We start from the raw sequence: 144,179 nt of genomic DNA, 5'->3' as shown, positions 1-144,179 counted from the left end.
CTGCTTGGTGTATGGCTCAAATTTAAGCCACAAATTACAAATGATAAATTCGCTGCTCAAGTCTCTTCCAGGAAAGACCATGTTGTCAAGATAAAGTTACAACCTCATGGACGTAGGAGCCCATCTAACTGCGGACTAATCCTCACACTCATTTTCCTGCCTGAGAAATGTTTTTTCCCCTCTGTTTTCTCTGGGCCTGCCCGAGTGACCTCGGGCAGGGAGATCGTCGGGGGCTACTCAGCCCTGAAGCACCGAGCTTCATTATATAATGGCTGCTTTCGTTTTGTGAGTTGGGAGGTTTAAGAAACATCTTTGTTCTTGGGCCCTTCGCGGCTGTGACCAGGCAGAAAGGCTTCACATGGGCAGCTGCGAGCACTTCAAACAACGGGCTGGAATGTGAAGTCTGTAGTAAGACAGAGCCGGTTAAGGAATTTGGGTCCTGAAGTACCCCTACTCCGTGGTCTGTGCAAGATTGCAACATGAGTTCACGGTACTTTGGAATTCTCTTACCGGGTCTGTTCTGGTGACAGAGTGGGACAAGTAATTAGGCCACATGCGTGCCTTGTAATGAGTTCGCTGCTGGACAAATACGAAGAGTCCAAGGCTGTAAGTGGCCTGACCTCCTTTCGGACTCAGTCACACTGACCTTTTGACCACCTGGGGCTGCAGGAAGCCGCTCCTCCGTGTTTCCAGCTTCTCCAACACTATGCTTCAGTTACACAACCATGGCGGTGTGTCTCCAAGGTCACCGTAGCCGAAAGGACCAGTGGGGTCATGAGTCGTAAACACTTGAGGGTTTTCTCCTAGATTTGAGTCCTGTTGATTTTACACTTTAGGTCTTCTGTCCTCCCTCCCCGGGGGTCCTGGGTGGCAGGCAGTTAGTGCTCTCCGGTGTCACTTCGCGTTGCCACGCATCCCGCCCACTCTAGGCGCCACCACAGCTGCTCCTGTTTCTGCTTTTCCTGAAGTCAGCCCTGCTGTCATTACTGTTGCTTTTTCTGGGATCCTTCAAATTGTGGAGAGAGTTCTTTTCCAGTGATTATAGCTCTTTCTTCCAATTTTGACTAGTCTGGCGTCTCTGTGATTATAGTTCATTAGGACTCCCAGAGCTACAGAGAGAGCTTTTTTTACTGCCACCTTGTTTGTATTTTTTTTTTAAAAAAAAATAACACTTATTATACATTTTTTTCAGAGAACTATTTTAAAAAAAAACCCTCAGTAGTAATTCTCAGACTCTTGGTCTCAATAACCCTTAGCAATATTTTTAGAAATAAAAGTAATATACACGTCAGGTAAAGACTAAAACAGTAGATGAAAAGGGGGTAGGTAAAGGAACAATAAAAGTTCTCTCATCTTCAAAATATTCCAAAAGCATGGCTGTGGCTGGTTTTTATGTATCGTTATTAATGTAGCTTGTTATGTCCTCTCAGAACTTTATAGGAGAGCTTTTTATATTCACTGCATTGCACTTTCCATCCAAAACACCACCTTACACACATCAAAGATCTCCTCCCTTCCTTTAATGTCCTTGTCTTTCTTAGAGGAGAATGGACGTCCACAGGAGAAGCACTCAGCTTCACTCCAGGGCCCTGGCTGTCCCTTTCTTCCCTGGGCTGAACATTGTCTGATTATCAGGTTCAGGGGGACAGATTGTGTGCCTTGGGATAACTCTGCTCTTGAGATCCAGTTATCTTGGGGCTGGAGAGCTGGCTCGGCAGCTAATGTTCTGTAATGGTCATTTTGTCTCAATTTGTTCAGAGTCTCAGCAGGAAAGAAGGCTGCTCTTGGGCACTTTAGGGTCCCCCAAATATTACCCTAGAGATGTGTCAAACTCCAGTTTGTAATGACGGACATTCACTGATTCACAACACCCCAAGGATCATTTTAGGCAAATACCTTGGTGCATCCAAAAAAAAAAAAAAAAAAAAAAATAGCACAGGCAAATTGTTTACAGTAGAATTCCCAAAGACATGAGCTTTCATGTCTAAATCAAGATGAAAGGAAAAAGTCAACTCAACTCCCAACATTGATAGAAATTGTGAAGGGGAACTGGAGAGATGGCTCAGAGGTTAAGAGCACTGACTGCTCTTCCAGAGGTCCTGAGTTCAATTCCCAGCAACCACATGGTGGCTCACAACCATCTGTAATGGGATCCGATGCCTGCCTCTGGTGTGTCTGAAGTGTACTCATATACAAAAAATAAATAAATAAATCTTAAAAAACAAAAACAAAAACAAAAAACGAACAAACCAGATCATCATTTAAAAAAAAGAAAAGGAAAAGAAATCGTGACGGGACCTGGGGAGGTGGTCAGGTAGCATAAAGTGCTGGCTCTGCTCTTTATGTGAGAACTTGAGTTTAATCCCCCAAGACAACTGGGTGCCTCAGCTCTGGGTGGCAGAGGACAGGAGGGTGCTTGGGGCCTTCCAGTCTAGCTAACCAGTGACCTGGTTTCTCCAAAGGCCTTGTCTCAGAAACTAAGGTTAAGGACTGGGGCCATTGCACAGTGGGAGAGTGTTGCCTAGCATGTGTGAGGAAGGCCCTAGGTTCAATATCCAGCACCGGTAGAAAAAAAAAAAAAAACAACTAAAAATAAGGTGGACCTAGCAGCCTTATTTATAATAGCCAGAAGCTGGAAAGAACTCTGATGTCCTTCAACAGAGGAATGGATACAGAAAATGTGGTACATCTACACAATGGAGTATTACTCTGCTATTAAAAATAATGACTTCATGAAATTCATAGGCAAAATGGATGGAACTAGAAAATATCATCCTGAGTGAGGCAACCCAATCACAAAAGAACACACATGGTATGCACTCACCAATAAGTGGATATTAGCCCAGAAGCTCAGATTACCCAAGACACAATCCACAGACCACATGAAGCTCAAGAAGAAGGACAACCAAAGTGTGGATGCTTCAGTCCTTCTTAGAAGGGAGAACAAAAATATTCACAGGAGGAAATATGGAGGCAAAGTTTGGAGCAGAGACTGAAGGAAAGGCCATTCAGAGTCTGCCCCACCTGGGGATCCAGCCCATATATAGCCACCAAACCCAGACAATATTGGTGATGCCAAGAAGTGCAAACTGACAGGAGCCTTATGTAGCTGTCTCCTGAGAGGCTCTGACAGAGCATGATGAACACAGAGGTGGATGCTCACAGCCAACCACTGAATTGAGAAGGGCTCCCCAATGGAGAAGTTAGAGAAAGGAATGAAGGAGCTGAAGGGGTTTTCAACCCCATAAGAACAACGATACCAACCAACCACAGCTCCCAGGGTCTAAACCACTCTCCAAAAAGTACACATGGAGGGACCCAGGGCTCCAGCTGCATATGTAGCAGAGGATGGCCTTGTTGGGCATCAATGGGAGGAGAGGCCCTTGGTCCTGCCAAGGCTGGATGCCCCAGGGTAGAGGAATGTCAGGGTGGGGAGGCAGGAAGGGGTGGGTGGGAGGTTGGGGGAACACCCTCATAGAAACAGGGGAAGGGGGTGGGATAGGAGGTTTATGGACGGGGAACTGGGAAAGGTGATAACATTTGAAATGGAAAAAGAAAAAAAGAAAAAAACAAAACCCAATTTTTTAAAAAGTAGAAAAAAAGAAGGTGGACAGCCAATGAGGAAGATGTGTAACAGTTACTTACAGTTTATGAACACACACATGTGTACACACACACACACATACACTCACACAGGTACAGGGTGGGGCGGGGGGGGAGAGAGAGAGGGAGAGGGAGAGGGAGAGGGAGAGGGAGAGGGAGGAAAAAGTCAGGAAGGAACTCCTCTATAATAAAGGGGTCTACTTTTTCTTTCAGTTCTAGGATCAAGTCCAGGGCCTTGCACGTACCAAGCAAGGGCTCTACCACTGAGGTACAACCCCGGCCCCCACAAAAGGCAAAAACTAATATTGATCTACTCCTTTTAATAAGATGGGTTCTGGCTAAGTGTGGTGGTGTACGCCTTTAGTCCCAGCTCTTGGGAAGCAGAAGCAGGCAGATCTCTGTGAGTTTGAGGCAAGCCTGGTCTACAGAGTGAGTCCCAAGACAGCCAGAGCTACATAATAGACCCTGACTCCAAACACAAAATCAAAAACGAAAGACGCGCTGTGTGCTAAGCATGCTGTCTGCACTAATACTTTTCATCTTCATTACTCCCTTGTGCGATGGAGATCAGTATCACATCCAAATTTTGTATCAAGGGTCTGCAAATGAAAATCATAGATGCGCTGAGCCCAGGCCACTGTGATTAGTAGATGTCAAGGTCTCGCCTTTGTCTGTGTGGCTTTGGAGACTGTTTTCAACCACCACCCACTACAGGGTATTCCCGTGGGTCGATCTGGTATTTGAAAATGTGTGCCAACTTTTGGGGGCTCAGTGCACACACATGCATCTGCAGCCACATTCAGTCCAAATTGTACGACTTACAAGCCAGGAGATAAGGTACCTCTATCTTCTCGTCAGCAAGACAGAGCTGCTTATTTAGCGTTTGTGAAGCACGGAATAATTCTGCCTGGCAAGTCCTCATTTAGTCAAATGAGTTCATTTACTTTACGATGATTTTTTTTTTATTCCGAAGGCAGCTGTGTGAATTTCTATTTGTATTTTTCATAAAATAATTCAAACCGCGTACAAGTACGTGTCGCAAAAAGAGACCGTTTGCAAGCGCAAGACCCTGGGTTCGGTCCCCAGCTCCGAAAAAAAGAAAAAAGAAAGAAAGAAAAAAGAGAGAGAGAGAACGTTTTAGGCTGGAGAGCAGTTAGGTCAGCAGCTACAGGCCAAGGCTCAGTACCAAAAGGGCAAAAAGTGGGAGTCTCCTTTTTGTTTCCGTGGGTTTTCAGGCCCCTTCCTTCCTCCTTCCTCCCTCCCTCCCTGCCTCCCTCCCTCCCTTTCTTCTCATAAATACATTGTTGAGTGTTTTTGTTTTGTTTTGTCATTTTGGTTTTTTTTTGGTTCACTTTTGAGCGAGGCGTCCCTTGTATCCCGGGCTAGTTTTGAACTTGATACCCAGCAACAGTACTTCTTGACCCTCCGGCCTCCACCTCCCCGTGGTGGGATCACAGACGTACACTGCCGTTCCTCAGTGACAGGGTGCTGTGTCTGAACCCAGAACCCAGGGCTTTGTGCACGGGAGGTGAGCTCCCTTCAACTGAACCCTATTCCCAGCCTAGGTACACAGCTGTGTTCATATATACTTCGAGCATCGCACTAGGAGGCCAGCTTTGCATAGTAATTAACAGATGGATACTGGAACGAGATTGATCCAGTACGGGTTCCAGCTCATCGAAACCACTGGTGTGACTTCTGACAAGTGAACTAAGTCCCGGAAGCTCAGTTTTCTCCATTTCTTTTTTTTTTTTTTTTTTTTTTTGGTTTTTTTTTTTGAGCTGGGGCCCGAACCCAGGGCCTTGCCCTTGCTAGGCAAGCGCTCTACCACTGAGTTAAATCCCCAACCCCAGTTTTCTCCATTTCTATAGTAAAAAAAAAAGAATTCTTCCTTAATACGGAGAGTACGTATTAATGTACGTAAAGTTCTTCAAATGTTGCCCTACACACAGAAAACGGTCAGTAAATGTTAGTACTCGTAATAATCTGCAAACGTGCTGTGGTGGTTTGAATGAGAATGGCCCCCATAAGCTCATGTGTTTGCATACAGCTTCACTCCCCAGTTAGTGAACTGTTTAAATGGATCCGAAGGGTTAGGGGGTGTGGCCTCGTTGGAGGAAGTACGTCACTCAGGGTTCAAAAGTTCACACTAGGTCCAGTGGCTCTCTGCCTGCTGCCTGTGGCTCCGGATGCAAAGCTCTCAGCTACTGCCCGGCCCATACCTGCCTGTCTGCTGCCATGCTCCCCACCATGATGGTAATGGACTAAGCCTCTAAAATTAGAAGTAGGCCCTCAATTAAATTCTTTCTTTTATAAGAGTTGTCTTAGTAATGGTGTCTCTTCATAGCAATAAAAATCCTAACTAAGACACATGCTATACTGGGATTTGCTTCCTCTTAATATAGGAATAAATATTAAGTGTGTGTGTGTGTGTGTGTGTGTGTGTGTGTGTGTGTGTGTGTGTATTTCTTTAAAGCCTTTAAATGTTTACTTATTTAACTTTATGTGTGTGGATGGTCTGCCTGCATATATATGTGTATGTGTGTATGTATGTATGTATGTGATGCTATATGTATGCCTGTGATAAGGTTAGAATAGATCATCTGATCCCTTAGGACTGGAGCTACAGGGCTGGAAAGATGGCTCAGTGGTTAAGGGCACTGACTGCTCTTCCAGAGGTCCTGAGTTCATATCCCAGCAACCACATGGTGGCTCACAACCATCTGTGATGGGATCCGATGCTCTCTTCTGGTGTGTCTGAAGACAGCTGCAGTGTACTCACATACATAAAATAAACAAATATTTTTTTAAAAAAGAATTTTAGGATTGATCACCAGCCCTAATTTATCTTCTACCTTCCTTATCTAACAAATGCACACATCATTTATCTTACATAGATAACACGTGCACATGATCAGCGGGGTAAAACAAACCTTTTCCACGGTAGTCTAACCTGAGCTCATAGTCCCCACGCTAAGTGAGCAAATACAACTGAAAGAGTAACACTACTAAAATAAGGACTATTTCATCACTCATTACAGATAGGGAAACTGAGGCATAGAGCAGTTGATTGACTGGTCAACGTTGCGTGGTTAGAAGGAAGAGAACGGAGTCCAGCAGTCCCCTTCCTGAGTCCACACACTTCCTGTTTTTGTTTGTTGTTTTGTTTTGTTTTGCTTTGCTTTGAGACGAGGTCTCACTGTGTGGCCTTGGATGCACCAATTTCAGCTTCTCAAATGCAGGGTTATAGGCCCGCACCAACTACCCCACTCCACCGAGTCCATAACTTCCCTCCCTCTCTGTTTTAGACAGGCACTCATGTAGCTCTGGTTGGTCTAGAACTTGCTATGAAACCTGCCTGCCTTTTGTCTCTCAATGATGGGCTTAAAGGTGTGTTCCACCAGCTCAGCACGGTGGCTTTTACTTCACTGAAACTTCAAGCCCTCATCCTGTCACCTTTTACACCCGCCTTACAGATAAGAACTCAGCTTCTCTGGAATATGTTTAGGGGCCCAAAGGGCTCCATGACCCTTAAATCAACACGACTCCTCAGAGGCCCAAAGCCAGCCAGCCTGTCCAAGGAATATTACTAAGGATAGCCAGCCACACTGAGAAAGCCCCCCTGTGATACTCCAGGGCTTGTTGCCTCCAGGGCTCTGGCTCTAACTTCTCGGTTCTGCGTCTTTGTGCTATACCGGACCACTGCAGAGCAAACCCACAATGCAGGGTGGTAGGCAGGCAGCCATGAAGCAAACAAACGATTGTGTTGCGGTTGGTCTGGGAACAATGCATTTCCAGTTAGGTAGTCCAAAGCCCACGAAAATAACTTTACCTTTTTCCTGATTTATTCTGGGTCTGAGTCTTTCACAACTGACTCGGCCAACTCACATTCACGAAACGCTAAGGCCCAGAGGTCTGGTCAGAAGTTTGCTAGTAGAACGTGAAGCTTGTCTCTGTCCTCTCTCGAAGTTCCCGTCCCTCCCCTCCGGCAGCATTTAAGCTTTGTACTAAATGCCTTTTTCTTTAAAGATATGACTGAGATATTTCTTTTGGAGTGTGTCCAAACAATCTGGGAAATGCAAACTTGACATTAGCCGCAGAGAAGTTTTTTTGTTTTTTCATTAAACTCAAAGGAACAAAAGAAAAGAAGAAAGAGAAAAGAAAGGAAAAGCAAGGCAGATAAATGTAAGGCAAAGTGTGAATTGTGATCTTTAGAAACCAGGACAGCCCTCCACATGGAAGATTTTCATGAAGCACAATGGAAAAAATATATAAACATGTATTTCCAATACAGTGTTCTGGAAAGTTGTTTTATTAATGAGAAGAATGTGTACTTTTATTTCAAAAGCCACTTCCCACCCTAACATTCTAAAGCCTGCATTTTCCCCCTCCTAAAAACAGTCGTGTATCTCTGGATTATGTACTCACAGAAAGACAGGACCGCGGGCCAGTCTTCCACCCATCCTGAAGCTTGACCTTTGGCTCGTGGAACTTCCTGTCCTGTTCCAGCTGTGACATGTTACAAGTCGACTTGAAAACTGCGGACTTTGCTGCACTCTGGGAGACTTTGCTATGAGTCTGGCCCTTTGGATTTTAGGAAATAGGTGGGTGGCATGAAAAAAAGGGATGGGAAGGCCTGGGGAGGAACAGAGACGGGGCTTCTGCAGGACTAGTTCTGACTCCTACCCTTTGCTCTGCACAATAGCCAAGCAGGCAAATTGCCTTTCCTACGGATGCTTAACCCAACCTGGATCACAAGGAGGTGGTGGTTGAGCAACGTGTAGACAAAGAGCTTGCCTTGCCTTTGATCACGGTGCGTAAACCGTGATTGATTACAAGAAGCAATGTCCTAGTAGAACTGCTACAACCCAAGTCAGAAGTTGATTGCAAAAGTGGGTGATTCATTCTCACTTAAATATTAATTAAGAAGAAAACCCAAGCCTAGCAGAGAGATGCAGGCCTGTGGGCCTAGCTCTTAGAAAAAGTAGAAGCAGGAAGAGGAAAGAGTTCACTGTCATCTTCATCTACAGAGAGAGTCTGAGGCCAGCCTGGGCTATATGAGGCCAGCCTGGGCTATATGAGACTACTAGAACACTAAAACAAATCAGCCACCACTGCCTCCTGTCCCAGTCTCTTCCAGTAATGTCATCTAGTGGCACTGCTATTACTCTTGGCTCCTGCTAAAGTAGTAGACCCAGCAGCTCTGTTTTATATCATGTGATCCCAGTCTGGTTTCATGGCTGAAAGGACTAGAGGCATGACCTGATTCTAGGGCAGCTGTTCCACAGACTGCCTGTCCTTTTGGTCTGTGAGTCGGTCTAAAAGCACACTGGGGCAGAGTTAGCTCTGCTGTTACCTTGCCCTCTGTGTTCTTTATACGCTTATTTTGTATGTGTTGTACAAAGTACACGTTCTAATGTTGGTTTATTGTGTATTGTGCATAGAAGAGAGTGGGCATGTATGGGTGCTATACTGTAGCATGTATATAAAGGTCACAGGAAGGCTTTCGGGAGTCCCCTTTCCTCTTCCATGTCGTGGGTCTGTGGACAAAACTCGGGTTGTCAGGTTTGACAGCAAGAGCCTTTACCCGTGAGCCATCTTGTTGGCCCATTAACTTTTTTTTTTTTTAAGGTTTGTTGGTTGGCCTTACAGTTTGAAGAAGAAATGGGAAGATGAAGATAAGATGATGAGGTGGATGAGAACTTGGGCAGGACTGTACTGGAACAATCGGCCGTTCTATTAGTGACAACACATTGACACAGCTATCGACACAGCTATTCTACCCTCACAGAGGAGCCATGAAAACCAAGAGAACCCGTATCAGCTACTAGGAAAGCAGGAAGGGGTGTGGCCCAACTCTTTGCGTATTTTAACTGAGGGCAGAGGTGCCCTCCGAGTGGCTCTCAACTGAGAAGTAGCTTTCAGTACTAGTTTTTATCTGAGGCTAGCCCATTACTAGGGTTTCCTTTGATGGATTTTTAGAAGATGCTTCTGTTCTCTGTTCTCTTTTTGCAGTGTTGGGGATTAAACAGAGCCCTGAACACTCCAGACAAGCCCTTTACCATCGAGCTATGACCTGTGCCCTCTTAAACACTCCCATTACCTTATTGTGTGTCTTTCTTAACATTCTTATGCTTGCGCTAACAGGCGTGAGGAGATAGAGACCCGAAGCCAAAATAAAGTTAGAGTGTGCGTTGTCTAGCAGCTATAAAAATGGAACCAAAGTAAAGGGGACTGAGGGGTCAGGAAAGTCTGAAGCGGAAGTGAGGAAGCACCAGGGTGCACACCTGTGCTCCAGGACTCGGAAGGAGGAAGCCAGAGATAAGGAGCTCAAGGTCATCCTCACTACGTGACAAGTTCAAGGTCAGCCTGGGCTCTAAAGAAAAGAAAAAGAACTGGACGATTTTGTAAAGGCTCATGAAGTTACAAAAAAATGTTCCTGAAACCAGCTTAAGTTGATTAAAAAAGAAAGAGGAGGGGTTGGGAATTTAGCTCAGTGGTAGAGCGCTTGCCTAGCGAGCGCAAGGCCCTGGGTTCGGTCCCCAGCTCCGGAAAAAAAGAAAAAAAAAGAAGAAGAAGAAGAAGAAGAAGAAGAAGAAGGAGAAGAAGGAGAAGAAGGAGAAGAAGGAGAAGAAGGAGAAGAAGGAGAAGAAGGAGAAGAAGGAGAAGAAGGAGAAGAAGGAGAAGAAGGAGAAGAAGGAGAAGAAGGAGAAGAAGGAGAAGAAGGAGAAGAAGGAGAAGAAGGAGAAGAAGGAGAAAGAAAGAAAGAAAGAAAGAAAGAAAGAAAGAAAGAAAGAAAGAAAGAAAGAAGAAGAAGAACGTTAGGCTTGGTGGCTCATACCTTTAATCCTAGCACTGGGAAGGTAGAGGTTGGAGGAGCTCTATGAGTTCAAGGACATCCCGGTCTACATAGCAAGCTCGAGGGCAGCTAGGGGCTACATAAAGAAACCTTGTAAAGTAAAAAAAAAAAAAAGGAAAGAGAGGGGCTGGGGAGATGGCTCAGAGGTTAAGAGCACTAACTGCTCTTCCAGAGGTCCTGAGTTCAATTCCCAGCAACTACGTGGTGGCTCACAACCATCTGTAATGGGATCTGATGCTCTCTTCTGGTGTGTCTGAAGACAGCTACAGTGTACTCACATACATAAAATAAAGCTTTAAAAAAAAAAAAAAAGGAAAGAGAGAAAGACAAGACAGAGGACGAATAAATGTTGTGTTTGTGTGATTTAGCAATTAGGACCCTTAAAAGCTAATGCCAGAGTGTTCCTCAAACTGTTAATCACAGGGTTGTCACCTGATGACCCAGCAACTCCACAGCTATAGGGACAAGTACATGCCAGGCCTAGTGCTCCCAGCCGCATTATCCACAATGGGCAAACATTGGGGATAACTTCCAACTACAGCGGCGTGTGGAATTGATTCCTTTGTACAAGATGTCCAGAGCAGCTAAACCCGTAGACAGAGATGGAGCAGTGGCCGTCGTCTATCTGGACACAACGGGGATCGAGGAGGCACTGCTAATGGGCACACAGTTCCTTTGGGTGGGTGAGCAAGATGAGAACACTCTGAAGTTAGTTGGTGGCGATATACAATTCTGGATATAGTAAAAAGTCATTCAGTTGTACACTTTGCAAGGTACAAGCTTGTGCTCATTTTCAGAGGGAGTACATGATAGATACAGGAAAGCGTTGTTCAGTAACTGAGAGCCCCACCCAAAATCCACTCAACTTCTTCGTTAGAAAGAACAGCTCTTATGTATTTTGCACAGCGGCCTTTATGCTTTTGAGAAATGCTATAATATTGTCTCCGGAGGGCATTTTTGTTCTCTGTGGTGCTTATTTTTAACTCTCCCCTTTCTGCTTAGTGAAGAGGGGGAAAGAACCCGTCCTTTGGAAGCACAGAAATCTCTCCAGCTCTTTCAAGTTTCTGCCTTAGGGGCTGGCAGTTTAGCTCAGCTGGTAGAATGTGCTTGCCAGCATGGACAAAGTCCTGGGTTCAACCCCAGCAACCCAGGGGTTCACAAATGAGTTTCTGGTGCTGCATGCCTGCCATCCCAGCGTTTTAGAGTTAGAGGAAGGAGGGCCAGATGTTCAAGGTCATCCTCGGCTACAGATCAAGTTCCACGCCAGCCTGAGCTACGGGAGAGCCCATCCCCCACATGAAGATGTTTCCTTTTTTGTAGTTTTGTTTTTTTTTTTTTCTTTTTTTTCTCCAGAGCTGGGGACTGAACCCAGGGCCTTGCGCCTAGGGCAAGCGCTCTACCACTGAGCTAAATCCCAACCCCTTTTTTTGTAGTTTTAGAGACAGGATCTCCTATGTAGCTCTTGGTTGGGCTCAAACAATAGAGATCTACCTGCCTCTGCCTCCTGAGTGCTGAGACTTAAAACACATGCCACCGCCACACACAGCCTGAGACATTTACTTTTAAAAGTACATATCCGGGCTGGAGAGATAGCTCAGTGGTTAAGAGCACTGACTGCTCTTCCAGAGGTCCTGAGTTCAAATCCCAGCAACCACATGGTGGCTCACAACCATCTGTCATGGGATCTGATGCCCTCTTCTGGTGTATCTGAAGACAGCTTATATATATATATATATATCCTGGCTCTAGGTTTTATACAGAATAGGCACAATTGCCATGAACTTAACACTAAATGCCAATAGAATACAAAGACAGGACCAGTATTATCACTAATCGCTTCTATAATGAGTAAATGTTAGGGCCAAAGAGACGGCTCAACCATTAAAAGCACAGCGGTTCTCAATCCTTCCAATGCTGTGACCCTTCCTCAGGGTCACAGTTCCTGACAGTTCCTCAGGTTGTGCTGACCCCCAGCCGTGAAACTGTCTTCATTGCTACTTTATAACTGTAAATTTGCTATTGTCATGAATCACGGTGTAAATATCTGGTATGCAGGATATCTGATACGTGACCCCTATAAAAGATTGTTTGACACTCTCCCCCCAGTAAGTTGTGACCCACAGGTTGAGAACCACTGCTCTAGCAGAAGACTCAAATTGGTTCCTAGCACCTATGTCAGATGGCTCACAGCCACCTCTAACTCTGTCTCCAGGAAATCTAACCCTCTCTTCTGGACTCCACGGGTACCTACACCCATATGTACAGACCTAGGCACAGGCATGCATGATTTAAAAATGATATGAAGAGAATTTTTACAATCCCATAGTTTTTTTTGTTTGTTTGTTTGTTTGTTTGTTTTCGGAGCTGGGGACCGAACCCAGGGCCTTGTGCTTGCTAGGCAAGCGCTCTACCACTGAGCCAAATCCCCAACCCCAATTCCATAGTTTCAATAAGAATAAATATCACCATGGTGTGGCTCAAGGAGAAAACCGGAAGTGGCAGCAGACCGCTTCTAGGACGATCTGCCTTACCCAGTGTTGAGCGCTGGAGTAAGAACGCTTGTGGACCCAGGCTTGCCCTCATACCAGCTGTCCTCACACTCTCTCTAGTGTGTCTTTTAATGCAAAGACGACAATGAACAGCTTAGGGTAGACAGAACGGGATAATTATTATATATAGACTACTCCATTGTCACCCCGTTCCCAAACCCGGGCGCGTCAGCCAAAAATCTACGCAAGCATTTAATAACCACAGTTGAGAGAGTCTAAAGCCGCTTTTCTCTGACTTCTCTGACTCAGCAGAACTAATCCTCTAGAAGGACATTAGAGCTGAGTTTTGCAATTTAAGCCCTCAGTATCCAATTCCCCCCACCTCCCACCCCCACCCCACCGCCCACTGCCTGTCCCCTCCCCCACACATACCCACACCACACCCCCCATGCCCCACGCCCGACGCCCCACACCCCACACCTCACACCTGCCCCAACAGAAAAAGCTGTTGAGTCATAGTTTTTTGTATTGATGTTTTGTTTTGTTTTGTTGTTTTGTTTTGAGGCGAAGTCTTAACTAGTACCAGGTGAACTCAGACCACTACAGAGCTGAGGATGTCCTTGAATTCCAGATTCAAGGATGTCCTCCTGCCTCTACTTCCCAAATGCTGGACTGGCAAGGGTGTGCTACCCACCATGCCTGGTTCATAACTGAGTTAAGATAGAATGCAAACTAGTGTTCTGCATTTCCTTTTGGTTTTTTGTTATTTTGTTTTTTTCAAGACAGGGTTTCTCTGTGTATCCCTGGCTGTCCTGGAATTCACTTTGTACACCAGGCTGTCCTCAAACTTGCAAAGATCCACCTGCTTCTGCCTCCCAAGTGCTGGGATTAAAAGCATGCGCCACCACACATGCTCCTCTTGCTTGTTTTAAACACAGATCCGAAGTCACATTACACCGTATCAACATAGGAAACACTGTAAGAATAAAATACTGTCTATAACCTGGGAACCCAGAAGCAATCATTACAAACCCGCCAGAGGATAGCTTTTGCTTTTTCGTATGTAGATTCACATACAGATTACGGTGTCCTTGAAATCTCAGGAATATACAACCAGGGCTGGAGAGATGGCTCGGCGGTTAAGAGCACTGACTGATCTTCCAGAGGTCCTGAGTTCAATTCCCAGCAACCACATGGTGGCTCATAACCATCTGTGATGGGAGCCAATGCCCTCTGCTGGTGTAACTGAAGAGAGTGACAGTGTGCTCAAAATAAATAAATCTTTAAAAAAAAAAAAAAGAGTATACAGCAGTAATCTTTTGTAATTTTTTTCACTTAATAAAATGGCAAGCCTTTTCTGCGTAAACAGTCTTACATTACGACTTTTAGAGCTGAATGGAATTTTCAACTTACAGTCAGAACTTGTATAATCACGATATTTTAATTGCACATATGGTAGTTTTGTTTTTTTTTTTTTGAAATCTGGTTTTTGTGATATTAAAAACTATTTTCAGACAACTGCCCTGCAGGTGAAGCTTGGATGATTTCTTCTGAACTTCTAATTGAAAGTGAAATTTCTGAGGGAATCTTATAAATAGTCATCCCTGTCAGAAATGCTAAGTGTCTGGAGTATCTGCCAGTCGTTTAAAGGAATCCTGTTTACATGCTTTTCTTATCTATATTGTTTATTTTAAAATATTTTTTCTGGGGGCTGGATCGATGGCTCTGGGGGTTAAGAGCAATGGCTCTTTCTGAAGAGGACATGGTTCAGTTCCCAGCACCTACCTGAACCTGATAGTTTACACATCTGTAAGTCCAGTTCCAGAGGATATGACGCCTTCTTATAGTCTCTACAGGCGCCAGACACACAGGTGGGGGTACACACACACACACACACACACACACACACACACAGATAAGATAAAGACAAATCTTTGAAAAAAAAAAACCCACAATTTTTTCAATTTGAATTCTGTTACAATTTACTGTTGTTGTTTTGAGACCATGTACACATACATACCTCAGGCTGGCTTCAGATTCATGATTCTCTTGCCTCAGCCTCTTGAGTGATTGCGTTATTTTTTTTTTAAAGATTTATTTATTTACTTAATGTATATAAGCACACTGTAGCTGTCTTCAGACACACCCAACCCCATTACAGATGGTTGTGAGCCACCATGTGGTTGCTGGGAATTGAACTCAGGACCTCGGGAAGAGCAGTCGGTGCTCTTAACCGCTGAGCCATCTCTCCAGCCCCCCGAGTGATTGCGTTATTAAACGCTACCTCCTCATTTAAAAAATAAATAGTGGTGTTTTGCCTGCCTGCATGCAGTGCCCACAGAAGCCAGAAGAGGGCGTAAGATCCCTGGAACTGGAGTTAACAGACCCACCCTGTGGTGCTAGGTTCTCTGGAAGAGCAGCTAGGGACTCTTAACCACTGAGTTCTCTCCAGCCCACTACTCCCTCGTTTTAACTTTTCCCCTTTCGTTTCTCTTTACTAATCTTTGCCAATTTCTGTTTCCTCTGATACTGTGTTTGGGCCCAGTTCCTACAGTGCATACCCTGCCCGGTTTCAAGATTTCCTCCCTAGAGTGCCGCCTTGACTTATCACAGTCCCCTTGTCACTCAGTCACAGAGTCCAGGGTCATGTTAGGGGTCATCCTCAGTGCCGCATAGCCTATGGGTTCGACCAATGAGTGACGACATGTACCCATCTTCATACTATGACCCAGAGCACTTTATCCTTGTCACTTCACAAGAGAAGTAAATAAATCTTTCACACTCTGCATGTTTACCGTTCTCTTCCACAAACCTTTGGCATGATCTTCTCACTGCCTCCGGAGTTTTCTGCCTTTCAACTCGACACAGTGTTATATACTTAGAATTATACCGTATATAATACAGTAGGATTTTTCATATTACTATGCATTTAAGTCTCCTCTGTATGGTTTCACTTATGTGTGCACGGTCGCACATGTGCGTGTTTTCTATGCAAAGCTTTATTGGTCCTCAGCAACTAGAGAAAAGCAAGCCCGGTGACGCCTCATTTGAGGACGCTGTGGTATTGAGCTTTTGCCAGTTCTCTCTCAGTCCCTTTCAGCTCATCTTTTCCTCCTTCTCTCCTCTCCCGGGGCGGCGGGGGTGGGGGTGGGGGTGGGGGTGGGGATTTAGCTAACTGTAGGCCAAGCCGAAAACCAGAGCAGAGTATTGGCAGAGCTTGATGGGGGGAGGGGGGGGAGACCTGAGCTGGAGGCACCATCTTGTCCGTGACCTTCAAGACTATACGTTTTTGAAACAGAGTCCCGAGTAGTCCAGCATGGCCTCCAATGTATCGTGTAGCTAAGGTCGAGTTTGAATCTCTGCTCCTCCTGCCCCTACCTCTCTAATATTGGGGTTACAGGCGGTGCAATGCCACATCCAGTTTCTGTAGAACTAGAGATTGGACCTACTACTGTAGGCTTGCTAGGCAAGCGACTAAGAGAGCCGCATCCTCTGTGTCCTGTGTCTGCCATGTCTTCTCATGGTCCCGAAGCTCACTTCTCTGCCAGCAATGGTGTTTAGTTTGTCCATTCATCTACTGAAGGAAATCTGAGATGTTGCCAAGATTGGGGCAATTAGGAACAAAATGGCCGCAAACATCCTTGCACCGACATTGTGGGGTGTACTAAGTCTTAAATAGTCCTATTCTTATATGCAGCTATAGACTTACATTTCTGCCTTTGGGAAATGCCCGCCACATTTTTATGCCAACATTTCTAAACCTGTGGTGTGGCTACCAGGAAGACCCCAGTTTTGCGGTGTATTATGGGTAAAAGAGATCAGCACTGGCAGCAGGATGTGTCCTCTACGCCGTTTAACCCTGAAGGCCCTTGAACTCTTCTGTAGGGACGGCTTCTCATTCTTGATTGGGTAAAGCCCTCTTCACTATAAACTCTCTCTCTCTCTCTCTCTCTCTCTCTCTCTCTCTGTGTGTGTGTGTGTGTGTGTGTGTGTGTGTGTGTGTGTGTGTGTGTGTGTGTGTGTGGGGGTGGGGGTGGGGTCATACCACATTTCATAGGCTGGTTCCCAAGTGCTGCTGTTGTAGAATGAAGCTTTCAGTCTATGCTGAAGTCTTTGCATCCCATGTGTAGAATAGCGTTCAACTCATAGATCCTTCAACACTTCAAGTACCACAGTTTAAATTATAGAAATGCCTTATTTGAAATGTTCGTTTACTTAGCTGGAAACACACACACACACACACACACACACACACACACACACACACACACCCCACTTTAGATAGCAGGGTGGTGGTAACAAATGCCTTTAATTCCAGGAGGCAAAAACAGGTGGATCTCTCTGAGTGCAAGGTCAGCCTGGTCGACAGAGTCAGCTCTAAGATAGCCAAGGCTACACAAAGAAACCCTATCTCGAAAAACCAAACAAACAAATAAAATAAAAAATTTAAAAATAAGAGAAGCGGAAAGTCCCCTTCTAAGTGGGAGGACTTCGCTAACGCTCACCCTTGGCCGTTATGAGACTAGTCTCAGCCTTATCAAATACACTAAATGGGACAGGTCAAGCTGCCTGCCGGGAGGGAAGCGTGAAAAGCTGTGTGACTGTGTATCCACAGACATGACACACGTGCACTGCGTTTGCACACACAACACAACTACCCTTAAAGGGGCACACCAGCTCACATGATAATTTTATATCTTGATTTTTGATAAAATTATTTCCTGGCTGTAATGACAAACGCGTTGCTTTATTAAGCCCACGAGGACCGTGAAATTCGCTGACTGCTCTAACTACACCCGTGGTGGGTAGGGCGTCGCCTCTCAGTCTGCACACAGAGGAACGGCTTCCTGTGACACTAGGAAAGCTTTATGAACTTGACTTGCGACGTAAGGTAAAGGTGGGAACCTCTTTAATCTTATTAGCGCAGGCCAAGTCTGCACTCTGGAGACCGTTTATCCCTTCTTACAATTTCGGTTGAGATTTGTCCTCAGCGCTGAGGTCTTTACTCACAGGCTTCTGATGCTTGGAGAACGGCTTCAAAGAACAGAGAACAAGGGGTTGGGGATTTAGGTCAGTGGTAGGGCGCTTGCCTAGGAAGCGCAAGGGCCCGGGGTCGATCACCAACTCCGGAAAAAAAAAAAAAAAAAAAAAAAAGGGTCTTAGCAGTTGTACTACTGAGACTATAATTGGAAACATGACACAGTCAATCTCTAATTTTTTTTTTTTTTTTTGGTAAGAGTTTGTTATAATTTTGATACTGTATTCGATTTTTTAGTTCTTGAATTTAAAAGTTTGATGTTTGGGAATGAGGAGACAGCTCAGAGGGTAAACTGCTTACCCTACAAGACTGAGGATCCCAGAACCCCGGGTAAGAAAGCCAGACACCCAGGATTGGCCTCTGACCTCAACACTCACCTCAACACTCACATGTAGGTTGTTGTTGTTGTTTTAATGATTTATCTATTTACATATGTGAGCACACTGTCACTGTCCGCAGACACACCAGAAGAGGGCATCTGATCCCATTAGGCATCTGATCCCATTACAAATGGTTGTGAGCCACCATGTGGTTGCTGGGAATTGAACTCAGGGCCTCTGGAAAAGCTGTCGGTCCCTTTTTTTTTTTTAAGTTCTTTTTTTCGGAGCTGGGAACTGAACCCAGGGCCTTGCGCTTCCTAGGCAAGCACTCTACCACTGAGCTAAATTCCCAACCACGCTGTCGGTCCTCTTAACCACTGAGTCATCTCTCCAACCCCCTCACATGTAGGTTTAACCCCATGAACATGCGCAGAAACATACACACATACACAAGAAAAGAAAGGAAGAAAGGAATGAAGGAAGGAAAATGTAAGGAGAGAGGAAGGAAAAGAAGGAAGGAAGGAGGGGGGAGAAAACAATTTGGTGTTAAGAATATTGGATATTCCAAAGATTCTCAATTGAGACATCTAACTGGGAGCTGGAGAGATGGCTCAGCTGTTAACAGCACTGGCTGCTCTTCCAGAGGACCCGGGTTCAGTTCCCAGCGCCTACGTGGCAGCTACAACGGTCTGTAGCTCCAGTTCCAAGGATCCAACACCTTCACACAGACATACACGCAGGCAAAACACCAGTGAACATAAAAGTAAACCAAACAGTTTAAGAAGTAAAAGAGAGATACTTAGCAGGAGCCTGGAGCGGGGTGGCAGGTTCCCTCCACACCCATTTTCCTCCTTTCCTCACGCCTGCTTTTGATTGCCCAAGATCCGGGCAGCTCCCGCGCTCAGCCTGTTTCCAGACCCTCGCAAAGTTTTTCTGGTAATGATTTCTACGACTTAGCCCCAACTCCCACCCTAAATTTGAATCCCACATTTGAAGCCATGCACTGGAAACTTCAATTTGGGTATCTGGTTATGAACCAAGTGCAGTTTGTTTAAAACTAAAGGCGGCATCTGTACCACTCAAGGGTTCTCCACTGCAAACAACAGAAACTCCGGCTAACTCAGGCAGAGAATAAACTCGCTGAGAGGGTATCAAGTGGCCTTCTCGTTGGCAGGAAAGTTGGAAGAACAGCCACAGGAAGCTGGCAAAAAACCCAGGAAGTCTAGGGCACAGAGAGCATGGCCAACTTCACCTACGGGCAGAAGCGGGTAAGGACGCTGCCCTGGTATTTGCTGTCGCCCCCCCACCCCCCGGACCCCGGACCCTGGCCCCTGGCCCCCGCCCCCCTCCCCCAACATTATCACGGAGACTCCTCACTTTCTCAGTTCCTTTTTAAGCACGGAGCCACTCTCTCCAGGTTAAAAGTCCTCGCTTATACTATCCAAATGGCTTAGGTCATGTGCCTGGGCCTCGGCTGCCAAAGATAACCTCTGATTCCCCTCGCTTCCCACAGAAGAAAATTAATCACTGTATATTTTCGTCTCCATTTTTCTCATGTCTCTGACTTCCCATTTTCAGTAAATGCTACCACCGTTCTTTCTATGGCCAGCAACCTAGGGACCCTCCTTAACTCCCTCCGAGTCCTTAGTTCCGGAGGCCACCCAGCCAGCGGGCCAGCAAGGGTTCTGTGGATTGTTCCCCTTCACTGTTTTCTTCTGGATGTTTCTGTAACTGCCATCCCTCCTGCAACACCTCGGCAAGCCCTACTCAATTCTAATTGGATTCCACACTTCCACTCCCCCTCCCGTTTATCCACCCACAGGTTAATCTCCACAAAGCATTTCTTTGATGTCACACCACCCGGTTCTCAAACTGTACTGCTGAGAAGCGCCTCACCCCGGCGTCCACAGGTTTCCAGAAAACCCCAAAGACTCAAAAAGGCAAACAGATGTCTTGAGAAGAACTTGGCCTTCAGAAGCAAACTGATACGGGTTCAAATCCCTCCACACCCCCAATTACTAGTTCATACTCTTTCAGATTCCTTTTCCGGGTCTGAGGAATCAGAGAATAAGATCCACCTCGTGGGGCATCTGTAAGTCATCACTTTGAAAGTTTAAATGGCGTTACATGTTGTATTTGGGTTACAACATCACCACACAGATGCTTACAATGGACAGTATTCAACTTCAGACCTGTCTGGTTCAAGCTGGTTTAGTAAGGCTGTCATCACTGTGGTTTCAGCTCAGGCAGGTTAGGATCAGCATGCTACATGTTTTGGGGGGCAAAGCAGTAACCTAACCATCACTTAGAGCACGGTTCCTAATTTCAAACAACTGACTTACAAATGACCTTTTGAGAATATTTCATTTGCAAGTAGAGAGCTTCCTGTGTTATTATCTTTGAGAATTAAATCCCCCTAATTGGCTGCTCTCCATCCTAATATTGCTGTTTGAAAGTATTTCCTTGTAGGAGTTTAATTTTGTAAAAGGCTGCTTGTGAATTCCCCAAGGGCCAAAGAGTCCGTATGCCTGATAGACACCTGAAAATTATTAGCTTTTGCCTCTAAGGCTTGCCCAGCATCTATTAAAACGGTGAAGCTCAAGCACATAAAAAGAAACTTTAAAGTTGATTCTCTAACAGACAAGTTTGGTTATTGGTTCAACACGTTCAGACCCCGCTCCATGGCATCACTGTTAAGTCAGCACTGGAAGAAGGCTCCATAGCCCCAGGAGATTCTCTTCCCTGGCTAGTCAGAGATGGCGCCACTGGAACTGCCCAAATTAGGTTCAGTTGGTGTCCACTCGTTTGCTCATGGATCCCTGAAACAACTCCATCCCCAGCCCCATGTGAGGCCTGGCAGGCAAGCCATGGGATAGATTTCAGAGCTCACCAAGACCTTATAACACCTCTAATCTCTTCCTTTGGAAAGCAGGTAGGACTTGGGAAGTCTTAGTGAAAGACAGCACTCAAGTCAAACACTGGTACTAATCATTGAGTAATTATATTTTACTATTTATTTGTTTATCTATGTATCTATTTATTCATTTAGGTTTCTCTGTGTAGCCCTGGCTGTCATACTCTGTAGTTCAGGCTGGCCTCAAACTTACAGAGATATGCCCCCCCTTCCCCCTCCCCCCTGCCCCTACCTCCCGAGTGCCAGGACAAAGGTGTGTGCCAACATCACCTGGCTAGTTTTATTTTTTAAAAAAATATTCAGGGGTTGGGGATTTAGCTCAGTGGTAGAGCACTTGCCTAGCAAGCGCAAGGCCCTGGGTTTGGTCCCCAGCTCCGGAAAAAAAAAGAAAAAAAAAGAAAAAAAGAAAAGAAAAAAAATATTCAAACAATAAAATTCAAGGGGCTAAAAAGACATTCTTTTACAAAAAAGAATATCTGAGAGAAAAGCAAGCAGACAAAACATTTGTAGTTACTTTCGAAGGCCCTCTAATGAGAGAGTAAAGCAACGAGGGCAGCAAAGGAGGCTGGGTTTTATTTCCAGCTGTGAGGTCAAGGCTTGGACAACAGGTCTCACACGTCCTCACAAGTGTTCTGAAGCTCTTCAGACAATGTTCTCATTCAGACCCAGAAGAAGGTAACTAGGCAGAGAGTCAAGCTTCTGATTTTAGCCATGTATGGTGGCACAGGCTTTCAATCAGTATTTGGGAGATGGGAGCTGAAGGATCGGGAGTTTAACATCATCTTCAGTGACACGGAGTTTGAGACCAGTCTGTATTGACTGAGACCCTGTCAATAAAAGAAAGAAGGGAAGGAAGGAAGAAAGAAAAGAAGAGAAAAGAAGAGAAAAGAAAGGACCAAGTTTTAAGTCTTTGTACTTGACCCAGCTACATATAACATATGTAATACTTGAGATCATAAAAATGGTACATATTTTATTTTGCTGAATTAAATTGTTGATTTGAGCAAGATATTTTAGCCGGTAAAGGTAGCTGCTGCCAAATCCAGTGACCTGAGATAACCCTCAAGACCTCCATGGTGGAAGGAAAGAACCAACCTGTAACTTGTCCTCTGTTACAACACGTGTATGCATGAGAGTGTGTGTGTGTGTGTGCGCGTGCACACACACACACACACACACCACCCCCAGGAGTGCACTCTAAATACAATATAATAAAAAAATGTAATTGTACTTAAGGGTCTCTAAGTAAAAATAATCTAAGGATAAAGTCCTTTTCAAGGTGACCACCCTATGTGATTCTATTGAGAAGCCAGAGTATATACTGTCCCTTTCCTGAGCACCTTGCTCTCCCCCTTGTTACCAATGCTAAAACTGAACTAAAACCTCTTCTAAATAAGTGGAGCTTGTTAAAAAACAAAACAAAACAAACAAACAAAAACCCCAAAGAAACAAAAACCTTTGTTCAGCTAATAGTGGTGCACACATGTTTAATCTCAGCACTTTGGAGGCAGAGGCAGGCAGATCTCTGTGAGTTTGAGACCAGTCTGGTCTACAGATTAAGTTCCAGTTCAACCAGGGCTACACAGAGAAACCCTGTCTTGAAAATCAAAAAGAAAACAAAACAAACCTCCCCAAACAAAAATCCTTAGCTTTGCATTCAGTAATTAACAACTGTCTGTCTCATGCATTTGGAGCTCTAAGTGTGTTTCATGTTTAAGGATAATTAATACCTTGCTGCAATGCTCATTTTGAAAGACCAATATCAAATGTTTCGCTTCATTGTGGCTGCTGGACAGTTTGCAACATGGCGCTGGAGAAACATAAAACCGGCAAACTTACACTGGTTGCTTGAAAACAGCCGGGGATTGGATGTTGAAATGATGAGCTCAGAACGACTAGTTTCCGTGTTAATCATTACTTAGTAAATATTTACTACTGAGCATGCTGGAGTACGTACTGGTGAGCAGAACAGACGTGTGACCGCTTATGAAACTGTAGCAGCAACAGTGCTTCCTGGAACCTGTTCTAGGGGCTTTACCTGGATTATCTCACTCTATCTCCTCAGCAGCTGTAGGACACAGAAATGTGACCATCACATGCTTCAGATGGAATCCTGAAGTACAGAGATTAGACACTGTGTCTGGTCTTCCTAACTGATGGAGCTGGGATTAGAAACTGGACAATTTATCACAGAGCTCAGCATGGCCTCTGGTTTACTACATAGCCAACGGTGACCCCGAATTCCTGATACTTCTATCTCCACCTTCCAAGTACTGGGATTATAGTCGTGTATTACCATGATCAGTTTATGTGGTTCTATGCATGGACTCCAAGGCTCTCTCTGTGCACGTACTCTGAGTCACATTCCCACATTCCCAGCCTAACAAAATCTGCTTGCTTTGGGCTGGAGAGATGGCGCAGTGGTTAAGAGCATTGACTGCTCTTCCAAAGGTCCTGAGTTCTATTCCCAGCAACCACATAGTGGCTCACAACTGTTTGTAACAGGATCTAATGCCCTCTTCTGGTGTGTCTGAAGACAGCAACAATGTACTCACATATAAAATAAATATATCTTTAACAAATCTGCTTGCTTACTTGTCTACTTATGATTTTCTTTTCTTTTTTTTTTTCTTTTTTCTTTTTCTCGGAGCTGGGACCGAACCCAGGGCCTTGCACTTGCTAGGCAAGCGCTCTACCACTGAGCTAAATCCCCAACCCCATGATTTTCTTTTTTGAGAAAGGATCTTACTGTGTCACCCTGGCTGGCCTTGATGAACTCCTTATATAAAACAGAATGGCCTCTAACTCACAGAGATTTGCCTGCTTCTGCCTCCCAAGTGCCAGGATTAAAGGTACAGGGCCTGGCAGAGTTTGCTTTCTTTCTTTCTTCCTGTCTTTCTTTCTTTTTTTTTAAGATTTATTTATTATATATAAGTACACTGTAGCTGTACTTCAGACACACCAGAAGAAGGCATCAGATTTCATTACAGATGATTGTGAACCACCGTGTGGTTGCTGGGATTTGAACTCAGGACTCCTGGAAGAGCAGTCAGTGCTCTTAACCACTGTCTTAAGCATTTCTCACTCTTACTCAGAGATCCACCTGCCTCTGCCTCGTGAGTGCTGGGACCAAAGGCACATGCTACAGCTTCCTGGGGCGGGGCGCTGCTAGTTTTTGATATGGGTTTTGAGACTTAAACTCAAGTCCCCAGACAAATACAGCAAATATTGTGCCCTACTTATCGAGCCTACCATACCCTACCCACTGAGGCTACCTTACCCATTGAGACTGTGTTTCCACATTTACTCCACACCTACTGAAGGGTTATGGGCTTTCAAAAGTGCCGACACACTGCTCAGGGGGTGGGAAAATGCAGCCTAAGATGTGGGAGACCAAAATTGGGGTTCCCTGACTCCTGGGCATCCAGTTGCCTCTGGAAACCACTGGAAACAGAGGAGTCAGGAACGGAGGGTCAGGGGTGATGAGGAACCTGGGGCTGGGGGCCAGGAAGTAGCTTAACAGTGACTGGGAGTGTGGAGGGGCCTTCTGCAGAGACTTAGATGGCGGGGCTCTGTAGGCAGAGGCTTTCTCCATGCTCCCCATGGTGGTTCTTGACGAGAGAGCCAGTCCTTGGTTCCAAACTGTTTATTGATTATTCATCATGGAAAATGGATGCATATCGCCTCCTCGGGGTGGACCTAGGTTTAAATAACCTTTAGAAGGAAGGAATGTCTGGGAAGGGAAGCTTATTGGTTAACTCTCAGGGTCTCTAGATACCTCATTGGCATGGAGAACTCTGTTCTGATCTACATGACTATAGATCACTTTCCTACATAGGGATTGTGGTCATGTGCAGGGGCCTGGTTAGGAGCAGGTCTACTGTCCTCTGATACAAGGTTCGGGGCTTTCAACATGCTCAATCTTACCAAGTTTCCTGGCATGGTCCACTGTCCCACACAAGATTACCCTACCCACTGAGACTTCCCTACCCATTGAGTCTTCCCTATTCATTGAGTCTTCCCTACCCATTGAGTCTTCCCTATTCATTGAGACTTCCCTACCCATTGAGACTTCCCTACCCATTGAGACTACCCTACCCATTGAGACTTCCCTACCCATTGAGACTTCCCTACCCATTGAGACTTCCCTACCCATTGAGTCTTCCCTACCCATTGAGACTTCCCTACCCATTGAGACTTCCCTACCCATTGAGACTACCCTACCCATTGAGTCTTCCCTTCCCATTGAGACTACCCTACCCATTGAGTCTTCCCTACCCATTGAGACTACTCTACCCATTGAGACTACCCTACCCATTGAGACTACCCTACCCATGGAGTCTTCCCTACCTACTGAGACTTTCCTACCCATCTCCTCAGTCTTTATTTGTTATCATTCTGAGGTTTTTATTTCATTTTTCCTGTTTTTTTTTTAATTCCGTTGGTTGGTTTCAATGGTTAGAATAAACCTGGATTACTTAGGTAAAAATAACCAACACATGCAGATTTATCACAAAGTTCACAATGCTTGAGCTTCAGATTCTTCACCCCTGGCCCCCAATTTTCCTGTTTGTTTGTTGGTTTTGGGGACAGGATTGATTACAGGGTTTCTTTCTGACCAGGCTTGCATTGGTGTATGTGAAGATGACCTTCTGGTTTTCCTGACTCAGCCTCCAGGGTGCTGAGCTCACTTACAGGAGAGCATAGCATGCCCTGCAGCGTGAGTCTGTACTGAGTGTGTAGGAAGGAGTATCTATCCATCGCTGGCTTCCCTTAGTCATGTATTCCACTCCGGCAGGAACTATTGGAACAACTAGATATCTGGGGCAACTATTCGCAAAGAGTTGGGGATACATTTAATGTTAGGCTTCGTGATATATTCTGCACAGACCACGGCCATTTGCACTGAGTCACTACCGGCTACTTGTGTTTAGCAATAGATTCTGGGAGTGCTCCTGTGGCCTGCTGCACTGACTCACCTGGCATCCTGTCATAGAGTTTCAGGGCTAGAGGTTAGAGCTCCATGTGGACATACAGCTGACCCTGGCAGTATGTGAGCCCTGTGGGAGGAGCAAAGATTGCCACACACAAAGCCAGATCATCAGATAAGTACACTGTAAGTGGAGAATTTGGCTTTCATTGATGTCAAGCCAAAATAGACATTTGTCTCCTGTCAGGAACACAATTAGTACTGCAGCGATGTAGAACTTTAAACATGTGATACATTGTGTTTTTTTTTACAATGTGAATCATATGAAATTAATCAGAATGCCTTTAGCATATATACACACACATATACATATATATAGCTTTACTGTAAGTGTGAAATCAAGTTCTACTTCAATTATCGAAAACTTAAAAATTGGTTCACCATGCTAGAAGAAAACCTGACTTTTTATTAAACATTTTTTAAAAGCCAATGTCAGGTTTTCGTTTGTTGTGCTTGTGCATGTGTGTGCCAGAGGTCAGCCTCACCACCTCACCACCCAGTACACTTTTCAGACTTTCATGGAAAACACTGGACTGACCGCCATCTCTCAGCCTTGCTGTGTCCTATTTACAACACAGCCTCCTAGGTTGGCTGTGATGTTTTACTTAAGTTTTTTTTTTTTTTCTTTTCTTTTTTTCGGAGCTGGGGACTGAACCCAGGGCCTTTCGTTTGCTAGGCAAGCGCTCTACCACTGAGCTAAATCCCCAACCCCAAGTTTTTAAGTTAGATTTTGTTTGTTTGCTGTTTCCAGAGCCAAGAATCAAACCCAGTGCCTCATATTTACCAAGCACAATCTGTCACTGGGGTATACCTCCAGTCCCTTAGGGAAGATGTTTAAAGAGGCATCAAAGGGGAGAGGTGTACTTCAAGGATGTTTAACAATCCTTTCCATCTTTTAACTCTGTAAATTTTTTCATCATGACAGGTTTTTTTGTTTGTTTGTTTGTTTGTTTTTGTTTTTGTTGTTACTCTAATCTGCACAACCTTCGACTTAGAAGGGACCTAAACTATTCAAATGTCTTTGTAAGGAAAGAGGGCAGGATTAGAGGGCTAGAGAAGTTGGGAAGTGTTTTGGTTACAAGTCTTGAACCTTGAATTTGTAAATGAATGAAAGCCAGGCCTAAATTAGTTAGGTGACTCCATAGATTTGAGCCTAGAACTCAGGTTTATTTAAAAACTAATAATGTAGTTTTCAGATAAGTTATCCCGTGGCTTTGCACCCTGATGGGAAGAACAAAAAGAGATTAAGACAAGCCACCCTTTAGGTGCACTTCCACCTTGGGCAGACTAGGTAGTCAAGACCCTGTGTCTTTTCTCATAGGAATTGGATAAGATGGTATCTTTTCATCCAGCATTAACATTGCTTGCTTGTGCTCTGTCCTAGAACCTGCACTTGTGGCAGACCTCACCTCAAGCTGGTCAAAAAGTCTTGTTTCTACTTGTAATTCCTCACCTGACTAGAGTAGATGGGAACCCCAGGAAAGTGAATTCCTCCTCTCACTTGTTTGCCTTCTTACCGTCCTTGTCGGATTATCATCTCCCTTCAAAAGAACGCTATAACTGTACTCCACTTCAAAAGAACTCTATAACTGTACTCCACGGGGTTCCCAGAGGGAGAGAATCCCACCATGCACGTCAGCTTCCTAGCAGCAGGATACCACAAGCCCCATCCACACAAACCCAGTTTCAGGCTGGGGAATACTGGCCGCGAACCCTGCCAAGAACACAAGTGCAGCCAGTAGCCTCTCAACTCAATTATTCTCTGCGGTTGCGGAGGCCCGGCAGAAGGAGGGGCATGTCGCGAGAAGCCCCGCCCTCCCATCACGTGGGGGGCGGGATCGGAAGCGTGACGGCGTGCGCGGGGGCGGAGCCGTGGCTGCGCGCGGGCGCGGGGGCGGGGCGCGGCGCTCACTGCTGCGGCTTGGGAGAGAGAGGCCGGGCAGGCGGCGGGCGGCGCGGCTCGCAACCCGATTGACCGACTGACCCTCAGGCTGACGGGCTGACTGGCGGACGGCGGAGGCGGGAGTCAGAAGCGGCGCCGGGCGACGCTGAGAACCAGCGCTTCAGGTTCCGCGGCCGCCGTTCGGTCGGTGTGCTGAATGAAGCGCCCGCCCCGCTGAGCCCCGAGCCCGGCGCGTTCCCCGCAAGATGGACGGTTTCGCCGGCAGCCTCGGTGAGTCCGGCAGCGGGCTCGCGCCCCTCGTGCGTAACCAGGGACCCCGGCTTCCTGCGCGCGCGCCGCGGGCCCTGCTCCCCGGCTGCCCCTGCGGGTGGCCGCCTCTCCCGGCACATGGTCCCCGCGAGGCTGCAGCCCCGCCGCCGCCTCCGGGACGGGCGGCCCCTCCCCCCATGCAGCCCTCGCCTCCAGACCCTCCTTTCTTCCCAGAGCCCCCTTCAGTGCGGGGGCCCTCCTTCCCCTCAACGACCCTCCAGCCACTGCTGTGTCCCTCCCGGTACACTTAACACCTTCCTCCGACCCCCGTTAAAGACGGGGCACCCCTTCATCAAATACAGCTCTCTCCCTCAGAGTACCTCTCTTCTTAAACGGAATTGTAGGCAAGATTGGGGCAGTCTTTCCGCAGAGAGTAGGAGTCTCCAGTCCCATTTCTGGATTGGAGTTATCCCTCTCAGTCTTTCTATGTGGAGATTTATTAAGTAGCCCTCAGTAACTGACAACTTCCCTCCACTTCACTGCACGTTTTGCAGTGGTGGAGAGATATCACTTACTCAGTACAGGAAAGGAAGAGGTGCATCTGTGTTGGGGGACCCTCTTTAAGAGTGAAAGCAGAAGTATGTTCTCCATGCATGCTGGAGAGAAGTAATCCTGCCCAGTGAACCCATAAGAGGGGGCCTCAATCGGGAAAGAAAGGATTCTCCATTTTTGGAATATGCTGTCTTTGTGGAACGGAGAGAAAGGGATAGGTTATTCGGTTGGCTGAAATGTCTTCTCAGTGTTCCATTTAACCAGAGTACAGGTGGTAAATTTTGTGACTGATCTAGGGGTAACCAGTACCTGTGTCTGGAATTGCTATTCTTTTTGGCCACTGGAATCCAGTTACTGGAGAGATTGAACTTTAAGTGGTATGGCGAGAGAAACGACTCTGCTCTGGCTGATACTGTGGTTATGTGATACCTGTGGCTGGATTTGATTTGTATATTTGACTATTTTATGTGGCAGTAGCCCTGTAGTCAGATGCTTTTCTTTTCCATTTCTTGATAATAAATCTCTAGTTAGTTAATGTTCACTGATCAGCAAACCATCTGGCACTAAGCCAGATTTTAATATGCCCACACAAGGTTGGGATTAGATGGATTTCTTTCTTTTTTTTAAGTAAAGTTAAAAGCAAATAGAAGAGCAGCAGGCCCTTACAGTTGTTAAATAGTAAAGGCACAGTTTGGGTCTTGACTTTCTTGAGAGGAAAAAAAAAAAAAAGTTATACTGCTTTGAGAATGGAAATCCTAAAATAGGAGCAATGCATTGTGGCTCTTTTCTCTCCAAAGACACCTGTTGTCCATTATCTAACCTTTGATGTCTTGTAATCCCTTACACAGTGAAGTTACTTCCTTCTTGGGCTCCTTTTAGCGAGGCATTAACTCTTCATTTGTTGGTTTTTAGTTGTGTGCGGATTCGTTCCCAGTTCACATTGGCTGGAAGACTGGCCTGTGTGTCACCTAGCGTGCAGATTGGGTGTCCGGGGGTGTTCTGGTGATCTCTGTATGTGATGGATCTCACTCTTGAGTTTGTTAGTTCTGAGGATTCAGGGGGGGACTTGCAGAAGCCCCTGTGTTTTGAAAGTGCCCTATCCCCCAATTGAAGCACTCAAGTTAATTTTGAAAGTGTATATGCCTGGTTAAACAAGTGTATTCCGTAACTAATCCAGCAGGGACAACAGAAAGAGTTGCAATCGGGAAAACAAACCCCATTTTTATATCGTACTAGAGATGCATACTGTTGGACTTTAAACGTTCATTTCGCACCGTCTTTTTTGATCCTAACATTGAATTGCCATCTTTTGAGTGGTGTGTGATGAAAGTTTGCCCTCAAGATTTGGTGTTGAGCAGGCAGAGATGTGCCTATGTCAGCTGAAGGACAGGGATTTTTTTTTGTCTCCTTTCTAGAGTTGCCTTCGATGAAGAGACTTTTGTAGCAGGAGTTGTGCTTTCTCTTTCTGTCGCTTTCTATGAGTAAAACTAGGCCCCATCTTAATTGAAACCTTAAAGGGTTGGGAGTGGGGGAGGGGAGGTGGTATATTTTACTAGTAGCCTTTAAGCAGAGCTCTGCTCACTTCTTGCCAAATTGCTTGTTTCTGTTCCCTGCAGTTCATTAGCCTGGAGCTTAGAGTTACATTGATCTTTATTTTATCATCAAGAGAGCCATTAGTGTAAAAGAAAGCACTTATGTGTAAAGACTTCTTTTTTCAACTAAAGAATTCAAACCATGTGAAATTCTTCTGGGGTAACATATTGAAAGCGTTTTTCTCAAGGAAGTGAATGCTTATATCTCCCTTCACATACTAGAGAGGTTCTTGGAAAAATTATGAAAAGAGTACATTTCCATAAGCAAAAAAATCCAGTGCTTTTATCAGCAGAATGATTCTGTAAAAGCTGATTATTTAAGGAAATCCATACCCAAGCCATGCCTGTGGTCAGAGTGATTAGATAAGAAAAACACACGTTTTATAAGATGCCTGTAAAGGGGATGTAGTTACACATTTCTTGTATTACCCTTGTTTTACATAAAAGCAACTAAAGGATCCTTTTACTCTCTGCAGTTGATGAATTGGGGTAGTGTGGCTGGTAGGTGCTTGTACTATGGAGTTTCTCCTAGTTACATAGTATCTCCTAGTATCTTTCAGTACCTACATTAGGGTCATTTGAAAGAGGCAGCACTTGGGAAACAGGAATTTAAACTTACTTACTTCTTTGGTGTGTCATCACCACATCTCAGTATGGGTATATACACAACATGCCTCACAATATATATCTTAAACTTCAGGTGTGTTTGCAAAAGCAGGAAACCACTGATAAATAAAGCCTTTCTTGCTGACTTTCAAGGCAGGGAGGGGTTGGATACATTTTATGCTTAGTCTTTTAGCATCTTTTTTTTTTTTTTTTTAATTTCAGGTTTTAAGTCAGTTTTTGTTGTTTTGTGTTGTGTTGAGACAGGGTCTTAACTATGTATCCCACGCTGCCTTGAACTTGAGGCTGTTCCAAGGTCAGCATCCCAAGTGCTAGGTTACACACCCTGGGGTAAAAATCTTTTTTTGCAATAAAGAGTTTTAATTTTAATGTATTTATCTTGGGATTAGCCTAAACGTGAAGGTTTGTATTTTAAAGAGAGTATAAATTTAACCATTCCAGTTTACAATAGAAAATTCAAATTATAGTGCATGAAGGTTATTATGTGTAAGAAGTAACATTTTCTCATGCAGCCTGGACAGGCTGGTGTGTGTCTGCCTATTGAGCATGTGCCACGGGTACTTCTTGGTTTATGGAGTACTGAGGGCTGAACCCATGGCTTTGTAAATGGTAGGCAAGCACTCTACCAACTGAACTATATATTCAGCTTAAATCTTGCTTTTTTTTTTTTTTTTTTTGGAGCTGGGGACCGAACCCAGGGCCTTGTGCTTGCTAGGCAAGCGTTCTACCACTGAGCTAAATCCCCAACTCCAAATCTTGCTTTCTTTACATGAGGAATGCAGGACTTCATTTTTATATTTCTGAACAGGTTCTAACATAGCCCAGGCTGGGCCTGAACTCACTTCATTGCTGAGTTTGGTCTTGAGCTGTTGATCCCCTGCCTTTACCTCCAGAGTTTTGGAATTATAGGAGTGTTCCACTACGCCAAGCCCTTTTAACGTTTTTCGTTTTTTTGTTTGTTTTGTTTTGTTTTAAAATATATTTGTAAGACAAACTCATGCTATGTTGTCTTGGCTGGTTTTGAACACTTGGGCTCAAGCCACTCTTCTGCCTGAGTTTCTTCTCCAGTAACTGGGACCACTGGTGCATGCCACCATGCTTGCCTGGTTTTCAGTACTAATCTAGCTTCAAACAGTCTTTGAATACTCAGTAAGCCTTTTTTTTTCTTCCATGTAATCGTTTGGGTTTTTTCCTAAACAATTTAATTTCTTATTGGTTGTTTTGAAGGGCTCAAGATAACTTTAAGCGGGCCTGGGGTGATGGTTCAGTAGATAAATTGCTGCATCGTTCAGCTCTCTAGCACCCATCTGTATGTATGGGTGTGGCAGTGAACCTGTAATTCTACCATCAAGTTCTTGTTCAGTGGCAAGTGATGGAGAAAGATGCCTGATGGTCAGTGGCAGGCCTCCATATGTACCTGCACACACACTTGTGCCCATATGTATCTGAGCGTGCAAACCTATCACACACACTAGCACATGCAAGAAGATAGTTATCTGTAACATGATCTGAACACTAACTCAAATGTAGGTACAATATCTACAGTATGAGTGTGCTAGAATGTTACTAAACGTGTGGAGCTAATGCAGTAGGTGGACCACCAGCTCTGTGCTTTTTACCATTAAAGAAAGGACAAGAAAAACACATGCTTTTGTCCTTTAGGAGCCAACCACTGACTTTAAATAGGCATCTAGAAATGTTTATCAAGTGTAGGAAAACACCGGAGTAGAAGCAAAGGAGGGCAGCACCACTTAGAATGCTGTGCTGTGCAGCAAAGCAAGTACAAAGAGAGTGAACATCTGGAGATTGCTAGGTATTTATCTATAAAGCCTGATTTTTTTTTTGATATTATGAAAGAATTTATTTGGTAGTCCAAATTCCAGGGATTATATGACTAGGTCTATCTGTTTTAATTTTTATTTTCTATATCTGACTTAGAGAAAAACTGTCTGAATGAAAGCTTATATCCATATTATGTAAAACCTTACCGTTTGTTCCTAGGAAGCTTGAAAACATTTTGATATTTGAATAGATGAATCATGAGACCTTGTAACAGTGGAAGGAAGTAGCTCACAGCTACTGTCTCCCTGTGGCAGATTCCCAGGGTGTTGTGGATCCTCGTGCCTGTATGTTACCTCTCAGTCTGTAGTTCTGGTTGCCTAAAATTAGGGTAACACCTTAACTTAACATATTGCTTTCCAGTTTACAAAGAACCTTTATCCTTTAAAATCCATACGGCAGTTTTAAGGTCTAAATTGTTACCTCTTTGTAGATGGAATTGAGCTTCAGAGAGTCTGAGGTTATTTTAAAGCTATTCAAGACTAGGGCAGGCTCGCTTTTTTTTCTTTTGAGAAAGGGTTAGCTCAGAATTCGTTTTTATGTTAAACAATAAAACAATAGCAGAAAAGAAAGATAAGTTATAATCATATGTCCTGTACGTGAGCAGCTGAGTTAACAGGTTGGTGGGTTGGTGTTGCCCAGATTTTTAATATTGAAAACTATACAGTTTCATCCTCATTTTCCTCACTGCCACACAACCTTTTAAAAAAACAAAAACAAAAGAACAACAAACCAATCCAACCAAACCAAAGAGAGCCCTGAGCTCACTTTGTCTGATGGAGTCCAGGGTTCTTTCCTTCTCCATTAGTGGCTTCTTTTTGAGCCAGGGTCTTGCTGTGTAGCCTACACGGTCCATAAGCTAGCTCTCTCCTTAGCCTTCCTAGTGTGAGCACTATGGGCATGCGCCTTGTCACTCTCGCCTGCCCCAGACTCCTCAGACCTCATGAACACATTGAATATAAAACAACCAAATCTGGAATCTTTTTCTTCAGAATCAGTGTTTCCTTTCAAAATGATTGGCTTTTGAAGCCTCTTAATCAGTTTCTGTAGCCTCACACTGCTAAAGCACTCTGCTTTCTTCCTTATAAAATGGCAGTTTTGTAAAGTTCAACATTTGAAATTGAGACTTTGCCCTTGGTTGATGAGTGTTTAGATAAGGGAAGAAAACACTGTATTTGCATTTTACATTGAATAGCAATTAAGGCTCTGCAGTGGTTTTTGAAATCATAGACAAGGATGCTAAGTCACTGGCCGTTTTATAAATGCTACATTGAAGTTATGCATTATATAAATGTGTGTTTTTACATGGAATACTTTATCACCGAGACTTGCAGTCACAAGATGATTCCTTGCCATTCCCTGCCACCCCCCACACCACCCCTGCCAAATTAAAAATGTCTTTGAAGACGTGCAATTTGTATCATTACTTCTTATCTCACCACCCTCACCATTCCTTCCTTCTTTTAAAAAGAGACAGGGTCTCATGTAGCCCAGGCTGGCCTCAAAACTTGCACTATAATTGAGGCTGGCCTTGAATTCCTAATGCACTCACTTCCACCTCCTAGATGCTGGGATTGAATTATAGGTGTGTGCCACTCTATCCAGCTTCTTTGATTTTGTTAACTAGTGGTTGTCTCCCCGCTCCCCAGGAGGTGTGCTTGTTTGTTTGTTTCAAACCAGGGTTTCTCTGTGTATTCCCAAAACTCCTGTTGTATAGAACAGATGGGCCTTAAACCCAGAAATCCCTCTGCCTTGTGAGTGCTCAGATTAAAGGTGTTCACAGCAGTGCTCAGTGTTCCTTACCTTTTCTTATTCCTTGGTTTTCTTTTCTACCACCATAATTCATACATTTGTTATTCTATACTTAGATTATATTAAATTTGATTAAGTCCAATAAAGAATTCTGGCCCAGGTTCTGAGGTGATGCTTTGAAGTGCAAGTCATGTGTATGACCTATTAATTGATCTGAAATCAGTTTATTAATAGCCAAGACCAACATTTAAAAAGACTTAAGACAGGAGGAAAGATTATAAAATGCTGGCGCTCCACATGATAATGAACAGAACTTTAAATTTCAGTCATGTGTGTTTGACTTACACTGTAGTATAAACTTCTGTGGGTAAAACATTTTGTGAGATATTTTTGGTGATTAAGCTCTATCTGTGAGAGGGGAGATAGGAATGCTGGCATATGAAAATGAGTGAGCATTAGAAGTTACAATGAGTAGTGTGCTATCACTTAAACTTATGGATGGAGTGAAGGAAGACAAATTTGGTGCATTATAGTACAATTATATAAAGTTGGTAGATAGGATATGATAATTTGATTGTCTAATGATTCTTTTGACTTGCAAGAGGATTTAGATTTACCATCTTTTTTTTTTTTTTGGAGCTGGGGACCGAACCCAGGACCTTGTGCTTGCTAGGCAAGTGCTCTACCACTGAGCTAAATCCCCAACCCCACCAGCTATTATTTTAGCTTAAAAATATTTTAATTTTTCAGTTATATGGGGGTGGGGTGGGGAGAGAAGGTATGTGCATGCAAGTGTAGGTTCCTGAGAGGCCAGAAGACAGCACCAGGTCACCTGGAGCTGTGAGCCTGTTTATATGGCTGTTGGGAACTAAACTGGGCCCCTGCAAGAATGGTATGCTCTCAGCCCCTGAGCCAGTTCTTCAGCTCCTATTTTAGCCTTTTAAATGGAATTGTCTGCCTTGATTTACTAATTAGTTCTAAATAGAATCTATCACTCTCCACCACAGATTTATTCATCTTTATCCTGGAATCTGTCCTGGTTCTCTAGTCCTGTCTTCCTAAAGTGGTAAATTTGTACTTGAAACCTAGAGCATATGTAGTGTGTGCCTTCACTTTTGCCTCCACCGTGAAGGGGTCGTCTGAATCTAATTAGAAAAACTTTGAAAGCACACACACACACACACACACACACACACACACACACTTTGTAGAGTTTTTGGAAATGGTTTGTATTAAAGGAGATTAAAGAAATATTGGACTATGTTTTTAAGAGAAAAATACAACAAAGAATATTATTGATTCAACACTGAAGTTTACATGGTAGGCGAGATTAAAGTATTATTGTATCAGTATTTAACTTACTAATATTGGTAAATATCCTAAAATTGTGCATGGAGGTATTTTTATTTTTAGGAAATAGACACTGTAGTTGGCAGGGAGAAAGGACCATGGTGGCTGTAATTTGCTCATGTTTGTGGCAGGGCTCACTGTGTATCTTAGACTGAGCTGAAACTCACTGTATAGTCCTGTCTCAGCCTCAGAGTGCTGGGAACAGGTGTGCACTGCCACATCTACTGGTTCATTTAAAAATTTACATGTTTAATAGGTGAATATATACACATATGTAAAAATCCAAGCATATACAGGCAGACAGTGTTAGCTGTGAGTAAATTTGGTATTAGCCATATGGGTGGTGTTTTGTTTGTTTTGTACTACTGTTTTTGTAGCTCTTCTGTGACCCTGGCATTTTCCATTATAGAGTTTTTAAAAAAAATTGTATAAACTTTGAACTATATTCCACAGTGTGTAGCACTTAAAAAATATGGAACTCTTAGAAAATTCCAGGGCAAACCCCTGATTTAAACTACCTGTGAGAATGAGGTCTGTATATCGTGTGGCTTCTTTGCATCCCTAGGCCTCGCTTTGAGAAATATGCCTCTGGGCCAGAGCCTGCTGTGGTTCAGACACAGCAGACAGTTTATGTTTTCTTCAGCCCTTTCGTTGTTTCAAAAATTGAGAAATTGGGACTGGAGAGACGGCTTAGCCATTAAGAACACTGTTAGTTCTTGCAGAGGACCTGAATTTGCTCCCAGCACCCACATGGTAGCTTACAATTGTCTGTAGCTCCAGTTCCAGGTCCCTGGCACTCTCTTCTGACCACTGCAGCCCTGGGCAGGTTTCTGAGCTGATGCCCGTCACCCTCTGAACGTCTTCTTACTTGCTGTGAGCCATGGACATTGTTCTTCAGCCGTGCACACCCAACAGTATTAGAGAGCAACCGTAGTGACGGCCGAGAGCTAAGGAAGAACAGTGTGCCTTGTGTTCTTCCTGCTCCAGCCCCGGAGTGGCTATCGTTTCAAGGAGACTTAATAATTTTGTGGAGAATGGTACTTAAAGGCCAGCTTCATGTTCTAGCTGTGTGAATAGCTACCATTACCACCACAGAGTAGTCAGAGGTAAAGAGTGTGCCTGTGGAGTGAAGATGAACTTACAACTCGATAGGGCTCATTTTAGTTTTCTCAACATATTTGTAACTAGTTTTTTAAATTGTGAGGAATCTGGTCTTCAGTTTGCTTAAGCAATCTTCTGTCTCCTATTTCTCACCAGCTCCCAAATTTAACTTCTTTGTGTAGACATCTTCATCTCCTTTGGGTTCTAGCATGAGAGGGCAGGGACCTTTTTTCTTCACCTGGATGTTGACACCTGAACAGGCCTCTGACACCCTCTGCTGGGCTACTCTTGGCTGAATGCTTCTTTCCACACCTCTTTTACTATTTCTTGGTGACTTTAGGACTGGCAAGGTTTGTTTAGAGAAAGAGACTCGTGTACTCAGTCTGCTCTTGAATTCATGATCCTCCCAAGTGTTGGCATTACAGGTGTGCATCACCACTCCTGGGTATTTTAAATGTTTTCTTACTAACCTGTGTTAAATAACACATAATAATGGGTTTCATATGACATTTCCATACATTGTACAGTACATTTTTATCACACTCATAGACTTCCCCCACTCTTTCCACTTCCTCTTCCCAAGTAGTCTCCCTTCTATTTTTATCTTTGTGTGTGGGTGTGGGTGTGGGGGTAACTTAATGAATTTCAGTAGGAGTTATAGGAGCACAGACACTTTACTAATAGCTACACAACCAAAGAAAATGTCTCCTCTGTCAACCATGAGCTGCATGTAGACCCCCAAGCTTGTGCAGGAAACCAAAGAGTTAGGCAGCCGTGTCCTGTCTAGGAGTCAGCATTCCCCATCACTCCCTGCTTCGTCATCTCTTCCATTCTTTCTGCTCCTCGTGCAGTGTTCCTCATGCCTTAGAGAAATTAGATGCCTCGTTCATGGCTGGATATTCAGCAGTCGTTTGTTCTCAGTCTGCTGATTGCAGAAAGACTGTTGTGATAAGTGAACAGCAGCACACTGGTCTGTGGGCATGAGCATAGTTATTTGGAGGGGAATTTGATGGGCACATCGTGGTTGTTTAGGAAAACAGTATCAATAGCTTCTCCTAGGGACATGACCAAATGTACACGAATTCCCTCCTGTGGGGCAGTGTCAAGTCCAATAAGAAAGCACTTAGTTGTCCCCATAGACTTGACACTGTTGCCCCAGTGGGCCCATCCTGCCTTGGTACTGAGGCATATTAGGTCCACAGGTAAGAGAGACCGTTGATGACAGTTCTCCCCCAGCATCTTGTGTCACAGGTTTAGCACTGTGAAGGTGGCCAGCACCAACGAAGAGTCCAAGCCAGTCACCGTATTCCCTTTATTCCTGCAGCTAAGGTGTATGGATCAGCAGTAGGGGTTTGTTATCTAGTTCTAGGGGGACACCAACAAGTGGCAGTTGACAATGCCATTTTAGGGTACCTCAGGAACCCCCTTGATCAATAGCGTGCGTGTGTGTGTGTGTGTGTGTGTGTGTGTGTGTGTTACATGCATGTGGCAGCTAGAGGTCAACATTGGGTGTGTTTCTCTATTCTCCATCTTGCTTTTACCTTTTCACATTTACCTACCTACCTACTCACCTACACAAGTCATTGTGCACGTGTGAAGGTCAGAGCACATCTTATGGAAGTTCATTCTCCTTTCACTATATAGGTTTCAGGAAGCAAACTCAGGCTTTCAGGCTTACTGGCAGGCATTTTATTTGCCAAGCCAACTTCCTAGCATCACTTTTTGAGGTAGGGTCTCTCACTGAACCCAGAACTTTTTGATTTGGTAGCTCATTGATTCAACTAGACTGGCCAATGAGTTCCAGGGATCTCTAGTCTTTCCCCCAACCCTGACCAGTGTTGGGCTTTCAGATGTGTACACCATGTCTAACTTATACATGAGTACCATGAGTACTAGGGATTTGAACTCAGATCCTCATATGTGTGTGTGGCAAGCACTTGATTGATTAATGCCTCTCTCCTAGCTGCTGGCAATGCTATGCACCTCCTCCCTCCCCTCCCTCCCTCCCCTCCTCCTCCCTCCCTCCCCCCCCTCCCCTCTCCTTCCCTCTCCTTTCTTTAAAAAAAAAAAAAAAAAGGTAAACCAGCATTCTCACCATGAAAACTAGCACTCTTTTTTTTTTTCTTTTCTTTTTTTTTTTTTTTTTTCTTCTCTTTTTTTTTTTTTTTTTGTTTTTTTCGCTGGTTACTGAACCCAGTCCTTGCCCTTTCTATGCAAGCACTCTACCCCTGAGCTAAATCCCTAACCCCCGAAAACTAGCGCTCTTACCAAATAATACCATTTCATTTTTTTTATTATCCCAGTCCTGTGTACATGCATATTAATCTGTTTGAACTACCATAATACTTTTGCATAAGGGCTGGAGAGATGGTTAAGAGCACTGACTGCTCTTCCAGAGGTCCTGAGTTCAATTCCCAGCAACCACATGGTGGTTCACAACCATCTGTAATGAGGTCTGATGCCCTCTTCTGGTGCGTCTGAAGATAGCATACAGTGTACTCATATAAATATAATAAATAAATATTTAAAAAAATAAGGGGAGGGTTGGGAATTTAGTTCAGTGGTAGAGCGCTTGCCTAGCAAAAGGCCCTGGGTTCGGTCCCCAGCTCCGAAAAAAAAGAAAAGAAAAAAAAATACTTTTGCATAATGTGTGGCTTAATAGTAATTAACTTTTTTCAGTGTTCTGGAAGTTAGAGGTCCAGCCAAGATTGCTAGCTGTGTTTGATCTTTTCACTGTGCCTGCACATCCCTGGTGTCTCTACATGCGTCTGTAAATTGGTTTCTTATAAGGATATTCAGTATGCTGGACAAGGTTCCATCTTTATAGACTTTTTTTTTTTAAAGATTTATTTATTTAGTATATAAATACACTGTAGCTGTCTTCTGACACACCAGAGAGGGCATTGGATTCCATTACAGATGGTTGTGAGCCACCATGTGGTTGCCGGGATTTGAACTCAGGACCTCTGGAAGAGCAGTCGGTGCTCTTAACCACTGAGCCATCTCTCCAGCCCCTTTATAGACTTTTTATATCTTTAAAAATCTTAATCTTCAAACACTTTAAACTTCTGTGGAGTAGAACTTTTCTGGGGACAGTCAATGACAACATGCATATATATGTATATAATTCAAATAAATAAGATTTAGGTGAAACTTTGAATCATACCATTTCCAGTAGTCACTTTTGATGTATATTTTGATACCTATGTGATACTTTAGATCATGGATGTAAATTATTTGCTGTCAGTGGAAGGGCATTCTGGATGTGTAGTTCTTACTATTATTTCTAAATTTAAACGGTGAACACTTATCCTTGACTAGCTGTGGTTAGCTAATATGTGAGGGAGATTGGGTAAAGAAAATACATGTAAGCAGAAAAGTCAATCATTTTTCCTCTTTAAAATACTGTGGCTATCTTTCCTTGGCAAGTATGAATAGACCCTCCACTGTATTGTATTCCATTGCTTGGTCATTTTGTCATCTTTAGTTGTACGTATCAAATGTAATTTAACTTACTTTTGATGATTGAGGTGGCTGTTATCAGTGCTAGGCATAACTCTTGTGGTCATGCAGTGGTTCCTTCTGGAGCTGTTTGTGGGGCTCGAATCCTTTGTACAGTAAATGAATTAGATGGTTAAATTATTACTCATAGTCTTACTGCTTGTCATTTAATGCCAGTGCTCTGTCCTGCTCTTTTTATTTGAAAAATCTTATTTGAGTTTACAGGTCTTAAAAAATACTATAATCAGTCCTAAAATTTAATGGTAACGTCTTTCTGTGATTGCCTGTTTGTTGGTATTTTGGGTGTGTTTTGTTGTGTTTTGTTGGTGTGAAGCAGCTGTGTATTCCAGGCTTGACCCAAACTCAAGGACCTCCTCAAATGCTTGGATTATAGGCCATACCATTTTACAGTGGTTTATATTAAGATCCACATGTTACATTTTATTGCTAGCTCTCTATTGTATATATGTTTCCCTCCATAGTTTGTTAAAGAAGTTGTCTCTTCTTCTATAGAGTTTAACGTACAAGTGTTGATGATATATCTTTTGGTGGTTTGTAATATATCTATTTTTCTATATATCTTTTAAAATAAAACTCACAGATTTTTATGTATTTGTCTTATTTTAATCTACTACATACATTTTCTTTTTAAACAAAACAAAACAAAAAACAAAAAAACCAACAAATTGTGGGGAACATCCTTAAACTGTCTCTGAATTTTGACCATAGTGGTTTCCCTTGCTTTTGTGGCAGAATGTTCTGCAGTGGTTTGAATGTGGATGTCCCTGAGAGGGTCAGATACTTGAACATTTGGTCCCCATTAGGTAGCACTGTTTGGGAAAATGTTGGAGGAGGTGTCCCCTGAACTTGGACTTTGAGAGTTAAAAGCCTCATGGCATTTCCAGCGTCCTGCTTCATGCTTGCACTTAAGGATGTAAGCTCTTAGCTTCCTGCTTCCTTCCACCTTGCTTCCTTAGCCCTGCTGTGTCCCTCACATTCCCTCTGGAACCACACCCTTTCTTCTGTAAGGTTTTTTAGTAACAGAAGAGCACTTAATACAGTTCCCAGAATCTTTTTCATATGTCCCAGTCTGCTTGTGAAATCAGCTATTTCTCCAGTAAGCTGGGTGTTCTTTTTTAAATACAGACATGGTATACTTGACTCTAGAGGTGTGTGTTGCTACTGGATCAGGGTTTCTGAGTTTTCCCCTTTTTATTTAGACGTAAAGGTTTTGTTTTGTTTTTAAAAAAAATCTGTTTATTCTCTCTCTCTCTCTCTCTCTCTCTCTCTCTCTCTCTCTCTCGCGTGTGCGTTCGTGCACATGCGCACATATATATGTACACTTTGCAGAAGTCTGCTCTCTTATCTTTTACCATGTGGGTACCTGGAATGGAACACAGCTGGTCATCTTTACCCACTGAACCATTTCACCAACTCCTTTTTTCTTTCTTCCAATTTAAACCTGTTGCATGCTGGGAAACAGGTAGCCAAGCCTGTCTGATGTATATAAGGATTGTTCTGAACCTCAAAATTGATGGTGTATGACTTTAAACTGTACGTTCAACAAACTAATCAAAACTTATATTGGTAATAATATCAATAACAGGATATCAGATGCTGTTAAGAATAGTCTGAGGTCTTTAGTAAAATGTGGGAGCTTTTAAGTTCATAGATTAGTTAATATGTATATTTATATGTACACGGTAAAAATTTACAGACCATTTATTTACACGTGTTCTTTTTAAGTTTATTATTGTGTGTTACAGTTTTGAGTGTGTGGGAGAGTCTGAATACACAGGTGCCATGTTGTGTATGTGGATCAAATTGGAGGTTAGAAGAGAACTTCCAGGAGTTAGTTCTTTTGTTTCGTATAGAGATCTAGGGATTGAACTCAGGCTCAGCAGGCTTGCTAGGCAAGCATTTTACCGGCTGAGCTGTCCCACTGGCTCTGTATTTTCTTTGAAGATTATCAGTTGAATCTTTATGAGTGAACTGTTGATATATCAAAGGTCAGGTTATTCTGTTATATACTCTGTAAGAGTACATTTCCTTTCTGCAGAGCAATGGTTCTCAACCTGTGGCTTGCTATGTCTTTAGGGGGTCAAATGACTTTCTCAGGGGTCACATATCTGATATAACGTGTATCAGATTCAGATACAGTTAGGCAGTAACAATGAAATAATTTTATGGTTAGGGGTCACCACAACATGAGGGTTGCAGCATTAGGAACTTAATAACTGCAATTTTGCTATAGGTATAAATTGTAATGTAAATATCTGATGTGTGGGATATTGGGGTTGCAGTTCACAGTTGAGAAACAGCTGGGTGAATGTGCTTTTTCTGACTTCCTGAAGTTAGGATGACTGTTTGTTTTTAAGACAGACATTCAATATTACTATCAAGTATTTTTGTCTCTAATATTTATTTTTGCGTGTTGATTTTGAAGTGGCTATTTTGAACTGGTCTTCTGAGTGATACTTGAGCAAATGACAAAATTTGTCTGTTTTTCATTGAGTCATTTGTTTCAGAAAAGTGTCACAACTGACTTCTATGATGAGTAAGTGGGAGGTCTGCTTGAGAACAATCAATCTGAAGGGCATCCTGTTTGCAGTTTAGGTGGGGCATAGCCGTGTGTGCTTTTCATACTCCTTGGCTTCAGCCTTCAGTTAGGGTTGGTATAGGACAATCTGTGTGCACACAGTGACTTCCCACTTCTGACTCTAATAATGTGGTTTGAGATGAGATACCAGGGAGCAACATTTAGAACAGATTATTAGAAAGGTATTATTGAAAATATTAATCATGACCGTGAATGGGATTTAATGCTTATACTGAAATTCGTTTTCTTTGGAACACCTTTCCTTGGCTTGTTAATGCAGTAGGGGTAAGATTATGGAGTTTGAGTCTTATGCGGGCTGCATAATACTGTGATTCCAAATCCTACATACACTGTGTAGTAAAGAGGGTTTTCTGACTGTAGCTCACATCCTCACTGAGTGAGCGCTGGAAATCCCTGCTCTCATAAGGGTGTAATTCTGTGGAGGATTCAGGCAATATTTAGTCAGGAAATATTTATTGAATGCTTGGTATGTGCTCAGCACTCTTCCAGCTATAAACAAAGTCCTTATGGGTTTATAACGTAGGCTTTTAAAACAGAGCGGGAGGAGTCATTTTGGTGAAGTATAGAGAGCTTTGGGACCCTGAAGGCTACCTTAGGCCTCTGTTGTCAGGCATTTCCCTCAATTTCAGGTCTTTGTTTGAGCAGGAAAACAGGTCAGGGCATAGTGTCTTCTGAGATAGAGCACAGAGGAATGTTTACTTGCCACGTCTGCTCCCACTCTGAAACAAACACCCAAGAAAAGGACAGAGCAGCTCACTGTTAGGTGCAGTTTTCAGTGTAGTCGGCTGTTGTCAGCTGTGCCTGTCTGCCGGCATTCCCAGTTGTTACTGAGTTCTGGGGCTCTGTCGTCTGCCACCTACCTATTTCAGTGACAACTTTCTCAGATACTTGATGCTTTGGTTTTGATGATGACTTGTGATTCATGTCGAATATTTGCTTTTTTACAGTATTTATTTTTATGAGTACACTGTACCTGTTCTTCAGACACACCAGAAAAGGGCCTCAGATCCCATTACAGATGGTTGTGAGCCAGCATGTGGTTGTGGGAATTGAACTCAGGATCTCTGGAAAAGCAGTCAGCACTCTTAACCACTAAGCCATCTTTCCAGCCTTAGTAACTTTATTGATAGTGGTAATAACTTTTTAAAGGCACAAAACATCTTAATTTCAGCCTAAAACATACAATAAAGCTTAAAACCTTATTAACAGTTCAATGACTTGCATATAACTCTTCCTACATTAACGCCTTCATTTGTGGATGATTATTGTTGTAGACATGAAACATCTGCAGTACAGAAGTCTTGAATGTTCCAAAACTAAAATTTTGAACAATACACAGACTTCGTAGATGTAGGAACACTGGAGTTTTAGATTGTGGGTGCTCAGTCTAGCCTATGAAATACTCCAAAGTCTGAAAACAAAACAAAAATCCAATCTCTTCCAAACTACTACATCAATCAGAAATCCTTCCAGTATCAAGCATTTTGGGTAAGACATGCTCAACATGTACTACCTGTTGCTAACTTTTTGGTAATTAATACTAACTGTAGTCCTAGCGTGAGAAATCTAATAGTTCAACAGTTATCTATCTAATAATAACTATTACACAAATGCTTCATTTCAGGCATTATTATTATTATTTTTTTTTGGTTCTTTTTTTTTTTTTTTTTTCGGAGCTGGGGCCCGAACCCCTGCCCTTGCGCTTCCTAGGGAAGCCCCTTACCACCGTGCTAAATCCCAACCCCATTTCAGGCATTATTATATTACTGGGCCTATATCCATGAACAAAACAAAACCTTGTTCTCATGAAGTTTATACTACTAGAGGGAATTAGATAATAAACCATTTTCATTAAATTCACTGTTAGGACGACAGTGGCGTGAGTGCGTGCGTGCGTGCGTGCGAGCCTGTGTGCCTGTGTGCCTGCGTGTGTGTGTCTGTGTATGTTGATGACTACATTGTCAATTATAATGTATCTATAAATGGTTTCCTAGAATAAACGTTAGAGTCTGATTGTGGCAGATGAGCTTACAGAAAAATCACCTGGGAAAGGCTCTGGTATTTCTATAGTAACGGTGACCACTGGAGCACAAGCACTCAAGACCAGCTGGGGCGAGGTGGATGGCACAGTGATAGGTGTGCCAGTGTCTGGTGTTATGAGGGGTGATTGTGCTTTATAAATCTTGCTGTCTGAGTTTGCTAAACTACTGTTATGTATTTGAACATGTATTTCCTTTTTGTTTTGATAATAGATTTTTGTTTTCAGGTGGATTATTGTACATTGTTGATCAGTCTGTATTCAAGACCCCTGTCCAATTACTCAGAATTCCTGTGATGCTTCCCAGATCTTGAAACAGCTGTCTGTGGGTGGTGGTGATGATAGAGGCAAACAGTGGGTTGTATGACCAGGGTGAGGTCACCATTTCCACCTTCTGTCTCTTTCCGGATTTTAACACCTACTTTGGTACTGAAAGCAGTTTTGACTGTCAACTGTGCCAATGGGAGTTAATAGTTCATCCATATAATGATGTTATTCGTTGCTGTTTGTTTTTGGATGAGACTTTCAAGGGTGTGATTTCTGTTTTAGCAACTGAAAGGAATTGTTTCAGTAAACTGAAAACAGTCCATATGTATGGCTTTCCGGTTACGACCCACTCAAGCAGTGTTGCGACGTCTACTCTGAATTTGACCCTCTTGTGTTTTCACTTAAACCCACATTGGGCCATTATTAGCTCTCTCATTCTTTGGGGTCACGAGTTTTGTTGCTCCCAGTTTAAGAGGTGGCCTGCTGTAGTGTTGTTAGGACATGTGTTCTTAGCTAGGTCTTCAGACTGCCTGTGCTCTGAAGCCTGCCTCCTGACTGCTGCACTGTTTCCTGTCCTCTTTTCCTTCCTATACCATGCTCATAGGGTGCTCCCCTTTCTCTCACTAATGCAGGTCCCACTCTTACTGTTTCTCTTTATCCCCTTCTTCTCCTCTCCTTGCCATCTTGTTTCTGATCCATCAGTCATTTATAGTTTCCATTTGTCTTGCTAACCCTTGTTGATCAACAACTGGTGTTAAGTACCACCCCTTCCTTTCATCACTTCAGCCTTTAGGGGATTTTTCGTCTCTGCTGGGTCTGTATACATTTGGTATTACAGATACAGTCTGCACCTTCGATTGTTCAGCATGTGTCCTCTGACTGTCCGTCCGTCAGTTACTTGGGTTTACATAGCTTGATCTTCATTAGTAATGCGTTCCATAAGGATAGACATGTATCTTGTGTTTGATAGAATGTTCTAATTCCACTTACTTATTTACTGAAGATATGTTTGCTTTTAATTATTTATATGTGTGTGTGTCTGTGTGGAAGTATGCATAAGTCAGGTGCCTGAGGAGGCCAGAAGGAGGGAGTCTGGTCGATCCCCTGGAGCTGGAGTTACAGGTGGATATGAGCTGCCTAACATGGGTACTAGAAAATGAATTCAAGTCCACTGCAAAAACACTCTTAATCACTGAGCCAAATCTATGTGTGTGTGTGTGTGTGTGTGTGTGTGTGTGTGTATACATATATATTTTTTAACATTTATTTATTTATTATGTATACAGCATACAGCTTTCTGCCTGCATGTATTCCTGTAGGCCAGAAGAGGGCACCAGATCTGATTATAGATGGTTGTGAGCCACCATGTGGTTGCTGGGAATTGAACTCAGGACCTCTGGAAGAGCAGACAGTGCTCTTAACCTCTGAGCCATCTCTCCAGCCCCATTTTTTTTTTTTTTAATTTTATCTAAGTGCACTGTCAGTGTCTTCACACACCAGAAGACGGCATCTGATCCCATTACAGATGGTTGTGAACCATCACTGGGAATTGAACTCAGGTCCTCTGGAAGAACAGTCAGTGCTCTTAACCAGTGAACCATCTCTCCAGCCCCCAACTGAGCCAAATCTTAGACCCCATTTATTTTCATTGCTTTTTGTGTGTGTGTGTGTGTGTGTGTGTGTGTGTGTGTGTGTGTGTGTGTGTGTGTGTGTGTGTGTGTGTGTGTGTGTGTGTGTATGTGTGTTTTGGTACTAGATGGAACTCAAGATTTGATGTTTGTTAGACAAGTACCCTATCAGTGATCTACATCCCCAGCCCTTTTGTTTAGTGTCAAGAATGGTTTCTATATTTTTTAAGTGGCTGGAAGTAGAAATCAAAAGCATAGTGTTTTTTGTGACATAAAAAATATGTGAAATTCAGACTTACCATAGATTGTAGCATTTTTTATTGGAACACAGGTGTGCTCACCTATTTAGGGTTTGTTTATAGTTGCCTTCATGTAACATTTGTAAAGTAAAATAGTTAGGACAGAAATGGAATGGCTTGAAATCTTTGCGCTCTTCATAGGTTTCTAACCCATTTCTTTAAAATCAATTTACAAGCTGGATGGACATGATACCAGTAGTCAGGCAGACCTGTATGAGTTCATGGCTAGTCTGGTCTACATGGTGAATTTGAAATCAGCCAGGCCTCTACTGAGAAATAATGTCTCAAGTAATTAAAAAAAGATAAAGTGGGTGCTATTCTTGTACTGAACTAGCATAGGATCTTCAGAACTGCTAAGAAAGCACTTCATACTATGATAGATGAAAGCTAGAGAGATCTTAGCAAGGTCCACATTTACTAAGGGTTTGTATTTGTTTTGGGTAATTGTTAACTCATAAATTTTACAGAATAATGATTTTTTTCTTTATTGTTTCTATATGTGCATATATTTATTCAGATCTTGTAAATGTAGTCTCTGGCTTCTCCCTTTCTCCAGCCCCTTTCCTTTCTTCATTAGTTCCTTTTCTGCTTTCAGAGTATTTCATTTGCTTTTAAGATGCCACATGTGGGAGCAAACCAACAATACGCTGCATGACTGAGTGGGTACTTTCGTTGGCTGTTCGGTCTGTTGTGTTTCCAGATAAAATCTTTCTTGCTTACTCTGTGAGGAAGGCCGTTGACATTGATGGTATTGCATAGAATCCGTACCAATTTTGGTAATATGGCCATTTTCAGTGTTATCATGGGGTGTCCTTCTGTCTTCTAGTGTTCACTTTCTTTCCTGGCATTTGGTAGTTTATATTTTAGTGGTATTCCACTTTTGTTAGGTGATTTCTTTGGCATGAAGGGGGAAAATATATATATATATATATATATATATATATTTTTTTTTTAAAGTTACTGTGAATGGGATTTTTCTTATGACTTCTTTCTTGATGAGCTCCTGGTTAGTATAAAGACAAGCAACCAGGTTTTGTGTATTGTTCTTTGTCCTGCTCCATTGCTGAATTTGTTTCAGTTCTCAGAGGTGTTAGTTTCTCTTAGGAACATGGTCTGTCAGCAGGGATGTCCCTTCTGCTTCCCTTTATTCTCTTGCTCTAACAGTTCAGAGGAGTTGAGCAGTGCAGCAGCTGTCAGGCTTTTCTTTGTTGGGGAACTTTCAGTCACTGCTTCAGTCCCACGGGCTGCTGCTGGGCTCTTCTGTAGTTTGGGAAACTTGGGTAGGTCATAGGCCTCTGGAAATTTTCCTGTTTCTTTTAAAATTTTCTGTTCATTGTAATAGAATTAAAAAAAATTCTCCAATGATATCTGGATTTATCTGTTGTAATGACTCCACCCTCTCCTAGCTGTGAGCCTTCCCTCTTCTACTTTCCTGTGGCTAAGGGTTTGCAGCTCTTGTTTATCTTCTTAAAGACCCAGCTGTGTCTTTGTTATTTTTGTTATTTGGTTTTGGTCTCTGCCTCCTTACTGCTTTGATCTTCATTGTCTTGTGCTGATTCTGGGATTTAGTTTGTTCTTGCTAAGACCTGGGGATGCCCTGTTAGATGTCTCCTCCTTCAGCCCTCTTTGGTACTCGGAGCCACAAACTTCTATTTTAGGTATCCTACAGATTCATCTGTATTGTTTCCATAATTTAAATCCATAAATGAAAAAAATACCCGTTTTTCCTCAGTTTCATTTAAAACTATTCTGTTCACTCTCCCATTTTCATAGTTATTTCTGCTATTGGCTTTCAGTTTTTTTTTTTTTTTTTTTTTTTTGGTTCTTTTTTTTCGGAGCTGGGGACCGAACCCAGGGCCTTGCGCTTCCTAGGCAAGCGCTCTACCCCCGAGCTAAATCCCCAACCCCTGGCTTTCAGTTTTGTTCCATTACAATGTGATAAGATAGAATAGCTCCCCACCCAGCCCACCTTGTCTCATGCCATAAGACATCTTTGACTTGTGCATTTGTTTCTTTTTGTTACTGTGGCCAAGGGGTTATTTGGGCTAATGGTTCTGGAGGGATAACAAGCCATCGTGTCACAGGGAAGGTGGTAACAGGCAGACAAGTGGCTGGCACACCTGAGAGTCCCACATCTTCAAACACAAGCAGAAAGCAGAGAAGGTGAACTGGTACTAGTGTGTGCTTACAAACCTCAAAGCCTGCTTCCAGTGACATACTTCCTCTAGGGAGGCCACACCTCCTAAACCTACCCACACAATGTCACCAGTTGTGGACCAACTATTCAAATACCTGAGCCTAAGGGGACATTCTCAAACACCACAACTTGATAAAGAGATTATATTCTGTAGCTCTGTATTAAATCCATATGATATATAGAGTAGTTTAAAGTTTCTCAGTTGATCTCCCTCTTCACCCCACAGCATCATTAGGTAAAACGACATTTTGTTAAAATCACTGTTAATGTATTATACTTTATGCCCAGTAGTGTTTGGGTTACAAAGTTGAGTGTTTTAACATAACAGTGAGTGAGTGTCTATGCACATGCATGTAACCCCCACCCCAACCCCCACCTCACTACAGTACTACAGTGTTACGTCTTCCTCCTCCAGTACCGAGGATCGAACCCTAGGCTTCATTTAAGCACTATTGAACTGTATCTCAGTCTTTAAAAATAAATAAATAAATAAATAAATAAATAAATAAACAAACAAACAAACAAACTAGCTTTAATTGAACTGTATCTCAGTCTTTAAAAATAAATAAATAAATAAATAAATAAACAAACAAACAAACAAACTAGCTTTAAATTTTGACTGGAGTGATGGCTCTTTGATTAAGAGCACTGCTTTTCCAGAATTGGATCCCCAACATCCAAAGCTCACTATCTGTGAGCTCAGCATTTTGGCTAGTGCTTTATCACTGAGCCATAGCCCTGTGCCTTATATCTTTTTCTTTATTACTTTATTAATGTGCTGAGTCATCAACATTGTCTTCACATCTTGAGCCTCCTCTTTTTGTGACTACATTGGTGATCTTTCTACTGACAAGTCTTGCTTGAGACGGGTCTCCCTGTATAACGCAGGTTGGGTGGGCCCTGTCACTCTCTCAGTTCTTTTCTGCCCCCCCCCTTTTTTTTTTTAAATTCCGTGGAGAATTTAGTGATCCCAATCCCAACAGACTGGCACTTTTATTCCTTGTTCAGAAAAATCACATGACTTGTACTAACACACAGAACTATTAATAGCAAGTTGCAATTGGAGGGTTTGACCTCCTCTATTGAGCTCTAACACCTGCACTGTTTTTATCATTTCCTAGTTGTGTTTAGTCTCGGTCTTCAGTTAGTTTTCTGTTTTTCTCTAGCCTCTGACATTTACTTTATGTTACCCATCTTGTAATAGGAGGATCCTGGAGCTCAAATGAAGACCCATCCAGTTGGCAGGAAGAAGAGAATGAGAAGTCTCCTCAGGGAGGGAGTTGGGGAGATTTTGGGCACTCATGCTGCTTCCAGCATTTTAACCATACAGTGGGGACCTTATAGGAAGAAGCAGGAGTTGTTCATTTGCTTATTGGTCTGTTGGCATCCTGGGGTTTCAAGGTTGGGAGATTGGGCAAACGAAGCCTGTGAAGTTGTAGACCCTGTAGGGTTTCTACAGACCACCTAGTAGTGTTTTCCATTTATGTGACTTACTGAGCCTTTTTGGTTGTTTTCAGAATCTCTGTTTATTTAATTTCTCATTAGTAACTTTCATTATCTTTCCATTTGTAGTTCTCTCAGCTGCTCATCTATAGCCTTTCATTGAATTCATTGGTCATTCTTTTGAGCTCTTTGTCAAGAATTCTGTATACTCTGATATCTTTCAAGTCAGTTTCTAGAGTTACTAACTTTGGTGGAATCATGTTTGTAGGGGTTGGTTCTGATGCTAAGGTCCTCTTCTCCGATTGGTTCTTGATTGATCAAAAAAGGTGTCAGGAGCCAATTGGGTGGAAGGAGATTAGAATCACCCAGCAATTAACCAATAAGGCAGGTTGAAAAATAAGCGAGCGAGCGAGCGAGAGAGAGAGAGAGAGAGAGAGAGAGAGAGAGAGAGAGAGAGTGAGAGTGAGTGTGTGTGTGTGTGTGTGTGTGTGTGTGTGTGTGTGTGTTATGTGAGGATCCTAGGGAACCTGGGCGCGGGGCTATTATCGCAGTCTACCCAAAGCATAAAGCAGGATAACAAAAACTACACACTATACATGTTGCTTTGGTTTTTTTTTTGTTGTTGTTGTTGTTTTTTTTTTTTTTTTGCTTCTAGTTTTCAAATACTTTTATATCCTCAAAGTAATCTAAAGATATACTGGCCGTTGTTAACTTTTTTCTCTGTAGGAAACAGTTATGATGCCTTAAATGTAACAAATTTGAAAAATATCAGAGGAGACAGTGACCTCTTCCTCCTCCTCCTCCTCTTCCTCCTCCTCCTCCTCCTCCTCCTTCTTTTTTTTTTTGTGATTTTTAAAATGTTTTATTTTTTATGTGCATTGGTGTTTTGCCTGCATGTGTATCTGTGTGGGTGTCTGATCCTCTGAACTAGAGTAACAGACAGCTACGAGCTGCTTTGTGGGTGCTAGGAATTGAATCTGGGTCCTCTGGAGGAGTAGACAATACTGCCCAGCCATCTCCAGCCCTGAGAAGAGACATTCTTAAATTTTGAGACTTTTCGTCCCAGGTTGTCCTTGAACTTAAGATACTCCTGTCTTCTGCTTCCCAAAGCCTTGGGGTAACATCATCAGGCCCAGTGCTTCTGACAGGATTTTTAAAGCTTATTGTCTTTGTCTACATTGTAAGCTGTTCTCCCTCTCATTGTGACATTTTGTGTTAATCTGCAAAAGGCAATTGTATATTTCTGTCAGATTTTATTTGATTTATTAAAGTTGGGTATATCCTTCTTCTTTGGGGATTTGGTATTTTTGTTTTCCATAAGGTGCTTTCTTCACAGTGAGTCCTTATATTCTTTATTTCAGGGCACCTTGGGCATTGCTCTCTCTGTTTGGTTTTAGTAAGAGTCGCAGCACTGCAGAGCACTCTGACTCTCAGGAGACTTAAGGTCAGGGCTGGCAAGATGGCATAGCAGGTAAAAGCATGCAAGCCTGAGGACCTAGGTGAAGGAACATGAAGGCACACAATAACGCAGCAATGCCATTTTTCCCACTTACTTTGCATATGCTTGGGTACTCACTGCTGTCATGTGCGTTGCCAGTTTGGGAGTATTATTAATAAAGCTGTAACCACTCCAGCAGCTGTCTCTGTTTTGTCCCTGTGAGTTTCACTATCTGCTCTGGTTCGTTTGTTTATACTTGTATGTATTGTGTCTGTATGTGGGCATGTACACTTGAGTGTAGTTAGTCTAGGAGGCCAGAAGCATTTGTTTCCCTTTATGGGCACCCACCTGTGGGTGATGGAATTGAACACAGGTTCTCTCTACAGAATATTACCTGGCTTAGGTTCTCTGCCTTCACAGAAGTGACTGTACCCACTGAGTTATCCTCCAGCCCCACCTCCACCCCCCAAAGTTTTAACTCTTATTTTCAAGGCTACAGTTCCTTTGTATAAATTTTTATATGTATGTGAACTAAGGGTCAAGGTTCATTTATTTGCCAACAAGTATACCTTTGATCCAGGACCATTTGTTGAAAAGATTAAGCTGCCCCCAGCCCCACCCCCTCCATTGAGGTGGCCTGGAACTTTTGTTTTGCCAATAGAACACACATATGTGTAGCTAGTTTTGAATTTGTAATCACTTCCCTTGTCCTCTGTGTTTATCTTTAAACAAATGCCAGCTCTCTTACATTAGCGCTGTGTTGTAGGTTTCAGTCGTATGGGTGGTTTTGGGTTTTTGTTTGCTTTGGTGGTTGGTTGGTTGATTTGCTTGTTTCAAAACAGGATTTCTTTGTGTAGCCCTGGCTCTCCTGAAACACACTCCGTAGACCAGGCTGGCCTCATACTCTTAAGATCTGCCTGCCTCTGCCTCCTGAGTGCTGGGATTAAAGGTGTGCACCACCACCATTCAGCTCAGTTGTGTTTTTGAAACTTTACAAAGTTGAAAAATATTTTGGAGAAAAATGTAAATTTTAGACCAAGAGAAAATATTATTTTAATGATTTTACATTAACTCATATTCTTTAGATTAATTTTAAAATTACTTTCAAGAATGTGATCCCTTTAATTCACTAACATTTTAGTACTTAGACCAAGCACGGTTAATATAAATAGAGAAAACTTACAAGATTAGGTTTAAGATGCTGGTTTGAGTCAGCGTGATGAAGCCTATAAAACCTGGTAGTTTCTGCTGTGCCCCATTTACTTAATGCTTTTAAAAACTTGAGAATGAGTGTTTTATTGATATTTTAACCTCTAAATTTTATATAGTGAAAGTATAGATAGTCAGGGAGTGTAGTTTAGTCATAGTTTCTGCCTAACATGATGAGCCCTGGACTCTGTTCCTCACACCACAAAACAATTCAGAGTTGTAGGAAAAGTTGGTTCATTTTTCTTGATTGTAAACATCACATCATACATTAAGGATGATTAAAATTAGCTAATGTGGGGACTGTTTATGTTTACAGCCGTCCATTAGTTGGCTTTTCATCGCTGTCACTAAAATACTTCACAGAGGCAACTGAAAGAAGGAGAGGATTTGTTTGGGCTCACAGTTTTAGAGTTGAGTCCAGGGCCACGAGGCTGGTGTGTTAGGGCAGAGCATCTTGGCAGCAGACTGTACTGAAGCTGTTTGCTTTGTGGTGTGGCAGGAAGGAGAGGGCATGAGAGGAAGGAGTAGTTAACTGTGTACCCAGACCCATGACCATTCATTTACTTCCTTCCTGCCAGGTCTACTGAGCCTCTTTATAGCCTCCCCAGATAGCTCAGACCAACCTTAGAGGATATGAATGAACCTGTGGGGACCATTTCAGTGTCAAACTGTAAAAGCCAAAATTAATATTTGTATTCCAGAAAAGATGACCAAGAATTGTGAGCCAAAGCCAAAATCCAATCGGTCCAATCCAATCCAATCAATCAATCAATCAATCAATCAATCAATCAAATAAACAAACAAAACCCCCAAACCTAAACTGTTTTAAGAATTGAAGACAGGCTGGGGAGATGGTTGCTGAAGCAGTCCTCACCACACAGGAGGACCTGTGTTTGGATCCCTATCATCCATGCAAGAAAGCCAAGCCGGTAGTGGTGTCTGTAACGCCAACTATGATGGACTGGAAACAAGCAGACTCTTAGAGACGTGGAGATTGATAGAAGATGCCCAAGTCAGCCTCTGGCCTCTGCAGGCACATACACGACACACAAAAGGTTTAAAAAAAAAGAATTGCAAGACATTGGGCATAGCGTTGCACATGTGTAATCTCAGACTTGAGCAATGGAAGCAAGACAATCATGAGTTCAGGATTATTCTTGGCTGCATGCAAGTTCAAGACCAATCTGGGCTTCAGGAGACTTTGTCTCAAAAATATAAAACAAACAAAATTGAAGGCTTTAAAAAAAAAAAGCTGAAATAAAAATAACTGGCTTCTTCTAGAACCAAGAAACCCAGAAAGGCTGCCAGAAATGAAAAGAATTGATTCTCCTGCTATTTTCAGCTTTTCCCAGCCCATATGTAGAAACTCTGATGTTCTTGGTGCATCATGGTTCTGCTCAAGCTGGAAGAGAGATGCTGATGCAGAGTGGCCGTGGAGCCGCCGTGGGAGTCTGCGGTGCTTCGTTCCCCATGGCTGTGGGGGTGGCCATGTTAGGTGGGCGGCTGCACTTAGTCAGACAGTGGCCTGTGAGAGCAGACGCTTTACAGTAAATACTGTATAACATGTACAGTTAGTTCTATTCACATAGAAGGTGGGGACTATTTACAGTAAATACTGTATAACATGTACTGTTAGTTCTATTCACATAGAAGATGGGACTGTTGGTGATACCAAGGTGTAGGAGAGGCCGGGGAGAGGGTATTTTTGGGAGGGAGATGAATCAGAAACAAAATGTATTGACATATATATGAAATGTCATAATGAAACCTATTGCCCTTATATCCTAATTTATACATTATATAAAAAAATAAATATATTCTACAAAAGGAAAGTTAGTAATAGGTTTTAGAGAAGAATAAAAAGAGAAATCATAATTTTATCTGTTGTGTAATTGTTTAGGAAAGAAACTGCTGTTGTAATTTTATTTCTTAGAACCTTATGTAATATATAATTATACTAAAGTGATTTAAATTACTTTAAATTATCACACTAAAAATTTTGACTTCTTAAAGAGACATCGTACATATTTTCGTTTAAATAATGTTTTACTTTGGTTATTTGTTGAGTCATTATATGCTCTCCTATTAATTACATTGATATTGTCAGATACAGAGTTTCTGTTTTAACATTTTTAATGTGATGTTTATTTCACATTATATTTATAGTTATTTTTACAGACATAAATATATAAAAATGATCATTGTTAAACTTTTCATTTATGTTACTGATTTGCATAAAACTGGAATTTATGTTGTAATATTTGATAAAGTAAATCAAGTCCTTTTAAATTAGGCAAATGACATTTGTAGTTTGCTTTCAAGTCGGGTGAGGTGGTACACACACCTTTAATCCCAGGACTTAGTAGGCAGAGGCAGGCAGGTCTCTGTGAGTTGAGGCCAGCATAGCCACAAAGCAAATCCAGAGAAATCCTGTCTTAGAAAACTTAAAAAAAAAAAAGGAAAGAAAGAAAGAAGTAAGTTGCTTTCTTGGGCCAGTGAGATGGCTCAGTGGGTAGAGGCACGTGCCGCCAAGCCTGATGACTGAAATTGACCTTAAGAGATCACATGGGGGAAGGAGAGGGCTCATCCTACCAGGTATTCTCTGACCTCCACCCTTGTCCGTGTCTGTCTGTCCGAGAGTGCGTGCATGCATGTGTGTGCGTGTATGTGCGTGTGTGTGTGTGTGTGTGTGGTGGGGGTTGGGGTGACATATTGAGGCACACAATCCAAATAACTAAATGTAATAAAAATGTTTAAAGTAAGTTTCTTCTACTTCACATTTCTTTTCACTGGACTGATATTAATGACTTACTGAACATAAGTGCTTGAGGGTACACACAAATCCTTTGGTATGCTGTGTGCCGTGGCTGTTTTTCTGTCGCTGGGACTTTCCTGATTATTTCTCACTGATAACTTTTGATTGAGTAGGGACTTTTATGTTTTGGGTTTTTTTTGTTTTGTTTTGTTTTTTTTCCGGAGCTGAGGACTGAACCCGGGGCTTTGTGCTTACTAGGCAAGCGCTCTACCACTGAGCTACCCCCGAGTAGGGACTTTTAATTTCGATGAAATTTAATTAAAAAAATTTTTTTATTCTTTTGAGATACAATCTTGGTGTGGAACCCAGGTTGTTCTGAGACATGCAATCCTCCTGCCTCAGTCCCTGAAGGGCTAGGATTACAGATGTGCATTATGCCTCATCGATGACGTAAAAGTTATTATTTATTCATTAGGGCTAGTAATATTTGTTCACTGGCTCTTTGATTTACTTCAGATTGCCTCTATTTGGTGTATAAGAGCTAAATTGTTTTTTTTCCTCACCACCATTCTTGTTAAACTTATTAAAGATTGCTTTATTTCCTTTTAAAATTTAAATAGTATGTTATAAAAGCATCCTCCTCCCCTCTCTCTTTCTCTTTCTATCCCTCTGTCTATCCCTCTGAACTTGCACGTGATTGACAAGCACTCTACCTCTGAGCTAAATCTTCAACCCTAGTCTCTCCCAGGTAGTTACATGATTAGCTTGATTGCTGGTTGTGGTGACCATGCTTTTGATGACAGATTTATAGAACTGGTTTTGTGGCCTTGGAATAATGTATTCCTTTCTGCTCTGAAGAGGATTTATGATCACTCTTGCTGTGCTGTTAGACAAGACATTAGCACATATCCCTTGCATAGTAATCACTTGTGTATTGTTGTGTGAAAGATAGGTTCTATTTTAAAGGATATAATACCCCTTTATATATTTAAAGGATATAACCTCATAATGGTGCTTAAGGTAGAATGCTGAGTTAGTATACCATGCTAAAAATTACATAAATGCAGTAATTTTAGTAAACTTAAGATTTTTCTTTTTATTTTGTTTGTATGAATGTTTTGTGTGCATGTACGTAAGTGTACTGTGTGTATGCCTGGGGCCTGAAAAGACCAGAAGAAAGAACTAGATGCCCTGGGACTTGAATTATGGGTAATTGTACTCTATCATGTGGGTGCTAAGACTGAATCTAGATCCTCAGGCAAAAGCAGTAAATGCTCTTAACCTCTGAGCCATCTCTCCAGCCTCTCTAGAATCAGAACTACAGAGCTGAAAACAAAGTCCTTGCATTGTTAAATTTTGTGAGACATGATTAAATATAAAATTTAAGACAAGATTTTTAAACATAGTTGTTATGTTTGGAATACTTATGCCAGAACCATTATATAAACATGTAAACATATTACATAAGCCCAGTTGTCTTGCAGTTTTGAGATAGCAGCATTTAACCATGAGTGATCTATCTCTCAAAGGGCTGAATTTTAATTTTATTACTCTCTTAGGATTTGTGCCAGTTTTTGTTAATCATTATCTTGTTGATTATGTTTGGTTCCAGATGACTCATTTTTCAAGGAGCTTTATTGCAACATAACATATTTACTACAGGAAGCCTGGACGGAAAGGGAGCGTCAGGGTATTGGAGATTGTATTTCTCCAGTCTTTATTGTACCAGGTGTTATTAAAGTTAATCATTTTTCAATAACCGTTTTCTCTATAAAACCCAGTACTTCATTAACCAAATGTTCCATCATTTATTTCTTGGCAGATGAAAGTTTATCTTTGATAGCTGTTTAGATTTGGTTATACTACCACAGCATGCTTTAAGCTGAATGTATTTTATTTTCATGGAATTGAGGTGAATATTATTACAGTTAGCTAACAATTTCGGAATCAGAGATCTGAGGATTGTTCCTTGTTTCTAGAATTTACTACTTTGGAAGATTGGACAAATATGTCTCTGAGCCGAAGTATTCATTTAAGTGAATGTCTGAATTCGTGTGAATCTACATAGAAAACATTTACCTTGGGACTAGGAGTATAGCTTGGTTGGTAGAGTGCTTGCCTAGTAGCATCATGAGTCCCTGGGTTAGATTCCCCAGCACCATGCTATCTGGACAGGGTATTGCACAAACTGTATCCCCCAATCTAGGAGGCAGAGGCAAAAAGAGCAGAGGTTTCAAGGTCATTTTCTGTTGCATAACAAGTTCAAGACCAGCCCAGACCACAAGACCTAGTCTCAGAACCTAAGTTTCTTAAGGACATAAAGAGAGTATCTGGGGGTTGGGGATTTAGCTCAGTGGTAGAGCGCTTGCCTAGCAAGCGCAAGGCCAAAAGAAAGGGAAAAAAAAAAAAAAAGAGAGTATCTGATGCTTATTATGTACTTAATTCGCTGTAATGTTGTATTGATGATCATTACCTGCTGACATTCATAGTGAGTATTTAAAGTGTGCGTGTCAGCCATTTTAGCTTCCTCTGACTAGGCTCTAACAAGCAGTGAACATGACATGAGGCAGATGCCTCCTTCTCTTTCTAAAGTTCAGATTTTGATAATAGATTGGTGAATCCAAAGGACAGGTGGAGAGTTCACTGCAGTCACCAACAAGTCTAGACCACAACGATTTTCTATGAGGAAGTTTAATTAGCCACGCCCATTCTGAATGCATTCCATTTAGTCTGGCAGGCAGTGGCAAGAGAATTGGGATCTATCTTCTGCAGTGTAACAGAGAGCCTGGGGCAGAACTAGAGCTAGAAAGGGAAAGAGGCCTGCCTTTTATGGGCTGTGGTGGGTGGAAGATTTCTGCAGCAAACAGAAAAGGCAAAGTGTGAAGAGGGTAGGGGGAATTAAAAACATGAAAGCAAATTTTCCCCCCAAGACAATAGCTAAAAACTTGGAGTAGATAGGGAATGGAACAACCCAGGTGTCAGTTTCTTAAGTAGAATAGCAGTTAGATGATCACAGGGACCTTGAAGTTGCTCCGACTGGTGGTGCTGGAAAGCTAGTTAGGTAGTCAGTCTAGCATTAAATCTTGTCTGTAATTTGGACTGTGGGAAATGGGGTTGTGGATAATGGTGAATGATTAAGTCAGTTAGGATCTAATTACAAGGAGGAAAGATGTAACAGGACACTCTGGAGTAACCATGTGTGCCACAGTAGGAAGGTAGATTTATTGTGTGAAAGGTAGCCAATGAACAGCTGCCATTTTTACTCAGCAGGAGTGGAAATGATGTCTCTTAGAACATCCTCTTTGCTCTGTTATGTGGTTCTGTCAAGTTTCTTTGTTAAAGAATATTCCAAGGGCATCCATAGTGAAGGTTTGAAAAGTGGCCATTCTACTGGGAGAGAGGACAAGTGGGAAAGGTTGGGAAATGTGCTTTACAGCAGTCCTTGTTCTGTTAGTTACCAGCCACATGATGGATACGTGACGGAGCAGTTGGTTTTCTGGTGGTACCACACGAATGCATTTGTGCAAACCTCAAAAGACTCATGGAAACAGGGCATTAGTCTTAATGAACAACCTTTAAGTAAATTAGGTTGCTGAGATGTAGAATAGAGCTCTCTCACTATTGTGTAGACCTGGGGAAGACTCAAAGATTATCATTTCTGACCCTTGCAACACTTGTGACTGATAAGCTTTAGATAGTGTATGGCTGACTTTGAGTGCTGATTTGTAATTTGGGAAGTGTTTAATTTATTCAACAGATAGATACACCATTCTTCTTCATTGGTGATTGTGATCGAAATCGATCTCTCTCCCCACTCTCGTTCCCTCCTGCTATAACTAGAGAGAGTTTCAGAAAGTTTGCTACTATTGTAGACTCATAAACTTTCTGTGTAGAGGCAGTAATCCTCAAGTTTAGCAGCTTGGCTCTGAATCTCATAACAATTCTGAATTCATATCTGAAGGAATGTTTTAAATCTTTTTTTTTTTTTTTTTGGCTTCTTTTATAGACACTCATATGATAATAACATTGGCATGTCTTTCATTGAATCTTTGATGGGAAAAAATAGTACATAAAGAACTAAAATTTCCAAGAGGGAAGACAGGAAAATGACAAGCCTAATTTATTCAGGATTTCTGCTGTGGCTTCTAAACACTGTGGACTACCTCTTCTGCTCTCCAGGGGGTGATCTTGGTAAATGAAACAAGTCACAGCCTCTGGTGTTGCTTAGAGCAGCAGCATGGCAGTGCAATACACTTTTTATATTTATTAATTGTGTGTATTTGCATGTGCGTGCATGTTCAAGGCACAGGTATGGAGATCAGAGGACAAGTTTCTGGAGCTGGTTCTCCTTCCACCTATGGGCTCTGAGGATTGAACTCAGGTTATCAGGCTTGGTGGTGACCTACCACTGTCTCACCAGTATTCGGTCCATGAAGCTGAACTGAGGACTGAGACTTTTAGAAAACATTGAGATACAGTTTTATATATAATATCACACTCTTGTGATACGTGTGTGTGTGTGTGTGTGTGTGTGTGTGTGTGTGTGTTCAAAAGAATTGAAATCGCTAAAGCATTATTGACAGTAAGTAGTTGAAGCATAGAAATCAGTGAGGTGCCTATTAATGGATGGATTTTAAAATATGGCATGTGTATATATAATAAAGTACCATTTGGCTTTAAAGGAGGCAGGGGTTTTGTAGTTTGGGATAACATGGCTAGCCCTAAAGGCTGTTTGTTACTCAGTGGATTAAACCAGGCTCAGAGAAGGACCGGGTGACTTTACATGTGGATCATAAAATACTTGAATGTTTTTCATCTATTTAAAAACATAAAAATATTCTTAGCTCATATAAACAAGTGATACAATTAGAGTTGATTTGTGGGTAGTAACTTACAATTAAAATACTGACTGTAATTGTTCTCTGTTGGGTAAAAAACATGGAGAATTCTTGTAATAGTTTTAAAGAATAAACTATTTTTATTTGCTATAGTTACAAATTAGAAACTAATATAGGTAAATGTTATTTTTACCAGAAATGTATAAAGTTCTAAGATTATAGGACTTTGATTTTATTCCTCTTCTTAAAGTCTCACATGTTTTGGGTTGTGCATGTGTGTTCTCACACACACACTCACACACACACACACACACACACAGAGAGACATATATTGAGGATTATCTTACTGTGGCTCCTGCTGGCCTCAAAGACAGTCCTCTTGTTTCAGCCACCCGTCACTGTAGGATTGCGGGTGTTCCCACCATGTCAGATGAACCATACCATGTCAGATGAACTTGAATTGTCAGTTTTCTTTTTGTTTATTGGGTGCTGAGATAATTTGATTCTTCAGCTAAGTGAAAGGGGCGTTGAAAAATTAAATGAAGAACTTTCAGAAGATGATCCATTCTAAATTTACAAAATTGACTTTGTAGATTATGTTTTGACATTCATAAATTTAACCTTGTAGAATGCATTTAGTTAACGTTTGGCTTATGAGCAAGGAGAAACCACTTCCAGATGTGATCACTGATATATGACTGTGAATTAAAATGTTTAATGAAAACGTTAGTGTTGACAAATCAACAGCAGTAAAATCAGTCTGTCCTTATGTACTTGGAGTTCATCAGCAAGAGCTTACACTTGTGTATTTGGTGTGGACGTGAAAGAACTAAAGGCAGACCAGTTTCAGTTTGATAATAATAATAATAATTGGGTTGGGGATTTAGCTCAGTGGTAGAGCGCTTGCCTAGCAAACGCAAGGCCCTGGGTTCGGTCCCCAGCTCCGAAAAATAGAAAAGAAAAAAAAAAAAAATCCCGTGTGCCATTCCCACTCTCCCAGTGTTGCTATTGTGTGGAATGAGGTCACAGGAGGCCGAGTCCTCCACAATAATAATAATTATAGCTGTAGAGATCCTTTGTAGGATCTATGTACACAGTTAATGCTATCCCAACTTCCTGCTCGCCTAACCTAGCATTGATTTTCAATGAGACACAGGGTGGGCTGACTCAGGACTGTGTCAGCGTAATAGGAAGGGTTTCTAGGGAATAGTCAGAATGGGTGGATTAGTCGGGTTGTAGGTAGAGAGCTGATTTGTATAATACTCTTTCAGAATCATTTCTCCATCCGCTGAGGACTATAGTATGAAGTCGGTCTGTTTCTGGAGTCTGGGAAGGTAATAGTCAGGCAGAGAGCCCTGTAGTTTAGCCCCAGGCCCCCTTCCCAGCCAGGTGTTAGCAGTGTCTTTATTACTCATTGACTTAGTTATTCTGCCACTCTGGAATTTCCTCATCCTTTTTGACTAGCCAATTTCTAGGTTTCAAGACTGAGGTTAGATTTTTTTTTTTCTCTTTTAGGGAAATCGTTCTTTTTGTACCATGGTCCCTTCAGCTTCCCAGCCCTTACTCAGTAGTCGCTTTTGGGCTGCTTCAGCAATGTACCTCATCAGAATACACTCCAGCCACATCGGAGACTCCTTAAGCTCACATGTTGTACCTTACACTTGTTTATATCCGGTTTAGTACTTTTATTAGGTATTTGATAAACATTTGGTCCTAAAACTTGAGAGAAAAATTTTAAGCTTCATGATTTCTGTATTTTGTGTATGGAAATTTTTCTAATTTCCTGTTCTAATTTTATTTTTGAAATAATGTAAAATATATAGAGAAGTTAAAATGCCACAAATAATTTCTGAATATCCTAACTCAGATGCATATTTCATACTATTTTGCTATTTGTTATACTGTATCTCTGTAACATTTTTTCTACTGAACCATCTAACAGCTGCAAATACAGTGAACTGAGTAAAAGGTTAACTAGTCAGCAGATGCTTCCTTAAAGATCGTGAGTTACACAGCTGTAGCAGTGTCATTAACACAGTCACAAAGTGAGCAAATGTATAGCCACTTCCTCACCTGGAGTAAGTTTATTCTTTTCTAATGCATTACACTTTTTTGGTTGTTTTTTATTTGATGTGTGTAGGTGTTTTGCCTGCATACATGTCTGTGCACCACATGCTTTTCCCGTGTCCATGGAGGCGAGAAAGAACATCAGATCACTTGTAACTGGAGTTCCAGATGGTTGTGAGTCACTGTGTAGGTGCTGAGAACTGAACATGAGTCTTCTGGAAGAGCAGTGCTTTTAACAGCTGAACCATCCCTCCAGCCCCTTTCTATATATAACCATTTAATAATTGTAATATACATATATATTTATTAATTATTCAATTCCTTTACATCTCAACTGATATCCCACTTCCTGGTTACCCCTCCACAAACCTCCCATCCCACATCTACCCTCCCCCCCTAATATATTTTTAACTAAAATAGAATTACATCACTTTCCTTCCTCTATCCCCTCAGTGGTACCCTTTCTTCAGTTCTTCCTACCCTTAACTCTCAAACTAATAGTCTCCTCTTATTGTTATTACATACAGTGTAATACAATACAAAGTAGTCAGCCCTGAAACTATATATACAGACAACAAAAATGGACGCAGCAAGTTGTAGTTCATACTTGTGCATACATATACATACATCACACAGTAATTTTTCCTTGCCCAGTCTAAGATTAAACATTACATTTAAAAATTAAGCTTTTGGGGGTTCTTCTCTTACTTAATCTTTAACAAAATTGTTCCTTAGAGTACTCCCCCACCCCATGACACAAGCACTTCAAAGTTACCAGCCATTTATTTTGTAGGATGAATTTGAGATTTGCTTGGAATTTGTCACAGTTAGATTTAGGATGTGCAATTTTTACAAGTATACTATGTAAGTGATGTGTCTTTGGTATATAATAAATATTGATTTGGTAAATAGTAATATTTATATTCTTAAAGCAGATTATGAGGGCTACTTGTGAGTTTGGACAGTACTGTGGTCAAAACAGGCCTGTAATCAGTTTCTTATTCTACCACACAACCAAGTCCTCCTGGGTTTAACCCTCTGGAACTTCCTCCTTCCTTTGCCACCTCCCCACCCCTGTTTTAGCCTCAAGAGTAATCAGTATTATAGGTGTGTCCTACCCAACCAACCAAGTGTTCACATCTGCCTTAAGGATCTTTTTTCTAAGATGGACACTAGTTACATGCTGGCAGTTTCATATGATTCTGTTTAATAGTTACACATTTGTGAAGTGAACTATGATCGTGCATACGACATTAGATCTTGTTACTGCATAGTTTTTGGTTTTCAGTATAGTTGCTTAAGAATAGTAGAAACAGGGCTGGAGAGATGGCTCAGCGGTTAAGAGCACTGACTGCTCTTCTAGAGGACCTGAGTTCAATTCCCAGCAACCACATGGTGGCTCACAACCATCTGTAATGAGATCTGATGCCCTCTTCTGGTGTGTCTGCAGACAGCTACAGTGTACTTATATGCATAAAATAAATAAATAAATCTTTAAAAAAAAAAAGAATAGTAGAAACATGTGACAGCTTGATTTATGGCTGCATTTTATAATGAGATCCTTTTGTTTTCATTTATGTTGTTGCTTTTTGTTTTTTAAGACAGGTTTTTCTTAGTGTAGCCCTGGCTGTTCTAAAATTCATAGACCAGACCATCCTTATACTCAGAGATCCCCCTGCCTCTCCTTCCCAAGTACCGGCATCAAAGGTATGTGTCGCTACTACCTGACAATAAATCATTTTTTTAATTGGATGGATAATATCTTCTCGCTGGTGTTAATTTATGTGGTAATTTTCACACATGACCAATTTTTATAAATATATACAATCAAATTTCTCTGTATATATGCACCCTCTAAAATAATGTAAAATCACATACGACTGGTTTTCACATAAGAAATTTTTTAACAAGTAATTAATAATATATTGTTTTATTCAGTGCCCCAGTCAGGCAGGTTTTGTGTGTGTGTGTGTGTGTGTGTGTGTGTGTGTGTGTGTGTTGTCTGTCTGTGTCTATCTGTCTGTCTGTATCTGTCTTCTTTCTTTTTGTCCTGTCTGTCTGTCTATCTATCTATCTATCTATCTATCTATCTATCTATCATCCTGATTACTGCCCTCCTCCTGAGTACCCTCCCCTAGCATATCAAGTCTCTGCAGGGCTAGGCGCATCCTCTCACTGAGGCCAGACAAGGCAGCCCAGTTAGGGAGCATACTCCAGATAGTCAACAGCTTTAGGGATGGCTCCCACTCCAATTGGGGGAGGGGGTACATGCTGGGGTGGGGGGCTAGGTTCAGCCCGTGCATGCTCTTTGGTTGGTGGTTCAGTCTTTGAGAGCCCCCAGTACTTCTGCATCTTAATAACATTTTTCAGTATTTGTCTTAGGACAGCACTGTACTGTTCTGAAAGTATAAAACTGTCTGTGAACCTGGGGTTCCTGAGTTTGACCCCCAGAACCTATGAGCCAGTGACCCCAGCACTGACAGGGTGGGGACAGGACAAGCCCTGGGGCATATCAGACTAGCCAAGTTAGTGTGATGCAGGCAGAGTCAGAGGCCTGGGGCGTATCAGACTAGCCATTACAGGCAGAGTCAGAGGCCTGGGGCGTATCAGACTAGCCAAGTTAGTGTGGTACAGGCAGAGTCAGAGGCCTGGGGCGTATCAAACTAGCCAAGTTAGTGTGATACAGGCAGAGTCAGAGGCCTGGGGCGTATCAGACTAGCCAAGTTAGTGTGATACAGGCAGAGTCAGAGGCCTGGGGCGTATCAGACTAGCCAAGTTAGTGTGGTACAGGCAGAGTCAGAGGCCTGGGGCGTATCAGACTAGCCAAGTTAGTGTGGTACAGGCAGAGTCAGAGACCTGGGGCGTATCAGACTAGCCAAGTTAGTGTGATACAGGCAGAGTCAGAGGCCTGGGGCGTATCAGACTAGCCAAGTTAGTGTGATACAGGCAGAGTCAGAGGCCTGGGGCGTATCAGACTAGCCAAGTTAGTGTGATACAGGCAGAGTCAGAGGCCTGGGGCGTATCAAACTAGCCAAGTTAGTGTGATACAGGCAGAGTCAGAGGCCTGTCTCAAACAATAAGGTGGGAAACAATCGAGTAAGATACCCAGTGTCAACCTCTGGCTTCCACATGCACATATGACTGCACACCACACACACTCACACACACACACACACACACACACTCACACACGCGCGTGCGCTCACTCACACACGTGTAGCATCCATATACAGAAATGAAAAGTTATCTGGATATTTTTAAGCAGCTACTTGAGACTGCCGCTGTACAAAGATGGAAGTTACTGTGTTCTACATCCTCATTGACCAAATCTGGTTGAAAGAAAATGACACTTAAAACGCAAGGATTTAAAGCAATCTTGTTGTTAAACCTCATATTATTTGTGGGACACGAGTTTAGGCAGGGTAGGCTCATTGGCTGACATTCAACTGGAGAGTCCTGGTGATTGCTTTATTATCCGATGCATTGGCCAGAATGCTTGGCAGTCTAGGCTATTGGAACTGCCCAGCCTACATTGTGTGTGTGTGTGTGTGTGTGTGTGTGTGTGTGTGTGTGTGTGTGTGTGTGTGTGTGTGAGAGAGAGAGAGAGAAAGAGAGAGAGAGACAGAGACAGAGACAGAGACACCCCTTGTGGCACTGTGTGGTTCAAGGTGGTTCACGGTAGTTGGGCTTCTTTGGTGAAAATTTACTGCTTCTGGAGGAAGTATTTCAGGAACCTGGAGTCGAGGTTTGAAAGCAAGCTTGCTTATAGTATTCTGGATACTGTAGCATACCTGGCCTCCAAAGGCGACCATTCCAAACAACACCCAAAATAATCTCAACAGACCTAACGCATTAACTGTCCAGCCTCCTGGGCTGTGCATAAGTTCTGCAGATTTTAAGACTGTTGAAATGACAGAGAAAGTAGTTGACAGGAGTAAAGACCAGCTTAGTTCCTCACTGAATCTGAAACTCTGTCATAGCAAATAAGAGTAGAAAAAGTTTGATTCTCAGCTGATTAAAGTTATTAATGTTTTCATTTTACTAGTATTGTGGCAGTTGGAATATACCAGAGAGCACTGGGGAGAGGGTCAGCATTTAACCATAAACTTATTTCAGTGAGTTGTCAAAGATGTTGGTAGGGGGGTTGATTTGCAAAATGGGACTTTTACCTGACTTCTGCTATTTTTTCCTTCAGAGAGGAGGAAGGAAGGACACATTCTAAGTATGAGGTGAAGGTAATGAACTTGAAAAGTATTGTAAAGAGTTGAGGCTGGGTGTAGAGACACACGCCTGTAATTGCAGCCTTTGGGAGGCTGGAGCAGGAGGATTACCATGAATTTGAGTTTACTTGCAAGTTTCAGCATAACCTTTAGTATGTGTCGGTCTGGTTTCTTCCTGTGGGACTCACCCTTGCTGAGTAGAGGAGTGCAGCCACTCATTACTCCCTGCTAGGACTCACCTGCTGTGCTGCACAGGATGGTGCTCAGCTCAGCACAAGCTAAAGTTATCTGGGCAGAAGGACCCTTAGTTAAGGAGCTTCCTTTGTCCGACTGGTCTGTAGGAAGTCTGTGGGGAATTTCCTAGTGCTTGATGTGAGAAGGCCCAGACCACTGTGGGCAGTGCCACTCCTGCCTGGCGGTCCTCCTGGCTTGTATGACCAGGTAGCTGAGCAAGCAGTGAAATGCAAGCCAGCATTCAGGGTCCCCCTGTGTCCCTGCCAGGAGAGTCCTACTCTGACGTCATTCACAAGGGGACTGTAAACTGTAAAATGGAATAATCCCCTCTCTCCCCACGTTGGCTTTGAATGTGATGTTCATCACAACCGTAGAAAGCAAACTCAGGACACTTGAATAAGTGGTAGTTTCTAAGTTTTCCTCTGGCCCAAGCATAATATCTCATTAGACAGGGTTATTCAGGAATGGCAAGATGGCTTAGTAGGTGAAGGCTCTTGCTGCCAAGCCTGCTGACCGAGTTTGATCCTGGAACCCATGGTGGAAGGAGAGAACCGACTCCTTAAACTCGTCCTCTGACATATGTGCTATGGTACAGATATATGCGTGCACACATACAGAACACACACTAAGTGTATTCAAGAGGGTTATTCACACTCTGAATTTAATAATCTTAGGAGTGTAGTTTTATGAGTGTCTTCTCCTAGTTTGAGACAGGATTATATTAGACTTGTTAGAGCAGTTATGTATGTGTGTGTTCGGAGGAGGGTGTGTGTCTGTGTGTATGATGTGTCTTTGTAAATATATGTTCTGGTTCTAGTAGAAGCCAGAAAGGGGACCAGGGTGGGCAGGGGACGTAAAGAAAGAAAGAACAAGCAAGCAGTTCTCCTTTATCAAGGTTTATGCTTTCTTTAATTCTTTTAACCTCTGTTCTTCACATTATAAACTGAGCACATTTCTTACTGCCTGGCCCTGGTGGAAACAGATAGTGACTGTGTTTCATTTAGTAACTAGATGCTTGACATCTGTCCTGAGTCTTTGCTGTGCTTGAATGAGTCTATTGACAGGATACATACCTACACAGGGTTTTCCACCATGAAAGAGATGCTCCCTAGGAATTGTTAAACACCTTCTGGCTTACGTTTGACCATGTTGTGTGTGCTTGTGTGTCACGATGCATCTGTGATGCATACAAATGCAGTGGCTCATGGAGGCCAGAAGAGGACATTGTATTCCGAGGAACTGAAGTTGTAAGTTATTGTGATCCACCATGTGGGTTTGGGGAATTGAACCTGGGTCCTACACAAAAAAGCAGCATTTGCTCTTAACTGCCGAGCTCTCTCTCTGCAGCCCGAATGAGCGGTTAATTTGAACTATACTGCTTTGGTTGCTGGGGATATATTTTGAGTATACAAGATCTATTATCACAGGTTATAACTAACCTCCTCACTGGAGAACATGGTTAGGATTAATAGGACTTTAGAGTGTGTCTGTTACTGAGTAACTGCCCGTCGGTTTCTACAGTTGTTATACCAGTCCCTAACGGTTGCACCACTTCAGTTTATTATCATTTGCTTACCTGATTTAGAGAATGCATGTTAAAATCCTTTGTCCATTTCTATGAGTGGGATTGCTGGATTATAGAATAAACATAACTTGAAGTTGAGTAAATCTTGCTGGATTCTTCTCTGCAGTGGTTTTTAAATAGTCACTTCCCCTCCGGAGATAGAGAAGTGCAGGTACATGGAGTCTGAGCAGTTGGTGTTGGTGGCCTTTTATGTGTGCTTCGTTATAATCTTGTTGTGATATTCTGTGCCTAGTTAACAGTGAACTGACCCATGCTCTCCTCCTGCAAACAGCTTATGTATGTGTTCTATCTTGTAACCTAAGGCTTAACATGGTGATAGGCAAATTAGCCACCTAATATAGGATGTATAAATAGCATACAGAAGTCTAAAATTTTGTTTTGTTTTTAAAGACTAACGCTACGGTTAACAAATGAGCTATAATTGTATAGTTATGTGTAATTATGCTTGTAGTGCAGCAGTGCCTTGCATATCTTGTGCAGGAGTGCGATTTTGAGACATTTGTGTGTGGATTGGAAACAGCTTGCCATTTTTTTTGCTCTGTCTGATAGTTGTACCAAAATTAAAGTAAAATTTACCTACTGAATCTTCTGTATATTCATAAGTTCTGCATCTTTATTGTATGTGTATATGTGTATATGTATGTATATAATTCTTGACCTGTGATGGGTGGCTATTGTATATTTAAAGCCATTATGGACAAAGGTATGGACATTCCTTAAAAGTTTTAAAATAATATATAATATATAAAATATATAAAATATAAAATAATAATAATGTAGTCTAACAGTCCCTTAGTTACATATTTAAAAGATACAAAATTCAGTTGCTACACTTGTATGTTTGTTTTAGCACCATTCATAGCAGACGAGATATGGGATCAGTTTAAATGTATACCAAGATGACTGGAATTTTTTTTTTTAAAGATTTATTCATTTATTATATATAAGTACACTGTGGCTGTCTGCAGACACACCAGAAGAGGGCATCGGATCTCTTTACAGATGGTTGTGAGCCACCATGTGGTTGCTGGGAATTGAACTCAGGACCTCTGGAAGAGTAGTCAGGTACTCTTAACCGCTGAGCCATCTCTCCAGCCCAAGATGACTGGAATTTAAAAAGAGCTGTAATACTCGTTTTTAGAATAGAAAGCATTGCCATTTTCAGATGAGCCCAGAGAGGCATTTTGTTAAGTGAAAGAAGCCAGACACATAAAGGCAGTTTTATGTGATCCTATTTTATATGGAACTTAAAAATCATTGAGCTCATACAAGAATAATAACTTGGAAATAGGGCCGTGGTGGTAGAGACTGAGGAGATAGAGGTTAAAGGTCACAATTTCAATTAAAAAGAAATGATTCCAGGGAAGACTTATTGTACTTTATGACATGGTTTGTACAATTAGTAATAAAGTATTGTATATTTGCAAAATTATTGAGAATGATTCTGGTTTTGCCCCCCCCCAAATTTGTGTGTGTGCAAATGAAGTTGATTTTTTTTTCCTTCAACCTTAATGTGCATTCTCAGAATTTTAATCAGGTTGTCTGGCTTGCATGACACTCTTATTTGCTGAGCCATTTCACCAGCCCTGAGAATATGTGTCTTTATCAAAGAGTGTTTGGGAAGTGATATACATACCTTGATTTAGCCTTTTTAAAATGTATATGCATATCAAAAATAACATTTTATACACTATATACACAAACTTGTTAGTAAATTTAAAATAATATTTAAGTGAGAGGGTGAGGAAATATGTGATCATTAATATTTAGTTCCTTAAATAAATGAAAAATTTGATTCTTTTAGCAGATTGCCAACATTTTTCCATGGACTTTAAGAAAAGGAATCTACTTAAAAGAAAGCAAGGTCTTCTTGAGCCTTGTGCTAAAGTGATTAACAGTCCAGTCTTTTCCTGTCAGTTTTGTGTTCGTATAGTATTGCTACACACGTGGTATGTGTATGGACACATGATCTCGTGTGTGCATAGGCAGAGGTTGATTTTAGGGGTTTCTGTCATTCTCTGCTACCTTCTTGAGGCATTTTATTTTTTTAACCTTTATTTTTGCTTGATGTGTATGAATTTTGCCTTCATGTACGTCTGTGCACCACTTGCGTGCTTTGCCCATGGAGGCCAGAAAAGGGGGTCATATCCTCTGAGACTGCTGCTGTTAAAAGGACAGTTGTGAGCTGCCACATGGGTGCTAGGAATTGACCCTGCAAGATCAGCCAGCGCTCGTGACCACTGAGCCATCTCTCACCAGCTCTCTACTTGCTTTATGTTTAGACAGGGTCTCCTTGAACCTGGAGCTTGCTCATTTAGCAATATTGACTGTGCCCGGAAAGTCTCAGAGACCTGTTGTCCTGTCCCTGCTGTCCTAGCACTGATATCCTAGATGTCACCCCTACCATACCCAGTTTTTTCACATGGACATGGGTCTTCCTTCTCACACAGTAAGCAACCTGCCGACCGAGCTGTCCCCCGGCCCCTGTGTGTGTTTGGAAAGTACTGTGAGCCTCTTGAGGCTGTTCTACTGTCCCCACAAACCCTAACCCACTTGTCTCAGGTCAGTTCTGTGTGAGGCGCTCTGTGATGCTTTTACCCTTCACATACAGGGTACCTGTCTTTGGGATAAAATTGATGTTTTGTTGACAAACTGTGGATGGTTGACAGATTTATCAGGGTCACATTCATTCTGTACTTTATTGTACTTTATTTTACATTTCTCTCTCTCAATTGATATCTTCTAGGGTTGAAACCGTCTAAACCCTAACAGTGCCATTGTTAAAAACAATGGTCATGTAAATAACATGTAGCCACGTGTTGTTTTGTCTTTCCTATGAGTTCCAATTTAATTCATTTACAGTTTCTGAATATGAAGTGGAATTTAGATAACAGTTAGTAAACTATGCAGTGTTTCTGTGCTGATGCTTCTAAAACCAGGTTTTAATCTTTGGACTGTAGAGCTATCACATCATAAGGCAGTCTAAATATAGGCGTAGCTGGCTTTCCTTATGGAACGGCTAGTACTTATGTGCTATTTGTCATGTTTTACATGCATGTTTGATAGGCTTTTTGTGACATAGCCAGACTGGCCTTAGTCGTGATTCTCCTGCCCGCTGATAGAATGCTGGTACGATAGGCATGCCTGACATGCTTGTCCACGACTTAGCTCACTCGGATGGACTGCCCAGGCCTGGGAAAGTGGTTCAGCAGTTAACATGCAAGTTGCTCGTCCAGAGGACCCAAGTTCAGTTCCCAGCACCCACATGATAGCTCACAACTATCTAGAACGTGAGTTCCAGAAGATCTCACACCCTCTTCTGGCTTTTGCAGAGACTACAGGCACATGGTACACACATGAGATGGAAGCAAAACACCATACACACGAAGTAAAAACAAATGCTTCATCTTAAAAAGTGTAAAGGGGGCTGGAGAGATGGCTCAGTGGTTAAGAGCACTGACTGCTCTTCCAGAGGTCCTGAGTTCAATTCCCAGCAACCGCATGGTGGCTCACAACCATCTGTAATGGGATCTGGTACCCACTTCTGGTCTGCAGACATACATGCAGGCAGAACACTGTATATATAATAAATGAGTAAATCTTTAAAAAAGAGAGAACATTGAACTAAAGGACATTCGAGGGCCCTCACAACCAAAACCCCTCTAACTTTCTCCTATCTTTTATTGTCCCTCAAATAAGAATGAGTCCGAAAAATAAGATTTTTCTCTTCTTCAAGGTGGGTCATGGAAATCGAATCTTTGTCATAGTTAAGCTTCAGTTGTCAGCTTGAAGGACTTGAGGAGAGGGATTGTCCGGTCAGATTGGCTTGTGTGTCTGTCACTTTTAATTGCTAGGAAATGTTGGAGGGCCCAGCCTACTGCTGTGGGTAGCACTGCCCCTGGGCAGGTGGGTGTGGCTGTATAGGAAAGTTAGCTGAGCAAGCTCCTCCATGCTCTCTGCATGAGTTCTTACCTTGGTTTCCCTTACTAACGAACCATAACTGTGAGCTGAGGGAAAAAAGGCTGTTCTTCCCCCCAAAAAAGGAACCTAGGACTAACCCTTCCTCTCCAAAGCAGTCCATAATGCTTACAAGTTACCTGTAACTTTCTTCCCACCTTTCTGTATAAGATCTGGTCATTGAGAAATCCCCACCAATCTTACTTCATAGTAGATAAGATTCTTATTCCAGAAGGGGTCCTGTTATACCCCTGGAGCTAAGGAATGCCAGGCCCAAGAAGGATCTGAAGGATGGGCTTTGTTGCATCCACCTGCTTTATCCAATAGCATAATGACATGGTATATTCTTCATTAAAAATAGTTTTCCTCGGGCCTTTGGGTCTTCGGTATGAAGGCCCTCTTTCACATTAAATTGATTAAGTAAACGTGTTATTTTATTTTGCTGATCTTTCCTTAACTGACTGTCAGGAGTGTCAGCCATGGCTACTGTGACATAGAAAGAGACTGCCCCATTGCTATGGCTTCATAGCAGTATATTAGCATACACTTTCATTTCTAGTTTCTAGTGAATGGATTGCTGGGGATTAAACTGTTTTAGGTTCTTGTGAAAATACGGGTTTGTCTGGGTTCCTGGTGTGAAGTTATGGTCCACCATGGTGGGAAAGGCATGATGACAGGTAGTATGTTGAAGTAGCTGGTCACATTGCTTCTACAGTCAGGAAGCAAAGGGAAGTGTGGATACCCAAGTCCACTTTCTCCATTTTATTTAGTCCTGACCCCCAGCCCATGAAACGTTAGCACCTTCTGTACTCAGGGAGGGTCTTCCTATGTCAACCCAGCTTAGAATCTTCTCTCCTCTTTCCTTCCCTCTGTTCCCTCTCTTCCTCTTCTTCTGCTTGCTTGCTTCCTTCCTTCCTTCCTTCCTTCCTTCCTTCCTTCCTTCCTTCCTTCCTTCCTTTCTTCCTTCCTTCCTTCCTCCCTTCCTTCTGTTTCCAGCTCCTAGCTCTCCTTTCTCCATTCCCCTCCCTGTCTTCTATCTCCCTCCCCTACTCCCCTCTCCTTTTCCTTTTGATCCACAATCAGTCTAAAGCCACATTAGTGCCAGGTAAGTACTCTGCCACTAGATCATATCTCCAGCCCCTTTCTTTGGCATCTTGGACAATTTTTAGATACAGTATTCAAATACTTGAAAGAGTTTGAATAGTTTCAGGAGGGATGTCCAACCATAACAACAAAGTAGATAGTTCTTGAACATAGAAACTAAGCTGAGAGTCAGAGCCATAGCTTTCTGGCCCAAACTCAGATCTATTTGAGAAGAAAGAATTAACCTAGAAGTAAATTATTGGTACTCTTATCTACTCACGTGGATGTGGAGAACAGGTTGGCTGTGCTTTACTGCAGAAGAGAAAGAAGTGCTTTTGCTATCCTAGGTAGAAAGCACCTTAACAGAATGTGGCAGCCCTAAGCTCATGAGGCCGTCACGTAGTATAAGAACTGTTGAACCAGGCCGAAACTGGGAGATTGAAGTGAACATAGAACTGCTTCTGGCCCTTCCTGAATCATTTATCAAGAATTTGAAGGCTTCCTAGTCTGTGATAACTCAGACACATTCTGCAACTCACTTGTCCTGTTAGTCTCTCACTTGCTTACCCTGTTGTTTGAGCTGTACCAGTTGTTAATAAGAACAATTGCTTTCTGAAGTCTTACTGTAGAACACTCTTTTAAATGTTCCCACTTTCCCACAAAGGTTGTTGGAAATAAATGTGGGTGGTTTTCTGCATTCCACTTCTATCCCACTTCTAGTTCACCAATGCTCACAGCGCTGCATGTTCAGTTTGGATTACGGTTCATCTATTAACTACTCTCTTGGTGTGTGAATGTGTTTACCGCAGTCATATTGCTTGTGCTTATTTTGGGTTGGTATAGGTTCTTCATAAATATAAAATTTTAAAGTAATAAATTGAGGAAAATCCTCTGGCATCTTTAACACATTTTTGTGAATTTGTTTTAGTTGACTTTAGAAGTACTCACACAAAAAATACATTATATTCATTGTCACCTAGCTTTATATAATGTGAGACAGATGCAAATGTTTATGATTTTACATTACTTGCAAGCATCAGTGGATAAGACGAGAGTATGTAACCAGTCGTGAACTGTCTCACCTCATAACTTACTTGACGCTACTACAGGTTTAACATTTTAAATAATTTTGAAAATAACTTACTGATTATGTTTATTAGTGAAATGGTTATAATACATCATATAGTCTAAATTTTAGGTTTAAAAATTAATGAAAATGATCATTCTTTATGCTTTGAGTGGGTTTCATTTTAAACAAAAGCAAAAGGAAGAAGGAAGTATGACTTGCCACTCTGCACTGTATTTATTTTTATTTCCTACGAGAAAAAAATGCATTTGTGCTTCTAAAGTGGTATTTATAGAAGTGGTATTGTGTTGCAGTTTCAGGAGAAAAGCTAGGGTTTGGATTTGAAGCAGTAGCTGGAGAGCGGCGGGATAGCCACATCGAGGCGAATGCTGCTGCACATCAGCTCTCTCCGCTGCCCTCCGCAGCCCAGGGTTTGTCTGTTTCCTGTTTGCTTGGTCGCCTTCAGCTTCTTTGTGTCACTTTATAAATGAGAAGAAAACTCTTAGCTCAAGCGTGTTTCATTTGTGCCAGCATAGATGTGCTTTGTGGTAGGCCATCTGGATGGAGAGGATTTCCTCAGAATGTCAAGTATGTCGTGAGATTTGGAGCTGGGGTTTGCTTGGAGTGTCCGGAAAGGCAGCAGGAAACCAGCAGAAGTGCTAAGAGCGGAAGCCAGCCTGCTGGGTGGCTTCGCTGTGTGGTTCCTGCATGTAGATGAGACCTGTTTGTCAGACTCTACTGCTGAACAAAAGAGGCTGGAGATGAGGAACTAATCAAGGTCCTGCTCTCTGCGAGCTCCTTAGTATACCCGAAAATAATGGCACAAGAATTCTGCCTGAGTACTCTGGGTACTTAAAACTGTTCACTTTATAGCAAATGTGTGGAGAGGGCCGAGTGGATTTTGTGCTACATGATTTTCTTCTCCTAAGAAACATGGTTAGGTATGTAATCTATTATCCTTGAGGAAAGATTAAAGCACCAGCTTTCAGTGCACAGTAATTTAAAATAGTCCTCCCAAATAATCAGATGGTGCACTTCATCCTTCAGTCAAGCCCAACCAAAACCCCTCATAGAAACAGAATTACCTGTACATGTTTTAAATTTTGTATTGGATTAATAATACAATATTACATTTTTTGAAACTAGGCATCATCCTTGGATTACAGTTGTTAAAATGACTTCTATTTCATTTTCTTTTAAGATTTTATTTGTTTTATGTATGTATGCAAGTATGTGCCAGAAGAGGGGGCACCAGATCCCATTGTAGATGGTTGTGAGCCATCATGTGGTTTCTGGGAATTGAATTCAGGACCTCTGGAAGAGCAGTCCGTACAGTTACTTCATGGAATTAGTCTTAGCTGTTGCAGAATATGAAGAGGCATTGACGTTTTGATATGGACTTACATAATTTCTGATCTTATGTAGCCATATTTAATGACAACCAATTCCAGTTAATAGACAATAAAAGTAAGTTGCTGAGGGCTGACCAGGTGGCTCAGCAAGTAGAAAAAGAAACAAACTCTTACATATCGCGTGCGTGTGTGTGTGTGTGTGTGTGTGTGTGTCCACTAAGTGGCAAATCAGTTGTAGATGTGTCTTTAAGAGATAGTATTTGAGGGGTTGGGGATTTAGCTCAGTGGTAGAGCGGTTGCCTAGAAAGCACAAGGCCCTGGGTTTGGTTCCCAAAACCAAAAAAAAAAAAAAAAAAAAAAAAAAAAAAAGAGAGAGAGAGAGAGAGAGATAGTATTTGAAGACCTTTGAGTACTTTGTAATGATTCCATGCCTCTTGTTACTGGTAATAGCTTTTGAATATCATATTTTCACTTTTGCAGAAGGATTTTCACTTAATTGAACAAAAAATTCTGTAAGATAACCAAACTTGAACTGAAAATTTAGGTACATTACTAAACAGATTTACATTTCAGCATAATTCTACTTTGCTCTTTATTTAAAATTGTTGGGGTCCCTCCAAGCCTCATGCCAGCCGAGGAAGGATCCTGTGAACAAGAAGGAGGTCTTGTTCGGCGTTCTCAGTAGCTGGTGCTGGTTCAAACTTCCAGAGTCTTGACGCTAGACAGTTTATCTTAGACATGTTTAACTACAGTACAGTTCTGGGGGAAAGTTTCCTGCTAACAGTGATCTCAATCCCAAGTTCCATGCACAATAAAACTTAAGGTGTGACTACTTTGGAACTCTTGTAAAGTACATGTGAAGATGGGTTCTGTAAGGGCCTGGAATCTGGTCTCTGAGTGAGGTAGCAGAGGCCATCAAGTGACATCCTCACTCAGGATGGGTGTATTGTCTAAGAAAGAAAGCTTAAGCTAAAGGTCTAGGGAGGGAGAGTCTGGGATAAACACACTAATCAGGGGGACACTGGTGTGCCTGGCCCTGGCATATATAGCTCTTCTTTTGAAGAGACAAGCCTGAGTGCTTTAATTCCTAGTTTCTCTAGTCCTTATCTGTGAACAGGACCTCAAAAGTACCCTCTAAAAATTTTTTTGTCACTGGGCGGGGCTTGCACACTCCTTTAATCCCAGCACTGAGTGACAGAGGCAGGTGAATCTTTGTGAATTTGAGGCTAGCCTGATCTACACAGTTCCAGGACAGACCAGACTACATAGAGAGAAACCCTGTCTCCTAAAACCACAAACAAAAAATTACTTTGCTTACTCTTACTTTATATACAATTCACCTAAAATTAATAACAAGAAAAATTCTCTGAAATGCTATTTCCCAGAGACTTGTTCCAGCATTTCTGTGTGTGTGTTCCCAATTGAAACGGCTCTGCACAGACACTGCAGCATTGATGCTGGGCTGCAGGTTTTCCTCTGCAGTGTAGTTCGTTCATTCTGCATTCAGCGTTTGTGATTATAAATGTGCACTGTCCTTGTTATGACCTGTGTGGCATGCCAGAATATAGTGACTTATTGATTAACTCCTACTGACTGTCATTTGATTGTACAGTTGTTAGTTAAGCAGTATGTGCTGCTGTAATGGTTTCTCCGAGTTCTTACTCTGGACGTTTCTAGTGTTCCTGTGTAATCTGTCTTTACTCTTCTGTCTGGTGACTGACTGCCTGGCACTTCAGCCAGAAGTGATGGCACTCGCCTTTAATCTCAGCTCTAGGTCTCTGAATTTGAAGTCAGCCTGGCAATTTACATTGTACCTTTTTTATAGATGGGCTCTTTAATAAATAGATTGACATGTAATAGATCTTAGGATCATATTATTAATAACTGATTTTTATGTTTGTATGCTATAAAACCTAGGGCTCTTTGGGAGTTCAACTTCATTTCTAATTTTTTGGAATTTAATTTGCAAAAGTAATTCCATCGTCACCCACAAAAAAGTGAATATAATCTGTTCATCTTGCCCTATCTTCTACAGAAGAGAAAAATGCCTCCCCCGCTGCACAGATATGCATAAAATCGTATTTTGTATTGTTGCAGTTTTCCTTGCCAAGATTAATGCTGTGCTCAGGCCTCATCCCGTTTTCCCATTGCTCATTTGTAATATTTCCTTTTCTGTGTTCAGGCTTTTTGCCAGTTTTTCTGCAGGGTTAAAAACTGATTTGTAGGAATTGTTTATCTCGGATGCCATTCTTTTAGTAGTGCTGTGTGATAACACCTGCCTGTTTTCTGTTTGTAGATTGCGCTGTCTCTTGTGCGTGTGTTCTGAATTCTAATGCAGTCACGTGCCAGTCTCTACTGGTGTGAGTGGTAGTTCTTTTCTGTATTGTTTATGTGCTTCTTCCTACTTAAAGTATAGAAACTTTTATGTAACTGACATTTTATAATTTTGCCTTTGTATTTTACTTACATATTTTTGCATATGATTGCAGGATTTTAGTCCACCCAATTTAAATGAATTTGTAATTTTCACTTATCAGTTTGTGAAGCCTCGCCACTGTTTAGATCCACCTCTGCCCAGACTCTTCACATCTTCCTGACTGAGACACAGGCATAAATATCAGGCCTGGTGTTATGTTTACTGTTCCCATTTGTGTTGAGATTAAGGGATGTCCATTGATAAGTTTATTCTCTTTTCTTTATAGTTGTCATTCTCTTTTGAACTCCCGTGAAACTAAAGAACTACTTTCATTTCTAAAATTTCCATTTAAAATTTTCTGCTTTTTACTAAGATTCCCATTGTTCACTTATTTAAAAAATGTTTTCCCTTTGTATTTCCCAGACTCTGCTCTAGAGACACTCACACATCAGCAGAAAGATGGTTCAGGTGTTCAGGGCAAGAAAAGAAAGAGGAGAGAAAGAATGGTCCAGCAGCTTAGTTCATATACTCACATGCGTGGACCAGCGTGGGCACTGGGCATTGGTCTGCTCCCTTCACTGTGAACTCCGCCTCGCCTTGCTGACTGCAGTTGATTTGGGCTTGCGCAGCTTGGAGGATTTTGTGTGCAGGCTTACGGACGTCTTCTGTCATCGCATCTCTGCTTTCTCTAGGAAGCTGAGTTACTTTTGTTGCCTCCCACACCCAGGTGAAGCACTGGTGGAAGGAAAAGAACATGCAGCAGGCAAGCCCTTCCTACCCCAGCACTGGCTGCTGCGTGCATTACAGTTCCAGAACTGCCTGGGTGGATTAACTCCGCCCTGCAGCACCTGGTTCTTCTCAGGCTCTGGCCCGGGTAGGGGGTGGGGAACGTGTTTTGTTTTACGTGTAATCCAGGATTCAGGTTCCCTGCAGTAATAGGTGTGCAGCAGAGGTTGTGGGAACTTGTAGTCTTATGGATGATTCTTCAGAGTTTGGTCTTCCTTTCCAGTTTACCTACCCTTGAGAGATTTCGAGTAATTGTTTCATCATTAAAAATAAAGATGCAGGGCTTAGTGGTTAAGAGCATTTCATGCTCTTCCAAAGGGCCTGAGTTAATTCCTAGTACCTACATGGCTGCTCTTTGGTTTGCAGATGTACATGCAGACACAATACCCATGTACATAAAATAAATACATCTTTAGCCAGGCAGTAGCACTCAGGAGGCAGAAGCAGGGGGATCTCTGTGAATTCAAGGCCAGCCTGGTCTACAGAACTAGTTTCAGATCAGCCAGGGCTGCACAGAGAAACCCTGTCTAGAAAAGTAAAAAACAAAGAACAGGAAGCGGAGAGCTGACTCAGTGGTTAGGAACACTGGCTGCTTTTCTGGAGGACCTGGATTCAGTTCCCAGCACATACATGGTAGACATGATAACTCACCGCATCTGTATGTCCTCTTCTGGCCTTAAAGAGCACCAGGCACACGTGTGGTAGGGATACAGACATTCATGCAGACAAAACACCCATACACATAAAGTAAAATCTAAAAACCTTAAAAGGAGATAAGACAGCTCCATTTGGTCAGAATTTCTGATTCTCATGTCATTATACAGTAGCAGAATGTGTGGCGCTCACAGTTTTATGGCCCTAATGTACTGCGCTCTGACACACCCTCCCCCAGTGCTGTGTCTTACGAGATGCACGTCATTGGACAGGTTACTTCTAGCAGCTACAGTGCTCTTACTGTACAGCGGGAGTGCTGCAACCTGTTTGACTGACTGACTGACTTCAGTCTCAGTGCCCAGAACTGAGTAGACACCAGTAAATGGTGGCTTCTTCCTAGTTTTAAAAGTTTGTCCTTCTTTTACTCTGTGTGTGTGTGCGTGTGCGTGTGTGTGTGCGTGCGTGTGCGTGTGTATTTTCAGTTTGCATATATACATCAGCGAATCTGTAAGCACGTTCATTTTTTTAAAATGTTCTCATTCTTGAGACTGTTTTCTTTTTATTTAAACAATACAAAGACTTGTTTAATTTCCCATAATATAGATTATTAAATTGGAGGTTATTTTCACAGGTAAGCATTGCTCTAGCTGTAAAATCATATATAGAAACACTAAAAAGAAAGATTAAGGCTGGGCGGTGCGGTGCGCACCTTTAATGGCAAGGATTGGGAGTCAGAGACAGCAGAATTTCTCTGAATTTTAGGCTAGTCTGTTCTACATAATGAAACTGCACTGTCCCTAAAGGAAATATTAGAATTGAAATAGGTAGGGGTATGTATTATGTACATATATTCATGTATATACTACATCTGAGACACCTTTTTATTACAGTTTTCAACATAGTTAACTTTTTTTTTAAAGATTTATTTATTTATTCTATATAAGTACACTGTAGCTGTCTTCAGACACACCAGAAGAGGCATCAGATCCCATTACAGATGGTTGTGAGCCACCATGTGGTTGCTGGGATTTGAACTCAGGACCTCTGGAAGAGCAGTCGGTGCTCTTAACCACTGAGCCATCTCTCCAACCCTAACTTTTTAAATTAGTAAATTTAGTTCTTCATATGTACACTATATATTCTGGTCACTTTTCCTTTCTGTTATTCTAAATGGAGGTTCTCATCATAAATTACAGTCGTGACCCCACCAATAGGCAAACAAAATATTATAGTGTTCTATTTTCAAACGATTTATATAAAGTATTAAAATTCTGAAGGTGTAAAGAATAAAGCCATGTCTTATTTTAATGCAATTCTGGGTTGCCAGCTTGAGGATATTTAGAATGCCGTATATTTATTTCTGCAAAGATGATGTTTCCTCAAGTTCGGTAAACAAGCCTGTGATTGATAGTAACAGAAGCAAAATGAACAGAGCTAGCTAGCCTAGCATCAGTATCCACTGATTCTGTAGTCTGGTCACATGTCCTAATTAAAGAGACTGGCCTGCAGTAGGAAGCAGACTGCTGACAGGTAAAGCATTTGTAGATCTTTCTATCTCCCTTTCCTTTCCTTTTTCCACTGGTTTAAGAATTCCTGAGAATTTTATTTTTATCTACTTTATTATCCTCAAGCCTAGAAACCGTTTAGAAAGAAAAAAACACAAAACAAAGGACTGCCATGGTATAAGGAAAAGAAACTAAGAAAAGGGAATATAAGAGAACTCAAAAATATATGTGTCAAACAGATGTATTCCTAAAAGTTGATTGTGAATGAGTTTGTGTTACACTGGGAAAAGGAAGTTTTCAAACTACACAGAGAGCGAGCCCTGGACATGAAGTCTGTCATTAGAGAGAGGGGCTGGTCGTATCCCTGCATAACCGTGAACAAGCACCGAACTTGTCATTCTCAGTCTCTGTTACTTTTCTACAAAATGCTTGGGATTGCTGGCTTTAAGAGTCTCTTTTCAGCCTTTCCTGTCTGCTCTCTCCTCCCCTGGAGTGCAGCTCCTGCCGCACGACTGGCACTCTCAGGCTGGTGCTGCTGTTCCCAGCCATCACCATGATCATCTTCCGGGACCTAATCAGCCATGATGAGCTGTTCTCTGACATCTACAGGACCCGGAAGTTAGCGGTCAGGCTGTGCTTGGAGGCGGAGGGCAAGATGATTAGCTCTGGTGGAAATGCTTCTGCTGAAGGTCTGGAGGCAAAGGCCCCGAAAGCACAGTCGTCACCCGTGTTGACGTCACGAACTTAACAAGAAACCAGCCTCACGAAAGAGGCCTACAGAGTACATCAAAGACTGCGTGAAGTCACTCAAAGGCAAACTTGAACAGAAACCAGAAAGAGTGAAGTCTTTTATGACTGGAGCTGCGAGCAAATAAAGCACATCCTTGCTAATTTCAATAACTACAGTTTTTTTTACTGGTGAAAATATGAATGCAGATGGCATGGCTGCTCTCCTGGACCACTGTGAAGATGATGGGACTCCATATTTTCTTAAGGAGGGCTCAGAGGTGGAAAAATGTTAACAATTTGGATCTCTCACCTGTCACCATAATTGACCACTGCTTACCATCCACGCAACACCAGGACTTAGGACAAATGGGACATCTTGAGCTTTTATTTTTACCTTGATTTATTTGGAGTGGGGGCTTTTTTTTTTTTTTAAAGAAAAAAAGTGTGTTGTCTAAAAATAAAGTGCATTTAAATTTAAAAAGAGATAGATAGTCTCTTTCCCGACATTAGTCTGTGATTGCAACTTTAGCTTTGTTGTATTTTATTGTCTGTGTCTATTATTGTGGGCCTCTGTGCCAAAGGCAGAGCTTATCTTAAGTTGGACATCAGGCAGTGCTTAGACAAAATCATAAAGAAAGGCAAAATGATTCTATCTCTGCTTTTTTTAACTCTGTGTGTGTGTGTGTGTGTGTGTGTGTGTGTGTGTGTGTGTGTGTGTGTGTGTGTAAGGGGAATGCACTTCTGTGTATTATTCTTGTGGAGGTCAAAGGACATCTCGTCCTTTGTTGTTTCCTTTTACCTCTAGAGGAAAGAACTATGCAACTTCACTTTAGTCCTCATCTGTGTGTTAGCCAGAGTGGCTTTCATTGTTCAGCCAGCCTGGAGTGAGACACAGGTTCATTAGTAACTGGCCTGCTAACGACCGACCGACCGTTTAAGGCCCTTCTACCTTTAAAGGATCAGTTTATTTACTCTTCGTGGGATTATTATTAGAATGGCGTGTGAAGTAAAATAAAGGGCACTTAATTTGGGAGTTGGGCTTCTGTTTGAAGTCTCAGATATCAAGAGTAGCTTGGTGACCTTGGACAAGCTATTTAATATCTTGAGGTTTTTCCTCCAATATAAAATGTGGACAGCATGGGAAAGCAATGAAGTAGTTCATATGAAAAGTACAGTACCAGTGAGGGTTGTTGTTAATTTCTAACTTTGTGATTATTGTGCCTTTAAAAAAACTGCCTTAAGCTTGTTATAGGACTTATCAGGTTTGAGAAGATCTTGACAGACAGAATTACATTTCATTGACTATCCAACATTCACAAAGTAACAATCCTAGCCATTCAAAAGGAGGGGAAAGGAATGGATAGAAGACAGTGTGGCTGTGTTGGCACGACATTCTAAGAGACTTCTCACTGGGCTCCCTGCCTTCCCAGAGGCATCAGACAGACTGCGCGGGTGACTTAAAATTACAGTCTATCCCTCATAATTTCAGAACAGTTTAGAAGGTGATAGCCATGTAGTTTACTGGCTTAATTAGAAGGTTTGACTTATAAACAGTGGCTTGCAAAAACATGATTTATTAGGCCATATCATTAATTCGCAGAAGTGTAAGACTTGTTCCTAGTATTGGTAGTCCAAGCCTTGAGATTCAAAACTGGGACTCAAAGCAATCAGGAGTTACTTTATTACTGACAGTCCTAAGGAAATCCTTACAGTGTTTATGAAGAGAGAAAGCATGCTGCATACCTCCCTCTCCGAAAATCTGGAAGGTGTCTATCTGGCCTGGTGTCTAATGACCATTTCTGTAGTGTTTAATACGGACTGAACCACATGAAAATGCTATCAGTTGTTTTTATACAGACTAAAAGAGCCGTCACATACGCTTCAACCTGTTAATGTAAGAGTGAGGCACCAGAACTCACAGGACCTGCAGTCTGAGTCCCCGGAAAGAAGAGGTGCTGCTGCTGTTTTCCCTGTAAGGTGGAAAACAGGGACTGAACTGAACAGTTGCCATAGTACGGGCTTCCCAGAAGTCAGCTAGGTGACAAGGGAAAGGCAGTGTAGAGATGCTTGGGGCTGCAGAGATGGCTCTGTAACATAAGGCGAGGGACCTGCATGTGGATCCCAAGTATCCACATGAAAGCCAGGCACAGCAGTACATTTGTATGAGCCCAGTGCTAGAGGCAGAAGCTGAGGGATGCCAAACCAGCCGAGCTCTAGTTTTGGCCAAGAAACAAAACATAAAATTAAGGTGCAGAGAGATAATAGAAGATATTTGATGTCAGCCTCTGGCCTATACATGTGCAGACATACATAAGTCTACCTGCACCCACACAGATGTTCACACCACATACCTAGAAAAAAAATGCATGTTTGTGTGTGTGTGTAAATTATATACATATATAAATAAAATTTTAATAAAAATAATAAAATTACATAATATATAAATAAACTTTTATGGTGCCAATAGTCCTGTAAAAACACTTCTGTGGGGGCTGGGATTTAGCTCAGTGGTAGAGCGCTTACCTAGGAAGCGCAAGGCCCTGGGTTCGGTCCCCAGCTCCGAAAAAAAAACCAAAAAAAAAAAAAAAAAAAAAAAAACACTTCTGTGACTTACCTAATGAAACTCAGTTGATTTTACACACACACACACACACACACACACACACACACACACAGAGAGAGGAAGGGCATCGGCAGCAGCTGGAGGAGGGGTAAGAGGATAATGGGAGTACAAATGTGGTCAAAGTATATTCTGTACCTGTGTGAAAAGGTCATAATGAAACTCATTATGTATAATTCATATGTTAGTAAAAATGTAAAAAATACATAAAAATTATAAGATGAGAGAATGATTATTCTTACCAGTTCTTTGTTAAACCATCTCAGATTTTGACATACCTGCTTTTTTCATGTAACAGATGTGTCAAGGCCTTCAATTTTCATTTGTATATAATATACTTTTTATACTTTCCTCCTTTAAAGATAAGGAATTAAGGTTCAAACTTGTCTAAGATAATGTAGCTTGTTAATATAGAACAAGAACTTGAAGTTAAAGACAAAAACACAGCTTTTTTTCAATACTGTTGTTGCTTCTCTAAAATCGTCACTGAAATCCACTAAAGGCAGGGGGAGAGCACTGCCCCTTGGGAGTTCAGTTGATACGTGGGTCTCAGTGTGAATAGTGCCCGCTGTATAGGTTCAGCTTGGGAATGCTGAGGGGGTGTGTCCGTGTGGACTCAGACTTGGAGTTAGCTGTTTAAGGAAATGCATTTGTATTGTTTCAGCTTGAGCAAAATGGCACACTCAGCCCTAGAGTGTATGATTTACTTAGTTTACATTGTACTCTCGATCCAATAATAGACCAAATGTGTCTATTAAGTCAGTGTTTCTCCTCAGCATTTTTCTAATATTGAGTTAACCAATAGCATTTGATTTTTGTGTATAGCTGTACATTTTTATTCTAATCGACCAGCAAATAGTGGACTCTAAACTGAAGTGGCTTTGAAAGCATTTAATAATGTTGTTATAGGTAAAACTTACTTAAAATAGTCTTCGTTGCTGTATGCCTAGTATGTTACATAGGAGCTTTATAGAAACACCATCTTTTATTTTTCTTTATTGGTTTTGGTTTATTGTTATTACTATTGTTGGTAGTGCTTTGTTTATTTTTATTTTTACATTTATTTATTTATGGCAGAAGTGTACTTGTACAATAGTGTGGAGGTCAGCGGAAATTTGTAGAAGTTGTCTTTCCCTCCCACCGTGTGGGTCCCAGTGATAGGTCTCAGGCCAGCAGCATCTTACCTGCTGTGCCATCCTGTTGGCTCTCCACTTCCGTTTGATAGTCTTACAGTACAGCCCAGACTTGCTTGGAACTTGTGCCAGTCCTGGCAGGTATGTGCTCCCACACCCAGCCATTACTCTTTGAAGAGATTCTACTGTTGGGAAAGGAAGAACAGAAAAAAGTCCTCGTTACTTTCATGACAGGGCCGTGTTTTTGGTGGTGGAAGAGTGTGGTAGTAAGGACAAGGGAGAGGCCTTCCAGTCAGGGGTCAAGCGTGAGTCTGATGGGTTGCTGTCTTGTTTCCCAGAGATGCAAGGTCATGAGTGATTAAAAGGGAGGACTTAGTGTGCTTTTCGTGATAACTATTCTCATGCTCACAAAGTGATCCGTGTAGGGAACACTTCATAAGAAAACTAAGGTAGTATTACTGTACAGGGAATCAGTCATGGGAAACATTTTTCTCGAAGTTGCTCTTATAAACAAGGAATACTTATTGTTTGTTTTATAAAAATTACTTTGTGTAATTTTCTCACCAGAAGGAAAGTCTTTTTGAGCAGTCTGGTTTTAAAACAGTCACTGTTTTCTCTTTCTAGACGATAGCATTTCTGCTGCAAGCACCTCTGATGTTCAAGATCGCCTCTCAGCTCTGGAGTCACGAGTTCAGCAACAGGAAGATGAGATCACTGTGCTGAAGGCAGCGCTGGCTGATGTTTTGAGGCGTCTTGCAATCTCTGAAGATCATGTAGCCTCAGTGAAAAAGTCCATGCCAAGTAAAGGTAATTAGTACATTGTAAAGAAGAGTCTCGAGTTGGAAATACAAAAGTCTTTGCTTGTTTGAGCTCCTTGTGATTATAGTAGGTTCCTTTAACTCTTCTGTATAACAGCACTGACTTCACCTACAGGTTTAGGCTTCTTTCTTTTCAAGACGGGGTTGTTCTGTGTAACAGTTCTGGCTGTCCTGGAATTCTCTACACCAGGCTGGCCTTGAACTCACAGAGATCTCCCTCCTTCCCTGAAGTTTTTTTAAGGTGGCCAGTCATTTAAGTTTCTTATATCACAAAATTTTTTCCTTTTGATAGCATATGTTCATAATATATGCACCAGTTACAACTGAATCCTTGCCAAAAGAAAATGACCTGTACTTGAGAGCATAGAGGAAAGTCCAGAGAGCAATTTTAACTGCTAGGAAGACCAGTTATGCCTTGGCTGGTACCTGGAAACCCATGAGAAGCTCTGGGGAGGGGCTGACCTAGTGAATATAATTTGAGAGTACATGTCAGTACCAGTTATACAAAGACAAGCTATTAGTACAGAGTGTGTTAGAAGTCATCTAAAGGTAAGAGTCGGTTTTTTCAAACCAAGGAAACTTAATAAATCAAAGATATAAAATGTTCCATTGTAAAGGCACAGACATGTCATTTAGTTTGTATACATATAACGTAGGAGATGGCAAGGGTTGCCATAGGTTGATAATAGGTAAATTGTGTTAGTCAGGTTGTAAGGTGTGAATTTCTTTAATGGGAGCACTAAACTCAGTGACAATTGTTTCAGAACATGAAGTAATTCCTCCGCATCCACACAGCACTCCTGAGACTTCAGAGTTCAGAGTTGTGTTGGTAACTGTTGTCTCAGACCAAGCAGCAGAGGCTGCTCCTATACATGAATCCCATGCCTTTGTTGTTTCTACTTTTGAGAAATAGTGGCTAGAAATCAAAAGGACTAATGGTATCTCTTGCTTTGGGACAAGAGAAAAGGGAAAATATTCTAAAATAATTGCAAATAGAGAAGACAAAATGCTGCCCTCCTAAAGAACGAAGTCATTAGACTGAGAAAGCTTGTCAGCAGCTTGACCAGGAAGAGAATAAGAAAGTGGAAGGGGTACTGAACATCAGAGCTCTTCCTCCTTCCTTAGACCATTTTTACCTTGGCCATCACAGCACCACAGATATGGTAAATGCTACTGACTTGAACATTTTTAAGTTGCTAAAGTATTTCACCATGATAATTTAAATGTTATGAATACAAGAAGTCACCTATGTGGGATACTAACTAGTAATGGATTTTATAGCAAAAGTTTCTGTAGTTTGAGGGGGGAGTGCTCTTATGTAAGTACCTTCCCAAGAGGTTTTGAAAAATAAATGCAGCTGCTCTTCCCCCTTCCCTCTTGCCTGTCTTACCCGTCTGTGTTGGGATCTGGGGCACTGTATTAAGGATGCTCCATAGGTGGTTAGGAACTAGTTAGTCCCAAGACCTGTCAAAAATACAGTGAAACCACCAGGTTTTGCAACACTCTGGAATGCTCGATTCAGTCCATACATGGACAACTTTAATTAAATATTATTTGTAAAGAAAACCCAACATGAAATTGTCTTAGCTGAACAGTTCAATTTTACTTGAGTCTATTACTGTACTCTATTCCCACTCTTTAAATAAACCTAACTGTTAGTAAATAGGCATACTTAGTCTGTAGCTTTGACTCTTCTGACCACAGCTGCCTACCTTCCTACCCACCAGACATTTATTCCAAGCCCTTTACTGTAAAAGTTATTTTATATAAATTCATTTATATAGAATAGTACACTAAAGTTTGACATGGAAAATATCAGGAATTTATAAAGTGTATGGTTGTCATATGCCTCAGAGCTGCCATATTAAAGCACCTATTTAGCTGAGTGAGTGGGCCTAGTATCCCAGCGGCTCAGTGCAGCTTCTCTGTAGGTCCGTATGGATGGTATTAAATCTCAAGTGCTGTTTGATGAATGTTATGGGCGGGGACATCTACTTACTATTTCTAAATACTACAAACTTAATTTTTAAAACTCTGTTCCTTAAGGAATATTTTGAAATTTGTTACAATTTCTTTTTTAACTATTTTAGGCCAACCAAGTCTTCGAGAAGCTATTTCTATGTCCTGTATAACCAATGGAAGTGGTATAAACAGAAAACAGAATCATACCAGCTCTATATCGATAGCAAGAAAAGAAACTCTTTCTTCAGCTGCTAAAAGGTGCCTGATTGTCATGGGGTGGGGGCACTGACCAAGCACAACTGTGCATGATAAACTAGGTACTCATGAAAAGAATTCCAAGAGCTCTGTGGGAGTCAAGTGCGCATGTCTTGAATTCTTTAGTTGTGAATGAGACACTTAGCCTGAGGACACTGTGCTTATTTATATTAATAAAAAAATCAATTTTTATTCCAGAAGCTTTTGCTTCTTACTAGAGAGATAGAGAGAGCCATTTCATTTCCTGGAGTTTTGTTGTTAATGTTTGCTTTTGTTTTTCAGCAAAAATTTATTGATACTATTGTGAAATTTATTGCTATATAAGTACTTTTTCTTAACAATTGACATATTTGAAAAATAGCATTTAAAAGTAAAATAGGATCTTTATTATGTATCTACCTTAGAGGTTAAAGGCTATTACAACTTTTTCATTAACAAAAATCAGAAAACTGAGGCATACGTCAAAGTATTCTATAGTGACATGCATTTGTCCACTTGGGGTGTTAGGGGCAGGAGGATGCTGCATTACAAATGTTCTGGTGTATTACAGACTTGAGTTCCATGTCCCCATCAATCCAGTAATTTACTGTTCTGATGATAGTGCTTAAATGACGTTTGCCCACCTTTTGTTTTGTTTTGTTTTTAGTGGTTGGTGCACAGAGTTTGGAAGGTTATAGGAAACCAGCTGTACCGAGCAGGGTGTTTTGTTGTTTGCTAATGCATGAGGGCAAGCAGTTTAAAAGTAGATGACGTAAGCTGATGGAAAGGGCTTTCTCTCTTCAGTAAGTGAATGCCAGTGTCTGAATGGTGCATACTGTGGCATTACCAAAGCAGGTGGCTACAGGGATGCTGAGGCGATAAAGAGACCATTAGGGCTTTATAAATTCTCTCCAGAACCTCATTACAGACGGTACATTGCTCTTTCCTTTCAAAGAGTGTAAACTGTCTTTGGTTTATTTTTCAGGAGAAGACATTGTAATAAAACATTTATAATAGAAATTTATAATAATGTTTTTTTCTTCAAGGTTGTTTAATTTTTATTTCATCGTTACGTTTGCCTTTGGGTGAGCACATCATGCAATACCCACTAGAAAAGGACTTTGAAATCCCCTGTAACTGGAGTTACTGGCAATTGTGAGCTGATATGTGGGTGCTAGGAACCAAACCCAGGTTATGTGCAAGAGTAGCAAGGGCTCTTAACTGCTGAGTCATCTCTCCAGCCCTTAGTATATAGTTTTAATAAACATCCATTTTTTTTTTAAAAAAATCAATCAGTTGTATTCTTTATTTCCACATCTTTGTTTTCTTTTCTTTTTTTAAAAAGATTTTATTTCTTTATTATATATATGTACACTGTAGCTGTCTTCAGACACACCAAAAGAGGGCATCAGATCTCATTAGGTGATTGTGAGCCACCATGTGTTTACTGGGAATTGAACTCAGGACCTCTGGAAGAGCACTCTTAACCACTGAGCCATCTCTCCAGCCCCCCCATTTTTATTTTTTATTTTTTAATTCAATAAGTTTAACTTTAACTGGTTTTCTTAAATAGGTGTTGTAGTGATCAGCACAGTAGTAAAGATGGATCAGGAGCGCCAGGTTTTGTTCCTTTATTGGGTAGGGCCGCTGGGTTTTGCTTTTAAGGAGCCCAAAAAGGGGGTTGGGGATTTAGCTCAGTGGTAGAGCGCTAAGGCCCTGGGTTCGGTCCCCAGCTCCGAAAAAAAAAGAAAAAAAAAAAAAAAGGAGCCCAAAAAGAAAAATCTCTTTGAAGCATAAAGGATAGTTTGATGTTATAAAGAAGTAACATCAAATTCAGACCTCCCTTCCACCTTTGTGTGTGTTATGTGAATGTGTGTGTTCATGTATACACATAGCTATCTGCATATGTGGAGGTCATAGATTGATGTTAGGCGTTCCTCATGCCTTATCTTAGTTTTCAAGACAGGGCTACTTACTAAACGTGTGGTTTGCAATTTTGCCTACATTGGATGGCCACCAAACCCTTAGGATCCACCTCCAATGCTGGTTACACGGGAGCTGGAAATCCAAACTCAGGTCCTCACACTTACCACAGCAAGCGCTTCACCCACTTACTGTCTCCAGGCCTGGTTTTTTAATTATAAGGTTTAATCTGATATTTTGCCAGTGAGAATGTGTTTCTTAGCAGACACTTCTTTAAAAACTGAACATAAGAATCAGTAATCAGTAGCTGGTGCAAAGATATCAGAAATGAATCAGATTCAAAATTGTTTTAAGAGTCAAAATTATGTTACTACATTTCTTTTTCTTTTTTCTTTCTTTTTTGGAGCTGAGGACCGAACCCAGGGCCTTGCGCTTGCTAGGCAAGTGCTCTGCCACTGAGCTAAATCCCCAACCCATGTTACTACATTTTTAATTTTTATAGTGCGATAGACTTTTGCTTTATATAGACTGTGTGTGTGCGTGTCTTCACACACGTTTATTTTATGTATATATTGGTGACATATTCTTGAACATACCTTCTTAGAAAATTTAAATGCCCTTGGCATAAGAACTACAAAGCATTTGACGTTGTCCACCCTTTTAATATTGGAGCGCAGGTCTTGAGTTTTTCCCCCGCATTGCTGCTGGGGTTATGGTGCAGCTGAGGCTATACAGTGGGCGTGTCTTGTTTTGTTTTTATTTTTGGTTTTTCAAGACAGGGTTTTGTTTTGTATAACAGCCTTGGCTGTCCTGGAACTTGCTTTGTAGACCAGGCTGGCCTCGAACTAACAGAGATCTGCCTACCTGTGCTTCTCGAGTGCTAGGATTAAAGGCATGTGCCACCACACTCAGCAACTGTACAATTGAATTGAATTCAGTTAAATGTCCAAGTGCAAGGTGATAAAAATTACATATAGGTACAGAAGGCATTTTAGCTTGAAATGTATTAGTATTTAGTCATTTGTCAGGACAAATCTCCTTTTCAAAGGATGCATCTCTGGTCAAATTTTGTTGACTCTCTTACAGAAAATATTCCTGTGGGCTCATAATTCTTAGTTTAAAGGCAGAGTAAGAAATTTAAAACTCTGGCAAAACAATATGTTAGAATGACTTTAAAAATTGTTTCACCTTTATTTAATAACCTTTTTAATTTAGTTTTTAACATGTTTTTCATTTATGTGTTTATGTGGTTATTATATCCATTTATGTGAGGGTCACTGAATACCACTAGAGCTGGGTTGGTAAGGATGCCGATGAGGACCTGAACTCTGGTCCTGTGGAGGGGCAGCAGGCCCTCTGAACAGCTGAGCCCTCTCTCCAGCCCCTCACAGCCTTTGTAGAAACGTTTTCAACAGTCATTCTAAAGCATTAAACTTCACTTTTACAAAACTGCAGTTTTCTTTTTTATGCGTGTATGATATTTTTATACTTACCTTTTATAATTAAAATAACGTAGCATTAACAGATTAAAATAAAACATTCAGTTTTAGTACAATTAAAGTTTTGATGGAGACTCAGGGATTAGCTCATCCAAAGAGTGCTTAGCTCAGTACCACAGCCCATCCTCCTCTTCTGCCCACAGAGACAGCCCTCAGTCAAAGGGTAGAGGGACCCAGGACCAGTGTGGGTTAAATACGAGCACTTAGTGTGTCACCAGCCAGTTTGTTTCTACAAGTAATGCAGAGTTCTGCTAATGCTCTGATTTAGATATGTTGAAGTTAGTTAAGAGAGCTTTTAAATCCCCTGCCACAATCACAGAATTCATTAGAGGACACTTCTGTCCAAAAGGGCAGTCTTTATAGGATGTATTATTACCTTAGATTTTTAAATATTAATTCTTTACTAAAGATTTTTTCTTATTGAATAAAATAATTATATTAGTTATATGATTTAGGGTCTTGAATTATACTCACTTGGTTATTTTGATTTTCAAGTTTGTTTAAATATGTGTTGTTCCATGTTATACTTTATTTTACAGTGGTACAGAAAAAAAGAAAGAAAAGCCACAAGGACAGAGAGAAAAAAAAGAGGAATCTCATTCTAATGATCAGAGCCCACAAATCCGAGCATCACCTTCTCCCCAGCCCTCTTCACAGCCTCTCCAAATAAACAGACAAACTCCAGAGAGCAAGAGTTCTGCTCCCACCAAAAGGTTTTAACTGACCCCAAGTACAGAGCTAGGGAATGGTTGTAAAGATACCTAGATTCTGTGATTTGGGAAGAGTTGTCTATCCATGGATTCCAAGAGAAAACTTCTTCATTGCTATATAATCTGTTTTAGAATGTCGGGAATAAAGGGTTAAAACCATAATTTTTTTTCCAGTTACAATTGGCAAAGAAACTAAGTTAAAAACAATTTGATAAAAGGAAAATAAGTATAAACAACCCGAACAATATTTTTATAATAAAATTATTTATGTAGTTGTGTATAAATGCATAACCATGGATAGAAATTGCCATATTAATTATCCTCACCACATTTGGCATCATTACAACCTCAACATGCAAGGTCCCTTTAAACAGCTCTTGTGGCTGCGTCTCAGTTCAGCTTTGGGTTTGGGGAGGATAAGTTCTTGCTTGAGTGTGGAAATGAATTCATCTTACCTGCTCTTTTCTATGCCGCAGACTTGTTTGAGAGCTTTTCTCTGTTTCCACAATAATCAGTGTTTGAAAGTGCAAGAGGGAGAGAAGGGAAGAGCATTGTAACAAATGTGTGGGAGCCCAAGTCAGGGCATAGACATGCATGCTGGGCTCACTGCTGCAGCTCCCTATCAGTACTGATGCCAGTTTAACTCAACTGTCCTATGTAGAAACAGACTCGAGCTTTAGCATTCCTTGGGTATTTTATTATCATAGTTCTGCTGGGGAATTCGGAGAAACTGTTAAACCATCTCCAGAACTGGTTAGAATTTCAGTCAAGTACATGACAGTCACTCCGAAAAGACTTGTGATGCATTTCTCTCTTGCTATTTTAATGTTTTGGTTCAAGTCTATGATGGAGGTTTGAAAAACCAAAGTGCCCTTCACGTAACTAATGCATGTTTGCCATTTACAGACGCTTTGCTTCTGCGCCTCATGCAAATCTTGTTCTGTCTAAGGGTTTGTGCTCTTCTGCCTGGTCTCCTGTGGAGTTTCTTGAATGTAGCTTATTAATGTTATTCACCGTTTATTGTGTGTGGGGAAGGTTCATGATCTCTTTAAGGTTCTGATTGACTTGGTGTCTTCTTTGTCCCAGAGTCTCCTTTTCAGCCTAAGGTCTCCTGGAAATGTGCTTGCCCTTCTAAACTGCTCTTTGGATGCACGATTGCAGGATATCGAAGACTGGATGAGTTTCATGGTGGTTAGCAATTGCAGCCAGAAAGTCATTTATAAACATAACATTTCAGTTGTGAATCCAGGGATTCCTCATTGATACTATCAGTCACTTTATTGTAGCACATATTGTTTATTTTTGATCCTGGATAAAAACTGTAAGCAAGAATTGTTTTAGCATCATGGTATTTAGAAATTTGTCCCATGTATAAATTGACTACATGAATATAATTATAGGTAGAATGAAATGTGTACTATGAGAACTATTACACACAGATTTAAGTATTTTCCTCTATTAACAGCAGATTGTAAAGATTCTCTTTTTTCAGATAATGGGTTTTCCTAGTGGGTCCCTTGAATCACAGCATAGTACAGACTTCCTGCCTGCCTTGCTGACCTCCTCCACTCATCCAGCCAGATCCTCTCCACTAATCCTTCTCACCTTGGATTTGCTTTAAGAGAGTGTTAACCACTTCCATCGTTTTCTGATGATGAAACTGTCAATTACATGTCATTGATTCTCAGAATGTTTCTCTAAGAAATTAATGTGTTTTTTCTAGCATAAAACGTCCACCAACAGCTGAAAAGTCACATAACTCATGGGAAAATTCAGATGATAGTCGTAATAAATTATTGAAAACGGTTTCAACATCAAAACTAATATCAAAGGTTATAAAAAATTCAGACAAGTAAGTTAAGTTATACTTTACCATGTATGAAAATCAATAATTGTGTTTCTACACTGTTGTGTGTAACAACATGCCTGTTGTGAGTAACGCTGTGCCTGATTTGATTTTTTTTTATTTATATTACTTTTTATTTATATGAGTAGCTGTCTTCAGACGCACCAGAAGAGGGCATCAGATGCCATTGCAGATGGTTGTGAACCACCGTGTGGGTGTTGGGAATTGAACTCAGGACCTCTGGAAGAGCAGTGAGGTCTTGTAACTGCTGAGCCATATCTCCAGCCCCTTGATTTGAATTTTTAATCTATTTCAGTTCATTTTTTTTCTTGTCAATGTATTTAAGTCTTCATAGAAAAGCTTTGTCTTCTACTCATTTTTCTTCAGTATCTCAATTTTGTAAGATTTAAGTATTATACTCTTTTTTGTATGTGTGCTTTCAGTGTTTGATGATCTTGAGTGATATTTACTGTTTTATATACAGTATATATTAGCAGTTGAGATTACTGACAAACTGGAAAAATACTATTTCCTTAATTTTACCCGTAGACATTTATCTAAGCTATGTGTTGGCATCAAAAATTTCAGATTCTTTCAGGTGACTCTAATGGTGAGCTATATAAAATAAATATGTTCTTTGTATTCTTTTTCAGACATAAAGATGTCATCGTCAATCAAGGTAAGTTAAGATTTCTTTTTAAACATACTTGCTTTTTTTTAACATCAGTTGAGTATTGTTGATTCATAAGAATATGACTTATTTTATTCAGTATAATTTATTATTAACTTATAGTAATCAAAGACATGTATTACTATAGTCATTTAAGAAAATGCTCGGTTTTTATTGTAAGATATGTCATTTTTGTCTCAACCAGCAAAAATGTCAACCCGGGAGAAAAGCAGCCAAGGTAAGGATAAGCTGACAGGGCTGCCCCGAGCCAGCCTGGCCTCTGCCTCTTGCTCTGACTCTCCTCTTAACAAAGGAAATACTGTGATAATTGGAACTAGTGAGTTAACTGCTTTAAAAAAAAGAGAATCTGTCATCTGTGAGATCTGAACAATTAAGGTGAATAGTGAAAATAAATGTAGCAACATAAGAAATCAGAAGATATATTTCTTCCCAAAACTACTTAGAAAAGCCAATTAAAAGATTGATTTAACTCTGTTTCCTGTCTTGCTAACTTGGTTGCAAATAATCACTTGTTTCTGGCCGAGAAGAACCCTATAATGAGTCTAGCAAAGCCTTTCCTCTTAAATGTTTCCCTTTCGTTAATTGCTATTTCTGGCTACTTGCTGTCTCCTTGTTCTAACCAAAACAGAATAACTCTGTATATGTATATTTAATTGCAAAGGAAGTTTTCTGTATCAGTTTTACATTCTCCTCAGGTTGCTTGCAAATTTAATTGAAGCATGCTGTTTTAAACAAAATCTTGCCTTTTCTGTGCATGTTTTTTGCAGCTCATCTCCTGTGTCATAACTCTCTTTGTTATTTGGACTATTAATTGGCTAAAATGTGCTTAAATTTTTTTGTTAGTAATTTAACTTAATTTCTGTGGATTTTTACTTTCATTTTAGTAAGTAAAATATACTTACTGGCTATATTCTTTAGGTCATAAGTTTTTTATACCAATTATAAATAAGTTGAAATGTGATGATATTTAGTTAGATCTTAATTTTTTGTCGTACAGTAGTGTAGATTACATAATGCTGACATACTCAAGGAAAATACTGAATTTATTTACAAACACATTTTGACTCTAGCTGAACTTTGTTAAGTAGAGAGACTGATATACAGAAAGAGCAGTGGATGTAAACAGTCTCTTGTCCAAAAAATTCTGTTTGGTAGCCTTATGGCCTAGGCCTAATGACAGTGTCCTTGAATAGTGTTCTGGCCTGAGAATAGTAATCCCAGCAAAGCTTCCTTCACATAACTCTTAAGGGTGGAACGCTGCATACAAAAGTCCTTTAAAACTAAGAAGCCTTGTGACAGACATGTGTGCTGTTAGCAAGTGGTCTCAAGAAACGCTCAAATCTAACAGTCCTCATAGGGTAATTGAGAAAGGGCTGTCTGTCTGCAGTGTGTCTGGAAGGGGGCCTAACATTAGTGTGTAAGAGTGGTTTGTGTTGACACAGTCCTAAGTCGTTCCGGCACACCAGTGATAATGCCATTGTGTGCATGGGAGCGGCGCAGAGGAGCAGTGCTGGCAGTGCCAGGTGCTTGGCAGGAGGCAGAGAAAGGTGTAGGAAAGAAGACAGTGCTTTGTTACAAGGATTTTAAGACAGGCATTGTGGTGCACACCTTTAATCCCATCATTAGAGATTTAAGGGGCAGGGGCAAGCAGATCTCTTGAGTTTGAGGCCAACTAGTCTACAAAGCGAGTCTGGGACAACCAGGGCTCTATTGCATAGAGAAACCTTGCCTCATTTACTTTAAAAACAGTTACCTCAAGGATGGGAATTGGTGTCATCAAATGTTGACTGCACTGAGAACTAAAGATTTGTTTATGTTTTTTATGCCTTTGGGTGCTTTGTTTACATGTGTGTCTACACACCGGAAGATGGCGTCAGATGGCTGTGAATTGTCATGTCGATGTTAGGAATTGCACTCAGGACCTTTGCATTAATGAGTGCTCTTAACCATTGGCCATCCCTTCCACCCACCACCCACCGCATCAGCACTCTTGTTCAGTCATAGTGAATTTGAGAAAAGAAGTGGATTAATTCTAAATTGTTGAGCCGGCATACAGTGTGGGCAGTAGGAAGTGAGTGTTGTGGAGACCAGCTCTGGAGACCTAGACTGTGACCTCTGCCGAAAGAGCACTGGAGAAGCACACAGATGTAATTACACTTGCATTGTCTTTAAAACTGAGAAACCAAAACAAGAATCCCTTAGTCCACAGACATACGGACAGCAGATCTTTAAACCCATGGCTTCCGGTGTCTAGAAACTGACACTGAGATTATTCTACTTTCCCAGGTCTTTGTTTTTGTGTTATAATTGCAGAGGTAGAGGTGTGTGTGTGTGTGTGTGTGTGTGTGTGTGTGTGTGTGTGTGTGTGTGTGTTTTTAAAAGCCCTGCACTCAAATGTATAAAATAAAATTAAAACATAGTCTTTGTTTTCTGTAAGGTCTAAATACATTTTTAAGGTTGATTTTCATTTGCATGGCATAGTACATCATATTTTCTAATATTTTATTTATCAATGCTAAAATCGTTGTTGAACATTCTTTTAGAATTGTATATATTTGTTTTATTTTGGCCAATGACACCATCTGCTTTGTCATGGGAAGAAATCTATTTACATTTGATACTTGTAAGTCAGCAATAGCAGAAAAAACCTACCTAAAGTATTGTGCCTTCAGGCATAGCAAAGTAAGAGGAAATCTTGGAAAGGCTGCTTGTTCTGAACAACAGCTAAACAGAAAAGCAGGTGCCCTGGTGGAGAGGAGTTGGCAGTGGGGAATGATGTCCACAGGCAGCTTTGAGGTCAGGCATGAAGGGAGAGGCAGGAAGCTCCTGCCTGCTGGCTTAGATGTTCCCCAGATCAACACCCGCTCAACACTCGTTCCATGCCTGGTTCTGGACTTTGTTACAGTCAGAGCAGAGGTAAAGCACCTCTGGCAGTTCGACCTTACATTGTCCTGTAGGGATGTTTATCATTAGCTGCAGCAGCTAGGTTTTTGGCACAGTGCTAACGGTTTGTAACTTACTGACTGAAAACCAGTTGTGGTTGTTTGTGTTTGTTGTGTGATGCTGGGAGTTAAACCCAAGGCCGCAGTGCTAGGCAAACAGCCCACGTTCTCTGATGTAGAGTGCAGTTCTGCGTGCACTGAGCTGCATTTTTAGCCCTGAAGAACATGTTTTAAGCTCAGCCTGGACTATGGGAGGGTTTCTGGTGGTTAGAGGAAAGCCAGCATTCCTCAGGAACTTGCAAAACTAGTTTCCATCCACCAACAGGGGTCATTTCCCTTAGCTGTGGCAGAAGGGACATCTAGCTGGCTATGGCGCCTATCAGCATATTAGAGTAGGCAGGCATTGGTGACAGTGTAGGCCTCCTCCCCACAGTTACTCATCCTCCTCCTGTGTATTTGCTCTCTGCTCCTGCTTCTCTCTGCCCTCTACCTACCTACCCTCTGCCCCCTGCTAGTGTCCCCTCTAGTGTCACAGACAGCCCCGGCCACCGTGTCCAGTCTGCTGGCAGTGCCCAGTCTTTTTTCTCTCTCTCTCTATTCCCCCTCCGCCTGCTGCCATACCTCTGGCTGTTCTTTCTCTCATATGTACAGTAAAAAACCTTTCCCTTAAGCATACCATGGGACAGTCATGTTGTCAGTTTACACGGTAAGTAGTCTTCATAAAATTACCTTCTGGAGAAAATAGATGTCGGACAAAGAGATGAAATGAGTGTAGCTGATAGATAAGCTTATCCTTATAATAGTTATTGATTAAATCTTTTGTTGAGGTAGTGTTTCACCATGTCACCCTAGCTGGCCTGGAACTTGCTGTGTAGACCAGGCTGGTCCCAACTTCATAGATCTAGCTTGCTGCCTCTGTCTCCTAATTGCTGAGATGGAAGGTGTGTGCCATCATGCCTGGCTTTTGTTTTATGAGATGTGGTCCAAACCTAGGGCTTTGTACATGCCAGTCAAATGTCGTTTGCCTGAACTCCCTTTAGATGTGTTAGTGTCTGGAGCGGTTCTGGAGCAGTAACTGAAAGTCTCACTTTATTAGCTCTTTTTTTTTTTTTTTTTTTTTTTTTTTTCGAGCTGGGGATGAACCTGGGCCTTGCGCTTGCTAGCAAGCGCTACTACTGAGCTAAATCCCCAACCTTATTAGCTCTTTTTTAAAACTGAATAACTACCATTTTTCTGACTTAATGTTTCAAATCAGTGTTTTTTTTTCATTGACGCTTAAAATGTATTGCAGACAGATCATTTGAAGTGTATGCACATTTTGGAGTGAATAAATGAATCACCTAAGTTACATTCATGTGAGAGCATTTAACATCTGCTCTCCTGGTCTACTTGGTCGTCAGAGCACTAGCTCTCCTGCCAGTGGTGATTGAAGTTAGTGCACACTTGTTAATCATCTGATCATATTGAGAACTTTAATGACTAAAGCCCTGACTGGAAAGAAATCTGTGTAGTTGAGGAAAGGATCAACTGAGAAGCAAATGTTACTAAAAGCCTATAGTAATTGGATTTAGCTAAATGGTTGCTCTCAAACGTTTCTTTTTTTCATGTGTTTGTTCACATGTATGTGGGCACACTTGTATGTCCTGTGTGCCATATGGAGGCCAGAAATGTCATGTCTGGGGTCTTCCTCCATTGCATGGACTGTCATTAGAACCAAGAGCTGGCCAGTTGAGACGGTTTAGGTAGCTTCAGGGATCACCTGTGCCATCTGAGCTGTGGTCTATAGACCAAGCTGGCCTTGAACTCTAAGAGTTCCACCTACCTCTGCCTCCTGAGTGCAGTGCTGGGATTTAAAGTACGCTCCATCACACTAAGCTTGGAACCTAGTTTTAGAATAAAAATATTTTTAAGTTCTAAATAACAGTTTTGGAATGCAGACTTAAAATTTATTGAAATTGGTTAGACCATATTTTCTTTTCTGAAAAGTAGGAGGTGGACTAGATAGACTCTTAAGGTTTTTTCTTTTTGAGTTCCTAGTCTGTGTAAGAGTGGAAAAGTGAATAATCTTAATCCACAGTATCCCACAGAATTGTCTTTGTATTAAATGACCTTGTCACTGATCAGATTCAATTACAGTACACATTTTTTCTTAGTGTGAACACTGGGGAGGGCCAAAGCTGTGGTTCAAATGAAGGTCCACGTCAGAGTTTGTGTTCTGTCACTGTGGACCCAGACACGCTAGCTGTGGCAGCATAGCAGATACTCACTACTACAGTCAGCGAGCAGCCTCTGCTGAGACTGCCCTGCTCTGTTTACTAGCATGAAGGTGAGTGTTCAACAATTTTCTAGACCACAAAACCTTTGTTGTTATTGTCACTGTTCCCAAACCTTCCTTAGACAAGTCCCTTGACGCACACTTTTCAGCTTGTCTTCCCTACGCATTCACAGTGATGACAGCAGAAAGCACTGCTCAAGTAAAGTACGCAGTGGTTAGAAGACCCTAGGTCAGGAAGCCAGAGAGCCGGGCATGGCGCCACACACCTTTAATCCCAGTACTTGGAGGGCAGAGCCTGGCAGATCTCTGTGAGTTCAAAGCCAGTCTGGTCTACATAGTGAGTTCTGGGATAACCAGAGCTACACAGTGAGACCCTATCTGAAAAGAACAGAAAAAGAAGAAACAGACAAACCTGAGAGTCTCAAGAAAACATTAGCATCCAGAATGCCAGTTGCTGGGGAGAGAAAAGCTCCATCTTCATATTGTGTTTCATTCCCACGCACAGGACTGTGTGCGAAAGCTGTCTGCTGCCACACAGGCGTTTCTCATTTCCATCCATGCATTCACATTCAGTCAGTCACTCAGTCTCTCTCTCTCTCTCTCTCTCTCTCTCTCTCTCTCTCTCTCTCTCTCTCTCTCATGCTTTCAAAGAAGTAGACATTTTCAATTGGGAGACTTCATAGTAAATTATTGGTTTGCTATTTCTCTGGGAAAATGAAGTTAGAGTTGTACTGCTCCCTGAGCTGGTACTCGGACTGTGCCTGTGCGTCACACACACGGCTTGAGTTCGTGGCCCTTGCTTTTAAAGTATTTGTGGTAGAATTGTGAGAATGTTGGTGTATTTGCCTATCCTTGCTCTCCTGTAGATAGCCGCTTTAAAGTTCATGCAGAGATTAAATGGAATGTTAAACTACACAAGCAAATTACTAAACAGTGTTTTAAAATGGTCATTGCTTCCCCCCCACACACACACACACAGTGGCACATACATGTAGACCAAGCACTAAAGTTTGAGACTGTCCTGGATTACATAGCCTTGTATCAGAATAATAGAGTAAAAATTAAACATCTTTCTCAAAGGAAGAAAAATAAATATTCTCAAGGGCCTCATCATGTTTCTCATCATATTAACTCATTTAATCATAGTTCCAAGTAGTAGTACTACCATTTTATATGCTAGGAAAGTGAGCCCAGGCCTCACAGCAAGTCAATAGATCCCAGCCAGCCTTTCTCTCCTCGGGTGCTGTATTGCTTTCTTCCGGTGCCAGAAAGTGTTCACGTCCTACATTCTAGGACCTCCAGTGTGCTACAACTCAGGTGGCAAAGCTCCCCATACACTGCCGCTTTTATTTCATAACAGAAGAAACAGCACCGATAGCGCCTCTGTTGTCTTATATAATTGGTTTCGCTGCTTAACAGTTCATGCAAGAATGCCGCTCTGAGCTCTTTCACTTACGCCTCCCTTCTGGAGCAGTGCACACACTATTAATATGTTATTTATTATTCAGAAAGCATTGATCATGGACACCTTTGATCAGATCACACATTCTAGGAGAAATTTGAAAAGAGATTCAACAATTTGATGTTCTTTTTTTAAAAAAGGAAGTTATATCACTGGTCAGTAGCTGTAAGAGTGGATTTATCACTACTCCCAAAGCTAACACTGATTCTAGAAGGGGATATTTATAGCTGGTAATTGCTTCGTATCACCAAGGTTCAGCTATGCTAAAAAACCATCAGGAAACTAAGGCCCACTCTTAGATTCAGAAGTAAGAATGGCATGCATCATGTGTTGTTAAAACCATCGCGTAGGAGGGCTTACCCTGTTCTTAGATCCAACCCTAAGGCTGAGCACACCGAGTGATAACAATAAAAATAACTTGAACTTCTCACCCAGGTAAGTGTAGCTTTCTAAGCTGAATTAACAGTTGCAGGCAGATATCCCACAAGAAACTTACCTTTCTCCTCATAGTTTACATTACATAAACTACTGAATTTTACATAATGGATCACTGCAGTGTTTTTCTTAGGTAACTTGGGTCATTAATTGAGATATTAAGATCACATCAGCCTCTGGTTGATGATGACCACACTTCCATTTTGTGTCAGGCAAGTTCATAAGACATTCCTGTCTTGCTATGTCCAGCCTCTTTCTCCTTCCCTTGTAGCTTTGGCAACCATTTCATGTGGTGACTTATCAGTATGTGGGTCGTCAAGATGCTAGGGGTAGAGATAGGTGGGGTGGTGTTGGTTTTAGTTTTTTCTGGGAATGAACGCTGGTCTGTGGGTTTTTCCCACTGCTGTTTTGTGTTTTGACACAAGGTCTCAGTATACAGGCATCAGACTGAGTTGTGGAGACCCAGTTGCTCTTGGATTGTGGGTGACCCTCTTCCACCCCGAGTGCAGACGTGAGTGCAGACAAGAGTGCAGACGTACCTACCATGCCCGGGTCCCATCTGCTTTCCTTGATAAGAGAAGCACAGTCAGTGTTGATTTGATCCTAACTCACCTTGTAAAAATATTTTAGTCTGAGACTACTAAAGATCTTATAAACAACTATTGAATTATTTAAACAAAAGCTGTTTCAGAACCTATGGTGCTAGTAACACGTGAAAGACTGTTTTCTTAGTGTCTGGAAAGTGTTCGTGTTTTAGTTGTAATTGGTGATTGGTCCAGGCTGATTGAAGACACAGTTGTGAGGTGGGACGTGTCCTCGCTCACTCACTACATGGCATAGCTCTAGCTTCCTCTCATCTTAACTTGAGGAAATATGCGAGTCCTTTTCTCATGCTGTAGTCCAAAATCATGGGATTTGGGTTTTGGTATGAACACCTGACATGAAATCTGCTGTCTTAAATCATGCAATTTAGTAAATATTGACTAGTGCGACATTTTATAGTAGACTTAAGCTTTTACTCCGCTTACTTGGCTGAAGTTCTGTCACTCATTTCCCATTTCTATAACCCCTAGTTAGCTCACTCCTCCCATTCATGAGTGTGACTGTTTTAAATATGTCATATGAACCAAGCAGTAGCTGTTTTTCTGTGACTGGCTTACTTACATGTGTATACCATATCTTTTTACGTTGTTGCAGATCTTGGCTGTTAGGAATAGTGCTGCTGTGAACGTGAGAGTTAGTGTTGATACCTATTTGTGGTCTTGATTTACGTTCTTTTGGAAAATATCCAGTAGTAGGATTGCCAGATGATGCAGTAATTGTATTTGAATTGTCTCTGAAGAGCCTCCGCCCTGCCTTTCTGTTGTGGCAGCCTCCTTCGGCAGCTTATACAGTCATCCACTTTTCCATACCTTTGTCTATGCTGTTTTGTTAGTCAGTCTAACATTCCAGGTCTGGAATGACATGCAGTGCGGTTTTCAGTCATATTTCCTTGAGTTACTATTAATGTTGCATGCTTTTCCAAATTGCTTGTAAACTATTTTTATATCTTTTTTCAAGAAATACTTTCAAAGTACTCGCCCACTTTTAAATGCATTTAAAGAGGGGTTGCCTTGGTTCGTTTTCGAGGTCTTGATGTTTAGGTTGATTATGTATTGTGATAGACATGATTGTTCTCTAATTTTTCTCTCCCTTGCAAATTACGACTCCTTGGTCATAAAGGTTTGCATTTTTTACCTGAGCTTTTTCAGCTTCTTGTAGACAGGTAAATATAGACAGGTAAATTAAACTTGGATGAACACAGTTATTCCCAACTAAACAAACGGACACAGGTTTGTTGTTCATCTTGATTTTTGCTTCCACTCTTTGGACGAGATATTAATAGTGTCACTTTGTTTTCAACATATGCTCTGTAGTATGTTAAAAAACATGCAGTGGAAAATTTTAATAGCTATTCTTGTCATGTTTCAATGTATCAGTAATCTACTTTCCTACAATTATATGGGAAATACATGTGATTTAATCTTTATCTTATGTTTCAACAGAAGGAGAATATATTAAAATGTTTATGCGAGGTCGGCCAATTACAATGTTCATTCCTTCGGATGTTGACAACTATGATGACATCAGAACAGAACTGCCTCCTGAGAAGCTCAAACTGGAGTGGGCGTATCCTTTACAGACATGAAACAAATCTATTTGCTTTGTCCTAGTTTAATTTCTAATGAATCAAATTTTCCTTAAACCAGAAGTAAAACATAACAAACCTAAGAACCACTTGAGAAATTAAAAAGGAGACAGGATCTCTAAAATGTGTTGGCTATATTTTGCTAATAGCAATTTAAAATCATCAGAATTAGTATAAACATGGCGGCAGCATCCCATGAACTCTGCAGTAAGCAGCAGTGGTGAGGCTGGGATGGTGGCAGACTGGAACTGGAAGGACAGTGGCCGAATGCTGGCTCTGCACTTGCCCTGTGAGCCTTAACGTTGTTAGAACGGGCTGACACCTGCCTCAGAGCCACTGTAAGGAGTTAAAACACTGATGTGACATCTATCATGTCACAGACGATGAATCCTTTTCTTAGTTTGTTTTGAGACCTGGGGTCTTGCCATGTCTCCCTGTGCAGCCTTGTACTCGCTATGTAGCCTAGGGAGGCCTTACATCACAAGAGTCTTCCTGCCTTAGCTTCCCAAGGGTACCACTGCTTAACTATTATGAGTCCTCTCAAGATCTCAGACTGGCAAGGATGACTGTAGTCCTGAAACTGACTACTTCTCTGCCAGACTCAGATGCACACAATAGTTTAATACTGAGCTTTCCTGATTCCGTGTGGAAAGACTCATGTGGGTGCTAAAACCTCAGTGAAGAAGAAAGAGGCCAGCTGTCTGACCTCAGCTCTCTGTTCTCTGCTTTCCTCCCACACGCAGTCCTTAAAGCCCGTACATTGGACCTGGTTAAATTAGCTTGGAGAAGGTTGCCGCTCCTGGAATGTGGCACCAGTTTTTACTGCCATTCTCACTGCAAACAGAGGTAGCTAGCCCTATACTTGTTACTTTCCTGGATGAGCCTTCTTAGGTCCCACTCTCTGCTTTGCTAGTTGGCCCTCCTTGTACACTTCTGTGCATACTGTCACACAGGCCCCACTTCTGATTGTTCAGAGCTGTGTGTAGCACTGGGCTTGGTACATGCTAGGAACTCAGAGTAATTTGTCCAAGGAATATGAATATTAAAACAAACACAGTGTAAGCCTTAGGGTTGGGCAGGAGAGGGAAACGTGAGTATCCTGGCTCTAGTCCAGTTTTCTTTCCGTTGTGCCTCGATGGCTTCTTCAACACTTTGAGTATTTGCTTTAAAACCTTGACTTTTCTTCAAGATATGGTTATCGAGGAAAGGACTGTCGAGCAAATGTTTACCTGCTTCCCACGGGGGAGATAGTTTATTTCATCGCTTCAGTAGTGGTCCTGTTTAATTATGAGGAGAGGACTCAGCGACACTACCTGGGTCATACAGACTGTGTGAAATGGTTAGTATCAACACCATTGTCAACTTTGTGCTCGCCTAGCTCCACCATAGTCGTCGTCGTTGGAGTTGTACTGAAAGCTTACCATTGGAAGCTTAAAAGTAAAGAAGCCACTAACAGTCTTCCAACAGTAGAACACATCGCTCCGTATCTCTGTCAGTCTGCCCTGCTCCTCAGGTCTTTGTCTCTTTCCATCTGACCTGTCCTGTTGAATCCATGGAGAACAGACTGGATGCTATCAATTTATGGAAGTAGTTTTTTTTGTACATGTACTTAGTGTTTATTAAGGGTTTATTCTGTGTGATAAGTTTGGGTTTCAGGTTTTCCCTTTAGAAGGAGAGAAATCAAAACCTGAATGGGATTCTAAGTATCCAGTGTGATGTCCGATTGTCTGAGTAGAGCTCTTTTTAGATGCTAGGCTTGGGCGTTGTGAGGGATGTTGCTACTCCTTAGATGTTGTTCAGTCAGGTTACTAGAACCCATTGTTTTCTTGCATTTAAAAGCTTAGCTTCTTTATACTATTCTGACAATTAAATAAGAATTTCTCTTGTGAATGCTAGGATAGTACATAGATGACAGCCTTCAGAAAAGGTAAAAACACATTTATATTTGCACTATTATATATACAGATCCACCAATGTTAGAAGAGTAAGAGAAGTCTCATGTCTGTCTCAGCTGGGTGCTGGTTATAGTATGTGTGGAGGTCAGAGGGGGAAGTCAGCCTGGTGAAGCCCTGTCTTAGAAACCAGAGGGAAACAGCAGTGACAGGAAGAGGGGAGCCCTCTACCTTGCACGTGGTAAAGAGCAGGCAGGCAAGTGTATTTTCACTCCTGTGGGCAAAGAAAGTGGTGCAAAATACTATGTAGGCTTCCCCTTGTGAAGCATTTCTTACAGTTTCCTGTGAAAAGAAGCTGTCACAGCTACCTCTAAACACTGCCAGAAGTCAAGGTTAAGAGAAAGGTAGAGAAGTTCTTCCAATTGGTGCAGGTAGGAAAAAGACTTTCTCAGTAGTGGATCCAGCCATGTGTTACAGAAATTATAATTTAAAATTTTTGTTTGAAAAGAAAGAGTAGAGTTAATTACAGCCAAAATGCTAGTGTGCTAGAGGTTTTCTTAGTGATTAGTTGATGTTTTTATGTTATGTGCGTTAGTGTTTTGACTGCACGTTTGCACGCGTGAGAGAGTTAAATCTCCTAGTGCTGAAGAAAGCTGTAAGCTGTGACAGTGCTCTTAACTACTGAGCCATCTCTCCAGTCCCCAGAGCTGTGACAGTGCTCTTAACTACTGAGCCATCCCTCTAGTCCCCAGAGATTTTAGGTTGGTTTTTTGTTTTGTTTTGTTTTAATCTCAATTCGCGATATAAATTGTTTAAGAAATAAGAGAAGTATTGGTAAACACTAGCCTTCTTAGAAATAAAAACCTGAAATTATGCCAGATTATTGAAATATTTCAGAAGATACAATTCTCATCATGGAGAAATTGTAGAAATTTGGGACAGTGTTCTTCTGGAAAATGATTAGCAATATATAGCAGGAACAAAAACCTTTTCCAGTTGAGCTGACTCCTCAATGATTCATCAAGGGAGCCAAACTGACAAGCTGAGCTCAACCCCTAAACCTACAGAGCAGGGGAGCACTCACTTGGACGTCTACTTCTGATCTCCACACATAAATGTTAATTGTTCTAATAACATGCAGGGATTCTAGAAAGGGACGTAAATTTTGTCATCAGGAGCTAGGGAAATGGTTCCGTGTTAAAGCTTGCAGTGCACATATGGACCTGAGCTGTAATTCATAGTAACACAGTGTAAACACAGGGCAGTCATGTCTGTTACTGTGATGGACACAGGCAGTGCTCAGGCTGGGCTGCCAGACCGTGGAGCAGAAACAGCACACGCTGGGGTCAGTAAGAGACTACCCTGTCTCAAAAAATAAGGTAGAGTAGGCAGTAAGTTAGCTCAGTGAGTAAAGGTGAGTGTGGCAAACTGTATGGAGGGTGCATGCACATACACACACTCCCACATGTAAATAAACCAGTATGGTTTTTGTTTTTTTTGTTTTTTTTTTTTTGTTTTTTTTGTTTTTTGGTTTTTGGTTTTTTTTGGATAAATAGGTATCAGACTATGGATAGCTCAGAAGGCACTTGCCAAACAACCTGACCATATGAGCCACGTGGTGGGAGGAGAGAACCAACTCCCACAGGTCGTTCTCTGATCTCCACAGACTGGCGTACATTTGAACACACATAAATATAATGAAAATTGTAATTGCAAATATTAAGTGAGATGGAGCATGGTAGAGAAAGACACCCAACACTGACCTCCAGCCTCCACAGGCAGGCTTGCACACCCACACGGGAACCACACACTGATCTTGTGGTTGGGTGTGTGTACACCATGGTAAGAGTGCAGTTGCTATAATATTTTCCATTTCATTTAGAATTTGTTGCCCTGGATTAGATTTACAAAAGCTTAACATTAAGGGATAGTTATAGGTCTGTAAAATTATATTAGAAGATGTTTACTGCTGCTTTTTGTTTGTAGAAAAGCAGAAATGCCTGAAATACTAAAGAATTGTTAAGTTGGTAGATGTATAAAGATTGTGTGAGATGAAGCTGTACCTATATTTTAATAGATGAAGGTTACACTGGGGCATACTGAATTTCATAAAGTCATGTAAAGATGTTTGCTTAAGTATACGGACTAAAGAGATAATTTAAACAGATGAAAATGGTTCCCATTCTCATCCTACCAAATTACGAATAAATATTTTCTGTGAGTTCAGTGTTCCATTAATTTATAAGATTAATAAGAACAAAACTGAGAAGCTTGCTTAATTTACTAATAAAAATAAATAGGTCAGGTATGGTTTTAAGACTTAAAAACTATTTACTTAAAAATGTTGATACAAGGATGTCTTTATTATGCTGTTTCACGTTTCTATGTTTAAAGTTATGATAAATACTGCCTTTTTAGCCTCGCTATACATCCTGACAAGATTAGGATGGCAACTGGACAGATAGCCGGAGTGGACAAGGATGGAAGGGTAAGCAGCATTCACGTGTCCCCTTCTGTCAGAAGGACCGACCCACTGCCTTTAGCCAGCTCCTGTCTCCCTGACAGTTACAGGACAGGATCTCTACAATTAGCAGGGCAAATATATTAGAATGGAAGAAGGTCTCAAAATATAGATAGCATTCAAACTCTGGTCCCATCTCAATAATAAACATTCCCTAGGGAAACTATTTACATGTGCAAATGGAAGGATCATGCCTGTTACAGGTGAAACTGGTTAAACTATATTCTTAGCTGGTCGAACCTCTTGATTTTATGAGGTAGGATACCACTTAGATACCACTTAGAGTTTCAGTTACTGTCCATTTCACTAACCTGTCTTACATAGCATCTCATTTGAGGACGACAGGGAGTGTTGATGATGGCTAGCACATGTACATGATGCTCTTGGGTCAGCTTCTACACAGTAAAGCTCTGAGCGAGCTTTATATTAAAAGGCTCTGAAAAACCTTCCCATAGACCTTAGTAGATAATTAGTTTTTTAAGTACATTATGTTAAGAATAAAGATAATATACTAAAAATGAGGTACAGGGATAGGTGGTTACTCACACCTGTGGTACCTGCTTCTTGGCTGCCTCAAACAGGAAGACTATCTGAATCAGATCAGCCTGAGTAAAATCTTAAGATCCCGTCTCAAAAATAGCACAACCCTAGCTATCAGCTAGCTAATAGAGGACACTAACTTCAATTGGAGCTCTGAGCTGGCTACAGTCTCTCTGCCCTGCTCTCCTTATCTCCAAAGATCACAGATTAGGAGGATTAAATGATTTTGTATGTGGCATACATTTAATCATGTGTGAAACATTAAATATGCAAATTATTTGCTACTATGAGCACATGTCCTTATTTTCATAATATGAGTGGAAAACATATATTCAATTGACTGCCCTTCCAGAGGTCCCGAGTTCAGTTCCCAGCACCCACATGTCACAACCATCTGTTAAGGGATTTTGTTCCCTCTTCTGGTGGGTATGAGGACCAAGCACTCATAAATTAATAAGTAAATATTTAGAAAATATATATTCTTTGGAGGTATGTCTGAATTTAGTAGTTGTTTTTCTTACTAAGGTGGGAAATTGAGTTGGATGTGGTGGGACATGTCTTTAGTCCCAGCACTCAGAAGACAGAAGCAGGTGGATCTCTGAATTTGAGGCCAACCTGGTCTACATAGTGAGTTCTAGGATAGCTAGAGCTACATAAGGGTGAGACCCTGTCTCAAAACAAAAACTAGCAAACAAAAGTATGTCACGTTGCTGTTGGGAGTGGTGTTCTTACCTGCTGTGAGGTAGTTTGTACGTATCCGCACCACTCGATATGCTAGACTTCTCTTGTGTTTTGCAGCCTCTGCAGCCCCATGTCAGGGTGTGGGATTCAGTAAGTCTTTCCACGCTGCATGTTATTGGACTTGGAACTTTTGAGCGTGGAGTAGGATGCCTGGATTTTTCAAAAGCAGTAAGTTACAGTTGTTTTTTAAAGTAAACTGTCTAAGCCTGAGTTTGTTTTGTGAATGTGTAGGATCATGTATCTATCCAAACATAAGACACATTTTCAGCGTAGCTCTTTAACACAACAGCTAGTATTGTAACCTAAGTGTTAAATTTGATTTAGTATTTAGGGTATGATTTAGGATCAAGATATTACATTTAATTTAATTTGTCACTCTCAGTCAATGTTCTGTCACTCTCATGGGGTGGTTATAGAGACACCATGACCACAACTTATGAAAGAAAGTGTTTAATTGGAGCTGGCTTACAGTTTCAGAGATTCATTGTCATCATGGTGTGGAGTATGGTGGCATGCAGACAGGTATGGTGGCTGAGAGTCTACCTCTGGTTCCACAGGCAGCTGAGAGAGGCTTGGGCTTGGCATGGGCTTCTAAAGCCTCAGAGCCCACTCCCAGTGGAACACTCTCCAATATGGCTACACCTCCTTATCCTTTCAGATAGAGCTACTTCCTCACGACCAAGCCTTCAACTCAGAGTCTGTGGGGGACATACTCAGTATGAACCAGCACATTGTCTTTGTCCTGACATAGGGTACCAATATAGTGGAAGGAAATTGAAATAAGCAAGAAGAGATGACCTAATTTCAATTTGTATCATAGGTAGGAGTCGTCCATCTTATTAGGTAACTGAGACATGACATTTCATTTCTATAAAATATCTTTTCTTGGTGTCACATGAGAGAAAGGAACCAATCAGATCTTTGTATTCGCTAAAGATGATTAATTATTTAAGTTTTGCACTAATGATAGTGTATGGTGATCTGGAGAAATGGCCTCACGGTTAAGGTCACTTGCTGCTGTCGAGGATCTGGGTTCAGTTCCCAGGACCCACATGATGGCTCACAGCCATCTCTAACTGGAGTTCCAACAGATCTGACACCCTCTTCTGGCATCAGCAAGTACCAGCCAAACATTCATGTGGTGCACACACACATGCAGGCAGAAAAAGAATCGTTTTTTAAATTGTGTGTAGCAGTGTCACTTCAGCTTTGAGGGCCTATTATGAGAGGAAAGTAAGATGTTGCTCATCCGAACACTTTACTTTTCCTTGAATTCATGGTTATGTTTATGAAGTAGTAAGAAACCTGTATTTTCACAGGCACATTTTAAATTTTCAAGTGGATTTCATTTTACACTTCAGAATCTGTTTAGCTGTTCATTTTATCTCCTCAGTTCTTACCTGTGAGGAGCTATATTCTGACTTACAGGAATTTTGTGGATCATGAGAAAAAGACATATTTTTAAAGCAGAAAATCTAGTTGAGTTTAGCGGCTTTGCTGGTTTGCAGGCACCGAATGACAGAAGTCTGGCAGGCCGAGAGAAGGGGAGGAACTACAGCAGAGCGTCGATGAGGGGCTGGTGGCCTGGCTCTGTACCATGACTGAGTACTCAGATTGTCTACTGTGGTCCGTCCTCTGTAGCTTTCCTTAACTCTGATGATCATTTCAGTAGAGGGAGGCAAGGAGAGGCAGCTGCTGCCCCCTCCAGCGTCACCAGAGTGTCTGTTCCAGAGACGTTTTGAGGCATGCACCACCAGTGCTGTTAGAAAGTCATTGACATCATCCATAAACTAACATAATCTGTGGGAAATAAAAAATATTTGTTTTCATTTATCTCATTTATTCATGTTGCTGTAAACCAAGTACGTTAACAAAAGCTGAATTCAGTGAACTTTAAAGTATCATTTAATTTAGCATATTCCATCAAACTATTCAAAGTTCATCAGACAGAAGTGCGTGGAATTATGTTTCTGTGCGACTCCCGCATGGAGAACTGCCTTAAGTATTTTCTACCAGCAAGAAGATTGGACAGCGGAGGGACTAGGAGAGCCTCAGAGGTGGGCTGCGGCTAGATGACAGCCAGGACTCGCTGTGGACATAGGAGGAAAGTTAGAGTGTTTCTATATTTCTAAAGAAGCAGTTGTATCTGGAAGAAGGAGTTTAACAAATTTTTCATTGTCTCACTGTTAGTTTTAATAATGGTGTTTTTCTGCACATTTACTTACTTAGGACTCGGGTGTTCACTTATGCGTTATTGATGACTCCAATGAACACATGCTTACTGTGTGGGACTGGCAGAGAAAGTCCAAAGTAGCAGAAATAAAGGTAAGTCAAAATGAACTTTGGCGGTGTGCTTGTTTGACAGGTATTTGAGTTTATAATCTATGCCTATGCAGGTTATAAGAGTAAGTGCACAGTTCATATTTGTCCATTTTTTTTTCTATTTCTCAAGATTCTGTGACATTAACAGTGCAGTTAGATAAACCATAAGAGCTGGCGTGGAACAGTTTCTTATTGCAGAGAACACTGAGTGCAGTCCCTACTCACACTGCGCTCTGCTTAGCCATTGCTGTTGCATGAGTTGGGCTTTTCAGTCAGTGTTTAAAGCTTTGTATGTCCAAAGGAAAGCGTCACCCAAGAATATCCTTGATTCAGCTGAAGAATATGAAACCATATATAAAACGGATATGGTTTTGGTATAATGACTATGGACAGTTCCGTAACCCTTAGAGGGGTAGTAGAATTGATGAGTGCTGTAGAATTTTGCAATGCTGTGGTGGGCTCAGCCTGACTTGTAAGGAGATTGTAAGTAAGCATTGAAAGCTGCATTTGCGTGGGACAGAAATGTAAAACTACAGAAGGACTGTGGTGAGTCCTTAGAGAAGAATATGTTTCCAAGGCTGGAGAGATGGCTCTGCAGATAGAACTAACTGGCCCTGCTCATGCAGAGGCCCAGCTCCCAGCACCCACACACCGTGTTCCGCCCATGACTCCAACTGCCTGGAAAGCAGGCCTCACTTACACTTTCGTGCAAGCATCCACACAGAAATACATATGCATAGACATGATTAAAAAGTGAAAAAAGACAGGATATATTTTGCTTTAACTCCCTGTCTCTTTTGTCAGGATTATTTTGGATAAATTGCAAGTTTTTGACCTTTTGGTTTAAAAATGGTTTTTTGTTGTTGTAACTTCTAAAACAAGCAAGGTACATTTGATTGTACTTGAAATTCAATGTCAGAAAAATCTCACGCCTTGAAAGCCTACGTGAAGACAGGTGATCTTTAGCTGCTGCCATTCTGTCTGGTTTGTTCCACTGACGTGGAGGGAAGTTGCCACACAGTGACACACATAAGTGTTTTCCCTTTTGTAGTTAGGTCCGCCGTGTGAAGGAAGTCTTGGTTTCTGCACTGCCATTCTTCACCCCCTTTCCAGGGTATGTTCTAGTACAGAACTTTGTTTCAGACGCTCCGCTGAGGGCATTGCGGTCCAACTGAAGATGCTGCAGTGTGCGTCTCTGACTCAGGTTTTCCAGGCATCGGATCTGAATGTCCCCTGCCACAAAGCAAGAGTAACTTGTCGCAGGCTCTTCATTGGCTCACCCACTCCCACCCAGTGTTGCTGCCCAGTGTGGATGCTGTAGTCATCCAAGACCAAGGCCTCATACTTGTCTCGTCCCCTCTTTTCTCTTTGCTCAGATCCCCAAACTCTCCTACATGTCCATGGCCAGAGTAGGTCACTGTAAAGCAACCAGAGCTTAAGTTCAGAGTATTGATTTGTTCTATTTGGGGTGGAAAGGAAAGCCCTTGGGTTCTAGGGCTAGGTGCCTGGGCCTTTTCTCCGGTCTTCCTCCTGTGTGTTGTTGAACTTAAGGCATTCTAACTGGACTCTCTTTGCTTAAGTCATAAAGATTTGTGTGCCTGGTAAATAACTTCTCTTTGTGTAAGTTTAAAGGTCAGTATGGAAGTGCTGCTGTGTGGCTAAGCTGGTATAGCCATTTTGGAAAGCTGTTTGCATTGCTTGCCAAGGTTGAACACGTGCCTACTTGCTGACACAGCCTGTTCCTCTCCAGAGAATATAAACCCAACAGAAATCAATTGATCTGCTCTGTTCACTAGAATGCAGATTACAGTGCCGTTTCCAATAGCTATAAAAAAATGAAACTACCCTAATTCCAGTCAGCAGGAGATTCATTTTCTCCCTCTCCTCTCCCCTTCACCCCTTTTCCAGGGAATATTTTACAGCATTTAGCATGAACATGAATGGATCTCACAAATACAATGTTGAAAATATACTGTACACGCCAAAGGAGCTCACTGCTTGCAATTCCATTTAAGTGAAGCAGACAGCTCGCCGCTCTGACCTCCTAAGCAGAGGCACAGGATAGATGGCTAGAAAGGGAGATGGTCTGTTTCTAGCTCTGGTGTTTTGAGCTTTAAGACAACACATTGCTTTTGCATTTTTCAGTGTGTTTTCCCAAATACATAATGCATAATCTGTAATTCTTAACAAATGTCTCACAAATAAATAGCAAAGAATTGATACAATAGCATAAGGATATTAAATTCAAATCTTGATCCTAAAATTCTGTTCTTAAATTTTTCTTAGGAAAATAAGGCTTAGGAGAAAAGGCAAATTTCCTAACTATTATCCCCAACTTTATAAGGAACTCAAATTGGATTTTGGTAATAGTAAGAATATTCATTCTTCTAAAACTGTTGCTTTTTTCACAGACAACAAACGAAGTTGTTTTGGCTGTAGAATTCCACCCAACAGATGCAAATACAATAATAACATGTGGTAAATCTCATATTTTTTTCTGGACCTGGAGTGGCAATTCGCTAACAAGAAAACAGGGAATTTTTGGGGTAAGGATCAGAATATAACATCACTGGATGTTTGTGTGGGTATGACTAATCTTTTATTGTTGGGTAAGCATAAAATCACCATGCCAAAGAGAAACTGAAAATTCTCATTTTATTGTAGAAATATGAAAAACCAAAATTCGTTCAGTGTTTGGCATTCTTGGGGAATGGAGATGTTCTCACTGGAGACTCAGGAGGAGTCATGCTTATCTGGAGCAAAACTACCATTGAGCCCCCGCCCGGGAAAGGACCTAAAGGTATCGGTATCTTCCTCTCTTCCTGTTCCGCCTGCACAACACTCACATGGTGCTGTTGCTGTCCTGCCCATAAAGACCAGGAGAGACCGTAACGTGAGCACTCCAGGAAGAGCCTTTCTAAGGACGTTGTTCCTTATGCATATGTAATCCACATGTGATCCTATAGACCAGTTCCCTCCAGAAGTTTAATAGAGAGGGCGAGCAGACTTAGAGATACATGCTAATTTAAAGCTATAAAGTTTCACGCTCTTGGGCTGGCACTCAGGTATCCGAGCAGAACTTGTGGTCATGCTTTTAGGAAGGACAGATGGAGAAAGTGAGCGAACCACAGTTCTGTCCCCTCTTTTCCTTTCCTACCTGCGGCTCCTCTTCCCAACCCTACTGGCAGGCTTGGTATTCTTCCCACACATTGGCAGGGCACAAACCAGGTACACACGAAGAAGATGGTTTTAAAATGTTTATCACTCCTAAGTCTTTGTCAAGCTCCTTTCTAAAATTGAGCAGTCCAACCATTCGGCCTGCTCACCAAGTCACTAGCATGGGGCTTCGCCTAGGTGGTAAGACGGTGACCTAATGTTAGCATCTCCCGACATTGGAGTTTGAGTAGACAGAGATGCCCTCACTTGGCAGGCAAGGTTGTTGTAAAAATATAAAAAAATAGAAAAAGTAGGGTTGTCTTTTATCCCCACTAGGTCACACCGCAGTGTCTCAAGATATCTGCTGGATATCTTGCCAGAAGCCCAGACCTGCTGCCCCACACTCCATTATACTTAAATCTGCACATGAAAGAACACACAACACTATAACCTTTGGCCCAATTGATAAGATATAATTGCCCACCTAAAGATACAAGGCCCAATACCCTTAAGATATCCCTTAAGAATATTTATAACAACCTGTAAATACACAGAGTGGAATCTTAACGCCACCTGCCATGGCTTCTCTCCCTCTCTCTCCTCCTCTTCCTTCAAACTTCTCTCCCGCCCATCCTTCCTTCTCCTCCAAGGACAGGCCTCCTTCTATCCTGTACCTGCCCCTCACCTGTATTTTACAACTTCAATGGGAAGAAGGTTCTGGTGAAGTCACCTGAGTTCTAAGTATGTGACTAGGCACTGGAATTAGCATCAAAATACAGATAAGTCCAGGGCAAACCACAGCACAAGGTGGACCTGTTTTCATAGAGGCTGTCTCTAGCGATAAGACGAATGGAAGAACTTGCTATTAAACTTGGGTAGACTTGGCCATATAATTAAACCTAAACCTAAAGTTTTTAAACTCAAAGACAGTAATTTTTCTCAGCAGGTATTTCAAATGTTTAACCTACGTTGGACTGATAGAAATATAGGTTCATAAGAGAAAGATTTTTCAACTGTAATGCTATATTATAATCTGTAAAAGAAACTTGGAATATGCTTAAATAAGAAACAGAATTTTTTTTAACTTAGTTACTATTTGGGCTTTGTGACAACATGCCACCTCGAAAGGAAGTGAGTGGACGGAGTCGCTCACATTGCAGAGGTATTTACCCTGACGGAACAGTCCTTTAATTTTGCTTTCTGATTTCTGGGAAGGTCATACATGTTTGGCAAGGTTTTTTGACATGTTTAGAAATAGGGAGGCTGAATTAAGAACAGAACACTTTGATGTTACTTTGTTCATTCTTCATGGGAAACCATGAAGCTCCACACCTGATTTTTAATGGGTGTTTTTGTTAGACAGGGTCATGTTTCAAGACAAGATTTCTCTGTGTAGCCCTGGCTTTCCTGAAACTAGCTCTGCAGACCAGGCTGGTCTTGAGCTCAAGAGGTCTGCGTGCCTCTGCCTCCCCAGTGCTGGGACTAAAAAGGCACGCACCACCACATCTGGCTAGTTTTGTAATTTCAAGTACTTAAGTGTTACCTTGACCACATACAAGGAGAGAAACCTAAGATATGCAGATGCTATCAGTGTTCACTCTCTATTCCTCCCTCTGTCCCTGACTGAAAGGGACTGACTCAGCAGTGCTCAGAAAATTCACATTTTCAGATGTCCTTTCTCTCTTGGGCACCTAGGTGCAGTCAGAGCAAAGATAGGTAAATCGTGTAGACAGACATCCCCTGAGCATTTCGTGTTGCTCAAAAGTTGAATTGTGTCCAGTGGAGGCCATGGATCTGAGCAGTGAGTCCTCGCCTTGCTCCCTGCCAACATGCCGTCCATTGTGCCTTTGTACCAAGATTGCACCCTTACTGCTCGAGAGCAGCTCTCAGGAGTCCACAGTGGCTAAAAACATTTTAAAGATGACAAAACTTTGTTCATTCTAGCTAATTTTGCAAAGTTAATGACAGCTCCAATAGATAAGTGAGTGAATGACCTCAGTAAGAGCCTCGTTGATGCACACTTCACATGAGAGGAAGCCTGCAATCAGTCATGTTCACTATAGCCACTGTATGCACTTTGTCAACGTCTCCTAGAGAGGAACCTGCACCAATTAGCTTCCCCCATCTCTCTCCTCTCTTTATTCTAAGTAATTTATCAAAATGGAGTAAAATGTATGGCTTTAGATAACTAGTTTTTTATTTGGTTGGTTTGTTTTGTTTTCTAACACTTTTCACGATATAGCCCAGGCTGGTCTAGAACTCAATGTGTGGCCCAAACTGGCCTCCTAGGATTATAGTTGTGCACCACCATGCCTGACTCTAACTGGCTTATTTAACTTGGCATGTTTTTGTCCATCCTGTTAGAGCGTGTTTGCTTACCTCTCCCCTTGCCATAATGTTCAATAGTTCTCTGGGCACATCTTCTACTTGTCCATTCAGCAGTTGGCATACGATTTTAGAAAATGAATTTTTTTTAAGGAATTATTTATTTATTTTATGTATATATGAGTACACTGTCAGTGTCTTCAGACACACCAGAAGAGGGCTGGGAATTGAACTCAGGACCTCTGGTAGAGCAGCCAGTGCTCTTAACTGCTGAGCCATCTCCAGCCCTGAATGGTTTTTAAAACTTTTTTTTTTCCTTTCAGTTTTTCTACAAGAGCAGGCTAAGGCTATTGTATTGACTTTCGCTATGTTTAACAAGACTCTGGCTCCCATTGTGAGCCTGGTAACTGATTCTGTGAGGCACTGTGAGTCCTAAAGACTTCTGTCCTCTCGCCTCACTACCCTGGACTGCTAGAGGCCTGCTCTGAGTAAGCATCATGGACTCAGTTGGAAGATGTAATTTCTTTTGTTTCTCAGCAGACTGAAAAGAATAAGTCAATGTTTATTAGTGATTGTCATGCCCTGAGCTAACAAAGGCTTTTGCAAAGCTCCAGGGACACTGAGATGGGAGACTTGAGTCCTGGCTACAGCTTTACTGATAACTGGTATTGTGGATATGACGCTCGTAATTCTGTTCTTGCTTTGCATCAGACTAGGGACACCGCTCTAGTACTGCACAGACCTCACAAGCGGTGACACTGAGTTGATGCTAAGACAGTTTATGTACCCTGTTGTCGGGACAGTAATCACTGTTTTAGCAGCTTACATTTTTTTTTAATTTCTTTTTTTTAAACATTTATTTATTATTTATTATGTATACATCATACAGCTTTCTGCCTGCCATGTATTCCTGCAGGCCAGAAGAGGGCACCAGATCTGATTACAGATGGTTGTGAGCCACCATGTGGTTGCTGGGAATTGAACTCAGGACCTCTGGAAGAGCAGACAAACCTCTGAGCCATCTCTCCAGCCCAGCTTACATTTTTTTTAAGCAAATACTTTTAGAGTATATAAATACTGGCATAAGTGTAAGGATTATATTCAGTCTTCAGTCTGGCCTGCCATGTTGCTGAGACTAGGTTCCTGATTAGGAAGACGTGAACTTTCTGAGTATTCACCCTGTAGTTCTGTAAAGCAGTTTTCCAGAAAGTCACTAAAGTCTAATAAAACGTGTTACTACCAGTGTTTCTCTTTTTCTCTTACCATATTAGGTGTATATCAGATCAGCAGACAGATCAAAGCTCATGACGGCAGTGTGTTTACGCTTTGTCAGATGAGAAATGGGATGCTATTAACTGGAGGCGGGAAAGACAGAAAAATAATTTTGTGGGATCACGACCTGAACCTTGAGAGAGAAATTGAGGTAAGGCTGGAAATGAGACCTTAAAACTCTTGAAATAGAAAACTCTACCCATGCCTTTTGTCCCATTTTGAGATAGCTTTTCTGGGAAACTGATCCATATTCTTACCATTCATTCCCTGCTCATAGGAAAGCATTTTTATGACACACAGGACTGTGCTGTAAACAGAACACCGTGGAGTCTGAGGGCTTTATTGTTTATTGTACAGTAATTGTAAGAAATTGAACTCAAGGTCTGACGCAGGCTAGGCAGACACAGAGAAGCAGAGGCATTTTAGAACGAACCCTTCGTGAAGAAGAAATGTACCATTTCAGTCATTCTGTGGGATCACTGTTGTTATTCATATAAAGGACACTGAGAAAGAGAGTATGTGAATGAAATGGGTCTCACAAGGAGACTTATGAGTGGCCTCTATAATACTTTACAGTTCAGTCATCCCTTTACATCCTTAAGGGAGCAGTCTCTCCAGTCCCCCTGTAGATGCCAGAATCTGTAGGTACTAAAGTCCCTTACCCAATGTAGTCAAGTATTTCTATGAACTTAGACTTTAAATTATGTCTGTCATGCTTACCATACCTGACACAGTGTGACTGCTAAGGAAATGTTTTACTGAAGTCTAGAGGAACTAATTAATGATGGGCAGGGGCAGAGGGGTCTGTACATGAACATTACGCACAGAGTGTTTTATTCACCGTATTATTTTCAGTCCATGGATGAGTACTTGGATTTAAAGTCTACAGATTAAAAGGTCATTTTTTGATTTACCGGAATTTTTATCTTTTGGTCCCTGTAACTTAAATCAAGAATGAATAGGGAATGAATGTATTATCCCATGTCACAGATAAGTGACTTGTCTTAAGCTAAGTAACTTGCCCAGAACATGAAACAAGACCCAGACCATACTCTTTATGCGCTCGGCTAGATCTTCCTTCCTCCCCCACACTTCTGTAACTCTCAGAATCATACAGAATATAAATTTAAATTTGACGGAAGTGGGCTGCAAGTTAGATCACCGACAAGCTTGAATAGCATGTGGGAGACCCTTTTCTACAAAGATAATTACGATAAATGTGGCAAAGGATGTTGGTAATAATACAGTATAACCTCCATAATAAAATGTAATTGAACGTTAAATTACAATCTGATGAGACCACCACATTGTTTCAGGTTTAGTGTCTGTCTCTATTACCCTCTAACTGCAGACAGCTGGGAGCATAGCACTGTTCAGGTACTAATTATCGCGTGTCACTGTTTATGGTAACTTCACGTTCATTTGTCCCAGGTTCCTGATCAGTACGGCACGATTCGAGCAGTTGCAGAAGGAAAGGCAGAACAGTTTTTAGTGGGCACATCACGCAACTTTATTCTACGGGGAACATTTAATGATGGCTTCCAAATAGAAGTTCAGGTAAGCCATGGATGCTAATGATTTCTACATTATTACTCAACAATATGCTTTGGTTCTTACAAGAGGATTTTCCATTTCCAGGGTCATACAGATGAACTCTGGGGCCTCGCAACACATCCTTTCAAAGATTTGCTTTTGACGTGTGCTCAGGACAGGCAGGTGTGCATGTGGAACTCAGTGGAGCACAGGCTGGAGTGGACCAGGCTTGTGGACGTGAGTGCAGAGCTTCCCCACACGGATTCCCACTGGCACTTGAGGAAGCATTGGTCTAAACGTATGCTTGTGCTTTGGTGAAAGGGCTGAGAGTGAGAGGGAAATGTCTGGGCTCCATTCCGATTTAAATCCACATTAAGAAGCAAGATAGTCAGATACTTTCTTCTCGGTTTCAGTGGTAAACTTATATAAAGATTTTGTATATGTGTAGAATCTTAATTATGAAATATTTGAACCTCTATGATGTTACAGTTGGATTCAGTAAATGCTGTAACAGACTCTACTGTCTTCTTCGTGGGTATTTGTATTTTTTCATTGTTGTATATGGATACTACCTTTTCTACCCCAAAAGAAATGTAGGCGTTCTCTGTGAATTTTGTACTGTGTTTGGTGTTTCCTGTATCGTTCCACTTCTAGCCACAAGCCAATTTCTTGTTTTCCCTCACCAGTCAGTTCTTCTGCCAGTTCTGTCCATATAGCATTTCTCATTGGTTTACATTACAAGTTATTTTGAAAGATTTTTTTTTTTCTCTAACATTTCCCTTAACCTAGGAGCCTTTATTGTATGCCCCAATGGCTGTCCTTTTCTCTTCTAGGAACCAGGACACTGTGCAGACTTTCATCCAAGCGGTACAGTGGTGGCCATCGGAACACACTCAGGCAGGTAGGGTCTGTAAGTGAGCCCTGGCATCTGAAATGGTAGAATGTTTGCGTTGTTGGGAAAGTCGTGTGTGCTTGGTCCATCACCCTTTCTTGAGCTCTAAATGAAGCCTAAGGCTCGAGGGGTTCAGAAATCATGAAGACATACTGTTGGAATAAAGGTGTCAGATAGATACTCACACAGAGCCCTGTTTGGTTTTCTTGGGTTTTTTGTTTGTTTGTTTGTTTTTTGGTTTTTTTTTTTCTTTTTTTTTCTTTTTTCTTTTTTTTCGGTGCTGGGGACCGAACCCAGGGCCTTGTGCTTTCTAGGCAAGCGCTCTACCCCTGAGCTAAATCCCCAACCCAGTTTTCTTGTTTTTGGTTGCTCTGATGGTTGAGCTAGGAGAATGCTCAGCAAGTAAGATGCTTGCCAACCCTGACAGTTCAGTCCTTGGGATCAGAAGAACCAGCTCCTAAAAGTTGTTCTCAAGACCTCTGCATGCAGCCATGACACATGTACCCCCACACACACACATTAAATAAATATAAAAGAAAGTGAAAATGATGTGGTCAAAAATCACTGCAACTACTTTCCAACATCTGTGTAGCTAGGATAGGAGGTCCCTCAGTCTTAGTGATGTATGTAAAGGTAAGGCAGTTACTACCTCTTGAGTTGTGAATAGAAAACACGTAAGTAAGAGAAAGACCACAGTCCCCACAGCAGTGCTGTGCTGGCAGGCAGTCCGTGCTCACCCGCGTAGACTCGGTCTCCTGTTGGCAGACACAGCTGTCCAGTACGCTGGGTTTCATAGAACTATGCTGGGCTCCATGCCTGCCTCCATGCCCCGGACTCAGATTCATAGTCCACTTGTTTTATTTTTCCCTGGGTCTGTAAACACCTAACTTTACAGTGTGAATTGAAAAGCTACTACTTTAGCCATTCAGATTACTCACTTCACTTCTGAGTCACATTTAGGGCTAGGAAATAGTAAATGCTGTAAACCATGTCCAGAAGAGTGCTTGGAGAACTGTTGAGCGACCTGTCTGTGCCTGTGGATGGATTCCACATCATGTTGCTGAGCAGTGAGGACAGTGATGATTACCACAGTGTCCACTGTGCATTAGTGTGGCACTAGGGAAGCATACAGAATGCTTTGCTCGGAGGAATCTGACCGACAGTCAGCCTGAGGTTGAGTCTTCTGCTTCTCTCCCCAGTGTCTTCCTTCTCTCTGTAGCTTTTGGGCCTGGCCTATATACCCAGAATTGGTACTGAGAACCAAACTTGGGTCTTCTAGAAAAGTAACATATTCTTCACCGTGTAACCGTCTAGCTCCAACAGCCCTGTTTTTGTATCTAGAGGTTCATTTTAAAAAGCAAAACCCATAAATGGTTTGCCCAAAAGATACTATCATCAATGTATATTTGTTTAAAGGAAAAGAGATGCATTTATTGAGGGACTTAAGGTTAACTCTAGATCTAAAGTGTGTGTGTGGTCACTAAAGAAACAAAGTCATATAGCAGGCATGATGGCACGTGGCTGTGATCCTAGCATTTCTGGGGTGAAGATAGCAGGATCAGGACTTCAAGGTCAGCCTTGGTTCTAGAACAGCAAGTTCAAAGCTATCCTGGGCTACATGAGATGTGGTCACCCTCACCCCTACTACCTCCACACACAAAAGGATGGTATATCTTTGTTATTTGGTATTAGGCTCACAAGTCGGCTTAATCTATAACAGAAGAGTCCCCATCCCTGGTGCCTATTAACATCCAAAGTCCATTGGATCCTTTAAGCCACATAGAGCCTCACAGTACTAGCACATTACTCCCATATAGAAGCTTTGTTCTGCTATATACACTCCAGAGTGGGATGTGGTAATACAATGCAAAACACAAGTTTTGTTTGGAGAAAATTCCTTGGCTAGAACTTTGAGTAAGAACCGAGGTCCTGGCTACAGTGGCAACTTCTGAAAGAATACTGTCATTCAGTGACAAGGGAGGGAGCTCCTAGTGTGGCTGCACCATACACTTAACAACCTCATTGGCTTCCTATTAAAAATCATTTGCCAGGCTGGAGAGGGGACCCAGAGGGTAGTGTTCTCAATGTGTATGGCCGTGACTGGGGTGGCCTCTAAAGCACTCGGGGTAGAAGCAGGCTGGCTAGCAAGAATAGCTGAGTCTGCAAGCTCCTGGGTCCAGAGAGAGAGAGACAGAGACAGGCAGGCAGACAGAGAGACAGAGGAGAAAGAGACTCTGTCTCAGTGACACAGTGCATCAGACCCAGACAAACTAGAAACACTAAAATAAAAAGTAAAAATACTGCTGAGGACCAGCCTCAGTTGTTATTTTGGGTTCTTGAGAATGGGAAGATTGGATCAGCACAAAATCAGAATCTCTGGTAACAATGCAGGTGCAAACTGACATGTGACTCATTGCTATTCAGGAGCTGTGCTGGGAGGTTTTTCTTCTCCCTCCCCCACTCCCTCTCTTTATCTCTTTCTCTCTCTCCAGTTTCTTAGAAAGTTGCTAAATAAATCAGTGTAATGTTAGTATTGTCTTAAATTTGCAAAATCTCTTTATTAATCTCATCCAAATATGTTTCTCCAACGCTTTTCAAACTCTTTCCCTTTCCTCTTGCAGCTGCCCCAGGGCTCCTTCACAAACCTGTATTCTTTCTCTTAGAACTTGTACCCTAGTCTCCTTCGGCAGGCAATGCCAGGGGGTCAAATCAGTATGTTCCAATCTGCCCGTGGAGGTTCAGTTCACCAATCCAGTGGCCCCCTTACAGGGTCCAGAGTCTTTTATCCATCCTTTCACTATACATGTATCTTCCAATTTCCCCAGTAATATTCCTGGATCAAGCTTCTACTACTAGAGATCTCCCCTCGTGGGGGCCCTCACCGTTGCTCACTAATGCAGTAGGCCCAGCTGTCTCTCCCTCTGTCTTGTCCCTTTTATCTTCCATGGACATCCCTGTCCTTAGTGATGCAGGCTCAATGTTCCTTTTCCTTAGGGTCTTCCATGCTTCTGACTAGGAAAGCTTCAGGTTTCTCAAAAATCATTTCCTGGTTCAGATATATGAACCAGTTCCTGGTAGAACTTAATCATCACAAGTTGACTAAAATTTCCCAGAGAACGCTTAAGGCAGCCAGCCTCCACATCCAGAGCCCCTTGTCCTGATACGCCTGGGTCGGCTGCGTGAATAGCCAGGGCCAGAGCAGTTTGTTCCATAGACATCAGGGCCATTTCCTTCTCTAGTGTTGCCCTCAGTCCCTTACTTGGAAAGTTTTACCAAATATATTTGAGGACAAATGTGGTATAGGCAGGGGCGAAGCTGACACGCATACAAGAAAGAGCAACGCCATCTGTACGGGGAAGCCAGAGATGTATCGTTCAGGTTGACGGTGCTCCTGTGGCTGAAACTGTCACACAGTTGCATTCACAACCATGTCGCACCTGACAAGTCCATTCGAAAAATAGAAGAATTAATCCGTTATGCACTTAAAGAAACAGAATACCATAAGAGTTTATCTCTCATTCTTAAGTAGCTGCTATCTATAACCAGTGTGCCAGTGTGGATTTCCACACCTGAGAGCGTGGTCTGGGCTTCACTGTTTGCTGAGGTTGCTTCCCCAGAGATAAAAGTTGCATGTAGCCCAAAAAAAAAAAGTCGTATGCAGGTCTCCTAGGAAATTAAAGTGACTTGGAAGCAGTCTTAATACACTAGGGGTTTGCCAATTTTTTAATTAATAATTTGGATTATACACGAATATAACAAAGTTTTGATAATTGTATTAAAACTTGCGCCTTGGCACTAGGTGACTATGGCACTATGACTGCTGGCTCAGCAGTTGGCACTGGCTGCTCTTCCAGAGTCCTGAACCCCTGCAGCCACGCGGGGGCTCACACCGTCTGCTGGTGTCTGAGGACAGCGGCATTGCACTCACACATAAAAGAATAAAGTTTAAAGAGAGGTGAAAACAACCAGGCCCATGTCTGTCTAGCAGATTTTTTTTTATATAAATTTATCATTAATTAGAAGAAGTAGTTTTTAAATTAAAAATGTAGAAAAAGTCACCTACTGTTTCCTGTAAATGTAAATATCTGAAGGCGGTTCGTTTTGTTTTTCTTTTCTCTTCTAAACAGGTGGTTTGTTCTGGATGCAGAAACAAGAGATCTGGTATCAATCCACACAGATGGGAATGAGCAGCTCTCGGTGATGCGCTACTCAGTGGGTGAGCAGACTTCCTGTTTCATAAGCACGGCACCCACTGAAGTCTCGTGTGTGCTTATTGACTCCTCTGTGTTCAAAAGTTGTCAAGTGTGGAGTATCCCCTGAATGTCAGGTTAAATTTCACTGCTGGAACTACAAGATCTGCAAAAATTAAGCTGCTTTGAGTGAGTGGAAATTTAGAATGAACTATGGCAGCTGCAGTTGCAGTTAAAAACAGTAAAAAACAATCAAATCACAGTAGATATAGGAGAATTTTTATATATCAAGCGGAATGTTCCATCTAATTAGCAGCCTTTTCTTTCTAAAGGATACAAGCAATGGAGAACGCAATTCTGTGGTAGAACACTTGCCTACCACAGTCTCCTTCAGGTTGGTCCTTAACATTGCCCAAACATTTAAAAGGGACAGCCAGAATACACAGTCGGATCCAAACTCACAGTCCTTCGTACTCTAGCTAGCATTGTTTGAGTTACACAATCATAATTGTTAGTTATTAAATAAAATATTTAGTAATTCATTGTAAGAATTTTATATAACTTCATTCAACACTGAGTAATTATTTATATATCTTATTCAAAGTGTTCAATTTCCATAATACTCCAGTTATTTTTGTTATTATGTATACGGTTTCATTTATACCATTCTTTTCGAATTAGTTCGGCTTTTTTGAGGCATAGTCTTACCCAAACTGGCCTGAAGTTTATAATTCTTCCTCACCTTGGAAGAACTGGGATTACAGACATGCAGGACCACACCTGGACTTTGCTATATTTGAGCATTTGGTGTAGGTTGGTTTGTCTGAAATGCTGCGGCTAAAACCAGGCCTCTGCGTTTGGCAGGCAAACACTTCATCCTCAAGCTACAACTTCGACTCTGAAGGGTGCTCTAATAGCTGTCGAATTAATATGACAAATGAGAACTTGACTGCCTCCTCATTATTTAAAAAGAGAGAAGTACAGAATATTGTCTTAAATAAGAGAGGAAAATGTGTGTGCACCAAGGTGCGAAAGTTAGAGTCAATTTAATTTGTGTTTTTTAAACATGTATTGTGTGTGCACTGTGTCAGAGGACGTTTGTTGGGTGGTCCTACCCTTCTACCACATGGTCCCTGGAACGGAATGCTAGCCATCAGGTTTGACAGCCAGTATGTACCGTTCCCTTCTGACCCACCTTGCCTGCCCCAGAAGAGTCTTTTTAAAACAGCCATGTTTTCTGTTTTGTTTGATTTAATTTGTTGTTAATTCTGGCATAACAACTCCTACAAAATGTAGCATTTAAAAGACTCTAGACTTTGACCAGTTGTTATGTGCTTAGCATAGTTGTAGGCACAATCAAAGACACCATAGAACTGGATGTGTTCCTTGTGGAGGAAACCTCTGTAAGTGGTGAGATCAGATGTGCTCGCCCGAGTGTGGAGCCGCACCTGCTTAGCTTACTACATAAGCGTTGTACACTTCCACCAATAAATGGAGGGAAATTTCTCCAAAACCAGCCTTTAGTGCTATGTCGGACTCAGTTACTGTTTGATTTTAGGAGCTGGTAAGTGATCAGCTTTGCTCATAAAATGCCAAATAATAGTTAAATTGATGAGATTTAACATTTTTGGTATATCGTTTAATATAGGACCAATAAGGTAGCAATACATACAGACACCTTTTCCTGTTTAATTCTAGATGGTACTCTTCTGGCTGTGGGATCTCATGACAACTTTATTTACCTCTATGCAGTCTCAGAAAATGGAAGAAAATACAGCAGATATGGAAAGTGCACTGTAAGTAGCAAAGTAGAATGACCTAAGTCAGTTACACAGTGATGGAGAGATTAGCTTGTTATGAGGAGAAGTAAATGTTCTCATTGATGTAGCTGTTGCTTTCTCCTGCTGGCTGCTTTAAACTCTATTTCTGTGAAAACTGAGTGCCTGTGCTTGCCTCAGTCCCCAGTATATCATAAACTAGGTATGGCGGCACATAGCGATGAGCCCAAGTCTTGGCATACAGGGGCAGAAGAGTCAGTATTCAAGGTCCTCCCCAACTACACAATAAACCACCTAGGCTACCTGAGACGCTGTCTCAGTAAAGAGGAGTGGGAGATTGGACAATGGCTCAGTTGTAAGGAGTACTGCTCCTGGCTGTTGCTGCCAATCTGACGTTAAGCTGGTTTTACCACCTATAACTCCAGGTTCAGAGAACCCAATATTTCTGACCTCTCTGGGCATACACATAATTAAATAAATCTTTTTAAAAAATAAAATTGTGGTTAGCTAACTGTAGAACATAGTTGCCTGTATGTTCTGGAAAGGTATCTCTCCTCACATTTGAGTTCAGCATCTGTCTCCCTCTAACTAGCATCAAGTTATTGGCTGACACAGGTCTCTGTGCAGCCCTGGCTGTCCTTGGGCTTACTATGTAGACCAGGCTGCATTTAGGACAGCAGCAGAAATGTTTTTCCATCTTCTGAAGGTCATGGGTCATCTTGACAGGATGAAAATTAAAGTCTGTATGGTAGGAACTCTGCTCAAACTCAAGAAATGACCTAGGCACCAAGAGTGTCTGGAAGACGTGTTCCTTTGTCCTCAAGATGCACATTGCCAGGCACAGTAGCCCAGCACTCAGACAGAGATGAAAGGATCAATGTAAGCTCCAGGCCAGCTGGGGCACTCAACAGACAAGAGCCAAAAAGAAAAAGACAAAACAAAGCAAGCCACCACTAAGAAGCGTAGCTGAAAGAGTGGTGCAGCTTTGTGGTAGATGACTTGCCAGCCTGTCTGACCCTAAATTCAATCCCCATGGGATAGGAAGCGTGGGTAATGGAGCCTTGATGGGCACGGACACGGACTGTATCAGACTCCTGACCTGAGCTTATTCACTTGTACACGAGTGTGGTCATGAACAGATTGTTCTGACCTTCTGCTTCAGTCTCTCTGCTGTGAAGGAAGGGTAATAGTAGTTTGTACTTCACAGGATTAAAAGAAGCTAATGCAGGGCTGAGGACATGGCTCAGTAAGTAAGAGTGTTTACTGTGCAAGCATGGAGACTGAGTTTGAATTAGCAGCACCCCCATGACAAGCTGGGTATGGACATGCATGCCTGTAGCCCAGCGCTGTGGAGTAACTAGAGGATCACCTGGCCCACTGGCTTATAGCCCACTCCCAGCTCACATGATAGACAGAGCCTGCCTCAAGGCACAGGGCAGACACTAGCTGTCCTCCTCGGGCCTCCATATATTTATTGTAAGAGATCCTGGGGCCAAGATTGAAGTAAAAACACTGGTTCATTTGTTCCTTACACTCATAGCAGAGGTAGTTTTATACAGTGTATTTAGTACAGCTGTGTTTTGACCCATCTATCACACGAGATTATAAAGTTTTAGGTTTTCAAGCATTTTGGATACCCACATGAAGAATTTTCAGTTTGGCTAAAACTGGCAGCACAGACCTGTGCTCTTAGTATTCTGGGGACAGAGGCAGAACCATTGGTCACGAGTTTGAGGCCAGGCAGGTCTACATAATGTAAGACTATATCAGAAAAGAAAACAAGAATGTTGAACTTCTTTAGTGTTTGAGAAGAGGGATTTGTTTATTGCTGCTCTGTATGTTTTGTACCATCCTCTAAAACCAATCCATTTATAATCTTCAACTCAGTACAACAATCTGAGTTACTTGTAGAACTTAACAAAAATATTTTGTTTCTTTTGAAAAACATTACAAATCATTATTTACATCTTTTAATTAATTTATCAACTTAATGTCTGTAGTATATAAGAAAAGATTAAAAAAAGAAAAGCTCTTCCACTGAGGGCATTGACGACAGCTCAGCTGGAAAGGTGCTTGCCTTGCAATCTTGAGGACCCCAGGTGGAGCCCAGAACCTTTGTTTAAAAAGAAAAGCCTTGGCGTGGTGGTGCTGAACTATATGTAACCCCTACACGGGGAAGTAGGAACTGGCATTCACTGCCGACCAGCCAAACCTATTTGATGAGTTCCAGATTATCGAAGAAATGTGGGGTTGTCATCTGGCCTTCTTGCACACATATGTGCACACACATGGAACATATGCATGCGCACGTACAAATAAAAAGAATATTTTACCATAAGGATGTTTTTTAGTTTACCCTAGTAGGCTGTAGGTTGTTCATTATGACGTGTAGGATTGGTGTGTGAGAGTGCCTTTGCCATCGTGGGCACTGGAGGTTAGAGGACACCTGCGCATGGCTCCCAGTGCTGGAGCACAGGCTGCATGGCAAGCAGCTTGCTAACCACTGAGCCATCCCTGCCTGACTTTAAACCATGCTCCAACTTGTGCACTCTGACAGGCCTAATAAGCAGGGCCTCAGCCTCCTGCGTACTAGGATTGTGGGTGTGCACCGCCTCACAGAGATGGAACGGGAATCTGGCTTTCTAGTTGGCTGCAGTGTGGGGAACTTGCTTATTAACTCAGTCCTCCTTTTGCAGTTGTCTTGGTATCATGACAGATCTAGAACTTAGTTTCCTTCATTTGTCATCAAGAACAGACTGTGCGGTGCTTAGAATCCTCAGAGTTGTCACTGTGTGTTTATTATACCATGTGTTGTATTTCCATGCAACTTGCCCAGCAGAGAAGCAATGGCGTCTAACAGCTGATGGTCAGAGGACCTTGGAAATGTTGGAAGTGACAGTTGATGAATCGCATGAGACACTCTGAGGACCTGTGTGTGTAGTGCTGTTAGGGCTGTGACAGAGGCACAGCTCTGGCTTAGCTGTCTGCACACTGCAGTTCCGTCCCTGCTCTTTCCAGCCCCACCTCCTGCTCAGACTCTATCTACTGCTGCTTTTATCTGTTGTCCGCTATTAGTGAGGACAAACTCAACATGGCTGGCTGTGCCACCTACTAACTTGTGACTTCACACAAATTGATTAACTTCTGAATCTTACTTCATAGAATTGGATTTTAATAGTTCCTACTTCACAGAACTGCTAGAACTGAGGTCTTTCGTAAAATGGTACACAACCAGAGCTCAGATTTCAAATGCAGATGCTGCCCCCTACTTCCAGTCATTTTCCTGATTATCTGCAAGGGGTTCAGGAAGAAACCACTCCATACTATGGACAAGGATTCTTATGCAATTTTGGAAACCCAGTTACCACAATACAAGCAATAGACCAAATCCATAATAGACTCATCTAATAGAGGTCATCAGAGACTGGAAATAAGAGCTCAGTGGCACAGTATTTGCCTAGTCTGGAGCAGGCCCTGGTTTGATCCAGCATCTCACTCACATGAAAATAGTCTCCTTCCACCACATATCCAAAGTGTGCTGCTTCAGTGCCCAGCGTCATTTTATGTGGCTGAAGGAACTCCAGCATTACCTCATACTTCTAAGCAGAAAGGGGAAGAGAAGAAACATGAAGTCTGTCGTCCTGTCCCCCACAGCCGAGTAGCAGTTTAGGGGCAGGGGGAATGTTTTATCTAGATGCCTGACCAAGTGCTACAGAATAGGATGTTGCCAGTGTACTTTAGTCTGCTAGATTTGATTAGACTAGCAGAACAACTGCATCCTTTTTGGGTTGGTTGGTTGGTTGGTTGGTTGGTTGGTTGGTTGGTTGGTTGGTTGGTTGGTTGGTTGGTTGGTTGGGGTTTTTTAAAGACATACTCATTTTATATATGTGAGTTCACTGTAGCTGTCTTCAGACACACCAGAATAAGGCATCAGATCTCATTACAGATGGTTTTAAGCCACCACGTGGTTCCTGGGAATTGAACTCAGTACCTCTGGAAGAGCAGTCAGTGCTCTTAACCACTGAGCCATCTCTCCAGCCCGGTTTTTGGTTTTTCAAGACAGAGTTTCTCTGTATACTCCTGTCTGTCCTGGAACTCACCATGTAGACAGGCTGGCCTTGAACTCAGAGATCTGCCTGCCTCTGCCTCCCAAGTGCTGAGATTAAGTGTGTGTGCCTCCACCACCTGGCTTCTTTTGAAGGAATGAGAGGGAACTGTTTCTTAAACAGAGTAGGAGGGGACAGCAACACTGTCTGTGAGGATGGCCATGATAGCACCTGACTGTCATCCAGCTACTTTAGAGACTGAAGCAGGAAAAGACTTAGTTGAAGCCCAGCCCAAGTAACTAGTGAGCATATCTCACAAAGTAAAGTTTGGGAGACTCTGTCTTTAGTCCCTGGTACTGGAGCAAAACCTTGTGTGGAGAGTAAACAGAACAAGCCCAGGAAGCCAAGCGAAATCCCAGGAAGACAGACTGAGCCCAGGTGGACATGGTCTTTGTCTAGACAGAAGCATGCAGGACGGACGGAGCCTGGTCCTTGCAAACTCTTCTCTAAATTCAAGTTAGCTGTAAACGTTCGTATATATGGGCTTGAGAGAAGGTCTAATGTTCGTTTGAAACTGCCATGTGCTGCAGAATTATTGTACTTGTTTGGGAATAGACAAACTAGGATCTAGAAACAGAACTACATCTTATTCTAAGTGCATTAAATGTTAAGAGGGACTTTTCAAATACTAAAAAAAGAATTGACTGTTCTTGGCCCTTGCTAATCTAGTATGGCATTTACTGGCCAAAACTTTCTGTTCATAATGTTAAATGCAGGTCATGTCCTGGGAATACTAGCTACAAGTTGGCTACTTAGAAACTGCAGGTGAGCATGGACCACCGAGATAAAGAACATTTTCATTACTATAGAAAGTTCTGTAGGATGACTTTGCTAGAGATGGCTACTCAGTTAGGAGTCAGAATTCTATGCAATGCACCACTTGAATGTTCATGGCTGTTCTCCAGGTGCTGTGTTCTTCATATGCACTTGTGGTTAGCATGGTGTTGTACCATCTGCTTACCAAATGGCAGTGGTGGCAGTGCTATCTTTGAATACTGTTAAAAATGTCAGGGTGATAAAGCGCCTCTGTGCTTGTCCCTTGAGGTGAAGTCTGGCACTGTTTCCCACTCTGCCTGTGCACAGGTTGACTACCTTACACGAAGTGCTTTGTCTCAGAAGGTGTTTAGATTTGGGGATATCTGCATACATATATTTGGGGATATCTGGATCACCCAGTTGAACATTGAATCCAAAATATAAAATGCTCTAAAATCCAAGGACTTTGAATTTTTCAGCATTCAGGTTTGAGGCTTAGAGTGAGGAAGCTCAGCCCATTTATCCATGAGCCTGTAAGTCGGGAGAGGACACTGGTCACGCCTGGATGGACGGGACATTACAGACTCTCCCTTCCCAATAATTGCACTCTACCTCTGTGCTTATTGTTGACATTGCTAGGAGGGAGAGGGGGAGACAATCATTCTGTTTTCCAACATGAGTCAAACCTTGCCCCAAATAAGTCTTTGAGAGCAGTTTGCATCAATTGGCCTGTACACTGTGCCCACTGTTACAGGAGTTACAGGTTCTGTAGAAATAGTGCTTTTCATGTTTTGTTTTTTGTTTTCCTTTTATTGGATTTTTTAATTTACATTTCAAATTTTATCCCCTTTCCCAGTTTCCCCTCCAGAAACATGCTATCCCATCCCTCCTTCCCCTGCTTCTATGAGGGTACTCCCCTACCCACTCAATCACTCCCTCCCACCTCCCTGCCGTGGCATTCCCCTACACTGGGACATCAAGCCTTCACAGAATGCCTCTCTTCCCATTGATGCCCAACAAGACCCATCCTCTGCCACATATGCAGCTGGAGCCATGAATCACTCCATGTGTACTCTTGGATGCTGGTTTAGTCCCTGGGAGCTCTGGGAGGGTCTGGTTGGTTGATATTGTTGTTCTTCATATGGGGTTGCAAACGTCTTCAGCTCCTTCAATCCTTTCTCTAACTCCTCCATTGGGGACCCCATTCTCAGTTCAGTGGTTGGCTATGAGCATCCTCCTCTGTATTTGTCAGATGCTGGCAGAGCCTCTCAGGAGACAGCTACATCAGGCTCCTGTCAGCATGCACCTCTAGGCATCCCCAATATTTTCTGGGTTTGGTGGCTGTATATGGAATGGATCCCCAGGTGGGGCAGGCTCTGAATGTTCTTCTAAGTAGGACATCAGAGGCCTTTCACTGAGGTGCAGACAGCATGCAGAGAACATCTGTATCAGGATAAACTTAGAGGGGTGTGCATTGTCAGTCTGCTTGATCCCTCCCCACACAGCAGAGCTAGACCTTAGACTTGTCTATAAGTGATGTGTTAGCATGTCCTCATGCTCACTCACAAATACATTCTGGCTCTAAACACTGACCTCTCATTGCTAACATTCTCAACTGCATGTGAGAATATCCTTTTTTCCAAAATACCTGCAGTCTCTGTTATTCAGAAAGCTTCATAATCCCCAAATTTCCACAGTTCAGTTCACTTGGACATAGGCATCTGTATTTGCAGTGCTATGAAGAAAGCGGTAGGTCCAGAGGGCATTTAGAACACATTTAGTCAGGCTTCGGAGGAGAGTGGAGTAATGAAGAAGCTTGTGGATCATTCACTATGTGTGTTATACACATAGTGTACCTGTACCTGACACATACTGAATTTATTATGCTAAAACACTGAAGAGGGAAGCTTGTAATTCTGAAAGTACAAAATCTGGCTAGATGGAACAAGTGAGCTTGTGTCTGTCAGCTTTCACAAACCGTAAGATCTCTATGAATTACCTGGTCTACTGGGATTCATCAAATGCTTACATGTTATGGTAACAGTTAAGTATTTAGTGGTTTTTGTTGTTTTAATTTCCAGTATTAATAAAAAGCCAAGCAGCAAAATATTAACGTTTTCCTACTTAAGGAAAGTTTTGAAGAGTCAGATGATTAGCTTGGGTCCAGCTATTCTGCAGGAATGCAGGGTTAGGTCACTTGCCCCTATCCAGAACATTCTTTGGAGACAGGAACTTTCCTAAGAGACTTTCATTCTGACTATTCATAGGGAGTACATACAGCCCAGGGAAATGTCTGTACATAACCTGTGACAGGCATCATTTCATTTCAAGACTGGCTTCACTCTAAATAGGGACATAGGATGAGTGAGTCAATGGCAGATCTGGGAGTGCACAACATCGTCTGAGATAGAAGCTTAAGTCTCTCTTGGGATTCCCAGCAGAGATGGTACGTACTTGTTTCTGGTGTGTAGGTCGAGACGCCAGCAGGTTTCACTCATGTTCCAAGAGCTTAGTAGTGTTCCTGTTGTGTGCAGCCCTTTGAGCACCACAGTCCTACCAGACTCTTCGACACTGGTTCTCTTCACATACCTGTGTCTACTGCATCCTCAACTTCCAACAGGACAGGGTAAAAAGAGCTGAAGAACAAGCTATGGGCCCTTTGGTCCCTTGGGCTATGATACTCTCATCCTGTAGGGTTCCCAGCACATGAATCAGTACTAAGCAGTGTTATTAAAGTATGAAGTTGTCATGCAAAACTCTAAATGCTTTCTTTATTAATCTTTTTTAGGGACATTCTAGCTACATCACACACCTTGACTGGTCTCCAGACAATAAGCATATAATGTCTAACTCGGGTGACTACGAGATACTGTACTGTGAGTATGAACAGTCATATATGGACTCAGATGTGTTTGTCAGGCACTGCTACACAGGCTACATGCAATGCAAACTCTGAGGCGTGCATGTGCATGCTGGTGACTAACTCACATCATCGGTTACTCAGGGCTAAGTAATGAGTCTCACATGCAAGCCTCTTCTCCAAGAGAGCAATGTATTAATTTAATAGTGTAGAACTGAGCAGATGTTGCACTGGGAGATCTCTCTGTGAGCTCGATGCAGCTCCACAAGGGGGGACAGGTTTTCCTGGGGGCAGGGAAAATGTTATGGGTGAGCCTTTATGCTTCCATAGAAAAGGTTAAAACTTCTTTGGGAAACACTTTGTAATTCTGTACGGCCCTGCTAAACCTATTCTTTTCAAATGGATCTCAAATGTCTTTCAGTGTATGGATTATAAATACAAGTGACTAGTTTGAATCAAGATGCACTTTCAAATACACTGTACACAGCACTATTATTGTACTTCCTGTTTCTAAAGGGGACATTGAAAATGGCTGCAAACTAATCAGGAACCGATCAGATTGTAAGGACATCGATTGGACAACATACACCTGTGTGCTAGGCTTCCAAGTCTTTGGTAAGAACATTGCAACTCATGTGAAGAGTGTGTGTGTGAGCTTTTTATTCATCATGTTTACCGGGTAAATTGATAAAAGAGAGTATTAGTCAGGCCTGATGACACACTCCTTTAACCTCAGCATTTAGAAGCAGATTCATAGGTGTATCTCTGAGAGTCTGAGGCCAGGCAAGACTATATAGTAAAGTAAGGCCCTTATTTTCAGATTCGGAGAAATTAAATGTACTGACTGTGGTGGTTTGAATATGCTTGACCATTAGGAGGTGTGGCCTTGTTGGAGGAAGTGTGTCACTGTGGGGGTGGGCTTATAGACCCTCTTCCTAGCTGCCAGTAAGTTAGTCTTCTAGCAGCCTTCACATGAAGATGTGGAACTCTCAGCTCCTCTAGCACCATGGCTGCCTGGACACTGCCATGCTTCCTACCATGATGATAGTGGTCTGAACTCTGACCCTGTAAGCCAGTTCCAATGAAATGTTGTTCTTGTAAGAGTTGTCTTGGTCATGGTACATGTTCACAGCAGTAAAACCCTAAGACACTGAACCAGTATGAGATCTGTTCTCTGCAGACCCTAAACTTTTGATCTCAGTGGAAAGGAGTTGACACAAATTAGTAAAGATGTCTTAAAAAACCGGCATCTTTATTCAGACCTCATTGGTGTATTGAACGGTTTACCTAAAGCATACAAACCAATGTCTTTCCTGAACTCACAGTCATAGACCTGTGCTGTGACCCTGCCGTGCATGCAGCATTCCCCTCATCCACAGTGAGCCTCCCACAATTCGTCATGACTCGGGATGCCAGGGTTCTCAACCTGTGGGCCATGACACAACCCTTCCATAGATCCCCTCTCATAAATAATATCAGATATTTACATTATGATTCGTAGCAGTAGCAGAATTTGTTACGAAGTAGCAATGAAATAATTGTATGGTGGGGGGGTCACTACCCCGTGAAGAACTGTAGTAAAGAATCACAGCATTTTTTTTTTTCGGAGCTGGGGACCAAACCCAGGGCCTTGCGCTTGCTAGGCAAGTGCTCTACCACTGAGCCAAATCCCAACCCCAAGAATCACAGCATTAAGAAGGTTGAGAACCACTGCTCTACCCCATTCCAGTAGTCAGTAACATCTGCTTTCTCTGTCAGTTCCCCTTTTCTGGATAGTTCATAACAATGTATACGTACAACTGGTCCATCGACTGTGGCTGTACTCAGTGGCATAAGATTTACGAATCGGCTGGTAGCTGGAGAGGTGACTCAGTGGTCAAGAGCATTAGTGGTTTTTCCAGAAGACCCAGGTGTGATCTCCAGCACCCCCTTAGTGGCTCACCGCTGTGATAACTCCACTTCTGGGGCATCTGACACCCTCATACTGGCAAACTCCAGTGCACATGAAATAAAATAAAATGAATCTTTTTTTTTCTTTTTAAATCACCTGGAGGGCTGGAGAGAAGGCTCAGTGGTTAAGAGCACTGACTGCTCTTCCAGAGGTCCTGAGTTCAAATCCCAGCAACCACATGGCGGCTCATAACCATCTGTAATGAGATCTGATGCCCTCTTCTGGTGCGTCTGAAGATAGCAACAGTGTACTCATACATAAAATAAATAACTCTTTTTTTAAAAAATCACCTGGGCTGTAGCCAGGCTCTGGTACCCCTTTGTGTGAATGGCACAGAATGTGTAAGCATGAAGACCTGAGTGTGAGTTTCCAGTGCACACACAAAGCTACATGCCTGTAACCCCAGCTTTGTGGGGCATGGCAGGCTATTCTAGCAAAACCAATGAGCCCTCCAGTTCATGAGAGACTCTGCCCTCTTCCCACCTTTTAAGATTTATTTTATGGATAATATTTTCCTTGCATGTATGTAAATGTGTGTGTCTGAAGGCATTGATTGAATTCTCTGAAGCTAGAGTTAGAGATGGTTGTGGGACACCATGCAAGTATAGGGCACAAACCCATTTCTTCTACAACTACCTCCTCTGCTCAAAGGCTGGCCCTGCCTTAATGGAACAAGGCACAGAGCAATAGAGTAAGACCACCAGCACCCTCCCCTGGCTTCGCATGTACCTGCACACTCACGAGTGTGTGTGTGAGACACACACACACACACACGTTTACCACCTTCCCCAAAATATGAATTTGTTCTCTGTGCTAGAAAGGTGGGTTAGGGGCTGGAGAGATGGCTCAGTGGTTAAGAGCACCGACTGCTCTTACAGAGGTTCTGAGTTCAAATCCCAGCAACCACATGGTGGCTCACAACCACCTATAATGGGATCTGATGCCCTCTTCTGGTGTGTCTGAAGACAGCAATGGTGTACTCTCATACATAATAAATAAATAAAATGTTAAAAGAAAAGAAAAGAAAGGTGGGTCAGTGGTTAAAAGCACTGTAGCTCACAATGGTTTTTCTGTTCAGGGGATCAGATGCCCTCTTGTGACATCTGTGATCACTGGCACATGTGTGGTATGCTTATCCATATGTAAGCAAACACTCATACACACAAAAATAGAGGTTCTGAGTAGGATTCAGCCATAGGAAGTCAGTACCTCAGCTCTATAAATTTCCACTTTCAGCCTGGCCGAAAAGCAGCTTGTCCACTTAGACCATGATGCCCTGCCTCAGAGGAACCTGCTAAATGTATTGAGGCACTTCCGTGAGAACATTTTTTAAGGCACCCACCTCCCTGAAAAGGGAGCATTTAGTTTCCTTTGCTGACAGAGTCTCTGCTTTTCTCTTCTCTACAAGTAACAGATAGGTTCCTAAGGAGCTTATTGTGTAAGCAGGCCAAGGTGAGGCTAGTTTCTTGGCCTCACTTGCTGCTTCTTGCTGACTAGGATTGGCTCTGTGCTCCTTGGCCTGAGGTGTTTGGGTGTGTGTGTAAGGTCAGCTGTGTTTCAGGCCAGTGTTATCTACTCGTGTTTCTCCAGGTGTCTGGCCAGAAGGATCCGATGGAACAGACATCAACGCCCTGGTTCGATCCCACCATAGAAGGGTGATAGCCGTGGCCGATGATTTCTGTAAAGTTCATCTGTTTCAGTATCCCTGCTCCAAACCAAAGGTTAGCTCGGCTCAGGAGGAAGCCGTGTTGTCCTCCCTTCTGCTTGGGGTATCTGTGGGGCTGTCAGTGCTCTTAGTGATGTGCTGTGCGGCCTTGCCCAGGCTCCCGTTGTCACACTGGAGGATGGCTGGATCTGAGTGCCCTGTTCCTGTTTTCTTTTTGAGACAGGGTCTTTTGGCCTTGAATTCATACGTTCCTTCTGCCTTTGACTCACAGGTACCGCCATTACAGAGTGCACTACCAGGCTCTCATTCCTTCTAAAGAAATAATAAAAGGAAAATCTTCCCTGTTTTATTCCTCAACTCTGTCTTGTAACAGATTAACCTGTTTTCATAACCTGACTTAATGTCTCTGGTCAGTTCTATTGCTGTAAGCAGCCATGTAAAAGTGAGTTTAATTTTCCCATCTGATTTATTTTCTAGGCTCCTAGTCACAAGTACAGTGCCCACAGCAGCCACGTGACCAACGTCAGTTTTACTCACAATGACAGTCACCTCATTTCAACCGGTGGGAAGGATATGAGCATCATTCAGTGGAAGCTGGTGGAAAAGTTACCTTTGCCTCAAAATGAGGTCACAGCAGACACCAGTTTAACCAAAGCCCCTGCCTCTGCCACTGAAAACGCCAGGCTGTGTAACCCTCCACAGCCTCCTTCCCAGCCGTTCCCTGGGACGGCAGAAGAAGAAAGCAGAGTAAGCAGCTCCCCCACGCTCGTGGAGAACAGTCTGGAGCAGGTCGCGGAGCCCAGCGAGGAGCAGAGCGAGTGGGGCAGCGAAGACCTTGGTGTGGTGATTGATGAAGAGCCTGCTAGTGAGCTAGGGGAGAAGCAGGGAGCAGCCGAGGCGTCTGAGGAGGAGCAAGGCGCGGCTCCCCTGTGCTGAAAACCACGTTCCCGTGCTCCTCTGCTGCTGCGATGTGACGGAGCCCAGGTAACAGGATGCAGTGATGGGGGTCACTGTGGGTGGAGGTTTGTGTCCCATGAGATCAGATGCTCTCCGCAGTCCGGTACGCCGTCAGTGGTTAGAGCAAACCAGGAGACAATGTAATCAGACTTAAATAGCAGAAGGAGACTGGAGGTGGGTCTAAGAAATCAACGTGTGTGGTGCAGAACTGGAAAGAACTGCAGCTGTGCCCATTGGAAGAACCTGGTGTCTGAATGTGATTTCCTTGCCAACAGCTGGAGGCCTCGCCTCACAGGCACCATCGCTCACTTGGCTGCCATTTTTTCCTGATGCAAAAAAAGAAAGCAGGAAAAAGTGCTCTTATTGTGATACCATCCCACTCAGATGTCTAACGGGAACTTCTTCTTGACTAAAGAGAATTTCGGTCTTGCCACGTGCGATGGCATTGCCTTTCCATGGGATACTGCGTTTCCTTACACTACCCGAGATGTCCAGACGTGCTTGGTAGGCTACTTGTAGGTGCTGCCTTTCTAAGTTTCCACGAGGACCCGTCCTCAGTGGCTTGTGTACAAACTGCCTTATCCCAGAAGCAAGCCGTGGTTTGTTGAAGAGCTTTTGGTGTATAGTGAACCGTGATCCTGAAAGCCGGTTCTCCAAGGAGTCCTTCACTGGCCCAAACATTCTCAGCGTTTGGCGTTCAAGGGAATGGAGGAAAAACCACATGCCTTTACCAGATGAACTGTAACAAAGACCGCTAACCGTCGCTAGCCTTCAGCACTATCTGTTCCCTCAGTAGATAAACACAGTCGTTAAATGGTCGAATTGGTGCTTGAAATTCATTGGTCTAGTTGTAATTTTTATACAGATTACACCAGGAGATAAGATGTCTTTTTACAGAAGTGTAATAGTCACAGTGCCGCCTGTAGGCCGCACCCTTTGCAGACGTGTGCCACCTGTGGGCACTCCTTCCTCTGTGAGCCTCGCAACCCTTGTATGGCTAGCTTTGGTCTGGGCAGTGCATGTGTTAGTATACGTGGGTAAGTTGGGCTTTTGTAAGTTTTGTCAGATAACTATTTTTCTCAAGTATGTGTTTCCTACTTAAATTACTGACAAGTGTGCGTTTCCTATGTTTGTTTATACGTTGATTACAAAACTTTATTTTTTTTTAACTTGCTACATTGTTTTCATATGTTTTTGTTGTTGGATTATGTAACTTTTCCTAAGTTCAGAAGTCTTAAATGTGCAAGCGTTTACGTGATTGTGCCATTCCAGAGTGCGTCAGAACTGTCATTCCCTTCCAGTACCTTCTCAGGAGTAACATATCAGGTATGTCATCATCGCTTGGAACCGTGAACGCCAAGGACACTGAGACACTATCCACACACTGCGCAGGTGTGTGGAGGGACAGCAGAGAGCAGTGCACCTAAGGAAGATGCAGCCCCAAGTGTGCTCAGTGAAAGTCTGTGTCTAGGTCTACGTCCATGTATCTCTCTCCTTTTGTTTACAACTTTTTTTTAATTAAGTGGAAAAAAAAAAAAAAAAACCTCACCTCAACGTAGCTCTCTTCCAAAGAGGAGATTTCAAGCCACCTGACTTTCAGTTTCGTCTCTACCCAGTTGTCAGAGAGCACAGCTTCAGCATCTCTGCCCGCCAGCTAGCAGTGGGGATGAAATCAAGTCCTTGCAAATGGATGCTAGGAGATGAACAAGCAATCGGAGGAGAAGAACGTGTGCTTCTCTCAGTGCCTGGAGGATGCAGCTGTCCACAAGCAGGGACTTTGGGGACATCTGTCTGTCACCTTCGGGGTTGCCATGTACAGTGAGATTTATAATCACGATACTCTTGGGTGGTAGTTTCCAAAGACACTACTAATGTGCAGAGAGCGCTCCAGCCTGTAGTGCTGGCAACTACTGTTTCACGTCAGTCAGAGCTGTGACGGGGTGGGAGGATGCGGATTATGACTCTGTTAGAAAAGCTTGTGAATGAAAATGAACCCAAGTGTTTCATGTGAAGATGAGCCATTTCTCTCATGCATTCCGGTGTCATGGCAGAAAACTTTGAAGATAAAAACATGATAATCAAACGTTCCTTTTGCCTTTTTTGGTAGTGGTTGTCGGAGACGGTCTTGCATTCCAGGCTGGCTTTAATCTTGTGGCAGTCCTCCTGCCTCATCCTGGAGAGTTATCGTAGGCGTGCCCCATTCGGTCCTTTTGCTTTTACATGTCTCCTAAGTTGGTTCATGCTGGTATTCACGTGACTATGCAGATACACGAAGGTGTAGTCGTGGAGAAGAAAGCGGCAGCTGCTGCTGTGGACAGACTCCTGGCAGCAGGAAACCTCATGCCAACAGAGGAAATTGCTTCTGACACACACACCCCCAGTCGGTAGAGAACGGTCAGCCTCTGCTGTCGATTCCCTCTGTGATGTTGCTAATGTCGGTCCTGGCAATCCTAGTTAGCTACTGACCGGGCTCCCTGCCTGCTGTCTCCCCTGTGGCTCAGCAGTGCATCCTCCATACAAGTCCCAGGGCTGGGGAAGCAGAGGCAGTCCAGCAGGGCATCAGAAAAGGAGAGGGGGAAAACCCCTAACGGTCACACTTAGATACGTGAGATGTTTTAACAATAAATGTAGAAAAGAAACTGTAGGGGAATCTGTCGAGTTTTAGGGGCCTTGAGGTTCCTGCAGTAGCAGTTTACAGGTGTGGGATCTTTTATGGCCAGGGGTGATTTTGAGTTTGGCATGTATGTGTTTTATTTATTTTGCTTTTGGGCAGTCTCGTGGAGCCCAGACTGACATTGACATTGTCTCAGCCTCCTGAGTGCTTGGACCACAGGTCTGCACCACCACACGAGTGTGGGAAGGCTATGGAGGGAGACCCGCTTCAGGCCAAGGATGCCGTATCCCCCTCAGCCGTCAGCTCC

The 144,179-nt window shown here is 42.0% G+C and overlaps 1 protein-coding gene and 1 pseudogene across 2 annotated transcripts; both read left to right on the top strand.

Moving 5' to 3' along the window:
* Window positions 1–28,111: 28,111 nt before the first annotated feature.
* Eml4 (EMAP like 4) lies at window positions 28,112–143,341 on the top strand. Of its 2 annotated transcripts, XM_032908770.1 has the most exons (24): window positions 28,112–28,386; window positions 87,440–87,622; window positions 89,724–89,853; window positions 93,791–93,964; window positions 95,685–95,813; window positions 96,461–96,486; window positions 96,683–96,715; window positions 105,658–105,781; window positions 106,990–107,139; window positions 110,111–110,180; window positions 111,552–111,662; window positions 113,724–113,819; window positions 116,228–116,362; window positions 116,481–116,616; window positions 120,569–120,720; window positions 122,001–122,126; window positions 122,208–122,339; window positions 122,936–123,003; window positions 127,122–127,210; window positions 128,883–128,980; window positions 136,613–136,700; window positions 137,201–137,299; window positions 140,226–140,356; window positions 140,779–143,341. In XM_032908770.1, exons 1-24 carry the CDS (start codon window positions 28,362–28,364, stop codon window positions 141,235–141,237), a joined length of 2,964 nt encoding a protein of 987 aa, XP_032764661.1. In that variant the 5' UTR covers window positions 28,112–28,361; the 3' UTR covers window positions 141,238–143,341. The 2 variants fall into 2 exon arrangements, with proteins under 2 accessions (XP_032764661.1, XP_032764662.1); XM_032908771.1 differs by lacking the exon at window positions 93,791–93,964 and having other exon boundaries at window positions 28,113–28,386.
* On the top strand, window positions 81,853–83,471 carry LOC116905796 (annotated as a pseudogene).
* Window positions 143,342–144,179: the final 838 nt, after the last annotated feature.

Source organism: Rattus rattus, chromosome 7, assembly GCF_011064425.1.
Source record: "Rattus rattus isolate New Zealand chromosome 7, Rrattus_CSIRO_v1, whole genome shotgun sequence".
Lineage (NCBI taxonomy): Eukaryota > Metazoa > Chordata > Mammalia > Rodentia > Muridae > Rattus > Rattus rattus.
The sequence above is the reverse complement of the archived record's forward strand: the minus strand, read 5'-3'. Positions and strand labels throughout refer to the sequence as shown.

Excerpts from the sequence above, each read along its gene's own strand:
- Eml4 (XM_032908770.1), top strand. The coding sequence starts at position 28,362 with ATGGACGGTTTCGCCGGCAGCCTCG. Across the intron at positions 28,387-87,439 it reads CGGTTTCGCCGGCAGCCTCG|ACGATAGCATTTCTGCTGCA; the intron begins GTGAGTCCGGCA and ends TTCTCTTTCTAG. Across the intron at positions 128,981-136,612 it reads GCAGATATGGAAAGTGCACT|GGACATTCTAGCTACATCAC; the intron begins GTAAGTAGCAAA and ends AATCTTTTTTAG.